General features: G+C 42.1%; 1 protein-coding gene across 1 annotated transcript; it reads left to right on the plus strand.

Annotated features, from left to right (window-relative positions):
• Positions 1-35,006: 35,006 nt before the first annotated feature.
• TRABD2A (TraB domain containing 2A) lies at positions 35,007-111,821 on the plus strand. Its single transcript, XM_079330838.1, has 7 exons — positions 35,007-35,358; positions 43,211-43,771; positions 85,618-85,764; positions 87,928-88,102; positions 101,061-101,151; positions 108,206-108,457; positions 111,587-111,821. Exons 1-7 carry the CDS (start codon positions 35,230-35,232, stop codon positions 111,765-111,767), a joined length of 1,536 nt encoding a protein of 511 aa, XP_079186964.1. The 5' UTR covers positions 35,007-35,229; the 3' UTR covers positions 111,768-111,821.
• Positions 111,822-144,179: the final 32,358 nt, after the last annotated feature.

Genomic DNA, 144,179 nt, shown 5'->3' on the forward strand with positions numbered 1-144,179 from the left:
TGAAGACAGATGCACTGATGTGTAAAAGGTAGGGAACCAGGAGTAGGGTGGGGGAATAGGAGTAGCCTGAGTGGCCTTCAGGGTTCTGGTGACAGAACTGGTTCCTCCAGCACAGAAGATCCCAAAAGCAGCCCTGAGGATATAAAATCTGGTGATGAAAGCCTCCTAGGAGACATGACTCTCCTAGCAGACAAGGCCACGGAAACAGGAAAGCTTATCAACTCTAATACTTCTATGTCATGCTTGTCACTACCCTCAATAACTCTGCTTAGTGTATTGTCCACCAATAAAGTAACTTCCAGGCATCTGGGAGGAATACACATGCTGTCATATCACCCAGTTTCTCCACTGAGAGGTGGAGCACTCCCCAGAAAGCATGTTCAACTGTGAACATTTGGAAAAGCTGACTTTTCCTGCAGCAGTTTTTTGGAAGTATCTATCAAGGAATGCTTGGCTTGCCTTACCCAACAAAATGAAGTCTCAGAGAAAGTATGTTTTGCAGTAAATATGCTGGAAAATATGCAGAGGAGAAAGTGCTGTTCAACCCAAAAAACACAACACCAGTAAAAAAGGTGTATGCTATCTTAGGATATAAAAAGGATGACAGTGGAAAGCCTTCTGGTCTCGGATGAAAGAACGTAGTGGCAGGAGGGAGAATGAGATGTTTCTGCATTGCTAAGATGGGACTTGATGCCTCAATAAGCAAGCATGCCACATGTTAGTCTGCAAAACAAGGTGCTGGAGTTCTATCCTAGATGTCCTGCTAAATTCCTTTCCTGTGTTGACCAAGTGATCCAGCACATGGAATGTCCTTGTTGTGCACAGAATAGTGCCTGGAGCACTGAAAGCAGTGAAAGCCCAAGGCTTGTTCAGTATGAGTAGCTTGAAGACTGCTGCAGTCCATACAGTCAGACAAATATTATGTCATACCAAATATTATGTCATACCTCAGAAAAATATCAAGGAGTGCTCAAACGGCTTAGCAGCACAATGTGAAATGTGGGGCATTTTTTGTGAAAATTGTTTTGCTAAGTGAAAATTGGATGGCAGTTGCAGTGCACTGGTAAACTGTCAATTCTGTGGTGTCACATACCCTAGCTGGCAAAGACTGGTAAGCATCACAGGATCATACCAGACTCATCAGACTGCTGCTCCAGCTGTGTCCTGCAGACATGCACACCACTCCTTCCCTTCACCTCTCCTCTGTGACTCAGAGCAGATGATTAGCAGATGATTAGCAGATGATTATGGCCAACCCATAGAAATTTAAGTCCTATCCTGTGCAGTCCTGGAGTTTCCGCTCTGCCTGAGGATGTTTTGGTCCATTTCTTCTTCATTTATTAAGTCAATTTATCATGACATACTGAGATGCAAGATATGCCTGAGGAAGTCTATGTACTGTTTCCATGGAAATGTCAACATTCTTCATGTTAGTTGGTGTGATTTCCTGTCTTTCTAAATGGTGATGGCTGTATGTCACACAGCATGTAGTGACAATACCCTGGGAATGAGAAAGACACCACTGAGGACAAACAAGTGCCATTTCTTCTTTTTCCCTAGTCTTGGTAGCAGGTGCATTACAAAACCACCTCTAATACACCACAGGATAAGATCTTTTGATAGGTCACCACAGGATTGCTGCAATCAGCTCATAAAAGTATTTTTCTGAATATCCGTCCATTCTAGGCAGTTAGTCCCAAGTTGAGAAAGGCTGGCCTGCAAGTTCTTGGACTTCTGAATATCTCCTTGGATAACTGCTTCCTCACATTCTGAATTCTTGCTGGTAACACTGACAGGGGATACCTGCTTGCCCTTTCACCTTAGATTTTGCCTTACATTAGAAGTGAATGTTTTCAACGGATCTGCCTGCTCTAGCTGGAAATTCCACTTCATCAGAACTAAGCAATTCTAATGAAGTTCATTGGGGAAAAGGGAAGGCAAAAGAGATAAATTTAAAAAAAATGTTAAAAATGTGATTTAGTGAAATGTTTCAGTAGGAAATCCATATCCTCTAAAATTACTTTTCATGCATCAAGGTTCATTAGGTATGTCAGTATAAAATTGGCTCTTCCAGAAATTGGAATTAAAGAAACCATATTCCCAGAGTTTAACTGAAAAACATAACCACAGCTACACTTTGACTTTCACCTGCAAATAAATAAGCAGTGTAAACCAGTTTAATGTGACACAGGGAAAAATTAGCATTATTAGGAGCTTCAGTGTTGCCAGGGAACACTCAGACTGAAAAACAGTGGTCAGAATACCAGCTTTACATCTCTAGTCCTATGGAAGAAAAAGAGCTGCAAATATATTTTCTCTGCGCTGAGCACTGAAAAAAGGTCACTTTATTTTTTTTGTCATACCAGGACTTAGTATTTCATTCCTGATTTCATTCCTCCCTGCAGTTCAGGATCTTTGCTTAAACAAGAGCACACGCTTTTCTGGGCCTCCCTAATGACTGTGATATCTCTTCTCTATTGAAACTGCGCCACATTTCTGGTTCAAATTTATCTCAATTCAGCTTACACTGCCCAAGAGACCTCTATGTCTGCTGCTGCCAGCTCAGAGACACTGCTATGATCAAACTTCCCAAGGATGCATTTTGAGCCTGTTGATCAATCTGTCCCTCCCTTTATGCCCCAGGAGTGTCTTATATTAATGCTTCTCAATTTCTAATTGTTCTGAGACTTCTTGCTACAAGTCTCTGCAGCTAAATGTCATTCTTCTGGAAATAGTGCTTCCTGAATTTGTTCCTTTTTCACTTGTATCCTTTTGCACTTCTTAAGAGAGACTTTGGGTTCTTTTTGCTCAAAACTGGAAAAGCAACATGAATATTTTAAATCTTTCCTTGAGGAAGACTGCCTCTGGAAATCAAGATCTCTTTTTTCTTTTTGCTATACTGTAAATATTTTCTTTTGGGGGGTATGGGGAGAGACACCTTTAGCAAATCTTATTTTATCTCTTCCTTTGCCAGATGGGAAATAATCTTCCCCTCACAGGAGAGATTATACTCCATGCACAAGTATTTCTTTTGCACTTAATCCCCCCTATAAATGCAGACAAAGTAATATTCCCTAAGCTGCAACTTCACTAAAATGCATCTGTCATTGAGGATGGTGAAAACATCTGACAAGTAGTCATGTCTCCCAACCAAAAATCATGTCTGTAGCTGTAACTTTAATGGCAGTGCTTTCTCTTGGGACAGAAGTAATAAATTCCAGAGTCCACAACTCCTGCTTGTTGAATAGCATTGGCTGAGTCTACGTGCCTCAAACTTGTGAGCACACTACTCAGCTCTAAGGAAATTACCATTTTCCCTATTTTTTTTTTTTCACACATTCTTTTCCATGCAAGCAAGTAACTTTTCTAGAGCATCCATGAATTTTCATCTTTGTTGACATGACTGATGTTATACAGAGTCACTGAGAAGATGTGGATATCTTATACTTGTCAGAATTCCCTGTCAGAGGCCAGATTGGATGGGGCTTTGAGCAACCTGGTCTAGTGGAGGGTGTACCATAGTGGGGGAGGTTGAAACCAGATGATTTTTAAGGTCCCGACCAAGCCAAGCCATTCTATAGTTCTGTGAAAATTCACTTTCTGTGCCACAAAGGTGGTGACTCGTCCCAGTTATTTGGAGCTCTATTCTTTCCTGCCCCGAGGCCATGTCTCCCATACCTGGCCCTTGTGACAAGCTGCCTTCACAAATAAACTCTTTTTCTGTCACTAGTTTCATGCACAAAATGGTTGTTTTGCAGATGAATTCCCAACTTCAGAGTCCTTGCATATCTTGTACTTCTCCTCTGTGTGTCAGGCCCTCTCATTGCATTGCTGACACCAACAGGAACATACACACAGAAACTGTATTCAGCTACTTGCTGTGGTGCCCAGAGACAGGACAAGAGATAGCACTGAAACATGGGAGGGTCCTTCTGAACATCAGGAAACCTTTTCCACTCTGATGGTGACCAGCACTGCGCAGGTTGCTCAGATAGATGGTGGAATTTCCTTCCTTGTAGCTTTTCAAAAGCTGCCAAGACATTGTCCTGGGCAAGTGGCTGTTGATGGTCATGCTAGAGCAGTGGTGTTGAACCAGATATTCTCCAGAGGTCCCTCCAATTTCAGCTGGACTGTGATTCTGGATGACTTAGTGTCACTGAAATCAGTGTTTCTCTTTTGGAAACATTTACCTTTTGATAACTATATTACAATTATGTTATGGAAAAGTTGTGCCTGAAAGGTTTAGACCACTGTATTATGAGCACACCGCACTTGTAACATACATATATTGTTTTGAAGTGCATGCTAAATGTCATACCAAGTAGGAGACAGCACAAAAATCACTCTTGATATCTCATGCTATAAATATATTAATGAAGAAATACTAGTGTCCTGAAAATAGATAGGAAAGAACACCTAGCCATTGCCAATGTCTCCAAAAGTTATCTTTAGCAAAAGGTTACAATTTTCTAGTGTTAAATATTTATAGGCATATAGGAATACCAGTACTGCCCATCATCAAGATGGCTTTGAAATAAGTTATTTGAGATGGCAAATCAATATTACAGGACTCAGGAAAATGAAATAACTAAATGAGGTGAAACACATTTAAAAGCATAGAAAGAACTTACTGCAGTGTGTAACAGAGCTGTCAGGTAGACTAGATCCCTCTCTTGTTGCTTCACAGCACTTTCACATGACAAGGCTCTGCTTCCTCTAAGGAGACTATTCTGACTATATTGGATTCTGTAACAAACATCCTTCCCCCCAACACAAGAAGCAGCTGGGTAGTGGCAGGAATAGTCTGTGTCTCTGTTAACTTGAAAGACCTGTCAGAAATGGATGCAACAGTTTAAATGATCCTGTCAATGCAAGAAGGCTCATCTACTGCAACAAGATGATGGAATAGCCTCCTGGTCAAATAGGATGTTGGGCTTTTATTTCCTGAATGTGTGTCTTCAGGGTTTGGTGAGGTGTTGAGCCGTTTTTGCTGTCTAGGGCTGCTGGAATGGCCTGACCATGATGCACAGAACATGAGTTGTCAGTCACCAAATACCATCCAAATCACCATCCAAATCATTTCTCCTTGTAGACATTTGGGAATAACCTACAAAGACTCCAGAACCACAGGGCATGGAAGAAACAGATTGAGGCCTGACAGCAGCTCTTATAACACAGTCAGTAAAGTGTGGGGCTAGTAACCAAATGAAAGAGCCACAGCGGGCAGATGTTCACAGTGCATAGACTGTGCTGCTTCTGCAGGACATGATGAGGTGCTGCTATTCCATCTGGAGATTCATCTATCAGGATCAAATAAATGGAAGCAAAGTGCATTCTCTTAACAACGGGATTTTTCACTGTTGACAGATCTTGTCACAGAATGGACTTTCTCGTACTGTAAAGCAGTTGGATACAATGGGGACAAGCATAGTGCAAATGACAAGACAGAGTACAGCAACAGAGAAAATTTAGAAAGGGCTGGACCTTGGCCAGACACTGTAAAGCTGTGATGGGAAGCAGTGGGGACACCCATAGCTCCTGAATCTTTTCATACCCATCAGTGCATCAGGATAGGGTGCAGTCAGCTGAGTGCACCCCTGCCCTGGAACTGCTGTGCTCTGCCTCTGCAGTGGTCTTCCACACAAGTGTCCTGACCCCACTCCCCAGGGGCAATGTTGCATGTAGCTTGGTTCAGCTTTCCCCACATAATTCAGCATGGAGCCAAGCATTCAGCCCTGTCTCTGCAGAAACTGCCTGACAGTTGATGCAGGGAAAAGGCAGCAGTGGAATTTTTCATTCCATTAAGAATTCACACTTTCTTCCCCTGTCTTGCTGTTGTTGAATCTAAACATGACAGACAATAATCAGAAAACAAAAGCATTTACATTCTCTGCACTGGCAAAGCAGCACATTCACAACCAACATCAAAGGTGGGTTTAGCGATCATTAGTGCAATACTGCTCTTCAACATGATCAAAGCAATCAGTGCCCAAACACAATAAAGAAAATGGAGCTCTGATTCAGCTCTTCCATAAAAGGCAACGTTAAAGTGATCTGGGGAGAAGGTGAAAGCACATAAGTATACAAGGGCATGCTGCTGAGATATTCTTTCACATCAAACAATTTCTCATTTCATATCCAATTATACCTATGAGCTGTTCAAACCAACATTTCTGTCATCTCTGGCTTTCAATTGACATTGCAAATTGAGGACTAGAAAAAACTACAATAAAGCGTGTCTCAGATGAAATTCCTCCTGAAGTGTGTCACTGCAGATGGATAACTGTTTGAGAACTGGGATACTTGTGCCAGCCTTACTGATGCTGCCAGCCAGCTTCAACCATGTTTGGATGAGGGACTCTTCACTTACCACCTAGTCATTGGAAAAAAGCATTTTTGCTTTACTGTCTGTATCACAGAGTCATGGAACAGTCTAGGTTGGAAGAGACCTTAAAGATTGCCCCCTTGCCATGGTCAGTGACACCTTTCAATACACCACATTGCTCAGAGCCTCATCAACCTGGCCTTACACTCTTCCAGGGATGGCACATCCATAACTTCTGTAGGCAACCTGTGCCACTGCCTCACTTCTCTCACATGAAATAACCTCTTCCTACTATCTAATCTAAACCTACTATCTCTCTCAGTTTGAAGACATTCCCTTTTGTCCCTCTCTATTTTTCTTGTCAGCTCCTTTCACATAGTAGAAGGCTGCAATTAGGTCACCCCAAAGCCTTATCTTCTTCAGGGTGAACAAACTCAATCCTCTCAGCCTTTCCTCAGAGAAGACTCACTCCATCCCTCTAATCAACCTGGTGGTTTCCCAATGTCCTTCCTGTGCTGGGACCCCAGAGCTGGGTGCAGGGTTCCAGGCAGGGTCTCACCAGAGCAGAGCAGAGCAGAGCAGAGGGGCAGAATCCCCTCCCTCCCCTGCTGCCCACGCTGCTCTGGATGCAGCCCAGGACACGTTTGGTTTCTGGGCTGGGAGTGCCCATGGCTGGGTCATGTCCAGCCTCTCACCCAGCAGCACCCCCAAGTCCTTCTCCCAGGGCTGCTCTGATCTGTTCATCCCTCAGCCTGGGTTGATACCAGACCTGCCCTGAACCATGGTTGAAGGTTCAAAGTAGAAAGCTCTAAGTGCAAGGACAATGCACTTTGTGATGTTGGGTATGCAGAGCCAGAGTAACAAATGTGATTCAAGGCAAAATGTAGACATGACATTAATCAAGCCACTGTAATGCACTCATCCTTTTGTCTCTTGGACTTGTGCTGCTCAGGCCACAAAATTGCATCTTGAAAATCCTGTAGGAAGCCCTTATCTTCTGCCTGACTGGGTGCAACTCCAAAGTTCTGAACTCAGCTTTGGCTTAAAATCATTCAAACAGTCTCTTCCATATGAGAGAGGCATCATTTCAATGTCTTGCCCCAGCAGTTATGTATTTTCCCTGAATCCATGCTCAAAATTACTGAGGGAGACTGGGGGAAGGCTGTGAGAACTTTGGAGTTCAGGGTCCGAGGGGATTTGTAGGGGACAGGTTGGATCAATAAGATCCAGAAGTCCAAAGTATGTTGCCTGTGACTGCAACTGAGCCACTCTGTCTTCTCTTGTGTAAGCTAAACTGCAAGAGCTTCTCAAGCTTTTCTCTGGAAGATTTTCCACACTCGGAATGGCTTGTAAAGAAGATGCTTTTAAGACTTATCTCAAGGGAAGAATACAAACAAAAGACCAGGAAAAATAAAGGCATTCAGCTATATTTAGCAAGGCAGGGCAATGGTTTGGAAGTGACAAAGCATCAAGGAATATTGGCATGTTGTGTCGACAGCAAATTAAGCCAATGAGAAAGGGAAGCAACTAAGTCATGTGTGCTTAAAGAAGAAGCCAAGGCAGGTCACAGAGGATACAGGATACAACTCAGCAACAGAGCAGGATGTTCTGCAGGGGGAGGAGACTATTTTGCTTTGAAGGACGAGAAGGGTAATAAAGTTTGAGGCAAGGAAGTACTCAGCTGTGCTGGCATCAAGTGTAAAACAGTTGCACTCACTCTCACAAAACTTCATCAATATACTCAAGTGAGCTCTTTTGTATTATGCAATGGCTTAAACTGGATAGTGTTCCCATTTTTGCTTTATAAATACTCACTGTCTTCTGGTTAACAGCAGCATAAACATAACTTCTACCTAGTGAAACATTTTAAAATTACCCTACCTCCTCTTTCAGAAGTAAAATAAGTTTTCTTTACCAAAAGATTCAAGGTCATACAATGAGGGGGCATAGTAACCTCTGGCTCTTCAGCACTGAGTCAAACATGCATGTAATTCTTGAAAAGAGCACAGTATGCATGTATGGAAGCTTTGGGGGCTGCCCTGCAGAACAGTGTATGTAAACCAACAAGCAGAGAGCACAAACAGCAAGCCAAGAGCACTGTGGAGAATTGCAGTCTGACATGAAACATACCAGGGCACTTTTTGCTGCTCCAGATTTCCACTGTGAGTGGGATCCTGGCCAAGCACTGTCTTTGTCCATTACTTATTGCTCAGCCCTATTCCTGCTCCTCCCATAAGGAGCTCATGTATTTGGTGCACACTTGGGAGAGAAATTAAGAATTTTGACCTGTAAGCGTAAATAAAGGCATAGAATTGCTGCTTTAAGTTGTTCTAGTTTTTCATTAAAGACTTCTTTCCAGACTTTCCTGAAGAAAAGTGACTCTCCCCTGGGAATCCTGCCTGCCAGTGTTAGGGAAGCAGGCTGCAGCTCAGGTAGTGTGTCATTCCAGAAAATACTCTACTCACATAATTAATTAGGAATTGTCTGCTTAATTCTGTTACCCTCTGCAGTTAGTTACCCTGTTACAAAAACAGTTAATGATTTTTAAATTATTACCTGTGATAGCCCCTCCACATTTGTAGCATGGTGGGATTGTGCCTAAGACTTGATTTCTGTGAAAAACAGTAACATGTCCCCACCTTGATCAGCCTCACCACCTTCTATGCTCAGGCCCCACAACCAGGCAAAGCTGTATAGGGAAGGTTCCTGTCTCCTTGCTGCAAGTGGGGAGGAAGGGATGAAGCATTGGCACAGAGAGAAACTGGGCTCCTCTTTCTCTTCCTGAACTGTCAGACTAGCAGAGGCCAAGAGCATTGGATTTTTGCTGCATAACAGTGAAGAAATACAACAGACAAGAAAGGACCAGCAATCACCCATTTTTCAAGAAGTGGCTGTTTACCAGCTGCTGACTGTTTATGAATATACCTAAAGCTACCTCCAAATTCAGACTTTCTGTGTGTAGTCTGTTCTGTGCCTGAAAGAAATACAGAAAGCTTTTCTTTCTTCCACCCATTTTTGTGAATATGAAAAGAGCTGCAATAGTTATGGGACAGATCACCTCTGAAAAGTCTGTATGTAAAGAAGACATATTTGGTATGGTCCTATAAATACAACAAAAGAGCATGTATCTCAAGGCTTAGCTCACACATGATTCCGTGTTTCTTATGTTGCTGTGATTACAAATTGGTTCTGCACATCAACAGAAAGGGAATTTGAATAGTACATGCAGTTTTACAGTGCAAGGATGTGCAGAGTTTCAGGCTTATGTTTGTGTAATACCTGAAGTAGTGTGACTGCTGCTTTCAGAGGTCTAAAACAGAGGATGAAGCCCTGAGGGAACCCATTCCAGCCTACACATTTTTCCAAGCAGATTTTCGCATTCTCTTGGGCACCAGGCTATCTAAATACATTGTTGCTTATTTATATTGATGGACAGAGGTATAATGCACCCAAAACCATCTCAACACAGGCTGAGTCCCTGTCCTGAGAGAGGAGAGCTCATGAGCAGAGCTGTAACTCAGCTCTAAATACATGGCTGTATATACTGTGGAAGAAAAGGCAGGTCCTGTGCCATCTCTGGCTTTCCCATTTGCCTTTCTGGTCTCCCTTGGCTAGGGAGATTCCAATCTGACAGTGGAAGGACAGCTGGAGGAGGCAGCCTGGCCTTTGCTCACAGGACCAGAGTGCAGATGTGCTCACGTGTCACCTGTCTGCGATGCTGGGGAGAAGACCAAGTGGAAGTGTGGGTGGGTGGGGTGCCCAGCACACCCATGTGCCAAGCAACCCCAACACAGGGGGAAGAAGTGCACAAGCAGCACTGGTTCTGCTAGAGAAGGAGAGTGCTTTCCCCACAGAAGAAATGGGCACCAGTGGGAGTTGCTGGGAGGCAGATGCACCGTGATGGAAGGGTGACACCACCAACACCAATTGTGCATTATCTTTCAGAGCAGTGGTTTATTTGAAACGTGTTTCCAACTGACCTGACAAATTCATTTCCAAAGCAGCAACAGATGGGAGTAGACAGATGGCTCAATAATTTGAAAGCTTCTACAGAGAAAGGAAGTGTCACTATAAGCCTGCACTATCTTAACATTAAGAAAGAAAGGGTTCTTAACAACTGCATCAGCTGAAAATAGCATGAGGACACAGGTTGTAGGCTGGATTTTTGCAGCCTTATTCTCATAGTTTCCATTGGCATAGCTACACAGGTCTCAAACCTTCTCCTTGATCTCAAAGAGGCATTTTGAACCAATATTTAAGTTATTTAATCCATGACTATAGATGTTTCTCTGCATCATCTTGGTCCAACCACATAGTTCCTTGATGCTTAGTCTCTTGTCTGCAAAACACAGATAAAAATCCTGTACTGATCCCGAGCTTTTAGACAGCAGACTCCTTGACAGAGTATTTTTCCATATTTCCCTATGTTCCTTCTTTTTCTTCTTTGTTGGTGCAGGACTTTCCTTTGCTAGAACCTCACTCCTGCAAGAAACAATGGTAAGAGGGTTGTATTCCTTTGCTATCAACTGATAAGTAAGGGAGCCTCCATTTTGACTGATTCAATTTTTAATTTATTTTTAATTTATGCTAAGGGTTTGCTTTTCTTTGTTGCAGTTTTACTGCTGCCTGTCCCACACCAAAACTTAACTCTTTTTAATAGTTTTTATTTTTTCAATTTCCCCTTCCCTTGGATATTGTATGGCTGCAATTTTTGGAAAGAATTAGGTTTGCCCTCCCTTCTGCATCCCCATCATATGACAGAAGGCCCATTAAATGCTAGAACCAATAATTAAAACATTAGAAGTGACTTCTTCTGTCTGAAGCCAAGTTTCCTATACTCTTAGCTCTGACCTGTCCTCCAGAGCACATGTAACTTCTTCATCTTCTGAGAAGGTAATCAAACATAATCAAAAGGAATCAAGGGGATGACTCTGTCTTACCATCTGGTGCATACCCATTAAGCAGAATCAGGAGAAAGAAGGATTGTGGCACAGCATAATTGATCTTTGGAGAGATGAAATCAGGTATAAGACTCTTATTTCTCTCACTTTAGACAATTCACAGCTCAACTCAGGGGGTTAAATCCTTATGAAGTTTGTATAACTGAAAGGTGCACCAGACCTGAGGAAGTCCAGTCCCTCTGTACCATTGTGGCTGTTCTTCAGGCCATTGGCTATCCTGAATTTTCCTTTCTCCTTTGCTAGTGAGAGCAGGTTTCCTCACTTGGACCTGTTGGAGTCACAAAGAAGGTAAGGCTTTTCCTGGTGGTGATGAGGATATATCAAGCTCAAGCCCATGAGGGTTTAAAAATTAGAAAGGGTACAAGTGATAGTGTGTGGGTACTGTGCAGTCAGGAGGAAAGGTATAAGTATATAGACTTAATGGATATGAAAGGTTGCTCACTGTCATCAAGCAGAAGATGACAGTGGAGACAGAAGGAGAAAAGTCTTGTAGGAAGATATAAATGAGAAGGGAAAGAGCCAGTCCTTAATACAAAGTCCATAAATAGTGACATAATCTCAACAAAGCAAGGGATAAGCTGAGGACCAAAAAAGACAATGTCTGTTGAAACTAGCATGCAACAAATGGACTTAATTCAGCAGCTGCCACGGGGCTGTTTGCTGTTCACTCTTCAGAGCCCTTGGTTAGGTGTTGCAATACAGGTGTCCTGGGCACAAAAGGACAGATCACCTTGAGATGGAGCACAGCTGATGAAGGTTGGTCTGGCACAGCTGTGACACAAAGAGGCAGAGGTGTATTAGGATGGAAATTACAGGCCACTTCATGCCTCCCATAATGTGGAAGGGGTTATATCTTGAGACACACAGGTCTGGGAAAACTATGGTTCAGCTAGCTGCTGCAGAGGGGACATACAAGCTTAGAAGACAGAAGATGCTGGGAACAATGTCATTTCGTTCCCAGCTATTACCAAAATGTTCTTATCATCCTCTTGCCTCTCTTTTTTTTTTCATCAGAGCTGAGTCGGTAAGGGTTATCCTGTTTACAGAACGTACCCTAAGATCAAACAGGATCTGGAGACTGACTATGTTCCTCTAGCAGAGATCTGGGCTCAGGCCTATCATTGCTCATCCAAGTTAGAATTTTGATGGTTGGTTGGTAGCTAGATGAGATGTGTGGGTTTCCACTAGAGAGCAGTGGTGTCCCCTATACAAAGGAGTCTGCCTTGCCAGCTGAAGGAAGGACATTCAAAAAAGCGTATAGTAACCATGGGAATTGGCATCAGCTGCTGTAAATGGAAATGACACCCAGTGCCTGAGTGGACACAAATCCAAACCTGAAATTCAAGGACTAGTTCACTGTTTCTGGACCAGGAGAAGGCTGGGGGAAAAGCACAGAAGTCTTACTTTCTGTTAAGTCAGCACTACATGAATTGCAGTCTCAGCTCCAGCAAATGTTCATCTGTTTCCACACAAGCTGTGAAAATAGAGAATTAACTGCTGGGTCCATCAGAACGATTCTGAGTAAAACAGAGACATCTGAAAATATTCAATAAACCCAAGTGTGGATGGCTGATCCAAATATAGCTTTCACCATTAGAAACAAGAGGCTGGGGGGAGCCCAGTCACTGCTCCAAGGACTTCAGTAACAATGATGCAAATGAAGCCAGGTTATTTTTCAAAAAGTGTGTTATTGACTTGTTTACTGAAAACTGCATTTCTGCCAGAAGTCTTCCTCCAGTCAGGATACTTTTCTCAGCAGACAGGAAGCAGGCACTGGTCTCAGCAGGCATCTGATTGTGAGGGTAATTGAATAGTACAGCGGTGCAGGTTTGGGACTCATCAACTCTCATGGGCTTTAAAATGAGATTACACAGCTCTTTAAATAAATCAGCTATATTCGAGCCTCTAAGAAAAATGCTATTGCTGAATGAAACTCTTCTGGGTTTTTTACAGGAATAAATTACTGCTGCCCAGTGTGATATTCGCCAGTCTTGACCATGTGCTTGGAGGTCTTGTAATCACCACAGGTGAGAGAGGGAATTAATTCATGTCATGTGACAGTCATATTATCCCATTAAGCTTCCTGAGAGAGGCTTTAAAGTTTCCAGGTTTGAGGGAAAGTCAGACAAAGCTGGACTTGACAAGACATTCTTCAGTACTTGCAGAAGTTACCGTTGTTCTGCCCATGTGAGACGTGAATTCTTTCCAGTCAATAAAGGTGACTTGTTGGTCATAAAACGTGGGTTTTACATGTTTGTCTGGAGCTTGCCATCAGTCTTGCTGCCTTTTATTTCTGCTAAGACAGGACCGCATAACTCATTGGAAAAGGAATTATCATGGTAGATGATGGGGAATTTTCAAGATACATTTTGAAGTAAATTAATTATGCATTTTTATTTAAATATGAAAGAAAAGCTTAATGAACAGTACCTTGAGCAGAGTCCTACAGCAACATGAAGTACTACACAGACTCTGCAAAGTTGCATCACAAGAACACTTCTTGTATACACTCACAGCAGCACTGATCCCAAGGGTGGATGCATGGGATATCTCAGCCCAGCTGACTCTATTCCCCAGCCCTGCTCTGCTGTCCAAAGGTGTCCCCCAAGCTTGGATCCCATTCTAGGATGGCTACAAAACAGTGCTGTGGCTGATGACAATCTCATCACTGAGGTAAACTACACACCCTTCATGAAATCCTTCTGTTCTCATTGGCTCATGTCATTCCTGCTTCCAGTCAGATTAACACCTCCTTCCAGATGGACCTTCTTGCCTGCCATGCCACATCTTACTTTGGTCACAAATTTCCACTATGGAGCAGTCACAATTAGATTTCCCCCTTCATAGATCAAACTGGTTGATGAAGGGACGTTGTTAGTATCTTAAAAAATAATCCTGAGAGGCATTTAGAATAGGGGGACAGAGACTCTGACCTGGATTTTGTGTCAAGAGAAGAGCCAATGTATACTTACTTTACCCAGTACTGTTAAGGAGATGGTCTCCAGCCATTCACAATTTTAGGCCCACTTAAAGAAAAGGAAAGCTGAGGCCAGGCTTTTGGAATTGCTTGGGAGGCACTAGACACAGCATATGGGAATCAGCTCATGCACAGACAGCTGTGACATGCCATGTAGCCCCACCTCTGACCCCTGTGCTGTAAAATGGCACTGACAGAAGTGTCAGAGAAGCCTCAGAGAGTGTGCACTGCCCAAGGTAACAAGTGTGTCTGAGCTGAAAATGGTGCCCTAGTCCCCTGGGACACCACATACCAGCCTTCCTGCCATCCTTAGCCTGGCTTTTCTCTGATTTAGCAGTAATGCATGCTCCCATTCCCCTACAATTAATTAGCAAGAAACAATTTATTCTCTGAGAGAAAAAACATCTTTCTCAGCCTGCTGTGTGTTTAGACAACTATAAATCTCTTGAATAAATTGATACAATAACTATGCTGAACTTCTAAATCCTTATGGAAAATTATAATTGCATTGCAGTTTGTATGTGTGTATCTATTAACTCAACCCCTCTTCAGGGAAGAGGAGAGATGTCAGCTCTGAACAGGCACTGTAGTTCCAGGAGGTGAGAAACAGGGCTTAGTAGTGTCTTGCTGGCATCACTGATTTCTCTACTACCTTGCTGGAGAGATGATGTCCTGTGCTGTGATCTCATCCCTGGACAGGCAGGGCTGATACAGCCCAGGGATGATGCCTGGGCAAGGAGCAGATCTGAGCAGCAGCAGTTTAAGGGCACAGGGCAGAGCCCTGCACATGGTACAGGGACATCACAGGCTGTCACCTTACTCATAGCCCTGCTGATCCCAGAGCTGCTGCACAGTCATCCTGCAGCTCTGTGGTGTCCCTGTGGTACCTGGGTGGACTCCGGGGCCATTGACATTGGGTTAGCTCAAATGTAAGTGCAGATGGCTTAAGGCCATGGGAAAATCCTGCAGTAGGAGTGAGTAAAAAATCACCCCCAGAATCCTCCAGGTCCAGTATGTTGATCGTTGCCACAAAGTTCTCTGCTTCCCTTGTTGGTTCCTTGTTGCTGCAATAATTTTAATATTCCTATTTGCTCTTCCTTATTGTACCCCCTCCCTAAACTCCGCCCTAATTCCGCCTCTCCTCCAAGTTTATAAATACCCCTGCCACGCCTTAACCCTTGCTTTTGGCCATTTGCCCTGGTGCATGGAATTAGCCTCCCTGTACCATCTTTCCTGGTTCATTCACTACAAACTATTCAGCTTGCTGTTTGTTGTTTTCTATTACAGAAGTTTTTTAGTTCCCTAACAATTGGGTCAGGTTGTGTTTCTGCAGAAAATCGCTGAGTTCAGTGAAGCCTCCAGCCCAACTAGCCAGGCTAGGAAGGGTTGGAGACCACACATTGAACGCTCTGAGTGTGCAGCATGAACCAGGAGAAAAGCATCAGTGAAACGTGTGATGCCATCTGCTGGGAAACCAGATTTTTACAGACAAGAGCACAGACTGATCTGATGCTATCAGTCAGACTCTCTGCAGGCCTTTGCAGACACGTTTGCAGCAAGATGCTTATGGAGGGCCCCGTGGCACTGCTGAAACTCAGAATCCAAATCTGTTCTGTTTAGAAATTTCTGTGGGGCACCTCCTCCCACAAAATATTAGTGTAAGAGCATAAGAAGAACTGCTCCTGGCTTTTGGACCTAGAAGAAGAACACATTTATGCTGCTGTGGTAATGTGGAATTAAATGCCCTGCAGCTGTGGCAGACAGATGTGGGTTGTTTTGGGGGTCTCATAGGAGAGGAAGGTGTTGAGCATTCAAAAGAGTATTGGAGAGATTATCTCTTCTGCTTTTACCAAAGTTGTTTCCCAAATATTTTGATAGAACACCATTATAAAACAGGATATAATTTTGTCACTAACCTTTGTTTCAGTCCCTAAAGTACCCTAGAACCAGAGAGCTCTGGGACCTGGGGAGAGACCTTTTGCCTAGAAAAGACCTTTTCTAGACACCTGTATTACTGGATTTGGCCATAGTTTTGGTAATGAAATATAATGGGGTTCAGATTGCTTAGCAGCTCCTGTGTCATTTGAAGTAGCAATTTCTCTTTGCTGTTCAATAAAACTTCTTTTTGTTCAGAGTACTCATAGCCAAACACCAAGTCAGGTTTTGCTGCAGTGTGCTGTCATTTTGTCAGATCTCAAAGTAGAGAGAAGCCATCAATAAGCCATTTGCTGCCAGCCTAAGAGTGTGCACATTTGATTCAGTGGGTGTTTCATCTCTAATTTCTGCGGGAAAATTATCATGAATGTCTTAGAAAAATCCCTTTTGAACTGCAAATTTCTCTTTTAATGTTTGAAGCCTCCCTCCCTGCCTCCATTTATTGCCAACACATATTGTCTAACAAGCAAAAGCTAATTAATTGCTAATATTCTAAATGCTGTCTCCAGCAGTTATTTTAGATGAGCTATTTGCTGTATTAGAGCTTCAGGTCCCTGTTTTGTTTTCTAATAAAAGTCACAAATTCATCATGTTGGCCTAGTAACAGGAATTCGCCAATGCTTTATTGTCATTTGAAATAGACCTGAGACATTTTCAGAGCAACAGGTTAACACATGGTTTGGGTCCTGACTTGAACTACATGGCAGGCACAGCATGGATGCATGAAGGTTCGCTCCAAATCCTAATCTAGAATATTTCTCTTTAAGTGAAACACATTTAATGCAGGGTCTTCAGAGCAGCCCCTCCTGATGTGCTCTGCTGTGAGCTAAGATGGGCAGGCTTTGCCAGAACAGGACTTTGAAGCTGATTTTCCCCACTGATGGGCTGCTGTTTAGAGATGGATCATTCACCCTCCTACTCTCTGTTTTGAAGGGTTTGCTAGGATTTTTCTTTTTATTTATTTAAATCCAACTGCTCTATATTTGATGCTCTAATATGTGCCCAGAATAGGGGCTCTGTTGTATTTGAGTAGAAAAAAATAAAAACCCAAGACTGACTCCACGAGATCTTAATTCTATCTGAAACAAACCAAGATAAAAATTGGGCAGCCCCCTAACCTGTAAATTTTTCAGTGCTGTGACTTTTTAATGTGTAGGTGAGAGAAAAAACCCTTTCAAAAGCTCTAGCCTCAAAATCCCAGCCTGCAGTACTAATGTTCCTCAGAGAAGCCAAAAGCATCTGTAGGGAAATTGCCTTTGATCTCTTGTGCTAATGTTTGATGTAAATGGCAATATTCTCCCAGTTCCTGCATTGCAAGGCTGTTCTGAGAGCTGCAAGGGTTTTTACACTTGAGACTGGTTTTCCTCAAATCCTGATATGGAGACTTGTAGCCTCCCTCTTAGAAGCACCTAAATGCATAGTTTCATGTGGAGAAACACCCTCAATGGTCTCCATTTCTTAATCCTTGACTTTGAGAGGGTTTCAGTGTATCCTTAAAAGAAAGAGCTGGGGGGAAAAAGATTTATATTTGGGAAAGAAATAGAATTCTACCAGCTCTAGAAAGTGGAAATATAATGCTCTTCTAAAAATCATCTGTAAGAGGGAGAGGGAACATGGGTGAGTGAAAGTTAACATGTTGAAAAGGCTGGGAAGGGCAAATGGGGACAAGACACTTGAGGTGATTTCCTGCTTAACCATGATGTTAATCTGCATGTCACAAATCCTCTTTAGATAGAATTTTAAGTGAAAACATATCTGAATAATACGTGTGCTTTCTTTTGAGAGGAGAAGCAGTCTCAGAAAAAAAAAAATAAAGAAGTTAGTTTTATTTGTCTGCCAGAGGTGGTTTATTTTCAAACTCTGAGGCCTGGTGCCATTCTTGTTTACACAGCTTTTACATTAATGAAGATGGTTTCACTGGCTCTAACAACTTTGCTCCTGATTTGCACTCATGTCCAGCATTCTAGCCAAAAAACAGTAAATGGATTTTGAAGGGAGGAGCAGGAGTAAACCCAGCAGTGACAAGAATGTCCCCACAAGCTTCAGAGCTTAAGGCAATGCAAAGCATATGTCACATCCCTTGCCCTGTAAGCCAGTGACCTCAGAAACTCCAGTTTATACACCTTCACCCTTCATTTGCTAAAAGGAAAGGGAAAAGATTGTCATGGTACATAAACATAAAGGTTTGCATGTGAGAGGCTCAAGGGAGATTTATAACCTCTGAGCTTTCTTTACAAATAGTCCTTGAAATAGAGGTACGGGAGGGGGAGAAGTCAAACTTTTCTCTAGTACCAGATGGAATAAGCAGCTTAGATTTTTTTTCTCCCCTTTTCATGATCCAAGGAGAGTAGAGCTGGTCTTGTCTGAGCTGCCTTACAGAGGCAGTGGTAATACTGACACTGGTTTGTTCCTACACATCCCTGGAGTATTTGCTGGCAGGCAGGGGGGGATGCTGTCTCCTCCTAGCCCTCTGTGAGAAGCAGTTTTACTAGAAGTTGCTAGGGGGGAGTGGTTCTGCTCTGAAAAACATGGTATGGGGTATTAGGAGCAGAGAAGAGACTCCTACCGCTTACAAGTGCACACGCACAGAACAGCCCAGGACAGGCTGCATTGTGCATGTATGCTGAAGCCCTGCCTGTGTGGCTGGCAGCACTGCTTTTCAGCAGCAGCCTGGTTATCAGTATGTGCTAACAAAGACCTTGTGCCCTGACTCCAGTGAATGATTAACTCTGTCTCTGGTGGCCATGTGGGCCATATGCCTTTGCAGGCTAGTGCTGCCTGCTCTGGGAGCACAGTATTCATTTCCCTTTCCTCTCCTGACTCTGCCTGAGATGTGACTTTTGTGCTGCTTTCAAGACGGCTTTTACTTGTTGAAGAGTGAGGTTTGCTCCAACTCATGGGAGTCACCAAGAGCCATAGAAGCCTTCACATTTGGTGACACAAGTGTTATCAAGTGGAGAGCTGAGGGAGTGCATAGCCCTCTATTTCAACAACGTGCTTTGCCATGACAAATGTCACAGGTTGCACACAATCGCTCCTGCTCATGGCTTTGAGTGGCACCTGTACTCCCTTTGACAGACAAGGCTTCTCTGGAATAGGCTTACTGCTGGCTAAACTTTGGGGAACACATGATGAAGAGAGAGTACAACAACAACAACAACAGCATGGATGCTATATTTGAGTCACACAGAAAAGGACATGCAGGACTTGAGTGATCACAAGAGCAGTAACATAATACACACCTCGGAAGTGTTCTGCTTTTAGTGGGTGAGTAACTCTACTGGATATGACACAACAGAGGGGAAGGGAGGCTGCTGACACATATCTGATTTCCTTCCCCAAGTATGCTTTCCAACACCATTCAGAAAGCCTATGTGAAGCTGTGTCAGACTACTAACATTTCCATGCTGTACCTGAAAATTATTCTGTGACTTCTAGTCCCTTTCTAGTCCCCCAAATAGAGTAAATATTTGCGTAATGTAAAGGAAAGTGGGGAGATCCCAGCTTAAAGCCTTCCTGCCCCTTCTTCAGCATGTGATATGTTTTAGTGTAGCCACACTCAGTCCTGTCCATTTCCCAGATGGCCATGCTCACAGTACTCTAGAGAAATAGGATGTGATTTCTGGTAGGACTCAGTGAGTTAGCCTGGAAACTGGAATTCGGGTTAGCAACATTGTAGGAGGCATTTGTGAATATTGTGCTTAAGTGACAAACAAACCATGTTTCAAATGCAGAGGCTTACAGTCTCCTTCAGCTGTGAAGATGCCCAGTTATGAAACTCCCCCTTCATGTGAAGCCTCTCATCCTCCACCGGATGTTTGTTCCTGGTAGCTCTCCCCACACACCAATGTCTCTGCCCCTTCCCCCACCCTCAGGCCAGCTGGTGCTCCTCCATGCCCTCCAGTGACACTAGAGAGAAAGAGACACAGCTGTAAGGATGAAGTAACTCCCTTTCATTACTGCAAAATGGCTTCCAAGGATCTTTCCAATCCTCTGTCTTTGGAAGTGGGAGCATCCTGCCTGTCTCTGCATACTCAGCTCTTGCCAATGTGTTGATTGCACTGTGAAGGGCGCAGGTCCCTGACACATCCCATGCTTCCTTCCGGCAGCTACTATCACCTGCCAGCACCTCCACTTTCTGGGAGAGAGTTTCTCTGTGTGCAATGTGTCTTAAACATGGCAAAACAGGTACTTGTCCTTGTTCCCTTGCTCTCTCTTTGGGGTTTAGCAGCCTAGGTTGGTTGTAGGAGTCCTGAGCAGCCCAGTAATGTGAGAATGCAGTATCATAGGGCCAGGTTCCCAGCTCTGTCTCAACAAAGCACTGGCACCCATGTCTAGATTTTCAGCATGTGAAACCCCTTCTTGGCTACTCTGCATATTTAAGGATTGCAGGGAATGAGGGCCAAGGCCAGGTAAAGCCAAATGGCTTATCTGTACTTTTCAGTATGATGGATAAAGAGTGTCCATTTCCCTTTCTGGGATGACAGTGCCATACTTGCAGATTCATGCATGCCATCAACTTTTTGCTACCAGGCACAATAACTTGGAGATGGGTCTATTTGGACTCTTACTGCTAAGGTAACACTCCTCAGACACTAAAATCTACCACGTGACTTCTGTAGAAGTGGCATATGATGGAAGGATCTGGAGGGAATAATACTGCAGGGATGCATTGTCATGAGGTTTGCCAAGCTGAGAGCACCACAGGGTACACACATGGCTTTGGTGTTTCCATCTCCTTTCTGACATCCTAGGTGTGCATAGAAACCACTGGAACTAAGAAATCTCTTATTTAAGTCCCTATTTCACTCTGCTCCCAGTGCCTTCACTTCCTGATGTACTTTCCATGATCTTTGTCCCTGTGGGTACATTGTCACAGCCAGGACTTGGGGAACATGTCCAAGGGCTTTATAGTGAAGGACCATCAGCCTGGCAGGAAGGACCATCAGCCTGGCAGCTGGGGCACTCTAAATAGAAATCACTGACCAGGAATTGCATGTAAGGGACCAAGTGTTGGAGGCCTGGCTGCACATTACTGTGCATTGATTGTGTTTTCTAAGGAAGGAATTTGAGTACTTTAGCTTGTTGTCTGGAACATCTCTGTGATGACCTGGTGATTTCTGATGATCAGAAATGTTCAAATACTATTAGGAATTTCAGGCAAAAGACATCAGATGACACCAGAGAGATGTGTTCTGTCAGTGGTGACCTTTGGCTATGCCTGTGTTAGGAAGGGCAGGTTTGTCTTAGATACCTGTCTAAAATTGATATACTGCATGTTTGAAGGAGAAGGGGCAAGACATGCTCCTGGCTTCAGGCTGGCTGAACTTCCCCACTGAAAGAACAAGCCAGTTAAGCAGCTGTGACTTTAATTTCAAACACAGCTCTCTGTATTTGCTGATAGTCGAAAGTGCCTTTTGAACAGCTAAAACAGTTTCTCATGCTTAAGTAATGACTTTAGGAATCTTCCCTTTATAGGAGCAACACCTAAAAAGCAGCCAACTGCAAAATCTCACCATCCTAGCTGAGAGTCCAGCTTTAGTTTTCATAAGAGACTGCTGCTCTGGCTGACCAAAAGCAAAATGTATAAATTTCTAAATTTATTTACTGCAGATGGAGGAATTTCTTTTCTTTTTGCAACATCTGTGAATGATAAGCATCAGGATTCTGTCTGATTGCTGGATAGCTAGCAAATCCAAGTTGAAACATCTGTGCATCAGATATGCATCATTGCTGATCCATCTGCAAAACACATCAGATGTCAGTTGATTGATTTGAATTTGATAGGGCTAGATAACCAAGCAATAGGAAAACAGAAACTACATGGCACAGTGAGAGTTGTTTCCCCTGCCCCTCCTTCTTTCCAGCTCTATATAGTTCCACTGTTCATGTTTTTGCATTTGTTTTTCTAATATGGTGCAGTTATTGGGTTGGATATGGATAGGAGAATGAAAGCACACATCTCAAAAACGTGGGAACACATCTGTTCTTGGCAAAAAATAACTTTATTTGTGACTGACCACTAAAACCACAAATGAAATATATAATGGTATATTCCAGAAAGGGCTTGGGATCTCACTGGGAATACAGAAGGTGGCATTCAGGTTCTGTTACAGGGATTTAAAATTTTTGGGTCCTCTCTTTTAGTTTTTAAATCACATTTATTAAAATGCAGCTATGACACTAGAGATTGCTATTTGAAGTTGAAGTCTTATCTCCTGTCCTCCTGATCCCTGATTGCATTTACGCTGGTCACCACCATTCATCGTCGTTTCATACTGCCCACTTCCTATAGCACATGCAGTTATTGCCTTCTGTTTGCTTCTTTATTGACTTCTGGAAGTGCAGACATGCATGATGATGATTAAGAAGACCTCTCATTTTTAGTTTTTTTAATGTGGTGTGCAAGGGAATGTGGCCTGTCTTATGACTGTGTAATCTGTTGCAGCAACTACAGTATCCTTCAGTGCCACAAAATCAGCCTAGATCTGGGGCTTGTATTGCCCTTCCAGCAATCAGTGAAGGATTCAGCAATTATCACTCGAGTAGCAGGTGTCCAAACAGTACCTGAGAGGAGAAAATTAAAATCTGTCTCACTTAGCCCTACATTGCATCATCATGGGTAGTAAAGGCAGCACATTGTTGTGAGATTTTCATGCAGATGTGACCACCCAGATATGACAGAGACAGCAGGTACAAAGCTAGAATATATTTATACAGACATCTTTCTGATTCTAACTGCTGTTGATGTGCCACATCTGGATAGGCAGCAACCAAATCCTCTGCTGAGATCATGTCATGCTCTATTTTTTTATGCTGCTCTGAGAGCAGTGAGTGTAGAGTATTTCTGTGCAGGCAGTACTGGTAAAACCCTGTTTCTGAGGCAGGGAGAGATGAAGGCTTGCTTTAGCAGCCTTGTGGGACTCTGTGACTATTATAGCTGACAGAGGGGATCTGCTACACAGTTTAAAATCACAGCCATCAGCCAGCTTGTTAAATGATCTTCCCTCTGCAATTCAAGGGTAGCTTGTTAGCACAGTAGTTCAAGCTTCCCAGTATGATTGTGATGTCTGGGTAAGTGCTTTGCAGATGGTATTTGTTTCCTGGTAGGAGTTGAGCCATCATTGAGCAGCTGGCTGGCCCAGCAGATGAATTCTCTCTTCTGTAGGCATCCCCTGTGTGAATTACAGATGTCTACATGAGAAAGGAAATCTTCTCCTTGAAGGCTGTGTCTCAGGTATTATGCATGAGCTGCTTTATTTGTATGTATACTTATTTGTATATATGCCATCTGGAGGAAAGATCTTTCTGCATCAAAAGAAACCAGCGGAAAATCACAAATGGGAGAGAAGTGTGGATCTTATAACTGTGTATAAATCCTGAAAAAAGTGTGCAAATGTGTTTGAGTTAATCTCTTATCAGTGATGTTGAGTAATGGGACCAGAGGCAATGGGCACATACTGAGACACAAGAGGTTATCTCTGAACACCAGGAAACATTTTTTTACTTTGAGGGTGACCAAGCAATGGTGCAGATGGGCCAGAGAAGGGATAGATCTCTGTCTCTGGAGATATTCAAAAGTCATATGGACTCAGAACTGGGCAACTGGCTCTAAGTGACTTTGCTGGCCCTTGGGAGTGATTCCATGACAGTGTGTGAAGATCTCTCTTCAGACCAGTCTAATGTGAGCATGGTCTTCACCCAGGTAATGGGAGTCCACCAGCTCAGTGGCACATGGCAGTGAAATGGCTGAGCCATGATCAGTCCTTAGTAGCAGTGCTTCCTCCTGTGCAGCTTCTCTCTGTTGCAGACACAGAAGCACAGTAGTAAGGACCCACATTTCACAGCATGGGAAAATGAGGCCCTGGAAAGTGGATATAGGGTCTTTTAGGTGTGAGACAGTTCCAGAGGCCAACACACTAAGCAATATCACTTAGTGTGTGAGGTGGTTACACAATGTTGTCTTAGGGAAGAAAAGAAGCAACACATTCCAGGTTTTTCTCCTACAAAAACTCTGTGACATTCACTTTTCCTTCTGTCCTTTATGCCTGGGGGCAATTTAACTGGTAACTGACAAAAGTGAGATTGCTGCAAGCATGCTCTGCTCAGATCTAATAAATCACATAAAAATAGAAAAGGAACAGAACAGGAAATTCTCTGAATAATCAACAGATGAAAAGCCTTTTACAATCTACTAAACTTGAAACACAGGCAAAGATTTGGTCCATTTTGTTTCAGAGCTAAGTAATTTTGTGGTATAAATTAAATAAAAAAACAGCAAGAACATTTCTCTTCCACTGTGTGGGGGAAATATGCTCCAGATGCTTGCAGTCTGTTGGTAACAAGCAGCAGTGTGATGAACTGGATGGATTTTGAAATTATGCCTCTAACTGCTCTTAAGAAAAAGTAAAGATAAAATGTTCAGCAACTGGCTAGGTGGAAACAACAAATGGAGTGCTAGGTGGAAACAACAAATGGACCTCAGAGATGCCTCTTACTGTGCTTCATTGGGGGCAATTTACAGAGACAGGACCCAAAACCAGCCCTAATGTTGAGTGATGGATTCTCTCAAGGTACTGGTAGATATAGGGGAAATTTTCCAGTGACTGCCTGATCTAAGACCTAAACCATGATTCTGAGCATGCTGCACTGGAAATGCAGAAGAGCAACATTACTGCTGAGATAGTTTGCTGTCTTCAGAAACCAGCCCTGACACTGAGAGCTTTGGGGATCTTTGCCACAGCAATAAACTTCTCTTGAGGTTTGTGTTCTCTTGAGAACACAGCCACTGGGAAAAACATTGTTAAGTGTTTAAGACATGATGTTTCTGAAGCTGATACAAAAAGGGAGAGTACCAGAGCACCAGCTATGTGAGATATCAAAGCCCTTTTGCAGGGGGTTTCACCCTTCTGATATTACAACAGAGCTAGTTTGGAATTCTGGTGCCAGGATCAACCTAGTCTGTGCACAATCAGTGGCACAGTAAGACTCTGGGATCCTGTATTCTCACTGGGTTTTACTCACAGAGTACCTTGAAGATAACTGTGTCCAGAGTTAGCAGAGGTTTTATGGCTAGAAGGCTAGCAAATGTGCACATGGATCAGTGGTGACTTTAAAGAAAAGCCCTCTTACTGGTCAGCAGACTACTGCAGCATGGATATCTTGCTTCTCCAGGGGCCTCTGTGGCAACTGACTTCTGCTAAACTCATCTGTGCCATTCACACTTGCAAAGGTATAGCCACGTTTTTTTGTGAGATTGAAAACTTTTTCATAATACAGTTATCACATATAACTATGTGTTAGAGTCATATAGTTACATAATCAGTCATTTTTTCTATTAAAAATATCATTTTTAAACCCTTTTAGAGTTTAGATTTGGCTTACAACAGCACTAGACAATGATTGTGACAATGGCAGCTGCCACAGGTGTATCAAGATGCTTTTACAGCAATGCTTCATTTTGGGACACTTTTCATCCTCCCTAAGGATGGCTCCAGGACCCTGTCCACCACAACAGGTGGTGGACACCCACACAACCTGGCCCCTGCACATGCTGCTGCATGGAGCTGTGCAGCCCTACCAGCCTTTGAACTAGCTTTATTATCTCAGCACAACACTACATATTTATTTGACATTCATCCCACTGTCTATCAAAGGTCTTCAATCCCTGTGTACTTCCAAGCAAACTTGAACACCTGGATGTTGAACAGTATTTCTCAACTTTTTTGAAAACACACACTGTAAAAATATGATCCATTCTTTCACAGAGTGTCTTCTACTGGCTAGAGTGAGGTGACCAGTCCCAAAAGCTGATTCGACTCTTCTGACACAACAGGCAGTTTGCAAATATGAATTCTCCCAGCTTTTCACTATATGCAACAAGATCTTCCTGAGGAGGTGGGTTAGAACAGACAGGCAGAAAAAATTATTGTGAAAATGTTTCTGGAGGCCAAACCCTGTTCTGGGATGACAAGTACTGCCTTAAAATTAGACAACAAGGGGCAAACCCACCAATCCCTCCAATGCAATTTTCCTTGAAGGGAATCAGAGAGAGCAATCCCGTGGAAATGTGCTGGAGCCTGCCAATAAACTGACCCCTTTATAGGTGCTGGTGATCAAAAAGGGTGATTAGAGCCAGAAGGATTTGAACCCCGGGCAAGGAGTGACAAGGTTTCATTGTGTCCCCAAGTGTGATGGGGAGAATCCCAGGAAGCAGAGTGTAAATTATCTGGTTTCTTCCACTGGGGTCTAGCCAAGAACTTAACATTCTTGTTTGCTTAGGAGAAGTCCTGCACTCCTTTTAGTCTCTGTAAGGGCCCCCATACTGCTGCTGTCTCATGCAAATGTCCTGAAAGAGCACTTCTGGAGAAGTGTCATGAATCAGCACTGGCCCAGGCTCCCCAGGAAAAAAATAGTCCTCCAGTCTTTACTGGGTGTCCCTCTGTAATTGATGGATGCCTGGAAGTATACTTCTTGAGGAGGTGCAATCTCCTCCTCTGGTTTAGGGTTACAGCCTGAAGGTCATTTTTAGAACTGACAGGGATGTGTCCTGTGCCAGCACAGGAAGAATATATCCTGGCGCACTGCATCTCATCACGGTCTCCACTGGCATATTAGCTGGCCCTGATGAGAAACTGGAGGAAGTTTTCTTGCAGGTTGACATTTTGCACAGCCAGAGAATTGTTACCACAGAGATCTATTCTTTAAGTGATGATGACGTTTTAAAGTGATTATCTTAGGTGGAAAGGCTGACTGTACATATATAACTGATGCTCTGGTATCCACTTTCATTTAGTCAGCCTGCAGCAAAGCCCTATCAGCCCATAGTCACTTCAGGGGGCCCCATGCCTGGGACTAGTGAATTTGTGGTGTGTGCAAGGCACTGAGCCCAAAATCACAAGCCTTGACAAGTTTGAGGTATCATTCTGGCAGCAGTGCCAAGCAGAAAGGAGGAGCAAGAGGTTGGGAAAAAGAAATCCCTACTAGCAGAACACCTTGAGGATGAACTAAGTGCAAACAGGCAGAAAACTTCTCCTTTTCTACACAGGGTCAGGGAAGTAATCTTGTGGGTGATGAAGAAGATAAAAAGGCAATGCAAAGACTGGAGGAGCAGCAGAAGCAGCAAGGCTGCTGAGCTGGTTTGCAGAGTGTTTAGGGGGTAAAACAGGTGGTGAACAAAGCCAAGCTTTGGCACCAGAGGTTTTGTGACATGTAGAAAAAATCTTGTGTCCTAGTCCCAAAATACGGAATGAGTATGTTGGGCTCTTTCCTCTTTCCTCACCAGAGGAAACAGATTCTGCCAGAATGCATTTGTCTGAATTCTCATCCAGGCAAAAGCCATATAAGGCCGGAGTATGGAGACATCAAAGCTTGTTCCCTACTCTAGCCTGGTATATAACTTTTAGAGGCCCAGCCTAGCTGTAATGAAAATTTTGTTCGGTTTTAACAATAAATTCATTGTCAAACATTTGGAGAAACAACACAACCTATTGTGGCCTTAACTTCTTCACCTGTCCATTCTGACTTGACAATGACCAGGATATATCCTACAAGACATGATATTCATCCAACACAGCTTTAATAAACTTTTAGACAAGAAATGCTGTTGATACCACTTCTCCCCCAGATTTTTGTATCTTTAGGACACAGTCTCTGTATTGTTGATGTCAAAACATGTTCTGTCCACTTCAGTTGTATGACTGCCACTCCATCTCATTGTTGCATCTGTGCAGAGAGAGACTGACACATCTAGATACTGATTATTCTTGTTTTATTGTCCTATTGCTTGATAATAGAAGGAGGCACAACCAAGAATACAGCAGAGGTAAGAAACATTCTTTAAATGCATTTTAAATTGTTAAATAGGACCAGGAAGTTAGAGTCCAGGAAAAAAAATAGTGCCTCCCTTCTTGTAGTAGAACCATTCAAGATTGTTTTCTGTGCTGAACCTAACTGATTTTATTTGAGCATATGGTCCTCTTGACTTCTGTGCAGAACTATGAGAGCTGGTTTGTAATGACACTGAATGCTTGGTACCAGTCTGCACTCTTTGTGTGGAGTCAAGAAGTTGCCCTACTTCTGGGCTGTGATGTTGGCAGCTATTGAGCAGAAGGACTCAGATCAGAGGCAGATGGTTCATAATGTCTAAGAGATATTGAGGCCTGAAGCCTTCCACAGTGGGGAGAATCTCATGAAGATGGATAAGGGGGAAAAATACACGGCTATGCTTTAGGATGAATCTATAGAAATCATAATGCCATCTTCTAGTCAGAATGTCTTTACGGATCAGAAAAGGAGAAGAAACAACAGTACATCCCAAATCCCTTTATCTGCAGAGAAGAAGAGTGGAGTCAATGTTGAGTGCTGTTCAGAAACTCGTCTGCATAGTATCTGCACTTGGACTGCAGTCTGGGCTGTGAAAGTAGCCCTGGTCCTTTGAGTGCAGATTCAAGAAAGCAGATGAGATAAACCTATCTGTTACTGATAAAAGCTGACCCCATGGCCTGCAGAGAACGAAGGGGTAGAGCTAGCTTGGCTGCTTCTCAGGTGTGGAGATGAAATGACTTGAGTGATTCATGAAAGTCCTACTTTGGATCTTGCATTTTTTAGCAACAGTTGAAGTGTCCCTGTCTGTCTGAAGGCAGGCTACAGGTCTCATGGAATGCCAAAGTTAATTCTAGCAAATTCTTCTGAAGCTTAAAAATGAGGCTTTGGTTTAAAATAGTTGCAGGGTGTCACAGTAATTAAGTAGGAGTGCTGTCCACCACCAAGGCAAATAAACAGGATGAAGCACCTTCAGTGGCTGTGCCTCGGATTGAGGAACGAATGACTTGTCTTGCTAATGGCTTGGCACATACAGCTCCGTACCAGCTCTTTAATCTTCACATGGTGAGGAGATATCCTTAGGAAAGAACTGTCTCCCCAGGAACCTTCCTCCTAAATGTTTTTACATGTATTCACTATTAAACACACAGACCAATGGAAGGTTCCATTTCCTTCGTTTGTTCTGGTTTGGAGCTGTTTTCTGCACAACAGAGCATTAGACCAGATTTCAGCCTCAAGTGGAGAGCTGTGGTACCATCCATCTGCTTCAAGTTAAGTCAAGCATGCTTCCAAGAGCCCTCCTGGTTTGGAGGAACATGGTCCTGCTGCTTTCATGTCCCTGGCAACTCACTCACTTGAAAGACACCACAATGATGAAAAAAATTTGTTTTATGTCATCTCAGTGGGTGCAGAGGAGGTAATTTGGCCTGTTTTTGTAGCACATCCTTAACACAGGATTTAGGGAATAATCCTGTGGTCACTGAAATCCTGGACAGCGCTGTCAGTGGAGAGAGTGCAAATCAGATCCAGACTGGCTAAGAAAGTTGCACACCATTTCTAGCAGAAATGTTCATGGTGCCTGATAAAGGTTTGGACAGTATTTCCTTTTCTTCTTACCTGCTTGGCAATGTGAGGTGCAGCAGCTGTGACTAGAGGCAGTTATTAGTCCCTTCCCCACCAAAAAATGCTGTTTCAGCAAATAAATTCAGCCTTTAGACTTGTCAAGCTAGAGTGGCGCCATTTCTTGGAATAAGTAGAAAACACATTTATTGGCTCTTTTAAATTTATCTTCTTTAATCCTGATGAAGAAGTGTAGGCATATTCTTCAGTCTTTAGCAGGGAGAAAAAAAATTACCAGTTGACAGAAAGAAAAGTGAGTGCTTTATTACAGGTGAAAATAGAGCTAGAATAAAAACTTAATTTCAGCTCTGCTACACTTGATGGGCTGACAAGAAACAAGAATCTTTACAGTCTAGTAAGGAATAATCACTGACAGGCTCATATCCAGCTATGTGGTCTCTTGAGAGAGCTCAAGGATAATCCAGAACTGCATGAAACTTTCTCAGCCTGCTGTTTCTTTAATTTTCCTGGGACATACTGCAGTTAGCGAAGCAAACTGTCTATGTAACTCCCCACAAGGTCTGAGCTTTAAATGCCTCGAGGCAAGGATAGCCATTAGCTGTGCAAGTCCATATAGCAAATATCCCAGCAGGATAAACAGTGGCTCGCTGCCGAGCCAGGACACATTCAAGTGCTTCTCAGAAAGCAGGTCTGAAAGGGTTGGAAAATCATGGCAATTCTGTGGTGCCACAAATGACTGATCTGACCTTCACCACCCCAAAGGAAAATTCCACCCCACTGAAGTCAGTATCCTGAAAAACACCAAAAATGCTTTTCCTTGTGCTGGAGCTTCACTCCCATCATGCATTCTGTGTTACTGCTTCAGCTAATGCCAGCAGGGTTCATAATGTGCTTATCTGGTTAAAAAAAAAAAAAAAAAAAAAAAAAAGGTACCTTACATACCGTTAAGATAACATTTTGTAACAAGTTACTTTTGCTTACATATTGTCTTCAACTCTGACAGGCTTGCTCATATTTTTTAGACCAAGTTACAAAAACAGGAGAAAATAAGTGTTATTTCTTGGAAAAATAAAAAAATCCTCTCCGTTTTGTGGAAAATCCTTAATTACAGTTGGTAAAAAATGAGGATAGATTTTTTTCCCCAAAGACATCCTGAAAAATAAAAGTTAATTTAATGGATAAATTAAATTCAATACATATCTAAGTGGTCTAAATTTCCTTCAGTTGTTCCAAAGCAAAGCTGTCCTGATATTTCCTAGAAGACATCAGAAATATACCTATGTAAACTAAAGATTTTACAAATTTTGGAGTTTTCCTGAGGGGGCCAGTCTTTCCAGCTGCTTCCCAGATGGATGCTTATGTGCACAGGACTAGGGCTCACCCAAGTTTTCAGGACTGGTTTCTCCTGCATCTTTCCTCCAGCCCAGTGAAGGGCTTGAGAAGGGAGTGCAAAGAGAAGAGGGACTCTTGCATCCCTGCTTTCCAAGGCTTAGGTAGCTATTTTCCTGCCAGTACGGCTGAGGGCCATGTATAGGCTAGCTGTGGAGCTCCAGAGAAGGAGAGACTAAATCCCTATTTACTAAATTTAATAAAATTACAAATTAATCACATTCATTTTTCCCAATCTTTTGCTTTTTTTCATTCCAACATTGTGAACTACTAACTGACTAACTTTTTTACTATTTCGTTACCACTTTATTTCTCACATTTAAAATAGTTTGGGTTTTGAATGCAGTCTTATAAAAAATATTTTCACATTGGGGAAAGGGATTTATAAACTGTAATTTAACTCTTTCCAGCCTGGCTTCAAATGATCCTCTCCTTCATTTCAAAAGCCCTGGGGCCTAGCACAATTCAGAGCTCCTTGTTATGGTCATGTACTTTCTCTTCACCTCCTTTCAATGTTGAAGAGATTTATTTTTGTTTAGCTTTCCCTCTCCATTCAAATTGAGATTGCTATTATTAAGATGCATTTGGAGAACAGAATTCCACTCTTTTCTGTTTATTTTTAGCTTTTGGTGAACTATGCTTGATAATTACATGTAACCACTTCACTTTGTAATATATTCCCCATATTTCCCTTCCAGCTGACCTAACACTTTCATACAGTAACATACTACAAAGTTCACTAACCTTTTTTTATGCAGAGGCATAATTGGGGCTCTGTGTTCACGAATCTCTGAAGTCCACATCAATCCTTCTAAGCAAACTTCCTTTCAAATGCAGATAGAGTACTTTTTCTCAACTTGATGAAAAAAGCTCCTTTGCTCCTTTATTATGTGCACTATGATATGTGTTTCATAATTTTAAATGGTGAGACATACTCATGCTTAAATTTCATGGTCTTTAAAATCAGTTCTGAATTCATGTTCAACAGTGGGTGAATCAGAGCTGACCTGCCTGTTAAAGGACTGTGAATATATTTCTCTCCTGAACTCTGTGCAAACCTCTTTTGTGGCAGTTTCTTTCACTCAAGATTTACTGTGTTTGGCTGTATGAGGTGGCTTTCTTTCCCACTACAGGTTAATGTCAGCCACATGCATAATCTGGAGGTCTCTCAGGCATGAGGGTGCTGTGTCACATGTAGACATGGATGCCATCCCAATTAGCAGGTGCAGGAGTTTTGGACTGTGATGCTCTGCAGATCTGTCACCAGTAACACCCACTTGAGGAGACTTGTGCCTCTGACAGCCTCTCAGTCATTTCCACATAAATGCTCTTATGGCCTGGGAAAATAACTGAAGTCAAGCATCAGCTAACGCACAAAAAAAAAAAAAAAAAAAAAAAAAGCAGTCTGTTTTTGTCCAGGTCACCTCTCATCTCTTGGCCCCACCTGTAGGCATACCTAAAGCTTGGGATGTGAGTGTAACTGCTTGTGCATGACAGCTGCTTCAGCTTGCTGCTCAAACTGTGCTGCTGTGAGAGACACAGCTCCTTTAACCACCTTGAATAAAGTGCCAACCAGTGACAACTCAGGCCACAGACTCTGTGGTCCAAGGCCCTGATCCAGAAAAGCATTTAAGTGTGTGCTCGTTTACCCTTTCTGTACAATGTTCATAAGCACATGCTTGGATGTAAGGACATTTTGAAGTCCTATTGACTGGAATAAACAGGCCATGCTACAGACAGAAATTATTAAATAAAAGTGTTGGGTTTATCTCCTAGGTTTCTGCTAAGAGAGCTAGGGTGTGGCTTTCTACTGAAATGTCACAGTGCAAGTAAAAAATACTTTGGAAATCTCTTTAAGACACTGCCTTTGTCTTTTCTTGTTCCCTATTTTTCATTAGCAATTCATCACAAAGAATGCTTTTCCCACCAGTTTAAAAATAAGGCCAAACAGCATGTTAATCTGCATTGCCTGTAGGCCTGTGAGCTGTATTTCAGAAAGCACTGTTATGTATTTTGCTACTTTAATCAAAAAGCAAACCAAATGGTCACACAGAGGAATCAGTCTGCCAGCACATCTCTCTGCCATGAAACATTTATTCTTAGTCTCTTTACATTGATCAGGGTATTGTATGAATACTATCTGTCTTTCATGCCCAGACATACAAATGACCAATATGTGACCACTTCATGGATTACTCCAGAATAATTATCCTCATCAAAATTCACAAGATTCGGATATATAGTGAAGAAGGCAAAACAATGAAGGGTTTGGGCTCTGCCTACTTTCTTCTGGAGGCAGTTAATTTGCACCAAAAAACCAGACAAAATTAAAGAATGGCGCCTTCTCTTTCTTTGAGCTGATGGGAAGTTTGCCATGGACTCTGAACCAGAATTCAACCTTGGGACAGATATCTGTATCTCTGGAGTGGAAAAAGATGTGTTTAGAAGTAATATGGGAAAGCTAAAGAGACAGTGACTATCTGAGTCTGCTAACAGCCAGAAATGCTTGTCTTCTGTTGCTTTGTGCATTGTATTTTCACATACATAGCTTTGGAAGGAATGGTCCAAATTAATAAAGAAATTACAACAGTCTTTTAAGACCATCTTTGTTCATTCTGTATACTTAGCCCATGGGTTGGTCAGGACCACCAGCATTTTTTTAAAAAAACAATAAACAAACCCAAATCAGAAGAAACATCATTCAGCCCCTCAGGATAGTGAGCATAATGGTCACTACTAAGGTAGAAATTATAAAAATACTACTACTGGATCGTATATATGGCTAATATATTGATATAATACATCTTAATATAATAGTATATATTAGTAATATATACTATATTGATAGATAACATGAATTATTATATATAATCATAGTAAGAAAAGATGGAAAAATTAATCATAGAGAATGAGCTGCATAAAAGAAATGCCTTATTCTTCTACTTAAACAAAAAGATGCTGCTTCATAGAGTGGCATGCCTTTCATCTTTCATTTGACTTCTACTGTCTTTTTATTTAAGGCTTCAATAGATTTTGGCTTTGTTGTTAGGAAGTACTTAATTAAAACAAGTAGGAATGATGCAGAAAAGATTGCTCTATACAATAACGTCATACACCTTAGTGAGCCACAGATAGTTAGCATTTAAATTTTAAGTGTTTACTCAGCTTAAGCCTTAAAAGTACTAACAGTTTTGCTATATATGAATTATTTGCCATAATAAAATTATCAGGAGGAGACTACTGAATATTTTGAGAGCTATGAAAGCTAGTTCTTTTAATTTGCACTGGATTAAAACCTGGTGCATTTCTGGCTTTTCTGAACATTCTTAAGACCGTGCTTTACAGCAAGGTACTTTTGTGTCGATTTAAACACTAGCCTCCACGGCAGGAACGGCTGAATTTCGCTATTTGAGACTGATACCCTTTTCAGCGTTATTTTTGACCATGTAAGGCTCACACTTAGAGCATGGTACTAACGGTACCAAGCTCACGGTACCAGGTTCACAGGTTCGATGCCTTCACAGGCCATCCCCCGAAGGGCTGGGCTCAGCAGTCCTTGCGGGTCCGTCCAGCTCAGAGTACTCGGTGATGCTGTGAGCACCGCTTGTGCAGAGCACACCGGACTCACAGCTTCGGAACGGCCGCCCACGAGACAACAAGGAGACAAAATAATTCAAGCCGACGGCCAATAAAAAAATTGAGAAGAATGACAATATTCCATTTTATATTCGCGTACGGAGAGCGGTACGAAGGGCAGGGACCCACCGGGCAGCCCAGGGCAGACGGAGCCCGGCTCGCCGGGGGCTGCGGGACGGGGCGCGACCGCTCCAGCCCTCGGGGCCAGCAGAGGTCCCGGCGTGGCCTGACCCGGCCCGGTCCGGTCCGGCCGGCGGCTGCGGGACCCTCCGAGGCCGCCCCAGCGCCCGCCCCCGCTGCGACGAGCCCCGCGCCCTCCCCTTCCTCCCCCCGCCCCGCAGGGACCTTTAAAGAGGAGGGGGCAGCCACTGCAGGGCTTGGCCGGGGGACGGGGCCGCTTTGCGAGAGCGCTGGGACTGGGTAGGACGGCCGAAACCAAAAAGTAGCAGGGAGGAGGAAGGGGGAAAAAAAAGAGGCAAAAGGAGTAAAAACCCCAAAAAACAAACAGTAAAACGCGAAGTGCGGAAGCAGGGAAGGAAAGGTGGAGGCACAGAACACAAGGCGCAGGGGGACGCGGAGCGCAGGCTGCGCGCAGCGCGGGCATGGTGCGCCCCGGCGGGCTGTGCCGCCTGCTGCTGCTGCCGCTGCCGCTGCTGCTGCTGCAGGGCTCCCTCCTCCTGCTGGCCACTGCCCCGCACGGCCGCGCCGCCGCCTGCCCGCTCCGCAGAAAGGTAAGCGTCGCCCTTGGTGCCCCCCTGCCTTGGGGTGCCCCCCTGCCCGGGGTGCTCTGCCGTCCGTCCCGCTCGGGTCTGGCCCCCTCGGGGTGCGGTGATGGGGGGGATGCGTGCGGGGCCGCCCCGGCCGCGGCTCAGTCCGCTCTGTCCGGCTGGGGCGGTGGGCGCTCGGCAGCGGCTTCCCGGCGGTGTGCGGCGGGATGCCGGGACCGCTGACATCCCCGGTGCTGACGAAGACCGTGACGAAGGAGGAGGACCCCCGGGCGAACCCCTGCAGGATCTCGCCTGCGCGGAGTAGGACGAGCTGAGCTGCTCGCCCGAAGACACACTGGCTGGGAGTGACTTGGTGACACTATCCCACGCCTAGTCCCACTTCTGAACGCCGGGGGTGCTGGAACGGGTTCGGACCAGCAAATGGCCATTTGGCGTGAAAACGCGGCTACGCTCTATATTAGATTTCGCTTGTCTCCCAAACTTAGCAGCTTGACTGCAGTAGCGCGGAGCAGCCTGTGCTGACTTAGGTGGGTTGTTAGCACAGCAGAGGATCCGTGCTGCACGTTAGGGGTGATGCTGTGGCCGGTGTGAAGCATGTATAGACGGTGTCTGTTATTTCTGTGAAAAATCAGAAAAAGTCGTTCTCGTTGAAGCTTTTGAGGTAAAAGTACCAAAAATCGTGTAGGAAAAGCCTCCTTGAACTTACTTTGTGTTAACAGACCATCTGTGCTGTCTGTAGGCATCTGCTTGGACCTGACATGCCTCTGGGATATGTGTACCACCACTTCACCTTCCCTCCCAGGCAGGGTTTAGTCCACCAGCGCAGCTCTTAAGGAAACTGGCAGCCCTTAGAAGTAAGTGTAGACGTTCTGCGCTGGGGAGGTGCCAGAGCCACAGCAGGCTCACTGCAGGGTAGGTGTGAGAAAGTTTTGCGACTGAAGAATGTCTGCTCTGTGACTTTACTCCGCTCTCTCACCTGCTGATGCACCTATATGTAGCCCTTGTTCCTGGGGCCTTCCTGCCTCTGTGAGCATGCTGGTTCCCCAGAATGTCTTCTAGGATTTAGGGCATTATGGAATCAGCCATATGCCAAGCTACATATGTTTCACTGGAGGTGTCTGCCTGAGCTTGAGTTAAGCGGAGCCTAGCCCTGCCTTGTGGGATGGTATCTTTACAATTTGCTTGCAACCAGTTTGTCAGCTGGACTTGTAGGTGGCCAGCTGTGACACTGCCATAAAGTGAGGCAAAGCCTTTGGAGTGGGTGCCCTCTTCTCCTTGAGGGCATGATGTGCAAGAGCCTGTGGGCTGGTACGAAGCTAATGCATGGAGCTAGTGAGAGAAAGGATAAAGGGGACAGCTCCTGAGCAGAAGTCACACTTGTAGAAATGGGTAACTTCACGGATTGGGTGGGACATGCAGGAAGCTTTTTTCAGGAACAATTGACTGGACTTCTGACGGTTGCTAGCAAGACTGGAGGTGAAATGTGTTAATGGTGGGTAATTATCTGCTGATTACGCTGTCATTAAAATGTGAGACCACCTGTAGTTCTGGAATAGGCAGGCCGTTTCCGAGGGTCATTAGGATAGTGGTAATAACCACACTGTCTAGGAATGGCAGCATCTGCCTTATTTACAAAACTGTTGAGTTTATCCTTATGAATATTTACATGAACAGGAAAAGTATACTGTCTTGTTCCTGCATCACCGTGAATGGCTTTTTAATTTACTTCAGTTCTTTATAGGATTCCTTTTCTTTCCTCTTAGACAGGTCTAACTTTCTTCTTTTTGTCAAGTTGCCTCAGTCTCTGCCATGAAAAAAGTATGTGTGTTGTTGCCTGAAAAACTGCTGTTTTAAGGAATGAACCTACAGTACTTCAGAAGGCTTTCTCATCATGACTCCAAATTATAATTAAAGCTACAATCAATAATGTGACTTACCATTTTCCAGGAAAAAAGGAAAGACATTAAAAACATTTAATTTAAAATAACGTATGCTGGAATCTTTTTGGGTTGTATTCCAGATACTAAGTAATGTGGTCTGGTACTGCTTTCTTTTTGCTTAACGTTGGAGTGTATTGGAAAAATCAAAGCCAGAAATCAGGGATTAATTGAGGAATGCTTGTAGTTGTAGTTGGTTAGTATTTTATGATGTGTTGTTCCTGATAGAGGGCCAGTTAATCTATATGGCTGCTTCTCCCCATATATGCTCTTCAGCACAGCAAGTAATTTGTCTGCTCTTAACCTGTGACTTTTTAACTAAAAACTTTATTTTTTATTTCTGGCACTTTGGATTTTTTTTTTTTTTTTTTTTTTAAGTAGCTGTAGCCAGTGCAGTGTTTATCCCCAAGTGAGCTCTGCTTTAAATCTTAAACAGAGTTTGAGAGTGTCCATAGTGCAGGTGGATAAAAGCTCAAGATAAGTGCTATTAAAAATGTGGCTAGAATTTTTGTGTGTGTTGCCATAGTTGCATGGCAATGTAACATGGTGAGTAAAATCTTTGCCTCAGTTAGGTATAAAGGAACATGACAAGGTAGGACGCCAGGATAGATAAGAGAGAGAGAGAGGAAGCCATATAGGGAGGGTTATAGGGCTGTCTGTTTAGGTGAAATACTTCATGCCATGTTCTTTGGCTTCTGTAGCCAAGGCAAGAAAGATAAAGCACGAGAATGTCATGGATTGAGAAACAGTGCAGTTCTGAGCTGAGGTTTGGAGGGTGTGGCTGTGAGATGGAGTGGTGAATATTAGAGATCCTGAGAGACAGTGAAGCCACAGAAGGCACCTGCCTGCACAGTGAGGTATATACACTTTGTGCTTGAAATGCATAGCCTGCAGAGATGTGATAGAAGACAGAAGGAAGCAGAACTCATGTAGGAGGAAGCAGACCAAATGATGATTGACCATGTGTGGAATTCCCCTCCAGTTCTTCAGTCTCTAGACAGCAGTTTTCCATTCCCTCTGAGCCTTCATTCCCCACATCACGACAGCCTTCTGTCTTTACTTTTCTGTTTAGTTTTTTATACTCCCATGCTCTTCTAGATGTTTGGAGTGCTGTCAATAGATGAATTTTTTGTTCCTCCTGGTGTTTTTCTGAGTTGTTTTCTGGATGTTTGCCATTTTTATTCTTGTTAGTACATAGCCCAATTTGAGCTAGTTTCCGTGAAAAAAACTGACACTTTCTCTGATTTTCTTTGGCACTTCTCTTTCAGAAGAATCAATTGCTGCTTCACTTGAAGTGATGTATGATATCTGATAAACGCAGTAGTATTTGTGTGTTTGAAGACTACAGGTTGCATCCTATAATGGATCTATAAACAGTGCAGAAAAAGCAAGCTGTTGGTGCTAGTCAAAATGAACAAAATCTGAGGCTTGGGGTTTTTAAATCAAAAAGAAGGAACTTCAGCTCCCAAGGAAATACTGTTGATGTGCGTCATGCTTTTCCAGAAATTTTGCAGTGGCTGACACCCTTGTCCTGTCACATTGGGGAAGTGTTGTCTGTCCCTGTGAGTCCCCATTGCACATCAGTGGGCAGTGAAGTTTATCCCCTGTGCAGCCTTGGTTGAGAAGGTGACTTTCCAAGTCTTGTAGGTAGGGAGGGTATCACACAAATCCCAGTGCATTCTCTGTGCCAGTGTCAACTTTTTCACCTGGGGAGGTAAGGTAGAGGAGAAGGCACCACGCCGTAATGCTGAGCATTCAGAAATACCTTGATCTGATGATTCCTTGAACCTTTGTTTGGCAGCAAGTTGGGAGACCTGTGTGGGACTGCTGTTCTTTCACCTTTTCAGTGAAAAGAGTTTTTCTTGTGGTGGGTAATGCATTGAGTGCCACCTGTAAATTGTAGAGTGGAGGCAGGAATATGAATCCATGATCATCTTGATCCATTCACAAATCTTTTTGTTGTTACGCTACTGGAACTGAAATTCCTCAACCTGTACAGCCCAGCTGCCATAAACCTCCAGCACAACACTTTGACTGTAATGTGTTTATTTTAAAGCACCTTCTTCTTTTGTTGCAACAGCTGTTTTAAAGGATCTTACTGCAAAGAAAAACTGGGCTGTAGCACTTCTATCTACTGCATGCTCTCAGGGAAGTGAGGTGCCGGAGTGATGGTGTCTGGTGTGATGCTGAACAAGCCTCAGTGCTGCTGCTGTGCTATTTCGTGGCTGCCTAGAGCACTCTTCAGCAGGTTCCCTTTTATGGTGTTGGGGTGAGATTATATCCTTGCTTTTCCCTCTCTGAAGCAGCACTGAGACATGCGAGAGCTCCAGGAGGTGGGCAGGGAGATTGGAGTGCCTGAAGATACATCAGGGGGAGACAGACCTGCTGAGGCACACCAGGGGCTTTGTCCCTTCCCCACCTTCACAGAGCAGTGACAGGAGGCTGTTGGCAGGGGTCTGGCACAGAGGCAGAGCAGTGCTGGAGTTCCAGACTCCACTTTAGAAGGAAAAGGAGATGCCAAAGGAGTGTGAGGCAGTAACATGTCTGGAGAAGCTGTAGTGCCACCTTTTAGAGGTTTGTGAGCTTCCCCATATACCATCACTTGGTGATAACAAATGCTGGTGCCTGAGATCCCACAAAGGGATTCTGCAGGGTCCAGGAAGTTTCCCATCAGTGGTGGGAAACTGAAGTTGCTCTATAGGCTTGTGCTGGCTCCAGGCTTTCTGTGAAGGAAATTCTGAGTGGTTCTTAAGGTGATTTCTCAAGTTTGTGACTACTCCTTTTGACATGCAAGTGCCATCAAGAGTGCTCAGCTGCTTTGCTTTGTAATGTCAGGGTCTTGAGAACTGTGTGAAAATTTTTGCTATGTCTCAGCCTGCTTTCCTTCTGCCTGTGCTACAGGCTCTCTAAAGGAAGACTTCATGTACTCTGTGCCTAATGGCCTGTTTTATTTCTTCAGAGGTGCTGCTGGTAGCTGGCAGTATTACTCTGCTTTCAGTATCCGATTATGAAAGTTGTGGGGATAAGCAGAGGAGAAAAAGTATAATGCCAAAAGCCTTTCTGATGGGCTGTGTGCAGTAGTCCAGAGCAGTGCTAATGATCATGTTAAAGTCTGTTACCAGTCTCCTGGGCTTGAGCCTTCTTGCTGGGTTTATTGAGGAGCTGAAAGGCTGGCTGGTGACCACTTGTTCTGTGCAATTCCTTGCAGTCATAGCTGGTTTTGTGCACTCCCGCATACATGATCAGACTTGCTGGAGGAGAAGAAGTATTTACCTCCTAACCTCATGCCTGTCCCAGGTACCTCCCCTGTCTTTATACTTGCAGTAGATAGAAAGCAGCACTTGTGGTCATTCCTCATTGCTGCCTGACCACTACTTCCAGTTAATTTCTCACCACAGTGGCATGCCCTTTTATTTTCCCCTTCTGACTAATGTCTGGGGAGAACCCTGTCTCATTTTCCCGCTTGTTTTATTTTGCATATTCATTCTCCTGTGTTCTTGCCAGGTCAATGTTAGACTTGTATTCAGCTGTTGCCCTGTATCTTTTGTATCCCCTGGTGTTCTTCATGTTTGTTCTCCCTTTTTCCTATGGTCTCAAGGACAGTTTCTGAGCTCTGTAATTCAGGTCTGCATTCCAGGTCTGTCCTATGAGATTTGGAGTTGTAGAATGGTGTTGCCAGCATTTGAAGTATCCTTCAAACTCTTGATAGGCTGCAGAACAGTCCTTTGGAAGATATTTAATTTGTACGAGGCTCTTGGGCACATGGTGCAGGTCTCAAGGTTCTCCTGTGCAGCTCTAGGAACTGGACCTCAGTAGTTCCTGTGTATCCTTTTCAGCTCAGGATGCTCTGTATTTTATAGTCCATGCAGCTGATGTGGACTGGTGGTAGCACTTTGCTGAAGTGCTGCCTGATCTGTGGCTTGGTTTTGATGTACAGAGCTGCTGGAGAAGGTTGTCTGAGATGAGCCATTGCAGGGCAGTCTTCAAGATTAACCTTTCTGACCCTGAGTCTTTAGTGTCAGAAATTTATAGGCAATGTGCTTCCAGTAAATTCCTCCAAGCAGCCTGTTCCACTTTTGGCAGTCAGGCAGGCTTCTTAGATCAGCACACATGCACAGTTAACTCCAGTGCTGAGGTTAGAGTTATCTGCTGGCTCAGAATTAACCAGATGTTTGAGTGCATCTGGAAGCCTGTTCTCTTACTTAGGCATGCAAAGGATGCCTCTTCCTGTCTGTGCAGACAGACACCCCTTGTGTCCATTGTTCCAGTAAGTACTGCTGCACCAGTCAGGTGCTGTGGGTGATGAAGGTTGTGCCTGCTGCTGGTGTGAAGTGAGTTGGAAGGATTCAAGCAGGATTTATGTTGTCTCATCTGCTCTTCTGTCCTGTGGACAGAAGAATACCACAACTCTGTATTGAAGTATCTCAGGTGGTGCTGTAAGGTGTGTTTTCCAGCAGAAAAAAAATTAAATCTTATTCTAACTTCCTGATGGCTGTGGGTTTTGAGAGATTTGAAAAACTGACTTTTAAAAATATGCTTTTCTTGTTTGTTTGTTTATTCCTCTGTGTTTACAAGTGTATACCCTGAAAACACAGGCCAAGTTTGGCCTGCAGAAATGTTTTTTTGCTTTTTTTCCAAGGTATTACATGCTCTTCCCTGCTACTCAGGAAAGAGTACTGGGCTGTGAGGAGTCTTTACTGAGTGTCTGTCTGCCATGTGCAAAACTTTATTTCTGCCTGCTCCAGCAAGTCTGCCTGCCAGCTGTGTTTTGTGTTACTCATTTTCTTAGTGTCATGCTGTTGTGGTATAACCCCAGCTGTCAACCAAGCACTGCACTCATTAAATTCCCATTCCATGCAAGAGAGGTTGCAGGAGAGCATTGGAAGGGTAAAAGTGATGGGTTCAGATAATGACAACTTAATAGCTAAAGCAAAAGTCATGCACATGAGCAAAGCAAAACAAGGAGTTCATTCACCAGTTCCTGGGGCAGGCAGGTGTTCAGCCATCCCCAGGAAAGCAGGCTCCATCATGCGTAGCAGTGACTTGGGAAGACAAACCCCATAATTCTGAATGTCCCTTCTTCTCTCCCCCTGCCCTCCCTGTTTTTTTGTGCAGAGCATAATGCCATAAGGAATATTGCTTTGGTTAGTTAGGGTCAGCTCTCCTGACTGTATCCCCTCCCAGTGTCTTGTGCACCCTCAGCATGCATGCTCCCAGTCAGAGAGAAAAGGCCCTGGCTCTGTGTAAGCACTGCTCAGCAACAACAAAAACATCTCTATGTTATCAGCACCATTTTCAGCACAAATCCAAAACTTAGCCCCATACCAGCCACTGAGAAGAAAATGAACTCCACCCCAACCAAACTCAGCATACCCAAAGCGGGAAGTTCACCCATGATGCTGCACCACCTTCTGACTTACAGAAGGTAAGAGTTACAGCAGTTTCTTTGATGAAAGGTCCATTGCTGTCCTGAAGTGAGAGGTGAAAGTGATAGAAATCCTGTTGTCCTGGTTTGCTTCAGCAAAGTGATGCAAATTTTTGACTTGATGAAAGGCAGAAGTTGGGTAAGTGTTGTGCTTGAATCATGGCTGTGCTCTGCTGCTGCTTTTGGTAGATGCCCAGATGGTGTATCAGGTGATATTACTGTTAAGAAGACACAGTGTTACCTTTTAGGAGGAGAAAACCCAAGCCAGTATTCTTATGTTTTTATTTAATGAAATTGGATTTTTTACCTCAGGACCTGAGAAATGCAGTGGTCAAAGAGGACTTTATGTGAGCAACTTTAGGAAAAGTCCATGCTGGCAAGCTGCTGAGCCAGGTGACCTCCTGGCTTGGCACAGTGTTTTCCTTAAGCTCTCTGCTGCGGTGGCCTGCCTTAAACGCGTGTACTTACTCAGCTGTGTCTCCCTCTCTCCCAGCAAAATGAGCTCAACTCCTTCCTGTGGACAATCAAGAGAGATCCCCCATCCTATTTCTTTGGCACCATCCATGTCCCGTACACGCGTGTCTGGGATTTCATCCCAGAGAACTCCAAGAAAGCCTTCCAGCAGAGCCACATTGTATACTTTGAGCTGGATCTCACTGATCCCTACACCATCTCAGCTCTCACCAGCTGCCAGCTCCTGCCACAGGGGAAGAACCTCCAGGATGTGCTGCCCCGTGACATCTACCGCCGGCTGAAGCGGCACCTGGAGTACGTCAAGCTCATGATGCCCTCCTGGATGACCCCAGACCAGCGAGGCAAAGGGCTGTATGCAGACTACCTCTTCAATGCCATTGCTGGCAACTGGGAGCAGAAGAGGCCGGTCTGGGTGATGTTGATGGTGAACTCCCTGACAGAGGTGGACATCAAGTCGCGAGGCGTGCCTGTCCTGGATCTGTTCCTGGCCCAGGAAGCGGAGCGGCTAAGGAAGCAAACGGGCGCGGTGGAGAAAGTGGAGGAGCAGTGCCACCCGCTCAATGGGCTGAACTTCTCCCAGGTGAGACACAGTGGTGTGCAGGTGCCAGGCTGGCTGCTGAGCTGGGTGTCACAGCAGCAGCCTGGGCTGGGGCGCGGGGTCAGTGCTTTATTCCCGGAGACTTGAGTCTGCTCCCTGCAGCCTGCGCCTTTGCCTGCATCCTCAGGAGAACTTGCTAGCACAGGACATCAGGCCAGAGATTAATTGACCCAGGCCTGGCCTGGGAAACCCCTGTTCTCTTCATTGGGCAGCCTTGGGTGTGTCCCACCCTCAGAGACACCAGACCTTTTGGATGTGTGCTCTCTGACTTTGACTGGGTTGCCCTGCAGGAGCTCAGGACAGGCTGGGGCTCAGTGTCCAAACTTGTTTTTGTAATAGCAAGTTAAAGAAGTGATTGCTTGGGGAAAGCAGGGGTGCTGTGAGTAATACTGAGAAGTAATTGCTGATTGGAAGGCATCACAGTGAGTATTTTTGTGTCCTCAGACACAAAAGGGGCCCATCATCCACACTATTTTTTGTTTGTTGGGGGTTTTTCCCCTTCATTTGTTACCATGTGAGAGTCAGTACAGCTCAGCTTTCTTCAGGAAGCTTCACAGACTAGTACAAATGCCTTGTGCAAATGCCTTTGTGTTTGCAAACCTGTTGGAGTACATCACTGTTGTTCATGCAGCAGGATGACCTCTGTGTTATCCATGTGTTGGATGAGGTGCTCCTCTCTGAACAAAATACACCAGGCAGCAGTATCTGTTGTTGTCTCTGCCCAGTGGGATCACAGGCGTAACATTGCTCTCTGATTTGGGGTACCTTCTCTGCAGGGCAGTGCTTGGGGAGTGGAAATGGCATTTGCTTAGGAATAATCAAAACATGCATATTGCAGTATGCCCTAGTAGCACAAGATGGGAGGATCTTTAGTCATAGGGCAGGGGAATTTTGACTGATGCCTGACCCTCTCCCCTGCACCCTGAAGCCTGTTGTTCATGCACAGTTGGGAAGGGAAAGAGCAGAAGGCAAGTGCAGAGCAGCAAGGGCAGGGACAGCAGCTCAGAAAAAATATCTGAAGTGCTGCTACCCCAGACAGTGTTGATGGGGAGACCATGGTGCAGGGAATAGCACAACAGCCCAGGCTGCATCACTTGAGCAGTCCCTAACTGCAGGCAGGGCTTCTACACTTCTCTCTTCCATTGTTTGGAACCAGGCAACCTCATTTGCATCTCCAGTCTTTTGCTTAACATGGTGCTCTGAATCCTTATGCTGATGCTGTTTGGTTGCAGCTAACATGGAAAGTCCCTCCTTTTCCACATCTTACCTGGTTGAGGATTTATGTACATTAATGCCCACGTTTTTCTTTTGCTGGTGTTACCCCTATAGTTTATCATGGTAGGAGTGGAGGCACGGGCGTTTTTCTCCACTGCCTTATAACAAAGTGGTAGGGAGACTGAGAAATGTTGATTGCAAATCATGTCCTTGCAAAGCTCATGTAAATGTTGACTCTTAGGCCTTCACAGCTTTCTTTAAAGACCAGCTGGTTTTGTGCTCTTCTGCAGATGGGTTAAATACCAAGTGATCCAAGAAGCTGCATGGGCAAGGGACATAGAGCTGCAATATCCAGGATTGCCCAGCTTTCTGAGAAGGCCAGAGAAAAAACTGCAGGAGAAACATGACTCTGGTTGGGAAATCTGTACCCCGTGGTTGCCCCACGTTGAGCATGGTGTATTTGCATCAGGAAGGCTGCAGCTCCTCCCATGCCTGCTCATTTCCCAGGGAGGGAGTGTGCTGTCCCTTGAGGGAGCAGGTCTGGAGCAGCTACTGCACTGCAAATTCACACCTCCAGTGCTTCCCACTACTAGATATCCAGTCCAGGCAGCCCAAGGAAAAGGAAAACCAGAGGCAGATGATTTTTGTGCTTCTGAGCCAATTTCATGGCTGTTTCAGAAACTGACTTGTGAGCTCTCATGGTTGGCAGTTGTGTAAGTCTTTGATTTCAGAGCTTTCTTGTCAATTTGTTCAGGCAGTAGAGTTAATTACGTGTTTAATAGAAACCAAACAAAGAGCTTGAAATAAGCTCTTAGAAAATTATTTTCTTTAGTGTGCTGCTGTTTGGAAACCCACAGTATTGGGACACTTCTGTGTTTGCTTTTCAAACAAGCAAACATACAGGTATGACTTAGATACTTCTCTTGGGGAAAGTGGGAAAAAATCCATAAGGAATAGTCTTAACACTGTACAAGAAATAACACAGAATCACAGAATGGCCTGAGTTGGAAGGGACCTCAAAGATCATTAGTTCCATCCCCCTGCCATGAGCAGGGACACCTTTGACTTAGACCAGATTGCACAGAGCCACATCCAAACTGGCCTTGAACACTTCCAGGGATGGGGCACCCACAGCTTCTCTGGGCAACCTCTGCCAGTGCCTTACCACTCTCACAGTAAAGAATTTCTTCCTAATATCTTATGGTAACCCCACTCTCTCTCTGAAGCCATTCCCCCTTGTCCCTTGTGAAAAATCTTTCTTGTAGTCTCCTTTTTGTACTGGAAGGTGCATTGTAAGTCACTCCAAAGCCTTCTCTTTTCCAGGCTGAACAATCTCAGTTGTTTCAGCCTTTTCCTGTAGGAGAGGTGCTCCTTTCTTCTAATCCATCTTGGTGGCCTCCTCTAGACCTTCTTCAACACATCCATGGTGCTGGGACTCCAGAGCTGGGTGTAGGGTTTCAGGCAGGGTCTCACCAGAGCAGAGCAGAGGGGCAGAATCCCCTCCCTCCCCTGCTGCCCACGCTGCTCTGGATGCAGCCCAGGACACGTTTGGTTTCTGGGCTGGGAGTGCCCATGGCTGGGTCATGTCCAGCCTCTCATCCAGCAGCACCCCCAAGTCCTTCTCCCAGGGCTGCTCTGATCTGTTCATCCCCAGCCTGTGCCAGTGCTGGGGGCTGTCCTGACCCAGGTGCAGCATCTGGCACTTAGTCTTGTAAAACTACATAAAATTCCCATGAGGCTTGTCCAGGTCTCTCCGGATGTCATCTAGTGAGATCCTTTTTTTCTTACAGCAGAATTACAGAGAAATTATTTATGTAGCAGAGAAGCAAGTTCAATGTTTTCAGTTTGTTTTTGCATGGGGTTTGCTCTTCCACATCCAAAATTGTTCTGGCTGGTAAGGCAGGCTCCCAAGCCACTTCCAACCCATACATGGTTACTAGCTGGGTCCCTGTTTTGATCCATTCTATTGAACAAGGCCTCCTTGGTGTATGTTATTGCTTGTGAAGGTCTGGAACAGTTCATTGTTGTCTCCTTGGGCATAGTGCTTAGAAACTGCAAAATACAGACTAACTCAAATTAACTTCCTTCTCCTTGCAAAGAGAGAACATTAAAAAATAGGAGAAAAAAACAACCAAAAAACACAACAGCCAACAGTGCCTGTCAGGGGGCTCTTTTTCTTTGGCTTGTTGTACCAAACACTTTTGGTTTATGACTCTTATTTTACCTGCCAAATCTCTCTGTTCCTGCTCAGCTCAAGCTGGTTACCCACACTGCCAAATCATAGAAGTATAATTTCTGTTCAGTACACATTGATTTGTACACAATCTGTTAAATACTTTACTCCTTTTCAATCCCACTCTCTTGTTCCAAATTCTGTGCAACTTCAGGAGTATGGAAGGATTAGTTTGTCTCTGTGCCAGGGCCTTGATGTTTATTTTTCCTCTGTCATGCAGTGTCCATCCTAGTTTGTCTTACAGATTTGTTCTCCCACTCCACCTTCTTGCTGGCAGTACCTCTCTTATTGCAGTACCTTATGTAGGTCTCATTCCTGGCTGTGTGTGGTTTTGTAGCTATGTATTGTGACCTCCATGGAATCAGTCCCTCCCAACTGCTTCTTTCCAGTTATGCCTGTGCTTACATGTTTGCTGTATTGGGGGCATTAGTGCTCCAGCCCAAAACAGCTTTGCTGTTGGCCTCAGTAGTGCCATGAACATTAGTTTAGTATTGGCTCAGAAGGTGAGCAAGTGCTGGCTCTTGTACTGTGCCAGGCATTTGCTTTGGTACACTAAGGTGGTGTCCAGGCTGTATTCCTCACAAATTAGTCTGAGCATGAACAGTTTACACTTCTGTCTACCCTTTGTGTGGAGCCATGCATATGTAAATACTGTAAATTTACTGTGTAAACACTGTCCAGCCACTGCTATTTCCTAGCCATGACCCTTCTCCAGTACTGGGACACTTGGTGAAAGATTCTACTACCTATTCTTGACTTGAGAATTGTTACCCCACGTGACTTTCCTGTGGTCGTACCTTGTCACAGCATTCTTCCTACCTGAGCATCTGAATACATGGCTTTATATTCAAACATAGTCTTCAGAGCTGCTTGGGATGGGATGCAGTAGGAAGCTGGGAGCCAATAAGGGCTGACTGCTTATGAAGTGTTGGCTCCGAATCTCAGACCAAGAACTTGAAAGTCTTGTCATTTTCATCGTTCAGCCAGTCCCTCATTATAGCTCATTGAAGGTAGGAAATGAAGCAAAATTTTCTACATTGATAATTTTGTATTAATTAGGACTTTTTTTTTTTTAATGTTTCTATTCAAAAAATGACCTTTGCAATCAAGTGCTGAGAGATTCTTGCTTTTCCCAGTACTTCCAAGTTGTGGATCACTAACATGACTGTGTGAGCTGTAGGTGGCTGCTTAGCCAATACAGCCCTTCTGAGATAACAGCAACATCATTTTTGCTGCTTGATCTGTGTACCCACTTGGTGAAAGGGCCACCCTTGAAAACCCCTTATACAACGTTATTATTTAAGAAAAGCCTGTCTTTGTGGGGAAAATAGAAAGCAAAGACACCATTGCTTTGTTAACAAGTGTTGCATGATTTTTTGGTTGGTTTGGATTTTTTCCTGTTCTCAGGGAAAAAGTGATGCCATGAAATTAGGTGTAAAAGATATAATATGAACTTGGTGAGATTTGTGCTAGTCTTCGCATTTCAAGTAAAAGGGGGTTTTGCTGTAGTTGGTTGGTCAGTTATAATTGTTGTCTTTAATTTCTGGGGTGATGAGGCCACATTTGGCAGTGTTTCCATTCATAAGATCTTGGTTCAGGCTCATCTTTGACAATGACAGTAATGGAGAATCTCAAAGAAAGAAAGAGCAAGGAAGAGCACATAGTACAAAATCTGCAAAGAGTAGATTAGATTCTGTACTTTAGATCCAAATTTGGAGCAGAGAAGGGCGAAGAGCAGTTGCTTGATGAAAGAGCTGATAGAGAAGCACAGGATTTTATTGCTGAACAAGTTGGATGGAACACTGCTTGCAGTCACCTGATTGCATCTGCTGCCCCATAGGTGTGACTTCCAGATTTATTTGCTAGGACCAGCCTTCTTTCCTCAGGTGATGGGAGCATTAGGGTTTTGCAGTGCACATGAGCTGGAGCTGGAACAACTGAATTGATCCTATTTGCATCTTTGACTGCTGGAGTCTGTGACCTAGATTTGTTTTTGTTTCCAGTCTGTGTGTAAACAAATCTGCAGACTCCATGTCTAGACGTGGAGAATGGGCTAGGAATGGGGGAATGGGCTGGCTGGTGGGAACCAAAATAACTAAGGCTTTGCCTATGTATTGAAATAATTACAGTTTAATTAAGATCTTTTAAACTCTGGGGATTTCAGGGTTCTTCCCTCAGTAAAAGTGGCATTCAGTGATGATATGCTGCTTCTGCACTCAGGAGGGTGGGGAGTTTGCTTCAAACAGCCTGGGCTCTGTGGTGGGGCTTTGAAATCCCTTGCACTTGTACTCTATATCTATCAGCTGGCTGGATTTTCCCATTAGAAATGCCCTTAGCTCACTATATTGCATAGCAGAAACAGAAGATGTCAGGTGGCAAAGATGGGCTCTTCTGTCCTTGCTGCCCCAAGGAGGTTCCTTGTGAGTGTCTGGCTGCCAGGTTTACAGTTGTGAGCATGTAAGCACTTTGTTTTTCACTCAGTGAGCAAGTGCTGGGCAATGAAATGTGTGCACTGCTCTGGCAGCTCTTGTGACTGGCTTATCCTGCTGACCTCTGGCAAGTGCATTAAAGTGGGTTGTGCTGCTGTTCTCTGGCAAGTAGTGCTAAACTGGTGGGCTGGTTGGCAGGTGACCTGTGTGTCACTTACAGCCTCCAGCTTTGGCTGAGGGCACTGTTGCTGCAGAGGAGCATAACCCTGTCAGCAGGCTGAGGGGTGCCAGGCATCAGTGGCCATCCAAGGTAGCTCACAGAAGCTCTGAGATGAGTGCTTTTTGGAGCAGCTCAGCCAAAAGTAAGGAGTGTGGAGCAGGGCAGATACGGCCTTGGTTTAATTAGCTGTTCAGGAGTTGGGTGCCCCTGTGTGAAGCTTTGTTGTGCACGTTCTCAAGTTCTGACAGAATTACAATGGTGCTGTGATTCTGGTGCTGTGCCAGATGCCTGATCCCAAGAGCTCACTAGTTATTCCCAATGCAGAACCCAAAGCATGGGACTGTAGCTGCCAGCTTCTCATTTGGACAAAAAGATTGCAACCAGTCTGGACACCTGAAAGGCACATGCCTGAAGAAGTTGTAAAAGACTTAGGACTTGGGCTGCACTGCTGTCCCATACTGGTGAGATGGTACTTCTGGCCCAGGCTGGATTGCAAGATCCATGGGAATCCACGTTGGCTTCTGCATCCCAACTGACAGCGTTTTTTACTCGTGGCAGTGGTTCTGGAGACTGGTTTTTAGTTTTCATCAACAAATTCAGATGAAAAATAAAGCCTAGCTTTAGTTTTCATGTGTTTGATTCTGTGAAGGTTTGTATTCCACTGGAGAGCCTCTGCTGTACTTGTGTGAGCATTACAGCTGTAACCAGTTTGTCCTTTAATGTTCTGTTTGATGAGCCTGTCCCAGAAGTGTGCATTATCTGTGTGTTAGCTGTTGACTCAGCTCTTCCCAGGCCTAGCAGCACCTTTCTTGTGACAAGGCAGTTGTGTGTGTGCTTGCTGCAGTGGCATTGTCACTGTCCTCATATTTCCTTGTTTGTGCATCTGTGTTTGGCTGTTATTTTTCCAGGTACAGTGGTTTTCTAAGCACTTGTGCTTGGAGCTGTCAAAGTCTTTTTTATTCACACTGCTTCCCAGGGAAGAAAAAGTGTTGCTGTTGTTGGTCCAGTCCCCATCTGCTCCCTGGTCAAGGGGAGCTTGCAAGCCAACTTATATGTTCTTTCTCATCTGCATTTACCTTTTTGGGTCTCCTAAGTACTGTTTCTTTTCCCCATGTCTTCTGTATGTTAAGTATTGGTTTGTATTTCTCCAAATTCCTACTGCTATACACTCTCTTGATAAAACTATTCACTGATGCTGCTGTTTTACTGCAGAAAAGTTGCAAAACCTTACAAATATTTTTGGAAAGGGTATGATTTCCATTATGCTTGTTGACTTAAAATGTCTGTGTCCTATAATTGTTTGAAATAATCTTCATAAAGGCTTTCATTAGATAATTTGAAAGATTGATTGCAAGTAGGGTGAGGCAAAAATAGTTTTAAGGTAACTGTTTATTTTTCTGGCCTAGGGCAAAAAGGGAAGAGTAGGAACAATTCTTCGTGTTTTGTTGATAGTAGAGAAATGATTGTGTTCCTCAACAAAATTCTTATAATCCAGCAAGTTTAGCAGCTATATGCACATCCTTACCAGACATCATCTATTTCCAGCATGCCTGGATGAAAGATGCTCAGACACCAAGGTGTGTGAACAGTTTCAAAGGAATTAGATGGATGAAGGATAGTCACAGCAGGGAGTTTCCTACATGTCTCAAGTTCCATCTCTGGCTCAAGACATCTCTCAGTCCGTGACAGCTTGAATTGAGGGCAGGTGTGAGTGGAGGAGCTCTTCCACAGGCTGTGGGCTTTTGCTCCACTGTGCAGATGTGGACAGCTTCTTCCCAAAACGTAGCTGAGGTGGGCTTGGTAGTTGATATGGAATGGGTCAGCTGAAGTGAGCTTGGCAGTCTCCCTGCTGGAGTATTCAGGCACCCACATGTTCTCCCTTTTCATAAAACTTATCTTTCTTGAGTGTGCAAAGGTCACATGTGAACAGATAAATGTGGGGAGTAGCTGGCTATGCAGTCTGAAAACAGGGAGACATTTAGGAAGCTTTATCCATGGATCTTGAGAACAGTCCTGTCAATTAAGACCAAATGTGTAACAGTGTTTAGTCTGCAATTAACTGTGATGTCAATCCTGGCCTATTACTGTTTGAAGGAAGATTTAGGTTGCTGGCCTTGTGTATTTCTCAATCTCTTTGTTCTTAACAAGATTAACAGGATTGCTAGCTTCAGCCAGAACTCAGATTAATCTTTGACAAAAATAGATACACTCACTTGACTTTTGCAAAGTCAAGTCTGGTAAATGCATTACAAGACTGTGTTATAGCAATTTATTTTTTTTTAATGGCAGATTTTATGTGCTTTTGTGTGACCTGTTTTGCTTTTTGAGTGTGTTCATTAGTAGCACATAGCATTAGAGGTTGATTGGCATCTTGCTCACTCAAACCCCTCATTTCTATATAGTCTATCAGTGTATCCCACTCCCTCCATATTCCCCAGACAGCACCATGTGAGAAAAATATGTGTGTGTATTTTAGGACTGTTAGGCTGTCAAACCTCAAATTGGGTTTGCAACGACATGTCAAATCGGCTGAATTTGCTGCAAATAATTCAGGAGCTACTTCCAGGAGCTACTTGATACAACAGCAAGCATTACCCCATTCTCTCCAAGGTAAAAACTGAGATTTTGGCTGCCTATGCTGAGTATGTCTGTTGGAGAGGCATGGTCACACTGGTCACTTGTAGTAGTTGTAGGGAGAGACTCCACTGAGACATAGTTTGCCTTTCAGCTGGCTCACTGGGATGTCACATAGGATAAGCCACCCTACTGCCACCAAGGACAGCAGTTTCATGGTGTGCTTCACTTGGCTGAGTGGGGAGCCTGTGCAAGCCTTTTTTCACTTCTGCTTCAGAGAAGTCAGCACAGGGTGGCTTTGTACAGTTCCTTGGCTTTGGTCTTCCATCATCTTATGGCGTTTTGGAGAGCTTCCTCCAAGCTCAGGGAAAGTGTTTGTGTTTCTCTTGGGAACATATTGTATAAATAACACCAGATGCTCTACACTAGCAGGAGAACTCGCAGCCCTGCTCTGGTGTGCTGCTGGAGGTATCCCAGTACAAAGTGCTGTTGAGGACTCTGGTCCTGACACTACAGCTCCCCTGATTCAGTATAGGCCAAATCTTCAGTTGTGTTAGGAAAAAGCTTTACCTTTGTTTGGGATACTGGATTAACTGCTTAAGGATTTTAACCACTGAGAAAATTTCATCTAGACATTGTCCTAAATATGTCCTATTCCTGTTTCTCTAACTGCAAACCTTTGGGTCCTGGCTCCTGCACACACCTGAAGAACCAGGGTGAAAAGCAGGTTTTGGTATTGTGGACTTGTTTTGCAGAAGGGAACTGGGTAAATCACTCAGATGCTCAAAATCCAGTGGTTTCTTCCCATATTTTTACCTCTCTGCCTTCTGAATGGCAGGTAAGTTATGTCAGAATCCACTGGTAAAGAAAACTAAAGCAGTTCAGCTTTCTGTGGTTACACAGGATCAACACAAAGCTAACTCTCATGGGTGCTTCACTAGACATCTCACTCAGGGCTATGCAGCTTTGGGAATTCTATGGTTGTTGGCCTAGACTAGAGCTGCCTCAGCAGGAAAGACATGCCCTTAGCCCCTGCTAGGCAGACAGATTTGCTGCTGTTCAATTTTCTGTTGAGTTCAGTTTTCAAGCTCCTGCCTTATCCTGTGCAAAACACCCTGTTCTGCTGGGAATGTGCAGCAATTTGATCACCTGATCACAGAAACACAACTTCCATATTAGAGAATATTCAGAGTTGGAAGGAACACTCAAAGATTATCAAGTCCAGCTTTTAAGTGAATGGTCCATGCAGAGTAGAACCACAGCCTTGGTGTTATTAGCACTGTGCTCTAACCAGGTGAGCTAACCATAGGGTCACCAGGGATAGGCAATGCCTGTAATCTTACAAGAATTCCCATGTGTGGCTGTGGAAATTCCTGCCTCTGGCTTTCCAGGGTATACCTCAAAGTGGAAACACACCAAACGCATCAGTAGCTCTTTGAGGGAGGAGCTAATATCTTATACTGTTGGTTTATTTGGCAAAATGGTCTCTGGAAGCTTTTAGGACTGAATTGTCTGTACTCAGGTAGTTGCAGATATCCTGAGGTGAGGTGCATTTATGCTGTCCTTGACGCCAGAGTGGGTAATACAGACAGGCAATGTACCATACAAACTGCTATGAAATTGGAAATGCAGTGGCCAACACAGTTCATATGTATGGCTGTACAACTATAAAATGCTGGCATGTCAGGAGTGGTTGGAAACTTCTAACAGAGGCATTTCTGATGAAACACACCATACAGCCTAAGCCTGAGCTCCTGTAGAGTCTCTGACGCTCAGCCACTGTACAGTAACTTGTTATGCTAGAGTGATTTGATCACAAGTTCCACCTCTGTGTGAATTTATAAGTCTGTTTATAAAGATCTTTATCAGGTTTATAAAGATAAGTGAGCTGTAGTCACAGCTGGATCCCATGGGACAAGCTGCATTTTTGTAATGTTCAAAAACATTAGCTACAGCTGTGTTTTATAGGAAGAATGAAATGGAGAAGGAAAAGAAGGTGAACTACACATGTATTTTTATTTGCTTTGAAGCTGTTGTTAAGTCAGGAAGACGTGGAAAGCTCAAGGTTGTAGCTGATCAGCAGTAATGCAGGGGATGGAAGTATCTGTTATCAGTATTGCACAGTTCCTAGCTGAGCATCTCCTTTAAACTCTATCAGAGGAGAACAAGAGAACAATTATACTCCAATTTAGGTACTTCAAGTACTTCAGCACTCTGAGAAAGCTATTCACCTAAAACACATATGTGAATAATATTGTCTAGAAAGTATTGATGCTGTCTTGGAGTGATGCAATTTCAGTCCTCATCCAGGTTAATAAAAAGTTAATCACTGAACTGAAAAGAATGCTTGCTTAGCTACAAATAATAATGACTGAACTTTATTTTTATGTGAAAAGAGAATGTATAGAGAATGTATGATTGGTGCTTTAAGGGGAGGTCAGTTTTTTGAAATGGAAAAGAAATATAGGCCAAATAAAGTAGAAGGAAGAACTTAAGCATAAAAATGGGAATGATAATTGAGAGTAGTTCAATAATCCTAATTAGGTCCCTGAGAAATCACAATTCTGCATTTGCAAAGACTAATTTTTTAAAGGAAGCTGGTTTACTTAAAAAAAGGAGATTAAAACAGCGAGAAACTTAAAAATGCAATGAATAGAAAAAAGAGCAAGCAACATAAGTAATCTGCAAACAAAGACAGACAACAATGAGGGGAACTGAAGGGTACCAGTGAAGAGCTTTTGGGCAGCAGATTGCAACAATAAGAAGGAATTCTTTAAATGTATCTGGGATTCCTGAAATCCTACCAGTGGTGTAGGCTCCATACTGACCAGGAGTGAAAAGGCAGTGGCAGAAATAATCATTATTTTGTGATGTTTGGAGAGGAAAAGACCCTGCATTCGTAGGTTGGTCCTAAGAAAATGTTTTCTGCTCTGCTGACAAATTGCTTCCAGTAATTAGGAAAAAATGTTTAAGGTTATTGTTTTTAAATGTTCAAAACAATGGTTAACTTACAGTCCGTAATTTTTAGAGACTAAACCAAGGAGCTCTATGAATCATTAATTGCACTTGAAAAAATTCAGGGGAGTGGAAAAAAACCTACTGTAAGAGTATTATTCTGGGACAATGAGGGAGTAGCCTGCCAGACTACCCAAAGTTCAGTTTGGTCAGAGCACAGAAAGTCTGATAAGCTCTGCACGGGTGAAGAATTGAGAGAAGACAGTATGGTACTAGCCAATTTTCCCTGAATGGGAAACTGGCTTTGTCAGACAACTTCCTGATCTGAGCATGACTTTTGGTAAAAATTGGTGACATAATTACATATAGTTTTGGAAGCTTTTGATTTTGTTCCTGGTGATACTCTGTTATAGGAGTATATACCAGAAAAAATTAAAGTGGTTTATTGTGAATAGCCAGAGTATTTGTGCATTCTTAAGAAACAGCTGCACATGGGGAGTCATCCTCCAGCAGTGAGTAGGGGAATGAAAAAAATCTCATACAGAAGAGCTAAAGGTGTCTGTTCCTGGCCCTGCATTGCCCAGTGGCTTTGTCAGTGACATTAATAGTGCCGAAGTGTTGTCACAGGGATGGAGGTGCTGTGGTTGGAGGGGATGCAAACAGCAGGTGAGCTGTGGGAGCAGAGCTGAGTCACCTGGGAAGCAGGGCTCGTCTGCTGCTGTTCTGTGCAAGGCTGTACACCTAGAGCTTTGAAGCATAGATGTCAAGGTAGAGGGACTGGAGGCCTTGTCTGGAATATCCTGGTGGTGCAACAGGCTTGGAAGATGCGAGTTAACATGACTGTCTAGCTCAATAGTTCAGCTGAGACAGAGCTCGCAGTCCTCAGGTGAGTGGTAGGAATAGGGGAGAAATGTTCTGAGGACCCTAGAGCAGGAATGCTGTCTAGTCCTGGTATCAGCACTTTGGAGAGTATTGAAGAGCTGGATATAGGCCAGGAACGAGCTACACTTTATTCTGGGACCTGAAGACCATGCTTTTATAACAAGAAAGTAAACCAACTTGATCTGAAAGTTGTGTCCAGAGAAACAGACAAATCATCCCTTGAGTTTGCTTGGGTATTTGAGGCAGCAGGACATTATAACAAATGCTGTGTGTCTAGTGGCCTAGATGTTGAGGAAACCTGCTATCAGATTCAATATAATTAGTCTCTAGTGAAGGCAATTAGCCAGTTAATATAAATGTCAATATAATAATGAAATTCCTTAGTACCTAGTGGAACTGCCATTATTTCGACTTCAAGGTGCCACCACATATCCCTGAAACAGAAACTGGTTTTAGGTAGTTGCTGATTTGTGCATGGTATCAGTGTACATTTTGATCTATCTGGACAGTGACTGTCTTTGCCTTAATGTGAAACAGACCTTTTTCTTACAATGAGGCATAGGACAGTAAGGTTTTCTAAAACAGAGGTGCTGTAACTTCAGCAGGCAAGAATGGGGTGGCAGGTGCAGGTCAGAGCTGTGTGCTGTTTGCTGCACATCCTCTGCAAATAGGCTGAGCTTCCAGGAACATTTAAATGAATGTAGAGAAGGGGGAGTGTTGACACACTGGAGGCCCTTGCTGGCTTGTTTTAAATGCCCTTGGGCATCAGCTCTGGGTTTGTGTTTGTGTGTGTGTGTGTGACAGGAACCAAAATCTTGTAGGTCTGTATGCAGTGCTGCAATGCCTGCAGAGAAATATCCCTAAGAAGCAGGCACCTCCTCTTCAGGACTCTGTTTACCTGCTTAGCAAGGAATGTAGTGGGACCTTGAAGCCATAATGCTGCCTGGAAGCCACATTCCTGCTCAGGTCAGTCAGGAATGAGCCTCTGGAGTTCAACAGTGCCTTCACCTCAATAAGGCCCTGCCTTAACTTTAATGGTTTAGTCTGTCCCAGGGCACTGCAAAGGGACTGTTTCTGTCTGGCACAGAGCAGGGGTGGCCCCCAGAGTGTGGCAGGTGCAGGGATGCATGGCAGATGGACAGAGTGCCCTGTCAGCATGTGGTGTGACACTGGCCCTCCCATATCCACAAAAGGCCTTGCCATACTCTGTGCAGTCAAGTGGAGGGTAATTTTGGTAAGTGATAGCAACCCCAGCTTGCCACTGATATCTGACACTGAGCACAGGGAGCACCAGACAGATGGAGGATGATTTAAAAGGCACCTGTGTTTCCAGGTCCCCTTAATTCAAGGCTGTCCTGGAACACTAGACACTTTCCTGTGTGCTGTTGTTAAGATGACTTGAGTTGGTCCCCAGAGCAGTGTTTTGTGAAGGTTACTGGGACAGCAGCAGTGTCAGGAACCCTGTGATACATAGAGGTGGGAACCTGGCAGCAGTGCTGGTGGTAGGTAGCTGAATTCACTCACTCCTCTTGTTTGTACTCTCAGTATTTCCTCCCCAGCTGAGGTTCACACTGTCTGAGGAACATGCAGTATGTCTACACCGTGGCACTGTAATTAATTCTTTGGGAGTAATCTAGTTGCTTTTGCCCTAAATTTGGTTGTTGTAGGCTTGTCCAGTTTGATGGTAAAAGTTAAAATTTCCAGCTGACAAAAGGAATAGTTGGAGCTCATTACCACTATTGCAAATCTGCTTCTAAAATATCATTGTGTTGTCACTGTTAGAGATAGCATTGTAGTTAAGTAAGGGTATCTCTTCTGTCCTTCCCATGCTTGGTGAGGATTGGAAACCTGGCCAAAGACATTGCCTTGCTCAGACAGTTTTCTAACAGGTAGTGTTTCAAGGCTACTGTGGTGTTCTGTTTTGAGCATATCTGCTCCCTGTTGTGGTGGATTAGAGAAGATGGGTTGCCTATGTTGCTGGAGCATATTGTTTTTGTAACTTCCAGAGATCATGGGCTTGAAGGGGAAGTTCATGGCACTGCATTCATGTTCCATTTACCATGTATGATTGTGCACATGCAGCTAAGCAGACATCTAAAATTTAGAAGAATTATGCTCTTATCTCAGGAACCTAAATGAATTAGAATCTAAATTAGAGTCTCATAAGGTGGTGGCAGGTCATAGGTTGGGCTTGATTATCTCAAAGGTCTTTTCCAACCTAGTTAATTCTGCGGTTCTGTGTGACTATGGGACAAGACAAGCAGGTGTTTCCACATACTGCTGTCTTTAGGAGATGTATATTCATCCATAGTTGTTGCTTCTCTGTCCTCCTACCAGCTGTACCTCTCTGGAAGGAGTCACCGTGCAGCTCTTTGCTGAGCTCAGAGATGGTGGTTGTGGTCTGTCAGGGAGTGCAGGGCTGGATGCTGACATAAAACAAGCTCTCAGGGAATGCAGTGGAGTGATGGTGATTACTCAGTAGTATCTGCCTAGTTTACACAATTGTGATCACATGTGCTGCATGCTTTTCTGTTCTTGCTCTTAATATGGGTGCTGGGAATCTCTTGAGAGCCTGTTGGTTCAAGCAAGTCTGTAGAACTGCTGCATGGCACTAGACCTCACCAAGTCAGGGTATTTGCCGTGTGATGAAGAGACAGAGTGGTCGAGCTTTGGACACAGTGTTAAAAAGAAACATTTATGTTCAGTACTACTTTCCCTTGAGCTGGGTTTTCTTCTCTCCCCATCTAAACAGCAGTGTGGTTTAGGGCAGATGTCACTGCTGATTGCAGAAGTTAAATGAAATGTTACTTTGTGCTCACATGGTTGTATTCACAGCAAAAACAAACCCCAAGGTATGTGTGTAGCTGGAGAAGGAGAGAGATAAAAGCATAGTGGTTTGAGTTACTCCCATTTTCTGTTTCAGATGATCATTCTTCCTTTTGTCCCACATTCAGTCCAGGTTTTATAGAAGCTCTCAAGTCAGGTCTGGTTTGCCTGGTACTAGGATGCTCCATATAATCCTGCTGCTGTCACTTTCTCCACTGCCTCTGAACTCCACAGTCATCAGAAATTCAGTCCTGTTCCTCTTCAGGGTGAGCAGAATTCTTTTTTCATCCCCTCTGCCAAATTCTGGGCTTATGCTATTTTCTGGAATAAGCACAAAGGAGCAGAGTTAGAATTGAGTTTTAACTGCATTCCTGCCTGGTTCCTTTTTACAGTTTAATGTCAACACTTGGCCAGTTGTTTTGGTTTGGTTTGGTTTTTTCCTTTCCTGCATTTTTCCTGGAATACACACTGTTATTCACAGTTGGATAGGTCTAATGCAAACCAGTGGAGTGCCTGAGCTCTGACTGTAATCGAGCAAGTACTTTTGCTTCTTGCTTAAAAAAAAAAAAGAAGCAACCATTAAGCAAATTTTCTTGACAGTGATAGGGTGATAGGCATCAGCTCTGCAAAAGCTTTGCTGCTTCATCTTCTTGCTGTAGAGGCAGCAGGCTTCCTGGGAGCTGGTGTCTGCTGAAGGTTTCTTCTCCAGCATCACATACAGTATGTTTGATGTCCTGGCAGGGTGCAGGGCTCAGGACAGCAGGTCTCCCCTCTGTGCTCCTGGCCTGTGTGCATGCACCAGGTGGTGGTCCAGCCTACCAAAAGATGACCAAGAAGGAAGCCCAGATTCCTCCCAGTCCCACTGCCACGACTTTGCTACACACCGCGTTGGAAATACCCTCCAGGCAGGACTGCATTCCTGGCTGGATTTGTACATCTGACAGCTCTGTGGCCTGCACAGCCAGAGGTGCAGGGAGGAGTGGGAGAAGACTTAGGTTTCCACTCACTGACAGCCCCTTGTGAAGTAAAAAGGAGTGCTCTTCTCTCCAGCTGGGAGACGGAGGCCAAAGTATGGGCTAGTGATGTGGGTTCACTAGGGCACATGCTGTACAAAGGTAGTGCCATTCCTCTGGAGGTTAAAGAGCTTTCTAGGGTCTGGTGGTGAGAGCTGTGCAGACATTTGTCCTCTTCTATCTGGTAGAGGAAACAAAAAATGTGACTTGTTTCAAAGCAGTTGCCCTAGTGCGGCTGCATTTCTCAGTTATTTTCTCCCTAGCTGAGGTTCCTGGTTTTGTATGCTCACTTGCCTTTCTCAGGGACTTTCAGTGAGCCAGAGGTTCTCTGTGTTGCCACAGTGTCCCAGGGCACAATACAGTACTTCTGTTCAGAGTCTTTTTTTTCCCCCTCTTTCTCCCCCTTTTTTTTTTTTTTTTTCCAGTCACCCATGACAGGCAGAGGTGCATTACTGATGAATTAGGAGGAACATCTGCTTTTATGCTGGGATTGACCATGATCATCTTCAGTCCCAGCATCTCTGATTGCAAATGCCTGCCTCTATATTGTCACAGCTCAAGTGTTTGCATTGGCACTGGTGGTTTGCTTGAACTACTGTTTTGTCTCTGTTCAACTATGTTTTAATCTAGCCTGGCTCTCCTAGAAGCTAGTCAATTTATCATCCAAGTTCTAGCTGTATGTCATAGAATGGAAACCTGGAGATTCACCAATGTATGAGTACTCACATTAGGTATTGTAAGTGTTAGATGAGTTTTCAAAGATCCTGCAGACAGCTTACTCTGGTTCTAATAATACTTGCCCTGGCCAAGATGATTTCTTCCATCCCTTTTAGTCCCTAGAGCCAAGTGATTGCAGATTAGTTAGCTGATAGCAAGGACTTCATCCTGGCCACAGACAGTTCCAGCAAAGGATTTTATTGATGGGCTTTCATTGCTGAGAGTTAAAATGTTTTGGAAAGCACTTTTCTGAAGTTTTAATGAAGGCAGAAACTGTACTTGCCTCACACCGATTTGAGTATAAGCAGTCACCCCTTATCTCTGCTAAGACCTCTAATAAGAGTGGCAGGAGAAAATTAAGGTGCTATCTTGTTGCTAAGACTCACAGGAGTGAAAATCTGGTGACTTTTCTAGGTCTCGGAGTGGTGACTGAAACCAGTCCATTTCTCAGCTTCAGCTCCTACCAGGAAGATGATCTTACCATCAATCACATGCCATCTTATTTAGTAACTGTGGCAGAGCTGTGGTAGGAAACAACTCTGCCTCAGCATGAGTCAAACAGCAAAGGGATTGCTAGTTTAGGCTTCAAAACTGCACAGCATGAGCAGCTGTGGGAACATGGGTTGTGAAATGGTTGGTGCAGGAGTGGAGAGGGCTGAAGTCAAATTTCTCAAGGACAGAGACTGTAAGTCTGGGAGATACTGCAGTCATTGAGTAAGTGACAGAGCTTAAGTGGCACAAAGGAACAGCTCCCAGTGTTGGCATCATTGCTTAGCCCTCTGCTTCTCCCAAGCTGTGTCAGTGAAGGCACTTAAAATGTCCTGTAGAGGTCTGCTTGCACTTAAGTGTTTACATTTCATGCATATCTGCTCCTACTCTTTTAATGTGATGTTCAAGCAAAATGTAGCCTTTCAGAATTTGGCTCTAAGGTTTTTCAAGGTGGTTATTCTTACACCAGGCTCTGCCACTGAGATGTAGGGGTAAGACACTTGTGCATCACTTCGTGTGGCAATATAGAGTGGCAGCTACATAAAGCAGTGCTTAACTGCAGAATTAAAGACACAAGATGCAGCTTGTGAGAGAGGTGCTTGATGTTCTCCATCACTTTTTACATATATCACTTCAGGTTTTAGATGTCTAAGTCATTTGAAGTTCCCTGTGGGAGCTTGTCCTGGTGAAACAGTGAGGACACCACATGGCTTTGCCAGCCATGAATCCCTTTGCTGATTTGTGGCTAGGTAAGGCTTTGTAGACTCAAAAAAAAGGCTTGTGTTGGGGAAAAGCAGACAGGCTGGGGTGTTGAAAAACAGGTGTGGAGCCCATTGGATGATAGCCCATTATGGTTTTTATTTGACTTAAGACACCTTGCTGTACAGCATTATTAAGACTGGAGAAATATGCTGAAGATTGCCTAGTAATTACTGCATCAGTAATTGTTAGTGGTGTAGCCTATGATAGCAGAGAGCCCTCTTCCTGTTTTGTTGAAAAAAGTATTTCTTACCTTTTCATTTTTTGATTTGTGCTAAAACAGCTAGTATATCTGTCCCTGATGTGCAGTCTGCTACATTGTAGACTGTACTGTATTTAGTTTGCAGTTCTGCACTCTGTTGATCAGATGTTATGAGGGGTGCTCCAGTTTCCTTTGTAGATCAGTTATGCTCTCCTGAGCTAGCAGTTTACAACTGAAAATTGCACAAGGCAATTTTTATTCACTTACATTCTTTCCAGTGAGTGTGGAAACATGAAATTCCTGGACAGAGATTGAACATAGCAGTTCCCACTGTAGCAGCACAGCCTGACTCATTAATGTCAATTGTGTATTCACTGCTTAACTGCAAAAACTAGGAGTTACGACTCTAGATTGTCATTCCAAAATCTAGGGATTTGATTACTCAGAAAACATAGAAAGCATATATTTCAATGGTTTACAGACCAGAGAAGGGTCCAGTTGTGACAGGCACAGCATAGTGGAAAATACATGCAGAAAATTGCATTTAGGAGCAAGAAAATTAGAAAGGATGAGAGGAGGAGCCAGATAAATTCTTAGCAGTGGTATACTGTGAAAAAGGATCATTGTATCTTCTACAGGAGAATGAGACACATTAACAGACTTATTTGTCCGTTATCTCCATTTCTTTCAAAGTGGAAGTAGATAAATTCCCTAGAAATGGGATGAGAGCACAGGAAAAGGGCTGGTTTGGGACTGGATCTACAAGATAAGTTTCTATTCAACTATCTTCCTTGTAATGTGATTTTTGTATCTGCTGATCTTCTGATAAACAGGTAGCTTGTTCCAACAGGTCAAAGTATGTTAATCAGGTCAGCTGAATTAGTAAGTGTTGGCCTCAAATGTCTTCCAGGTTTTCTGAGGTCACTGTTTCCTAGCTTTTACTTTGTCTTCTTGAGGCAGGCAGTGTAGTATTTATAGGTAGCTGGGATGCAGTGCAGCTGCCAGCAGATCCCTCCAAGCCTGGCTAGCTAGCTTCTTGTCCAGCTGTAGCCAGGAGGGAAAACTGAACAAGATGCAGTCCCATAAAGGGGTGAATCAGAATGCAGCAAATGCTGTTGATAATTAGCTCACTGTAATAGGTTCAGAGGAACAGTGTGTTGACATAACCATGTTAACTATTCACATGACATAAGCTAGGCGGGCCTGCACCCTGCATTGCAGTGTAGCATGTTTTGCAAGTGCCCTACATATGCACTATGAACCTCCCCTTGGAAGTAGATGAGCATAGAGCACTGATGTTGTAGAGCAGGGATCAGGAGCTCCAAACATAAGCTCTTTCTTGGTGTCAGGATGCCTGGATGCATAGTCTCTTCTCCCTTGCCTCTGCTCCACATTTGTCTCCAGTGATTAGTTCTGACGTGTCCCAGAGATGTCGCATCCAGTGAAAATGGAAGAAGGCTGAGCCCAAAGAATGTGTTCAAGGACACCAGGCAAAGCTTACAAGACAAGATGTGGAGTAGGAACAGGTGTTCAGGAGAAGGAGATAGAGAGTCTTACTTGCAAGTGGTGGCTGGAGACAAGCTTTTCAAACAGGTCCTGTGTGCTACAAGGAAAGAGAGTGCTGCTGCTATTGTGTTCCTGCAGAAGTCCATGCATCTTGTTCAGGGTGATAGGTGGTGTAGTGCCCTCCTTGTCTCACCCATGTCCTGGGCCAGCTCTGTAGTAGCACTGCAATTCCTGGTTGCCAGTTCTATTCTGGTCTTTGACTAGAATTGCTCTGAGGATCTGAGCTGAACTCTTTTCTACCAAAAGTTTTGTGAAAAGGCCAGAGAGGCCTTTGTTTTAAAAGAAAACCATGAACATGTTAATGTAATATTGATGCTGGTTTGAAAAAGACTATACTGTAACTGTTTTGTGTTTTTTGGTTTGGTTTGTTTTTTTTTTTTTTTGTTTGGGGTTTATATTTTTTTTTTTGGTGGTTTTTTTTTTTTTTTTTTTTTTTTTGGTTTGGTTTGGTTTTTTTTTTAAGACTATTTCTGGCAAAAGCATTCTTTTCCATTGGAGGATGCTTGGGATAATATGTAATGGGAAAAGAACCTGGTGACTCCAGTCTGAGAAATTATAACTAAGAAGACCTAGCTTTAATTCCAAGACTTGCCATTGATTTTCTGCCTGTACTGTGCCTTCTGTTCCTTGTATAATATCAGGATTTACAGTGCTGTGTGGAGCTGTCATGGAGATGTTGCAGTGAATATGCTGTGCCAGTACTTGGAAAAAGCAGTAGCAGAAGACTTCACAGGAGCAGACAATGGTAGCATGCTGCTTCTGCTGTTGGCTTTCCTAAACAAATACAGCCAGCCACATGCTGTAGTCACACTCTAGGTTCAGTTTTTTGATCCTTTCCTAGCCTGAGAATCTAGTTCCCTTATTAGTAACAATCCATTTCAGTAGCCTTTTAGGGAGGTAGAACTGGGTTGTTATTACAGAGCAAGCTGGGGTGACATGTGAGGTAGTCTGCCTGCTTTGAATGAAGGTGGATTTAGTTCCCTAGGCAGTCTAAGTTTTTCACATGCAATGAAACTGTTAATAAATTGGATTTCAAGTATTTTCTTTCAAGAGCTAAGAATGTCTCTTTGGTAAAAAAGCAGAAAGACTGCATCAAGACTACAACATGTATAATTTCCTGGATGAGTATAAAATCAGTTGTGTTAGCAATAGCTAAATGATTACTCAGGAGAAGAGCAAATACCAGAATAGGTTTATTTTGCTTACTCTCTCCACTGATGGATTAATGTGTCTTGAAATTTCAGGTGATGCTGCTTTGTTTATGATGTTTCCTGTTAAAGAGAATGTGGATTTTGTTAATTCATGTTGGTTTAATTTTAGCACAAATTTCATTTAGATTGACAGTAGCTCAGCAGTAACTGGGTGTTTTGTGTTTTGCCTCTTAATAGACCTCTGTTTCTCCAGTAGTAATTAGATTGTCATATTTGGGAAGATGATATTCTAAAACATAAGTGCTTCAGAGGGTAGTATTGCACCAGTGACCTTGCATACTTTTGTGGAGGGTGAATAGGTGTTGTTTCCGGATTTCCTTCTTTTCAGGGCTCTAGTGAGTGCAAATTGTATTATTTTTGAGACCAGACCAGTATTTCACACTTCTGTCACCAATGGGCCTGTTAAAAATGCAGCAGAAGGGTAAGTGCCTTAAGACTGGGGGAGAGGGTGTGTTGGCAGATGCTGCTTGTGGCCTAAAGATAATGTTCTTGAGAGTTTTGTCTCATGAGTACTTTGTCTCATGGTTAAATGAGTTCTGCTGGGTCATGGCAAGTTTTAATTCAAGACTGTGTCATGTTGATGGGTTTGTGTTTAGTGCAGGAGGTTATGCACAATTTCCTGTAGGCTTCTTGCAGTGTGAAGAGCATGCCTTTGCTCCTGGATATGGTGTTTGCCAGATAAGTACATATGCGTGTCTGAAACAGATTTTGAAAAGTGTCAGGTGGGTTACAAGAACAAGCTTCTTAGTCACAATATTATTTGGACTCATATTCCAGCCTGCATCTAAAAATCTTTGCTGGGATAACCCAAAATCTGCATAATTCTGGATTTTTGAAAGAGGGTCCTATAAGGGTTCCTATTTCTTTTCAGTGTGACTGTTTGTTAGAAGATGTTAGGTCTGAATCTCCTCACTGTTACTTTGCCTGTGTTGTGACAGCCCCATCACCAATGTCACTGCAGAAGGAGTGTGAACAAGTCATTTTCCAGCTGTTAGTGCAATGTAACAGCTCAGATTGCTGGAGGTGAGAAGATTGCTTCTTGCTGGTTTGGCTGTGCTCTCAGCTGTGTTGCTATGTAACAGAGATGCCAAGCAAAAGCATCAGCATGTTTTCTAGCCTAGAGCAGAGTGGAGGTTTTGGCTTACTTTCCAAGTGCTCTGCTGAGTATCTTTTCCATGGATTATGCTTACAGCGAAGATGGCGGGATAGACAAATGTGCAAACAATCATCTTTCAGTCATCTCTGGTGGTGACCTTTTTGGCTTTTTGAAAACATGTGCATGCTGTAACTCAGGTCAAAGGAGATTGGAACCTTTTGCACATACAACTCTCACTTTTTGCTATGGTATCACGTTGTTAACATAGGAAATAAAACAGGAGGAGGACTGACTTGGAGGTGGCAAGCCACGTCCTTGAGTTCTGTAGCTTAAAAGGACTTTCTTTCAGCACAGCCCTGGTTAGCTGATGCTTATTCTCTTTCCCCACTGGATTGTTTCATAGCCACAGGCCAAGGAATCATATTTTCTCAGGTTTGGCTTTCAAAGGTACAACTAAAAGTGTGTGGGAAATAGTTTGTTTTTCCATTAGTATTTCTAGGTTTCAGTAAGATCTCTCTGTTTTGAATTGCAATGTGACTTTAATTTTGTGACTACAGGAAATCTAGAAGGACTTTGGCCTTCTAGGTTAATTTGTATCTCCAAATTTTTAAATTCTAATTCTCATTATATTGGTATGCGAAAGTTAAATTTTGTTTCAGTGGTAGTGACTCCAATGGTTTTGAATTGGGCTGGAAGAGGCACAGAACTTAAGAAATGCAGTATCTTATATACAGGAACTCAATCAGAGGTTGATTCTCTTCAGACAGCCAGTTTTGAAAAAAATCACTCTGATTTCCAGAGAGCTGGGTGTATATGCGTTGTGTTTGTTCTGAAATTCTGATAGCTTTGATTTCCTTCTGTCCAGCACTTCCAAGAGTGCTTATTTACTTGCCATCTTGGCAGTCATTAACAGATCCAGCTGTTCTGAGCAGGTTTCTCAAAGGCTTTCAAGTTTTTGGCAGTGTAAGGCTCTCTACCTGTGAATTCTGTCAGGGTGGAATTAGGAGAAATTTTCTTCACAGAAAGGCTGAATAGACCATTGGAATAGGCTGCCCAGGGAGGTGGTGGAGTCACCATCCCTGGAAGTGTTTAAGAGAAGACTGGCCACGGCACTTTGTGCTGTGGTCTGATTGACAAGGTGGCATTTGGTCCTAGGTTTCTTTCATGATCACAAAGGTGTTTTGCAGCCTAGCTGATTCTGTGTTTCTGTGATACACATTCCTGTTAAAGGGTGTGTGTGCATATGAGCTTGTTAAGCTGAAGCAGCAGTGTGACGGGGGTGACGTGAAGGGGATCTGAGAGAGAGTGTTTGTCAGAGATGTGTTTTGTCAAGAAGGATTGGAGTAATGGGAAATCAGGACTCTCTCTGTGAGACTTACTATTTCAGTGTGACTTTCTGCTTTTTTTGCCCTCTGGCATAAAGACTCTAGATGGGACTCATCTGTGGCAGAGATTAGTGCAGTGCCTTGGCTGCAGTCTCACTTTCAGCAACCTTTTCTGGTAACTAGAAATACCTTGGTAGTACGTCTGTGCTGTAGGAACAAGCTGAGCAGCCTCTGAGCTCTGTGGGTATCCACGAATGATTTCTATTCAGCAACCAAATTAACAGCGTATTCAACAATGCCACTTGGTATATTAAGTAGGTTTATAAGATGAACTGACTGATTTAATTTAATAAAATTGAAATTGAAGGACCAATTAAGCGCCTGCAGTTGGCAGTTATTAAAGTTCCTGACGGAGCTATTTTGCAGGCTGCCACTGAGCTCATATGATATGGATGGTTTTATTATTACCAGGTCTCATGATTCCAAGAAAATTATAACCACCACTATGTAAATAATCTCCAAGATGAATTACTGTGTCATGTAACAAACAGAAACATTTCAGATCTTGTGAGTTTGCAGAGTTTAACAAAATTACCTGGGAGCATATGCTTTTCAATAGATTGTCTTCTCAGAAATTAATCTTCGGGAAGATTATCATATTATTTTGATCACTGACTTTCTCTCTGCATGCATTTATTTTCAATGCTCTAGATAGCTCTTAATTATTGTGCATACAATATTTTGTTTTTACCCAATTTCAGGTTTGTATTTATTGTGGTTTAATTCCAGCCAACAATGCAGCAAATAAGCCCCAGGCATTAGCTTGCTTATTCCCACATGAATGGGATTGGAGAGAGAATTGGAAGGGTAGGAGACAGAAAACTCATGGGCTGAGATAGAGAGTTTAAAAAGGAAAAGCAAAAACCACATACATTTTCACCATCTCCCATGGCAGGCAGGTGTTTCCCATTCCAGGACAGCAGGACCCCTTCTGCCTCACAGTGACTTGGTATTACAAATGCCATCACTCCAAATGTTCCCCCTTCCTCCTTCTCCCCAGCCTGAAATACTGTGCAGGATGTCAGATGGTCTGGAATACCCCTTTGGTCAGTTTGGGTCACCTGCCCTGGCTATGTTCCATCCTTCCAGCCACCCCTGACTTCCTCACTACTGTGGCAGTACAAAAAGCAGAAAAGGCCTTTTCTCTGTGTAACTCCTGCTCAGCAATAACAAAATCATCTCTGTATTATCAACCCTGTGTGCAGAACAAATCCAAATCACAGCCCTATACTTGACACTGTGAAGAAAGTTAACTCTACCCCACCCAAAACCAGCACAGTGTTACAAGCAGCAGATGAAACCTTTTTAATAGGGAGATATGAATGTGCAGAAATTCTAGAGGCTGGAGCCACCCTATCAGTCAATAGAACTCATGATTTCATTTCAGCAATCGTTTTTTCAGAACTGGTAAGATCTGGTGTTCTGGTATCACTGGAAACAGGGAAGTATCCTGACCTAGAAGATTGGGAGGTTTCAGAGATAACTGGGAAAATAAGACAAACTTTTTAGAAGGGAAAAATCTGCAAGTATTATGTTGGCTCAAAATGGAGATGGACCTGAGCAATTTATTTGATACTGATATTGTAGGAAATGACAGTTTGAGGCATCTTGCTTGGGTTTGGTCGTACATTCTCATATGGCTTATAAAAACAGAACTTGTTTCCTTTTTTGCCTTTTTAAAATATAAATTCAGGTTGTATGTAGTATTCTATTTACTTTCTGAAATGAGCCTTTTTTTGAGCATCCTTTAGTTAAGAATATAGCTTGACAAGAGTGGTAAGCACATGATGAGTTAGACATCAAAAGCTGAAAAACTATTACATCTGTGTTGCAACTCAGCCTTTCCTAGCAGCTTATCTGTCCTTATGCTGTCCTCATGCGTGAAGAAACAGATACTTTATAGAGTGAGAACATTTGGTTATGACAGATAAAATGATTTGCTGAATCTGTGGAAATTAAATTCATTTTCTTGTCCTAAGGTAGAAGTAAAGCAAAGTGATGCAGGTAGATGAAGCTAATGGTGTCTTAAATACAGTGCTGGAGACTGTACATTGACCCAGGGAAATCTATTCCTCTTCTTTTCTTCCCATCTTAGCTTCATCTCGTACCAACACACTTGCTGTTGCAAGCTGACATCTTCTTGTGGACCATAACTTGATAATTTTGTTTGTTAGCTACCTTCTATAGGCAGGATGAACTGTAGTGATGCCTGTCTCTTTCCTCAGGCTTGTCTTGCTGTGAATTGATTAAGTCAGTTCATCCTTTCCTGTAGGTTATGTTTCCAGACCTCTGAAAAGTCTTCCTTTTCTCCTCTGGACTCTGCATTTTTTTTCTGTCTCAGCAGTTTCTGAAACAGGAGGCGACTGGCAGAGGCCTTGACAGGACTGGATAGGACAGCATAATTACTTCCCAGTTGTTATGTATTACACTATTGGAAACTGCTTTGGCAAAAACATCACTTTGTTGATTCACAAATTTCCTAATACCCTGTCATCCACAGATCCTGTAATTCCTCATGTTTATTTTTGTATTGATCTGGTTTTTGCTTCCCACATTTTGATTTGATCCACCTGAGATTATCCTTCCATTTTATTATAACTGTTGTGAAATACTGTGCTGTCTCCAAAGAGGAAATTCTGGTGACCTTTTTGACCTTGGAATTAGAAACACCACTGACCAGAAAAGAAAATAAAAACAAAAACCCCACCAAAATTTGTCTTAATAAATCTTCACGTATTGAGATAGAGACACAGGAGTTCACAGTAAATTTTATTATTTTTACCTCCTTAGCCTATTATAGAAAGGCACATTCAGTTTGCAGTGAGAGTTCCTGTCCTGGGAAGACCTCATAAATTAGCTTGCCTAAAAATACTGCCTTTTTCTAAGTCTAAAAAGTTCTTTGATTTCAGTGCCCTTTTGGTTTGGAAGCTCAAGTGATATGGCAGTATGAAACCCAAATTTGTCAGAAATGCTACAAATGAATTGTAATTGTGCATTTATTCCATTAATGTAGTAAATCACATAAGCATTTTCTGGATATGAAATACTTATTAAATAATGTCAGAACACATGAAGAATAAAAAGCAATGTGGAAGGATTATGGTGTTTTAGTTCATTCAGCTGTGCCAGTTCGTGCAGTGATCCTGAATGCAGTGTGTTTTGTGGTGCTGCACAAGTCCCAAGCCATGTGTGACTGCAGATTCCTAGGCTGCTGATTCCTGGTACAGCTGTGCCCAGCAGCACAGGGCAGTATGTGAGCTGTAGCTAAAATCCATGCTTATGGTTTGCACTGCTTGGGAAGAGAAGCAGCAAATGTTTTGGGAGCTCTAGCAGTGTGTCAGAGATGATCTTTCACATCTGCAGAGGAGGATTTCTGAAGGTAGAAGCTTTAGTGCCCATGGTCTAAGGTTCTGGTAGTTCCTGGTGAGCTGTTTCAACAGCTTGGTGCATCCACCTGGTCACTCTGTGAAAGGGAGACCTGGTATTAGCCCTTGGGCTGTTTGTTAACTGCAGGGTTCTTTTCCCCTCTCCAGAATGTGTGCTTACTCCAAGGTTTCTTTTGTGTGTTAGCTGTAGTGCTTGCCAACACCTTTGAAAGACACTCCATGCTTGGTTTTTAAAGAGAGTGGGGCTGAGGATTAAGGCATGACAAAAAGCAGAGATATTTTCTTGTGTCAGCAGTTAGGAATTTAAAAGACTGTAAAAACTTTTTACAGAAGACAACCATAGGACTCCCTTTCTGCTGTCTCTCCTGCCCCCTCTAGTAACCTGTAAATGTCTAGTTGCCATTCAAAGCTAGGTAAAAGTTTCAGAGGACTTTCTGGGTTTAGCCAAAACAGTTACTGATGCAGCTGATGCTTTGTAACTTACATTCCCTTCCAAATGAGGGAAATTGGCTGCTCATTTAACTTTTTTTTTTTTTTTTTTTTTTTTTTTTTTTTTTTTTTTTTTTTTTTTTTTTTTTTGACTTGTGAAAATAGGAATTTGCTTCTAGGGTAGATAAAGCCGTGAAGTCTAATGAGTCTGATAAGAAAATGGAAGGGTCATAAGCAAGAAATGTATTAAATATTTTTTCTGGTGGCCAGGTTTTTTGAAGACTGTTTGCCAGCAGGTCTGCCCTGGTGCAGAGTCCCTTGTAGTGCATAAATATTCATTGCATCATTTTGCAGCAGGGGAGAAGAAGCTGTGGTGGTAAGAGAGGAAGATGAGGGTGGAGAAGGCTTTGAAAGAACAGCCTTGGGCTGTCTGAGCGTGGCAGAAAGGCTGAAGTAAGCAAATATTTTTGTTAAGAAACAGTGCTGTATGGACCATCAGTAAAAGAATATAACTGATACTGGTTTAGTCAGAAACTTACTGGTGAGGGGAGGGTGAGAGGATACTTAGTAAAACTAACCATTTTAAAACTAGCAAAAGCAGGCAAACTCAGTCAAAGCTTCTAAAGAAACTAGCACAGGATAATGCAAATTGCTAGGCAGCCTTTTTGAACTTTCATGGAAAAATGAGATTCAAGAAACTGGACTAGGCAAATGTAGTAAAACTCTTTAACAAGATAAAAGTAATGTCCCTGGAAATTGTTCAGCAGAAAGTTGAATTAAAATGATTTTTAAATGTTATGAAGGTCAAACGTGTCAGCACTTATATCAAAAACAGTTTTTCAGCTATTTTGAATTGAAATTGAATTAGGCCTTTCTGCTGGTAGAAAATTGCAGACCATTCTGTGCAGTGCTGTTGCAACAATTCCATCAGCACAGAAAAAATTATAATAGGCCTAAAGTATGAATTACTTTTATTTCATGATTGCTTGGGTTTGATTTTTGAGGATGGTTTTCAAAACGTGCAGTCACTTAATGTATGATCGCCTGGTGTCCCTGGATGACTCCTCTGTCTGACCAAAATTTAAATCAACACTGTGAGGCACCAAATGCATCTTTGACACAATGTACCGAGGGCTGGCCCAGTGGCTTTTGAGTTTCATGTAGCCAGTAAAGATAAAAGATGCTGACAAAATTTTGAGGGTCTCTGCAGCAATGCTGTGTGATTGTTGAGTAAACTGGAAACATAGTCCTGGATTAATTGAAGCATAAGTAAAATTGTCTTTATGTTCCATCCTGGATGAAAAATAAAATATTTTCTAAGGGCCTCTGCAGAGGGGTGATATATTCCCTGCAGAGGCTTTGTATCTCTAGCAGACAGGCTGGAAACGTATTTATGGTTTGGATTGACATTTATCTGACTGTCTTTCTTGCAAGAAGAGGACTTCAGAGAAATGCCAGATTCCATTGCTAGAACGGCTTCTTTCCCTAGCCAAGGATAGAGAATGAAGTAGTTACTTGCCAGGGTGTACAGCCTTCAAGTTTTGTTTTACTTGATTAGAGCTGTTCAGGAATGTGTATGCAGTTGGACATGCTAACTGAGAGCCTGCTGCATGACTCAGCTTTGTGCCTTTTGAGCAGCAGTGCTGCTATTTTTTTGTCTGTGAACTTGCACTGTTCTGGTGTGAGCAAGACAAGCAGGACTGTTCTCAGGTAGCAGTTCTGTCCATTGGTCTGATAGATGTCCTGGAAGGAATTGCACAGGGGATTACAGTAGAGGCTGCAGAGGATTGGGATTATGGGTTTGGTACTAAATTTTGATGCTGACCAGAAGACATACCAAGGAAGTGAGTTGTTTCCCAGTGATTTCATTCTCACCCTTTATGGATGGTTGTGCAAGCAATTCCTTCCACAGTGTTTCTCGTCATCAGGCAGAGAACCAATACTGCCATGTTAGGAGAATCTCGAATTTCATGCTGAAATATTGACACCTTTTGCTGTTGCATCCGGGAGGGGGAGCCTCATTATAAAAAGCAAATGTGACAGCACTGAGCATGTGATCATCAGGAATGGACCCTACGGTTTTTGGCACCTTTGGAGCAGTGGAAAACTGAGAACGTTGAACTGAGTGAGCTCTGACTGAACTCCAGCCAGTGTCTGGTGGTCTCCAGCCCACCAGTGGCACTGTTATCTACTCAGTGGCTTATTTGGAGACTCACACAGTCAAAGTGCATGTCAGCAGGTCACAATCAAGGAGAAGGGGAAGACTAAGCCTGAAAGAAGGGGCTTGGAATTGAAAAGGAAGAGAATTTATATAGAGCTTTGGTTTGTGCAATAAGAAGAAAGGCTTCAGCTAATCTATCACAACCAACTCAATGTGCTCATACAGTGTGAAATCTATTTTTGAGTGCAAGAAGGCGAGTAGAAGCAATTAAATGAGACACTAGCAAGTGCTACACCTAATTTTCAGCACTGTTCACATAGAAGTATGTAGCTGGTTAGGGCTGAATTTTTAGAAATTGGTGTGCATGCACATGGCCAAAGACTTTAATGTCCTCTATGCTTGAAAGTCACATGTGCACTCACTGTAGTTTGGGTTCATAAAGATCATAGTGGGGCTGATTTGCAAAGTATCCAATGGCTTCTGAAATCTCTTCAAAAATTTAGGTTTTCTTTTAACATTAATTCCAAACCTCTTAGTACATTCTGGAAGTGTGACCATGTTTCAGAGGTTTTTTGGGATTTATATAAGAGCTTGAAATCCAGTTCTGAGGGATTGGTGATTTCTTTCCATGTTTGATCTGTCACAAACAGATGTTATTCTATATAAGGTTTCCTAACAGGAGGTTTGATGTGAATTTACTTTTCAGCACCAAGTGCATTGAACAACAATAAGTACAATCTCTGTTGTTCTGTTAGGTTTCTGCTTAGTTTTATTAATTCTTGAATGGTGCAGAGCCTGAAAAACTGGCATGGTTGGGAGAAACACAAGTCTGGTTTTGGTTAAGGAGTGATTTTGGATGAGTGTTCTTAGGGCAATGGCTAGGAAGATTCCTATACTAGCAGGGCTCTTGTGGGCTTTTCTTCTCTGATGAAATACTGCTGTGCTGCATCTGAACAAGTTAGGCAAGAAGTAATACTGACATTTCTCTGTCATCAGTGAGTACCTCTCCTGCTCATGTGTAAGGAGGCAAAAAACTCCCAAGTGTGGCCTCGAGTTAAAAAGCAAGCAAATGCATCTGGGAAAGAGGTAGCTGTTGGAAAGGAAGGGCATTTTTGGAGTTAGGGCTGCTTTGGAGGACAAACAAGCACAACTTTGGAAGCAGATTCCTGGCAGAATGCAGTGTAAGAGCACCGTGGCATTAGGGTGCAGTGTGTGCTGTGGCATCTGGTGTGTGCAGTGCTGGAGAAGGGCTGGGTCGGGCTCCCTGTGAGCCCTGACACAACCTAGTCCATGGGCCCCTCACTGTTAATGACTCCAGTAAAAGATTCCCTGCCTGGGAACGACGCTGGCTGGCAGGCACCACATGCCCTATTCTTAGGAGACAACTTTGTGTCAGAAATTGTTTAGTTGCAAAGCTCACTGATAGGTCAAAAATACCAACAGGGTGGCATTTTTCCTAAATTGATTAAATGAAGAATTTGTAGGGGTTTATGTTCCTGAGACTTTCTTTCTTCTGTGGGGTGGATTTTGATACAAGTTTTTCAATTTCAGCTTTATTTTCCTTCCATATGAGTTTGGGAAGAGTGTTTTAATCCTTTCATGTGAATATTTAAAAAAACGTGTAAAAGCTATATGGTGTGAGATATGTAGAATATTACAAGGGCTGAATATCTGCTTTATGTTACTTGTTCTGTGTCACAATCCAAAGTGAGGTAATCTCTGAACTCTTTTATCCTTAATCCAGTGTCACAACATTGCACAGACACAAGGCTTGTGGACCTGCATCTCAGATTTTAACTGAAGGGACAGAAGCATAAGGAACTCCAGTAGGTGTTGCCTGACACTGAGAAGATGCACACTACTGGCAGTGTAATGATACAGGAGGGAGGCATGCTTCAGCAGATCTTTGGGGTGGATAACAGTAGTGAGATTGAGCCCAGGACTTCGTATATGTTGTGTTCTCATTCAAATGTAAGTTTTAAGAGTAGACTTTTTGTGGTGCAGGTCTCATGGCTATGTTGTACAGGCCTTCTTGAGGGTTTATTGTTTAAAAAAATGGAATTGAGTCACTTGGTAATGCCTGGGAAAGATCTCATCAGTCTCTCATTAGATCTCAACTACAGCTTGTCAGAATTTACCTTGCTTGGGCAGGGTAAATATTTTCAGCCACTTGAATTATTTTTCCCTGATTACCTTCTTGTTGTTTTGTTTTTGTCACAGTTTTAGCAGCTACTTACTAAGAAACTGCTGTTGTACAATATTGCTTAATTTCAAAATCGGATTTGGAGAAAGATGATTCACATCTCTCTATCTTTACAATCTTTTGCACCAGAGTTTTTGCTGTGGTGTTGAAAGTTACAGACCATAAGTCAGTATATTGCATTTTTCCATGTGGATACCAGTTGCACTGTGGCTTTTTCACATAATTTCTGGAAAGCACTGGCCTGCTGAGCCCCGGAAAGCTACCAGTAATTCACTTAAGAGGCCAAAGTGTAACATGCCCGTAAGATAAATCCTGACATCCTTTGTTCTTGTTTCTGTTCGTTTCATCACACCCCAGACAGAGCCTGCCTGCTTATCTTGGACCATTTTCATCTTGACAGTCAGACTTACGTAATCACAGTGACTTTGCAAAAATTCTGAGCTCTTGGCAGATAGCTTGGCTTTTCTCAGGGATCTTTGAGCAAATGTTTATCCAGAACACTTACCCTGACAGCAAGTGTGTGTGACCATGTGCTAGAACTGCTGTGGGGAAGGTACCTGCCCTGGCCTTTAAAAAAATTATTTGACTATCCAGGACTCAAAAGTGCTAAAGAAGACTGGGTTAGCTGTTGGAACAGTTGTCTGCCTTGTTCAGATGATGAAGAAATTTTTGTTCAGTTGGTCTAAAAGGTTTGAGTTCAGAGATATTCTCATGGCTATTTTGCAATGCCATTTTTTTTTGTCCATTCCGAGTGGTAGTGATGGAGGATATATTTAATAAAGCTTCGGCTGTCCAATTTGAGTTAATATCCTTCTGCCTTCGTATCTTGATGGGCTGCAGTTATATTTTGATGATATAACACTTTTATTTTTAAATGTAGGCAGCAGGGGAATTTGAATAATAAAGACTGTAGTACAGTGGACAAGTCTCAGGACTAGCAGAGGAAAGTAAGAACATTTTCTTCTGTTTTTGGATGCATTGAAACTAACTCAGAAGTCCATAGGTTAAAATCTTATGTATTTTGCCAGCAGCAGTTTACCTGATAAAAGATGTCCTGCAAATCAGTTGAATTTAGAGAGCCACTTAAAATTCCTGAGGGTTTTTTTTATGGCATGCAACAATCCTTTTCAGGAGCAAAACAAAGAGAAAAACATAACAAAATTGCCCAGATACTTTCTAGCCTTTGGCTCAGAAGTGCCAAGCACTCAGCAGTTTCTTGATTACATTGGCAACAGATGGATTTTCCTGGGTCTGAAAATCAAAATATTTCAGATTTTTTTCAAAAAGGCAGCTTGGTGTATTGGCTGAATTGGGACAACTGCACATGTCCTAATGTGAACAGACAGGGAGGTGAGTGGAGGTGCCATCTGGCAGTGGATCCAGGTGACTCATTCCAAGAGTATCATCTGCAGGTTCTTACTGCACAGCTGATGGCTTGTAAATTCCCATCCTACCTTGGGACATGCTATTTTTCTGTGTGGCTGAGCTCACAGGTACTGCAAAGACACAGATTTAGGCCTGTGTCTCACTTTTTGAAAATTTTGTCAGCTATTCCTCTTGGAAGGCTTTTGCATTGAGAACTTCTAGCCTTCTATCTTCTTGAAACCAGCTAGGGACCATTCCAGCAGTTCTTGTTTGAAATTTTCCATTGCAAAGTCTAACGATATGTAATAACATAGAAATATAATGGTAATTCTCCCTTTCACCCCTGTATCAGTGGAAAGGTCATCTGGTGTTCTGCTGTGCTCATTTGGGAAGCCAGAACCTTCTCTTAAAGATGCTTCTAGTTGCCGACAACATAAACACTGGTTCAAAATTGTTCTGTTTGAAACAGCAGCCAAAGTCCTGGCCTAATTGTTCCATTGAGTGGAAAAATGTTTTATCAGTGCTGAATGTTTTATACGGATTATTCTTTCCTAGCTGGCAGAACTTCAAGAAAATCCAAAGATCCTGCTGCATGGTACCAGACATATGGTAACTGTCTGGATCTGTTCATGGCACTGCAAGATTAGGTTGTTTACATTAGTAACCTCATAGTTTTGACTTGTTCACACTTACAGGAATCATGCAAGTAATGACATCAGTTTTGCAGAAAGAAGCATTCCAGCTAATTAAAAATATGTGTTCTGAATTATTTCATTCCACCAAAAAAAAAAAATAAAAAGTATACAAGCACTGATGAGAGAATGCGTTCGGTATTCTAAATTTCTAAGGCATGTTACTTCTGGAAGCAATCTTCAAAACTGTTGTTGAGTTTAGTCCTGAGTTATACATGGCCTGTGATAGAGAGGATAAATAAAATAAATACTGAAGGCTAGTCAGGACTTGTAAGAATCTTTCTTTCATCTAACAGCACTCCAAAGAGCATCTGTGACAACTGAGTGGAAAAAAAAAAAAAACCACAGCAGCTAAATCCCAGGTCATTAGAAGCAAGTTTGTTTAATTTCTGTAGTTGTGGGTCAGGAAGATAAAAAGAGCTTCTAAGTGTTGTCCTTCAAGATGTGAAAGACAGGTAGTCTTCAACATTTTTACTAGCTTACTCTTTACAGTCACAAACATAGTAAAGTGTCATCATTTCTGCATTTTTTAACATGCTTTCTGCAAATGATTGGTAAGCTTTTGCAGCTTTCTATAGTTGGAAAGCCAAATTGTTTCCTTGCTAACAGAATTTTCCTGTTTGGATGTTAAGAAGTGCGAAAAAAGAAGTCTGTTTTATTAACCTCAGTATTATAGTTTTACTTCAACTACATTGAAGACTGTCAAGTGGAAAGGAAGGAGGAGGTAGTGGATCAAAGCAATTATTTTACCAGAAGGTTATTTAAAACAAACAAAATGACAACTAAAACATTAGTTACAAATGTTGAATTTTAAAAGTATAGCTAGTCTCAGCCCAGGAAACCCTAGTTTCAGGGTTTTTTAGCTTTCCAACTTGGTTTCTTGCAATACAATCTTGAGATGGTTCTGTTAAGTGTCTTGTGAAGTAAGTATTGGGCAAAAGAAATAAACTGTTGCTACTAGTGTACTGATTAGATGGCTCTGTAAACTGGAAAGTGAGTATATTCTAAGAGAAATCAGGATTGTTAGTATTTCCTTTTTGTTTGGATCATTTTTCCCAATGATTTTGAAGTTGACATTGCCAACTGAAAAAATGCTGAATAGGAGACAGGTAGGAATTCTAAGTGTAGGAGGTTGAAAATAGGGGGAGATTTTTTTTGCCTTCAGCTTTGCTTCAGGAGTGTAGAAAATAAATAAAGGGCTTGTCCTTCCTTCTGTTTCTTGAAGTATAAGTGTATGCAATGAAGATTTGATGGATGAAGGTTTTAGAAACAAACTTTGCTAACATTTACAAAATCTTTAACAAAGACGGAATTAGAAAAAAGTTTAATGCTTCTTTAGTAATGTGCAAATATGGATCACCAGTTCAAGGATTTTCTGTATGAGAATGCACTTCATGAAAGCTTGGGAGATTCCTGCAGGACAGGGAGGAATCCCAATAGGCTTGGATGGAGAATTCTCAGGATGAGTGAAGGTTCCTAGCCACATAATTAACCCTATAAAAAGATGGGAGCAAATTACATCAAGTTCTTGGAGGTGTCCATATGTGCATTAAAAGCTATCCTGAGTAATGGAAACTGTCTATACCACTGCTGGTCTTATTGCACATTCAGTACATAGTGGGGCGGTTATTTCTGCCACAGTCAGTGGAAGCATAAAACTTGCATTTTACACTGTAAATCTGTAAATTACTCAAAGGCTATGTGTTAGTGCAGTCTTTTACAAGTAAATGGGTTGCACTTCTTTCAGCAGTTCTGTAAGTAGTGTTCCTTTGATGCAACCATCCTTCTACAATAAGAAGAGAATAAAAATTTCATTAACTTCTTCTAAAGCCTTGTTTTTATAGCTCCTATTTGAAAAAAGATTGGTTTGTGTATTCCTGTTTAAATTCCAGATAACAGCTGAAAACTTTCAGTGTCTTCTCTTTGGTGCTGATAAGACACACTGTAAGAATTTCGCATAAGATGTTTTAGTAGTGAGAGTTTGTCAACAGCAGAGGTAGAGATCAAATTCTTCACTGCCATTATCTGTGTCAGCACCTTTTTGTCTGACTTGAGGCAAACCGGATGTCTTCTAAGTGACTTGAGTGATCCTGCTACAGAAGAGGTGCTCCCTCTACTTGAAATGCTGTTTTTGGGAAAAAAACCCCCAAATATAAATTATACAAAGCCCATGGGTAATGTGTAACTCCTAAGTAACCTAAAGTGGTTTCCATTTCCTTTGTTTCATTAACTTGTACTGTTCTTGTCTGCTGGGCGGATTCCTCATATAACCTGCTTGTGCTAATGGCTTCAATACAATCTTTCTTACAGAAGTGGTCCAAATTTGAGAATTTACCTCATTTTTCTCTCTTCAATTTTAAAGCAACAGTTCTGAAAGTGACTTAGTCTGCTCTGAAGGCTGCAGATGGTGGGTTAAACTGCTTTTGCCATTTTCAGCCCATGCCAAAACTAGATTTCTCCTGCCTATGTGTGCAGGAGCTCCTCATGGTAGGGGTGGGTTCAGGCTTCCAGGCTCTGGTGTTGCCAGTCCCAGCTTTCTGTTGAAGGCTCACCAGACTTCTAAGGAGCTGCATCACACTGGAGCAAGAAATCCTGCTTTCTTCTCAACATGGCCTCCTGGATCATTACCATGACAAAGGAGGATTATTGACTTTGATAGTCATGATGCTTTTGATTTAAGGCCCGCTTTGATTTGGGGCAATAGTGTTCATTGGCCCAGAGAAGCAATGGTCTCCTCCAGGTGAAGAGCAAGAAGAGAAGCATGCTTTTGAGAAGGAGGAGAAAAAGGGAAAGAATTGGCTGAAGAGGTTGAATGGAAGCTGTAATGGATGCAGTTAGTCTCTGGGAAGGACCCAAAAGCAGCCCATGATTCCTTAAGACAATTAAAAGCAAATTGTCCGGCTGAGCGATCCCAGAGCAAGGAAGATGCTCCCCAGACTATAATTCAAGGGGCTGAATGGCCCTCAAAAACTGAGAGCAGAAAGAAAAAAAAAAGCCCCGAAGATGAGGCAAATGATGGAACAGATGTGAGAGCTTTTGTTGGGAAGACTTGGAGGCTAGCGGGATGGCGATAGGCTAATTTGAGGCGAATAATGCCAGGTTCCTTTCATATGCAGAACTGCACTTTGATCCAATGTGGATGAAAGTACTGAAAAGTGGAGAGGATGGCAGGGGGTCTTTTGTCTTTGACAAAAAAGGCATCTGCCAGGCTCTAACTCCCTTTTCCCCACCCCCTTAGCCTAGCAGGCCACTCCAACAATGCTAGCAAAGGGGGCAAGTGTCTCCTGACAGCTGAAGAAATCTCTAGGAGGAGAATGAGGTTTGCAGCAATATGTATACTAGAGAGCTTAATCGATTTTTTCCACAATACAAAAAGAGAGAGGGTTGGGGGAAACAGAGATCACAGTGAAAATGGGAGGTGGGAGATAAAAAATCCCTTTCTAATAAACTTGTTACTTTTGTTCTCCGAATACATCTTTTCAGAAGATGCTTTGATGCTAGTATGAATACACTTAATGGAGCAGAGTAGGATAGAGTTGCTGGAGGGGGTGTGTGAAATGAGAAAGAATAGTTTTGCAAGGAGGATGAATGTAGAATGATTTTTGTAGATTCCAACACAAGAAAGATCTTGGAAATAGTATAAGAGTGTAATGCAAGAGATACCTGTAAAACAGATGAATGCTTTCTGTACCACCTGCTGGAAGAACTCAGATCCATCCAAATTCTTGGGTTTGATTTCTAAACAAAATTGAAAATTTCTTTTTAAATTTTCTGTATTTGCTGTTTTCCTAACTGATTGGAGTTACCAGCAGTGAAAGGACTGCAGGATTGAATGGGCATTTTGGAGGGCAGGAAATATTTGTGCCAGCAAATATAGCAATTTCAGACCAGCTGCTGATCTGGTCCCTGCTTTTCATGCTTTGTTGACTTTCTTCAGCTTTTCACATCTGGTAAACCAGACTGAGATCCAATTTGCAGAGTTTGATGGCTGTGGTCTTCTTTAAGCATCACTTTGCACCTAGTCTGATGTTTTCTTTGCGAAGTAATGACAGATAATGAGTTATCAGCTTCTGAGCAAAACCCATCTCAGTAAGTTAAATTCTTTAAGAACAGTAGGTTCAGGAATCTTCCCTTTTCTTGAGACCCTGACAATGTTTATTCATTACTATTTACTGAAGATAACCTTCTCACCAGGGCAGAGCTTTAACCAACATCTGATATCGCAAAGAGTTCTTGCCCCTTTACCCCCACATCCCCTTCTCTTTCTGCTGAGGAGTTTAATTTCCCCCAAGAAGGCATAAGTGGTAGAGGAATTGAGAACTATCATGTTGCTTTGAAAGGCTGCACATTCATGCTGATGGCAAGTTGCAGTCCTGTGTAGTTGTTCAGTAGTTGTGCCATCCCTCCAGCAGATGCAACAATCTGTTCACACCAGCTGATGTGGAGAGTATTTTTCACAGTAGAATTTCCTGACCTCCAACTGTGCAAAACTTGATGCATGAATTACTGTAACTCATTAGGGAAGGCTAATTGTCAAGGACATTGATGCTGTTATGGTTTCTACCTCGTTGTTGCATCATGACTTTTCTTCCTTCTGGTGCAGAAGGAGTTGAGCTGCTGCCGCTGTCCTCAAAGGAGCAGAGACCACCTTTGTCCCTTACAGCACCTAGGTGGAGGCCCACTCTCTTCAGGTGTGACTTCTCCCTCATATACTGTGTACATGAGTGATAGGATGCAGGTCTAGGTCTGAGTGGGAAAAGATGTTGCTTGTGGGGAAGTCTGAGCTGCCAGGGAGCAGTCTGCAGTCCTCCATGACAAGGGAAAACAGCTGATGCACTGCTACACAAACCACCAACATGGTCATGGAGTCCAGGGTAGGCTGCTGGATGCTGTGTCCCCAGGCAGCTGCAGTTAGGATAGGATGTAGGAGTCTTGAGCAATGAGCTGGGACACTTTGTTCTTTGAGACGAAACATGAACAACCTCATTGTAAAGGGTCTTTTGTGCTTTCCCGTTTGGACAGGCAAGCCTTTCAGCTGCTGTTATCCTGAAATTTCTCCAAGTTCAGTATTAACTCTTAGACCTCCAACCAGAAAGCTGTAGCAAAGGACATAGTGCTGCCAAAGCTGCCTCACTGGGGCAGATACGGAGGAAGAGTGGGTGAATTGCCTCTATTCCTGTGCAATGTGTGCAGTGGCCCTGCATAACTGTAGGTCATTGTGGAAATTTATGCTCTGCTTTTGGGGCAGATTTTTGTAGCTCTTTGCAGCTTACTGTCTCCTTGTAGAAAGGAAGATGCTTGTATGGCTTGGCCTGGCTGCTGCAATCCCATTCCTGGTCTGTTTGGAGGCAAGACTGAATCTATTTCACCAGAAGCACATTGCAAAGGAGGAGGGAAGAGGTCTGTGTGGACCTGAAGGTAACATGCAGAGCAAGTGACAGCAGGAGTACAGGCTGCAGGGATACAACAGAGAGGGGAAGATTGGCTTTTTTCTCACGTCTCATCTAGCAGGCTGGTGCTTTCTCCCCAGAAGCCAGTTACTCTCTCTTGGTTTGTGTTTGGATGAAAATCAAACAGTAAAGATTGCAAAGCCTCTTTGATGTGCTTAGTCTGCATTGAGGCAGAGCTACCTGACCAGCTCAGGAGGCTGTTACATTTCCTGACTGCTGTCTGGACATTGTTTCAAAGTCTGGAAGAGGACATACTGCTGTAATGGTAAATAATCAAGCAGATGGTGCTAAATAGCTTAAAAATAGGTCATTCCCATGGAAGGGCTTTTGACTGGACTGATTGTACATATTGACATTTTCTTGGTATGACCTTGCAGTCATGGCTGTAGAAATAATGTATTTTCAGCATGGATTGGCTTGTCTCTAAGTGAATGTTGTCTGGTCATTAGCATCCATTAGGAGTTCTCTGAAGCCAAACAAATGGAAAATGATGACTTTGGACTATGATAAACCCCAGCCTACATGCAAACCTTTGTTCAGACATAAAGAGGTTTCAATTTGGTTTTGTTCAATTTACTTTAGCATCTAACAGAGGTCCTTTACAAGACATCCACAGCTTGGTTTGATGTAACTTGCCTGCATGTTTGTACCAACAAAGTGAATTCTCTCCCTTTTTACAAACATGAGATGTGAGTGAATGTTGCTATTCACCCTCCCAGAATTAATGCTACCTTATGTGTTTTCATACTGGGTTACATACACAGTGATTTGGATCCAAAAAAGTAAGTCTAGCTGTAGTTGACACAGCATGATTTCAAGTCTGGTGGAATTCGCACGTTTCTGCAGAAGGTTGTGCTTTGGGAGGGAAGTTGCACCTGTTTGTTTCCACATCTGCTCTGTAGTCCTAAAATTTGGTTTATGTAGTCTCAGGACATTGAGTATGCTTACCCATGTGTGAGTTTCATAGTGTTGGCAAATACTTTCAGTTCTAGTGTGCCTTTGATGGTGTTTGAGGCAAATGTCCAGGAGGAATTAATTACATAGAGAGCAACCAGAGAAAATAACACTCTCATGAGTAATTTCTGAAAAAATTCAAAGCAGTATCTGAGCTTGCTTGCTTTAAAAATAATAAACCAGTAGGTCGTTGGAAGGCTTGTTACAGTTGTCCACTTTTGGTGTGAAAACCAGTGGCAGCATAAGCATAGAGAGATGTGCTTAGAAGAGATGGTTATGTTTTACTTGCCAGGTCCTGACAGAAGACTGCTCCCTGCACAGGAGAGCTCCTTGCACTGTACAACTCCATGTCTCACCAAAGGTGCCCACAGGCATCCTGTGTTCAGCCTGTGGAGTTTCTGTCCCAAGTCTTTCCTTGGCTTCCTGCCTTTCTGGGGCTTGGGGCCGCTGTCTAACTAGAGGTACAGAGATTCTGCATCTGCTTGGCTTCAGAGACACCTGTTGGTCCAAAGTGCTCTCTTGTCCCTTTTAAGTGGCTGCCATCCTCACAGGCTGTGCATTGCCCAAAGTGGTGGGGGGGGGGAGGCACTTGGATCCCTAGCCAGTGTCTGGGTCAGGCCCTAAGGCCACCCCCTTGGGAGAGCCCTGCTGTGCTGGAAGTGTCTAGGCAGCCACCTCTGGAGGGTGATCTTCTCTCTTCAAGGGCAACTCCTGTGGGCAGGAGCTGTGGCAGATCATTTTGCTTGAGGCAAAGGGGATGTGAAGTTTGCATTCCCAGGGGAAGGCTGAGGAGGAAGGAATGCTGGCAGCAGTGCCTGTGGAGGCAGTCAGTGGGAGAGGCTGGGTGCTGAGCAGCTGCAGGGAGAGCAGCTTCCCGTGTCCCCCAGCAGCCAGCACTCTTCCCTGGCCGGATCCTGCCATTCCTGCCTGAAATAGATGCGGTGTTCTGAGAGGAGACACAAAGCAGGAAGCAACAGCCTGTGGCTGTTCTTGCCAATGAGGAAGGAAGGGCAAACAAGGAGAAGCTATGCTTAGCTTAGGTAGGTGGCTGAGGAGCTGTGGGGATAGGGCCCACAGGCCCTGGGGCTCTGTGGTGATCAGCAGACTGTCATCTAAGGGAGCAAGATTGCCCCTTTTTCAGCCTGCCCCTTGGTGTCATCTCTCTTAATCGAGTCACAGGCAAACCCTCATTGAGTTAAATGTGGTGAGTCCATTCCCTCTGAGCAGCCAGGATCCAAGGTGTGAGTACCTGTGGAGCCATAGGAGGCATGGGTTGGTGATGTCTAGACTGGCAGGCTCAGAGCAGGAGCAGCTTCTGGGCCTTCCACAGGTGGCTGTGTGTCTGTGACCTTCTCATGGGGTGAAAAGAGAACTTACCAGGACCTCTGTCTTTTCCTCCCTTCTCCCCCCCCTCAGGTGGTCTTTGCTTTGAATCAGACTCTCTTGCAGCAGGAGAGCCTCCGAGCAGGCAGTTTCCAGATCCCCTATACGACAGAAGACCTTATCAAGCATTACAACTGTGGGGACCTCAGCTCCATCATCTTCAACCATGACACCTCTCAAGTGAGTCTTGCTGCTGCAGCCCTTGTCCTACACACATCTCTCTCCCTGTAGCGCTAACCCCGTAACACGTGTGCTCATCTCTCCTCGGGCAGGCCCTTTGTGGGTGAGGCCAGGGCATGGTGCTGGCTTCCTGGCACATCTGCTTTCCTCAGCCTTCTGCTCCAGGAGTCTGCACCACCTCAGCCCCCCTCTTGCACACAAGCAGCGAAGGTGCACCTGGCTTTCCCTTTTGGATGAGTGCCGTGTTCACTTTAGCATCAAAGCTCTATGAGCTAATAATTTACTTTCTTAAGGATCCTGTGGCATTAGGCTAGCTTAGGCATGAGCAAAGGTAACTCCAGCAGAGAGCAACAGCAGGCTCTCTTGTGGAAATAGGAGCAGAGAAATGCACTCATGACTTGGATTCTTGTATAAGGCTGGACGAGTTACAAGCTTTTTAAGGTCTCCTATCAGTGTGATTGTGCGCTGTGGACAAGGCCCAAAGAAGAGAAATGGAGTGAAACAAAGGAAAGATAGATTTAGACTGAATGTGAAGGAAAAGAGACCTTCTGAGACCTCACAGTCTTGGGTTTATGGAGATGGTTTCCTAAGCAGCACAATGGAATGCAACACTGATCTTTAAACCATGAGAAAATGCCCAGCAGGGACCAATTTGGCCTGTTTGGGCTGTTAGATTAACTAACCTCAGGCTGAGACGTCAGGCCTCTCTGTTGTTGTCTGTGAGGTGTTGCCTGGCAATTTGTGCACATCAGTGAAAACACAGGCTCTGTCCTTAGAGAGCTGAAAAGGCAGGTGTTGATACCTGAGCTTTCTGTGCTAAATAACCCTTTTGCTATGACCTTTTGACGAAACGGTGCCGCGTGCGGAGCTGCAGAGTCAACCCTTGCTTCCCTGGAGCCGGGCTTTGTGCGTGTGCTGCTGCCTTCCTGTCCTGCACACCCACCCTCCTGCAGGCACAGGCATCCTGGTCATTCATGCTGCCTACCTTCTACACTGTGCATCCCGTGCATAGGTTTCAAAGAATTTCTCAGAGGAGACCAGCATTTTAAGAGGGTGCAGATGCTCCATTGCTATCCTGTGGATGTGTTGCACACTGCAGACATTGCCCCTAGGTCCTTGGAGAGAGCTGATCTTTCTGACACATGCATGTTGCCAAGAGAACAGCTGTCCCTGACTTAATGTGAGAGGCTGCACCTCGGGGCACTCTCCTTGGAAGCAGAGCTGAATTCTGTTAGTTTGCAACACTGTCAGTTTATGTTTTAAGCAGAACTTCTCAGTAAGTTGTATGTGATTCCATGCTTGCCCAGTAGATGATTACCTGCAGGATAACTACCCTGTGGAAAGATTCTGTCATAGTCTCTGAGTGGCTCCAAAGTCTCTTTGTTGCAGCCTTGCTGGGGAAAGCACTTGGCTTGTTAGTGCCTCTGCTCTCCAGAAATTGCCACTTTCAGGCCCTTTAGTTAACCATATAACTGAATGCCTAAAGCTACTTGTCAGGAAGCCGGGATTGCTGCAACAATTGCAGACCCACATTTTCTCTACACTGGCAAGAGGTCAGGGTAGTGTGCAGCCACAGCTGTCCTTGGGGGCCCCAGGGGAGGAAGCCAGCATTTTAAAAGGTACTGTCAGGACAGGGCAACTGGAGGTAGTAATGTGTTCTTTCCTGACAAAATCTGTCCCTTTTAAAATGTGGGATTTTTTTTTAACTTCTTCAAATTGCACAGTTATTATTTGGCAGCCTGAGGGATCTGATACCAGTCAAATTCTCTTAGAAGAGCATAATTATCATTACAATTATGTCATACCTATGGCAATTTAAGAAAGAGGTATGTAGCTAAAGGCAGTTAGGGGCAAATGCTTGCTTCAACTAAGTAATCAAGATTCAGGATCTTGAATGTGGCAGAATGATAGTATTTGTTGACTTTGAATTTAAAAAAAAAATCATCTGGCTAGTTTATGAAAGGATATATTGAGAGAAATTAAGTACTATGCAGCAGTAGAAGTTTGCTAAATATTTTTTTAGCTTGCTTTGGGTTTGTCCTACTGGCTTTGCCTTGAGGGATGAGGCAGTTGCTACACTCTGTGTGGAGCAAAAATGCCTGTGTGGTGGCTGCCTGTGAAATAAATTCCCAGTTTCATGAAGACTTTTTTTTTCTACCTTAGGTCCCAAATTTCATTAATGCTTCACTTCCAGCTCATGAACGTATCACTGCCCAAGAGATAGACAGCTACTTCCGGCAGGAGCTCATCTACAAACGAAATGAGCGAATGGGCAGGAGGGTGAAGGACCTGCTGGAACAGCACCCAGACAAGAGTTTCTTCTTTGCATTTGGAGCTGGTATGTGACTGTGGTGCCATTCAACCTGACCTCATCCTTCCTGTGTCCTTTAGAAGCATTTTGCAAGTGTTTGCCTCCGTTTAAAGAGGGGTCAGTATTTTTACTGTGGTAGACATGGAGTTCAGCTTGTCCCCGGTAGTCATACCCTAATAGGAAAACTTTTACAGTGTAGGAGATTGTTTTTCTTGAGTGTGCAAAGAACTCACAGTGCTTAGTGCAATATCTGTGAATTACAGACATATTTGCTGGATGGAGAGAGGCAAAGATACTGAGTCAACTGCAGTGCACACAGAAGGGGAACAGGTCATAGATCTACACACGTTTATTTTCTGGGCCACCAGTGCAAGAGGATAGGAGGAATAGGGAGCTGAGATGAAAGGCAGCATGTCTGAGCCTGCACCAGTGCTTGAATTAACCTTTCAAGGACATCTTCAAAAGAAGACTATACCAAATTGTGTGAATCTAAGGGACTCAATAAATGCAAGGGAAGAAGCAAGGCAAAATTTTGCCTTTCTCTACCTTCTGCAGCTCCTTACGTCTTTCACTGTGCTTCCACAAGAAAGTTGTTTCTACAACTATTTTGGAGTGCAGTGCAGTGGGCCTAGTTAGAGAAAACCTTTTCCATTTTCTGCCTCTTAGCAGTCAGCAGGACTCTACAGGCACATGCAGCAGCATATCCAACTCAATAAAGTTAGCATCTACACTTCTGGCTAGAGCTGGATGGAGAGTATGAACACAATTGTTTTGCCATGACTCCCATTCTTTGTTCTATCTCCAGGGAAAGGAAGAAGTTAGGATCAGTATTAGAAAAGACAGGTGCTAATTCTCAGAGAAGTATCATGTCCACTCTGCCATGAGCCATATGGCCTTGGGAAAGGGGGAAAACTGAGACTGGTGTCAGTATCCATGTGTGGTTTTCCAGTCTCAGTGCATACTGTTTTAGTGAGGATGAAAGATCTAGACAAGGCAGGGAAAATATTTACTTAAACACTAAAAATATTTGCATTTAGAGTCTGTGAGAATTTCTTTACTTACAGCAGGGAGTTGTGGTTACAAACTTAGCATAACAAGGGCCCAATGTGTGAGAGCTGGGATGTCAGGAAAGGTGCCTGACCATGTTTGTTCAGATGTGTGTGAAGATTGTAACCTGCAGTCTTCCTGCAGTATCTCTGCTCTGTGCAACTGGCTGTCACAAACAACAGTGAAGCAGTTGTGTAGATTCTGGACATGTCTTTCTGTAGACTAAGACCAGGGCATTGCTGCACTCCACTGCTGAAGTTCTGATCACGTTTGAACCTGCTGCACAGATCTTTCTGATGAAAGCATGTGCCAGTCCCAAGTCCAAGTTGCATTTGTTGCAAGTAACTACTCTTCTGTCAGGAGGCCAGTTGCAGATATTTGGTTACTGTATCACAGCATGAGTGATGAGCAGCCCTTGTATGCAGTCATATGTGTTGCTCTGACATGTCCCAAGAGCAAGATCCTTTGAGAGGAGAGAGCTTCTTCTCTTCCTTGCACACACTCTGAATCCCAGCAGCTGGGATAGTTTAGATGTTTTGTGTCATTTGTTTCCCCTCCCATCAATTTATTTCTGTTCCTGCCCTTCTGCCCCAGACTGTCTTAATTGTCTTCAGCTTGCACAGCAGTGCCCCAGAGTCCAGAAGCACTGCAGGACCAGGATAGATGCCTGTCCTTTTTAATTTCTCAGCTTTCTTGCTCTCAGCTTTCATGAAGTACTCAAATCCTTTTGCAGGCTTCCTGGAATCTTCCCAGGCTTCCTGGAATCCTGCTTTTCTTTTTATTTTCCCAGTTTCTCCTTTTCTGTCTGCTGATTGCCAGCATTTCTGTACTGCAGCGCTTCTGAGAGCCTTGTGCCTAGATGAATACCCTTGATCTTTGGCTTATGTGTTCATGACTTGATCTCCAAGCAACATGCTCTTCTCATGCTTTTCCACCATGCTTTTGAACCCAGACAGCTTCCCTGTCTTCTCTGGGGACTTTGGACTGATTTTTAAATTGTCTCTAATTATTCTCTGGCTTTGATATCAGTCTGTCCTCTGTTCTCATCTGCTCTTCCAAATAGTTCTGTTCAGAGGATAGTGCCAGCCTCCCACATTTAGCAGCACAATTCTTGATTATGCCCTTGTTTGACTGCATGAGGTTTTTTGGTGCGATTTTGTTTGTTTGTTTTGTTTGTTTCATTTGTTTCTTATTAAGTGTCTAAATGAGAAGTAGCATCACAGGATCTATTGCAGAAAACAGATCAATTTCTACAAATTTCTGGGGTTTCCTCAGTGCATATTGCACTGTTTCATTGTTTTCCAGCAAGCTAATTCAGCCTTTTGCTTATGCAGATTGCTCTATGTGATAGATAATTATGTGGAAGAGTTATTTTTATGCCAGCAAGCAGTGAAGAGGAATAAATATCTTGTCATCAGTTTTAAGCATTGCTTGGAATTGTACTGCTGTTAATTACTGTGAAAAGGTTCCAAGAAAGTGCTCGTACAAGGCAGGTTAGAATGAGTAGTAGGAAAAGAGAAGGGGAAAAAAAGGCTATAGGAATGGAAATAAATTATGACTGTGTGGTGGTTTGCCCTCTTCTGACCACCAGTGAAGAAAGCATTTTCTAACAGTAGCTTATAAACGCAGGACAAAGTAGGATATTTAAGGGTCTCGCAGTTAGAAGGAGATAGAAGACTTTCAATTGTTTTCTTTCCAGATTATTTTCATCCTATTTTTTTAAAGAAAAAAAAATATTTATTTTTAATTGTATTTATTTTTAAAACAGCTAGGCTTTTTGTAAGGAAACTTCAGTTTTTCCATTAAGGAAATACTATTGAAAGAACAACTTTAATCAAAAATTATATGGAAATAAGATTATGGTTTGTGAGCAACTGTGGGATTACATATATCTTTTCTTGTTATTTAAACTACTCTTGGTATTTTAATTTTAAATGGAGGAAAATCAGAAAATATTGATTTATTTTTTATTTTTTTTAATATTCTCACTGGATTGATGGGCTTTAAAGATGTGTAATACATTGTGCAAAAGAAGTCTCCTCTCTTTTCAGGTTGTGATATAGCTGCATGGCCAGAGATATTGACTTCTTACATGGAATTACATGTGGTAATTTCAGCCATAATCAATTTGATTGTTAGATTTAGCACATTTTATGCCATTTTTAAAATCAGTCAGGCAATGTTCAGTCAAAAATACTTCACAGTCAGAGCTCATTTCTGGAACTATTTTTGTTTGGAAGTAATTTGCACCAAAGTGGAGAACTAAAAAATAACAGACTTTGCTGAAAAGATCCAAAACACTTTGCTTCTGGCCAGAGTGCAAACAAGGAAATTTTCAAGCCAAAATAAGTCTCTTTGAGGGAATTTGAGGAAAGCATGGGAATGGAGAGTTGGCAATGCCAGCAGCATTCCACTACGTTCAGTAAAGATTTATCTTAATTGCGGACAGGCCATTATGTATGGCAGCACCGAGGTTACAAGCCAGGCCTGCTGCCTGTGGCCAGTGTTGGGACTTGTGAAGCAAAGCCAGCTATAGTCTCCCACCAGCAGTCTTCCTTCTGTATGCATTTTTAATTTCTGTGAATTATTGAGTGGCACATTCAGGATCTGATGCTGAGCCAATGGCACGTGTGATTCCATAGCCAGCCAGCCCGGTAATGCCATAGGTTTCTGGTTTGTCTAGGAAGGGAACACTGACATAGTGAGAACTGCATTGTCCTGTGGAGAGTTTTACACTTGTACAGGTTTTATTGGCTAAACCTTCCCAGAGTCAAGGAATAGTTGATACAGACAGACAGCTCTGATACATCCCTCTGCTTGAAGCAGGATCATATAGGGAGAGCAGTTTTCCTAGAACCTGGAGTATGGGCAAGGATGAAGACTCCATAATCTTTCTGGGTAGTCTCTGCTATTGTTTAATTATGAAAGATATTTTTTCTTATGTTTAAGTGGGGCTTCCTGCATATCAATTTTTGTCCATTGCTTCTTGTCGTTTCATGGGACATCACAACTTCTGTCTATCAGGTATTTATGCGTAAGTTTTGGCCCCCAAGCCTTCTCTTGTCCATACCAGCCTCTCCTGGTATGACACATTCTAATGATTTTATAATCTTTGTGGCCCTTTGCAGCAGTATTTCCTGTATGTCCTCATCTCTTTTGAACTGGGAAGTTCACAGCTAGACACTGGATGGACCCAGATATGTGTTACCAGGGCTCAGGAGCAGAGAAGGATCACCCCCCTCAATCTGCTGGCAGCACTTCTCCTCACACAGCCCAGGAGACCGTTGGCTGCCTTTGCCACAGGGACTCATTGCTGGCTTGATGCCTACCTGATGACCACCAAGACACCACACCTATTTCTGCCTAACTAGTCTTTGGCCAGTAGGTGCTCACTGTCGTGGTGCCTGGAGCTATTCCTGACCAGGTGCAGAACTTGATTTCCTGAACTTTATGAATCAAGTTTCCCCTTACCATAAATCCATACTGACCACTCCCAGCCATTTGCTTATCCCTGACACATTTGGAAATAGTTTGCAGGCTGATCTGCCCCAATACCTCCCCCAGGAACAGAGGTGTGGCTGAGCAGTTTATAATTCCGCAGATCTTTCTTTCTGCCTTTCTCGAAGATAAGATTTAAACTTGCTTTCTTTCAGGGACCTTCCCCACTTGGCATGACCTTTTAAAGGTAATTGAGTGGCCTCTAGTGACATTAAGGAAGCTCACACAGTTTATCTGCATGTGTCCTATAGGGATTTGAACATGGCTGGTCTGTTTGAATGTTCCTTAACCCGATTCTTTTCCACCCATAGTGAGCCTTCTTTGCCCTTCACTTTCCCCCTAGTCATAGGAACATGATATTCCTGAAGGTTGGTTTGACCACTAAATAAAGTAACAAAGACATTTAGTACTTAGTCTTCTCTGCATTCCTTGTCACCAGGTCTTCTGCCCCCTTCAGTGCTTAGATTATATTAATCTAGTCTACATTTTACTGCTGACGTGCCAGTAGAGGCATTCCATGTTCTCCTTGATGTTTCTAACTAGATTCAGCCCTAGATGGGTTTTTCTTCAGCATGGTCATTTTATTCTATTTAATTCCTTTAGCTTACTGACAGTTTCTGTTCAAGGGGCTGAAGAATAAGAGAGAAAAAATAAAGTGCTGAAATTTTTATTATGTAGGAGAAAGCATACTTAGTGGCTTGAGATCTTGACTTTATTTTGACTGACAAGACCTCTAGTGAAGCCAGGTTTCTAGAAGCCAAGTTTAAATTCCCTCCAGTCTCTCCTGCCTCTTTGAACAGTTGAGAAACTCCAAAGTGTCAGTTCATGAATAAGAAGTACAGAGGGATCTAAGATTCCTTATATCCCTGTGGAAGAAATTACAGACTTCAGTGAGAGAGGCTGGCTGATTTGACAACATTAGAAGCTGGTCATCTTAATCTTGAGAACACAGGAAAATTCCTTTTTCTCTTAAAGCTATTTTGCCTTGATGCTGCTGAAAAAAACATCATTCTGAGGCTTTAAAGTATAGTGGATGTTGGTAAGCCACCATTAACACAAAGAAAAGAAGGATGTTGGTGAGAACTTTTTCAGCTACCATTTCTTGTAATTCTAAAGGAAAAGAAAAATATGTTTATTTATCATTAGGCAGACTGTATGGAGTCAAACCTCCAGGGACTGTCTGTTTTTTTTTTTTTCCCCAGACAGAATGTGTTACTGACAATGGTTACCCCAGTCTGCTGTAGTACACCAAATGGTTTCCTTTAGCTTCTTCTCTGGGTTTTGAGGCAATCCTTGTGATGTGAGATGTAAATTTTGTGCCAGCCTTAGATGTCACAGCCACATGCATTGGATTCATAGGCATTTCTATATCCTTTTCCATCAATCCGTATGCCATAAAAAGGAAAAAAAAACCCAAAAACTTCCAGGGTAAAGTGAAATTGTGCTGAATCTGAGTGGTGTATTAGGTGGTACTATTTCCATGTAGAGCTATTTGGTTTTACTTCTTGACTTCTGTTCCCTCTGGAATCTTTAGATTTGAAATTATACAAAAGGAGCAAGAGTTACTGTCTCTGTGTAAGAAAAGATGGGAGAAAGGACCTATCAGCAGTGGGTCTAAAAAAAAAAGTAGTCTATGATACTAAACCCAGGATGTCTCTGTCCAGCATGTATCGGTGTTTATACCCATAAAACCAAACAAAAACTTGCCCTGAGAATATGAAAGTGCTTAGGGAAATGAGATATCATTTTTGTAATTTGGTGGGAGTTTAGAATCCACCAGGGAAAATTTGAAGCTTCCACAGTACCTTTGGAATTGGAGATATGGGCTTCACAGGGAATGTAGATTTACCTGTGCTTTATGTAAAACATTTGAAATATTTAATGAGTAAGTTCATGAAAAGTATGTAAGAAGGTGAATGGTTGTGGATCCTGGAAGAGGTAAAAAAAACTGGCGGGAGAGGCAGGAAGACTACATAGTGATAAACTAGATTTAAAAAGCAGATTAAGTGAGTCTTGTGGGGCCACCTCACTTCTCCCTTGACTCAAAGGACTTGCTGATTGCCTGCATGCTTCTGTCTCTGGAATGCAGCAGGATTTTAACTTCCTTGGGTGGGAGTAAAGGCTGACTGCCTGAAGGTGTGCCTGTACCTCTGTAATCTGAGAATGCCAGATACAAGCCAGCAGCTTTGAAATTGTTTTCCTTAGTAACCTCTCCAAGTCTTCGAATGCTAATGACAGGGTTTATTAGAACAACAACCCCTGAAGGGGAAAGATAATGTTGTGTGGAGGCAGGACCTACATCCAGCGCCCCAGGGTTCACATGAAGGGCACTACTCCTGACATCTCTGACACCGAAAAGAAGAAAGCTTTGCATTTCTCCATTAGAGGCAGTAATTTGTGTTCTAATATATTAGTGCAGCTGTCAAAATCAGCCAGGCCAAAAAACTGTGCTGTTTCTGCTCAGGTACTGGCAGTCTTGTTATCTGTGCTGGGTTTACCCATTACTGCCTTTAATGGGCAGCTAAAGTAGGAAAACTTTCATCATGTAATGTGTGTTTTGAACTAGGGGAATTTCAAGTCCTTAATAACTTTTTTTGCTGGAAAGGAAGGAATAATGTGTAATGGGAGCATTTCCAGTGGCAGAGGTGTCTGTGAGTACTGCAGCTCAGATATGACACTGGTAATTCCTTCCCTTACTGGTAACACAGTGCTGGATGCTAGCACAGTCCCCTCTATAAGAGTCTTCTTGTCTCACAACCTAAGGCTTTATCAGTGGAAAATTTAGTAAATGGGTACAGGCTGCCTGAATGTAAGCTGTTTCTCTTAACTAATTTTTTATCAAAACAAGCAATATGTGTATGTAAAGTTTTCTTTATGTTAATTTCGTTATAAATTTGGTCTTCTAATCAGTGAAAAAGCTTTTTCTAGCTTCAATTTTTGGAGATTGTCAGGATGTTTGACTTTGCCCAAGGGCAAAAATGAGAATCCCTGGGATAAAATATACTCACATCTTACATTTTAAAGGCCTAGTTTTTGACAGAAACAGGTAGATTAGTATCTTTCACAAGAAAAATGCCTTTGTTTTGGCTCATGCAAATTGTAACTCCACGTGTTTGTTTTCCATGGTATTAGACCCTTTTTCCCGTGTTGTACAAGGCTACTTGCACAGCATCTATTACTTTGAGAAGTTGCATATGTGAGTTGATTAGCAAACAACATCATTTTTGAAGAAATGGAAGATTGTCTTTTTTTCCTTCTGAGTGAATTCAAGTTTAAGGCATTTTCTTTAAGTCTTCTTATGTTTAGGGAAAGTACTTTCTTGGGCACAGAGAACATTACTGTTCAACCAGATTTTCCTGTTTGGTTTGAGAGTAGTGAAGTATAATCCACTAAGGTTTTGTACCAGTAAAAGATTTCTAGGAAATCATGTTTTTGTGGACAAATGGTTATCATGGTCTCAATAGGATAGAACCTTGGGTTCAAGGTTTATGGAGTAATATTTCATTAATATTTCATAGGTAATCCAGCAAGAATTTTGTTTGGAGGTTTGTGGTCTGAAAAATGCAGGAGAGCATTGGAGTGCTGTATGTATGGGATTTGACCTCTAAGCCTGCAGAAGTATTTTAATGCAACATCTTTATACTGCTACACCTAATGTGAATTCAGGGATTCTTTTAGTTGACTTACAGCATCACTGCTGCCACCTCATTCCCTTCAATCTCTGTCATTTTCTTCTCCCTGCAGTATTAAATCTGTGAGAGTACCATGCCTTTGTCCTTTGGTTTCTGTTCTGGTACCTGGACTTTTCTGGACTTGGAAATACTGTGAGAAGCAATAATTTACTGGATTTAGTATTACATGTTTTGCATTTGATACACTTAAATGGCAGATTTGTAGTTCCAGCCACTTATGACTGATCCCTGTTTTCTTTATGTTGCTTGGATTATCTAATGTAACTAAGATTTCCTGCTCCTGATTCTGGGAGAACTGAAATGCAAGCTCGCTACACCTGAGTGCATCATACTCATACTTGAAAACAGTATCTTCCTCTTGAAAAGTGTGAGCAGAAAACATATGTATGAAGGAAACTATTTGTGATTTAATTGATCACATCACCTGCTTTCCTTCTTTTGCTTTGTATCATAATAAGTATTTTGTCTAGCTTTTTTCCTCCGTAGTTGTACTCGCTGGGTTAAAATCACTCCAAGTTCTGTACCCCAGTGTGTACTTAGAAAGCATAACTGTGTTTATGTTAAAGTTTGAAGAAGAATGAAAGCAGATGATAATTGCCATAGGCATCTCCAGGAAGTTACTAAATAATTGTAAGATCTATACCTCTCAAACTTTCTTGGAAGTATTTGTGTCAGTGACCCATAGAGTCTCTGGCATCAAAAGTCCATTTGAGTGCTTGCAGTCCAAACAAACATCCAGCTTATCGTGTCCCCAGTGGCTGGACTAATTTGTGCTGTTTTGTGATTGCAGTGCTATAATTCTGTGTGTCAGTTGTTCCCACAACATCTTGGAAGTCAGCAGTCAAGATCAGGTTTCCTAACAAACAGTTTGGTGTCTTTACATGTATGTCCAGTGATTCATTGTCTTGGGATGTTTGTAAATTGAGAGGTCTTGACATACTTTTGGGGTGGATGGGATGTGCCATCTTTCTACTTTTTTCTACTAGAGAAAACACAGAACTATGTATTCTTGGGGGTTTCCTCTTACATGACTCTAAGAGGTCAAAGAACTTTATTTATTTGCTTGGAATAGTCAATTTCATTGAAGCTTAGAGAGAAGTATAGTTTTCATGAGTCTTACAGACCTGGTTTTTGTGAAAAATTAAAATTTAGTAAGAGAAACAGAACCTTTTGTATTGCAGTATTTCCTAGATTCTTTCGCTAGATGCAAAGATATTTCAGGCTCGCAATGGCTCAAATTTGGGTTCAACAATCTCTGCTGAAGCCCTTAGTCGTCTGGATAAAGCGTATCTAAACTGGCACAGTTACAGAAGGAGCCCTGCGTGTGCTGGCAGTAAAAGCTGCAAGCAGGAGACGCAGGTTTCAGGGCAGCAGTAGCATCCGTGTTCTGCAGGATTGGGTATGGCTGCTGAGGAAGGTCAGAAGCACACAATGTGTGGTCAACTCTGCAAGTGCACATTGGTCAAACTGCATTGTTCTTTGAGCACACTGCCTGTTGTGGTCCCTGCCTGCCATCTCCTTTCAGTGCAGATTAAAGGCCTGGTCTTATTTACTCTCCAGTAGAGTGCATGGCTGAGCTGGTCCACACAACAGCTTCTTAGTTTCTCTTTGAGCTTGAACACAGAAGAATAAAGATTCATGACTCCCCACCCCCTGCCAGAGTAAATTGACCTCTTGGAGGCATCTCTTCACCTAGTGGTGTGAGGATAATGCAGGGCTGTGTACAGAAAGAAAAGAGCAGGCTTTCTGATGGGACAGGGCCCAGGGCCTTTCTTTTGGGGAGCATTCAAGTGTGTTAGGCTAAAATAGAAAACAGGTGAAAGAGGTCTGCAGCCTGTCACGTGAATTATCATCCAAGTCTCCCTTGCAGCAATAGCTGCTTGATCTTAAACCTTGGAGGGGGAATCTTTCTCGTGTTTCTTACCGTTGTTTTTGGCAATCTGATCTCTCATACACCACTGAGTGCTTTTTGTGGTGGTCCCCAGGAATGAGTCAAAATTTTTGACGCTAGAGAGGCTCCTGGTAGGGTTCTGTGCCTCAAACTCTCATCCTTCTGCCTTTTCAAATTTTGAGTCTTACTCAGTTGAACCTGAAGATCCGCTTTTTGGATAGTGAATGCTGTATCACCTAACTCTTAATGCACCTAACCTGAGTGGCTCCTGACTGATCATGTCTTGTGAACAATCTAATATCATGTGCCTATTTGTATTTGTGTGCATCAGTTTTACACATATTTATTCATTTGGTCTGTTCTCTTTTGCACAATATTAGCACATCATTTTTTCTCATGCAGATATAACTCATTGCCTTGGCAACAATGAGCAAAGGCACTCTGTGAAAGTATGAACTGTGATATAAAAGATATTCTTATCACTTCATTGAATAAATTAAAAATAAAGAGCCAGCCACAGAAAATCACTCAGGCAGGTTGACAGATTGAAATGGGGTTCATCCTTGTGCTACAGTGATTTCCTACATTCCACGCTAAATCACTGCTCTGAGCAAGGATGACTTTAATAGTTTAATAGTGTGATATGAGCATCTATTCAGTATCTCACTCATGAAGTGCATGTAACTGTAAGCTCTTAAACTGGCTTGAGGAAAATTAATCTTAAGACCATACATTGACCATAGATTGCTTATCTTTATGCCTTGTCCCTTTCCTCCTGAAAGATTTGGATTAGGAAAATCTGAGTTGGCACTGCTTTTCTCTTCTGAAGATGGGATTTGGCTCATGCATCATTGCCTGCATAAAGTGAATTCCCCATCTGAATATACACTACTCCTATCCTTGCCAGTTGAGAGGTGCTTCTCTACAAGTCCAAGTTGTCCTATCTCTCTGTCCTTTTTAAGGTGTGGATCACCATTTGGAGGCACTCTTTCCTTTGCTCTGTGGAGGCAGGGGAGGAGGATTGAATCTCTCTCCCCTTCTCTTTATGCGAAACTCTCCTTTGTGTTAAAGGTGAGAGATAGAAAGTGGGTCTGGCATGTTATGTACCTAGTGTTTGTTACACAGTAGCTGATTTTACTCATTTACAGTATTTCATTACAGTCATTCCTGTTCCCTGCTGCAACCGGTCTTTTTTGCTGACATGAAGGAGTTCTTGGTTAACAGTACCTGGAGCTGAGCCATTGGGAAGCAACAGATACCAGCACTATTAGGCTAGGTCAACATAATGGTACATAAGCTTTACTCCTTCTGTAGACAGAGTTTAATCTGAGGAGGTGGGGCAAAATCCAATTACTGTGTGAAAAAATATGGTACCCAATGGGTGTGCATTGCAGTGGTCAGCTGAAAGGTTTCATTTGAGCCAGATTGGTTTATGCTCTTAGGCTCTGGGGGAAAGTTCATATTGTGCTCTAATGGTACCATCCAACTCATGCCTTAAGCTAGTGTATCATAAGCACTTCGCTGTTGTGGCATGAGGAACTGCAATTTCTGTGCTCCTGTTCATTCGATCCTGTTTGGAATGAAAAGTCATTAATCATTGATGTTTAGTCTCTTGATACTCTCAGCATTGTTGGAATTCTCTTTATAACTTCTTGCTTTCCCTGGCTAATAATTCTGTTGGTTCTATTGCCATGCATTTATGAACCCTATTATCAGTGTGTTTTTCTGGATTTACTTATCAGTTTAAGCACTGTGTACATCTGCAGAGGCAAGGGATCACTCTAATGAGTAATTTGCCAAAGGCCAATTTTAATTTATGTAGGCTGTTTACTGAAGAAATGTTTTATGGAAGCTGTATCTATGAGGGAATGTGCAAGGCCTTTGTTCCTCTCTATGTTCTCTCTTTTTTCTGCTTCTCAGCATTCTGGTCTCATGACATGTTAAAATGATGGTGGAAGACATTCTATGAGCAGAACATACAGTAAGGAAAGCTCCTGCAGCCTTTGAGTTGTTTAGTCATTATGATGCCAAAATTCAGTTTTACCAGCCACAAAACCTGTCTGAGAATGGAGCGGAGGTGTAAATCACAGAATTAGGGCACAACTATGTAAGACTTTCTAAGACTAAGTCCTTTTATCAAGATGGCTGAGGTCAGGTTTCTGGTCCCAGTGGCATAATAATGAAGAAATGAAAGAGGTTGATCTATGCCACTGGCTTCCAAAGTGATTTTTTGTTCTTTGCAGTTGGATCATTTTAAAAATTTAAAAATTGTTAGTAATATTGAGCAACAGCTCTGTGTCTTTATGATGCTGGAGAATATGTGGCTGTATTCTGACCTTCTTTACATCACCACCAGCGGTAGACTCACTGCTGCTGTTGCACAGGGGTGTCCAAACTTCATCTCTTACTCCCTCAAGTAATCCGCAATGGCCTGATAATCACAGAGTTAGTTAGTAATCTCAGAGGTCTTTTTCAACCTAACTACAACCTTTGACCAATCACCACCATGCCAACTAGACCATGGCACTAAGCATCTAGTTTTTCCTTAAATGGTTCCAGGGATAGTGACTCCATCACCTCCCTGGGCAGCCCATTATGCAACAATCTGATGGACCAGAGTAATTGCAATCACATCTGCATTTCAGAAAGGCAGTATGTAGTAATTGAAGTGACCTTGGGAAAGCTCAGCAATCACTCATTAGAGATCCTGTGTTTCTGGTGCATGTTGATGGGGAGTGATAAAGCCCTGCCTGCCTTGAGTGTGGCACACCTCCTGTGATGAGGAAGAACCTTGTTGTTCTTCTCCCTCTTTCCATGTGGTTGGTGAGTTCTGATTTCATTTTTCTTTTAACTGCAGGTCACTTCATGGGCAACAACACAGTGATTGATGTTTTGAGGAGAGAAGGGTACGAGGTAGAACACACTCCAGCTGGACAAGCCATCAACAAGTAATGCATGTTTTTAACTAGCTGAGCAGCCATTGTGGGGTGGGTTTCTAAGTAATTATGAAGTAGGAATGGTGGCTGGATAAGAGCGAGTTGGGCTTTTTCTCTCCTTCCCAGCAGCTGGCTTTTCTCTTCCATGAGATAGTTTGGAAAGGAGATTTTATTTGGTTTTGTTTTGATTTTTGTTTTTTTTTGTTTGATTGTTTGTTGTTGGGGTTTTTTTGTTTTGGTTTGGTTTTTTTTTTATTCTTTGGGTATTGTTGTTGGGGTTGGGACTGTTAGGTTTGTTGGTTTGTTGTTGCTGTTGGTTTTGCAGTGGTTTTTTTTGGGTTTTTTTTGGTTTGGTTTTTTTTTCTGTTTTGGGGGTTTTTTGTCTTGTATTTTTAAAATTGTTTTATTGTTGTTGCTAACAAATTTTCACCCTTACAAGTTTTTAACTTAAGTGAACAGACGTAGAGTGTGCATGCTTGGTTCATCAGATCTAGATGCTGTCTCGTACCACACAGGCTTCCAGGTTCCTCTTTTCTCTCTTTTATGTGCTTGACTGCCCTGCCTTGTGATAATCCCCTTCTTTTATGCTGCTGTTTTTTATTCTTTCTGTTTACTCTCTCCCAGACTAGCATCTGATTGCCCAGTCTTTACAAGCTGTCTCTATGACTGATTGCTCTCGTGTCCCCTGCTTTCTTCTGCATTTTTAAGCTAAAGTACTTGTTGTTCTGGTTCATCCGGCAGCAGTCCTTTGGGATATACCCTTTCTGCTGCTTTTTATCTCTCACTGGATGCTTTTATCCACCTCCATGTTTTCAGTAACTACAGAATGCCAGATAATCTCCTCCTTCACTCTCTGCTGAGAATTACTTGTGCTTTGACTCACCTTTTCCTGGAATTCTTGCCACCAGACTAGGGTCTGCAATCTTTGCTTTCCTATTCTCCAGACTTATCTAACATGTAACTGTCAGATATAGTCACTCTTCACTCCTAAAAAACCACCAAGGAGAAAACTGGAAATTGGTCCCAGTTATGGCACTGTTTCCCTTTTATCTTCTGTACCAGGCAATGTCCCTGTTTACTGTCCCATCTCTGTCCCTCCTCCCCCACATTTCTGATGTGGGACTCACAGACAGGACTACCAATTTTTGATAGGATTTGTGCTGAGGGTGCAGTGTTGAGTCGTGGTCTGTCCCAAAGGCTCTCCTGATGTGGTGCAAATTAGCAACAGCTGTTTTTCTCATACTCTGATTGCTTCATCTTTCTCTTTATACCACCTTTGCTGTTGTCTAAAAACATGAGATTAAAATTCTGGCAGTTTGTTTTTTTGCAATGATTCTTGGCATGGACATACATCATTAACTCTACATGTACTGAAAAAAACTGATCCAAGACTTAGCCCATGATTATATGAATGCCAGTCCCTAACTCATTTTCTACCAGTGGGCAGGTAGTCTGACAATGAAAACTACTGTGCTTAAGCAAAAGACTTAAGGATTCCACGACACTTGAGTTGTGCTAGAAAAACCAGTGTATCAGTGTTTACAGGGATGATAAACAAACAAAAAAAACCACAAAGAGCTTGCACTGATACTTTCATGTTGCTTTTTAATTCTTAGCTTAGGTATTCCTAAAAACAGCTGCAACAGCTTCTTCAAGTTTAAAGAAAGATAGCTTAATAGGTGCTTGAGAATAAATGAGATCTGGTACTGCTCTGCAGAGATGTAACTGTAAGGGCGGAGAGCTGAAGAAAGGAGAGGTAGGTTTTCACTTATCAGGAAGGTTGGTATCAAGGTTGCTTGGAGTAGTTTACTTGAGTAGCCCTCAGTTTGGCGTCAGTTGCATCTTAAACCTCTTATTAGGACTATTGGACAGAACATCTTTCCTGGAGTCTTGGTATTAAACCTGAGTAAGAAGACAGCACGTCATTCTTAACATTTCTGGATGACTTGAAAACAGATTTAAAAATATGAAATACATTTTAAGAAAAATATAGGTTCAAAGGAAAAGAGCATGTAAGGTGAGGGAAAGGACCTGTGCCGAGTGTGTCAGAGTCCTAGGGCTTGGAAGGAAGATTTCCTTGATTGCTATCCTGGGCTTGTTCTAGGAGCAAATAGCAGAGCAGTCTATGACAGTAAACCCAGTGTTGATCACATAAATGTGGAACTGTATCCAGCTGTTGTCTTATAGTGCTGCACACAGTCCAGTCAGTATTTTTGGAATATTTCACTAATGTAATTGAGACAGGATAAAAATGCAAGTAGTTAGACTGAAACAGAGAATTTAAATGCTGAAGACTGCTCTAGTGTCAGACACAGTAGAGATATTAGTTGAGAGGTTCAACAATACAAGGAGGAGGAAGTCTGCAATCATCTCCTTTCCCTGCAACATGCCATTTTGCTGTAGCAGCACAGTCTGCTGGTTCCTGTGCTCTGGCTAAACAAAACATCCCTTGTGATGTATATATGTTGTAGATACTTATAGGTAGGAACCAGTAAATAGACAGGAGAATCATGCTCATTTTCCTGTAGCAAGCAGGGCTGCCTGAGGTGTACCTTCCATCTGCAGAGCAAATGGGGTGGATGCTCCAAGTCTGGGAGACAGAAAGGTTCTTTCTCCTGGCGTCTCCCAGACACGCAAGGCAAAATAGGTGCTCCAAGCAGGCAGTATGGCAAAGGGCGGCTTATAAATAGTACCACAATTTCAGTCGAGCTCTTTCTGACTCACTTTGGTCTTTAACTGTTGTTCCTGATTTTAGAATGTAGTTGCATATCATAAAATATTCAACACAACCACAGCCCCAGTTAAGGTGCTTGTGGACTCTCCCTTAGCTGCTGTGATGGGCGAGGGAATTGGCCTCGGGGGAAGAAGGACAGGCTTTTGAATCTGTGTGCCTTTTCTAGTGTTCTCTAAAATAATGTCCCGCAGGAAGCCTTGCAAAAGAGGTTTGGTATGTGGATGTGCCTGAGGCAGCATCTGTCCGAATAAGTGTCTGGCCATGCAGGAAGCAGGTCATCTTCTACCTGTAGCAGTGCTGAGCTCCAGCATGGTGTGGCCATGGGTTCAGTAGGGAGAGCTGCAGGCACATGGCACTGTAATCCACAGGGGTGGGATGCTGCCCACTCCATGACTTAGTTAAGGAACAAAATAAGTGAAGAGAAATGGTGGAAATGGGAAACACAGGCAGAAGACCTTGGAACAGATTAAATCAGGTCGCTGGAGAGAGCTAATGAGAGATCGTTGCTCTGTAAGGCAGAGTTAGAGTGGGTGACGTGAAGCAGCTGAGGAGGAGAGCTGCAGGGTCATGACAGTTTGGAGGTGATAAAGTGTGACTGACTTTGACACCATAATGATTTTTAATGAGATTGATAACCCAACGTCTATTCTGTGGCAGACTCTCTACTATAAACTTCAATATGTGATCACTCTGATTTTCCTTGCAGCAAATTAGATAAATTATCTTTGTTTTCCATCTACTCTCTCAGTGTTCAAGTCCACAATTTCATTTCCCCTTCTCCAGGAACTACTCTCCATTTGCTATCAAATAAGTGAGCTTACAGTGATGGGCTAGCTTGAAAAATGCACCCATGCTGAAACGTCTCATTCCAGATCACCTCCTTTTCATGCCATTGGAAGCTAAGAAAAGGAGCACAGTTCTGGGAAAGTTTCATTGATTAAAGGCAGGTTCTGCTTAGTCTGTGGTTTTCTGAATTTCAGCCCAAGCCAGTCTGCACTTTTTTACAGAAGACTGTTGCATCTTTTCTCTTCATGAAGTGGCCATAAAGATCAGTCAGATATTCCTACTAGGTTCTGTGTGTACAGAGTGGTTTGAATTTGTGGTTTTATCCAAGATGCTCATAAAAAAGAGGAAAAATTGTTCCAGACAATGAGAAATGTGGGCCAGCAAAGCTGCAAGTGGATAGGACTCCAGACTGCCTGCCTTAGAGTATAGATGAGACGTTGCTTGCTCTAAGAATAAAGAGACAGAGCTTCAGCAATCAGGGTGGAGCTGATTGTTGTTTATTCCAATTTATCACTTACACAGAAAGCTGAGTAGGCATAGTCCTGAGAGCTGTTTCTGGGAGCTCATCTTTGTGTTTCTAAGATTTGTATTTTAAAACAGCTTGTACATGCACATAGTCTCAGTGACATCTCACTTGTTGGAGCTCATTTGAAATTCCCAGTAATGCTGCCAGCCTAACGCAGGATCTGGGCAGCTGGATCCTGTGGGGATCCACAGGATATCCCCCTCCCTCATTACTTGATATATAAATATGTGCAAATCTTGGCTCTGCTTATGAGAGATGCAATTTCTCGGTTTCCTCCCCTTCGTGCAGACCTCCATACTTGTCCTTAAAACCCACTAAGACAATGACTATTTCGTGCTCCTTGTGGTACTTTATCTGAGTGGCAGGACAGCATTGCACCCTTTTGCAGATCAACACTAGAAGCCAGTGCCACAGTGGTGTGTTGAGTTCTGGTCTCTTACGTGTCAGACATGTCCTCTGATGTGATGTTTTGTAAAGGCTGTGCATTCACCTCTTTGTACCATCTGCCTTCATCAAAAAGTAAATGAGAAGGGAGTGAACTTGATGGTGCCAAATCTAATCTGCTTTTAATTGATGTGCACTAGATGGCCCAAAGGATTCCTCACAGAATCATAGAATGTTAAGGGTTTGGAAAGGACTTAAAAGATCATCTTGTCCTAATCCCCCTGCCATAGGCAGGTACGCCTCCCACTATACCAGCTTGCTCAAGGTCTTCTGCAACCTGGTTTTGAAAAGTGCCAGGATTGGGGAACCACAGCCTCTCTGGGGAACTGCTTCCAGTATTTTGCCACCCTCACAGTACAGAATTTCTTCCCAATACCTGCCCTAAATTCATCCTTACTTTAGATTGTGTCTCTTACTCATGTCACTACAATTCGTGACAGAGACCCTCTCCAGCTTCCCCGTAGGACCCCCCCCCAGATACTGGAAAGTTGCTATGAGGTCTCTACACATTCTTCTCTTCTCCAGAATGAACTGTCCTAGCTTTCTCAGTCTGTTTTCAGTGAGGAGGTGCTCCAGTCCCCTTATTAATGTTGTGGCCCCCCTCTGAACTTGCTCTTTCTTCTTATTCCTTCTTATTTTTTTTCCTTCTGATTTCTTTTTTTCCTTCTTATTCCTTCTTATGCTGAGGACCCCAGAGCTGGGTGCAGGGTTCCAGGTGGGGTCTCACCAGACCAGAGGGGCAGAATCCCCCCCCTCCCCTGCTGCCCACGCTGCTTTGGGTGCGGCCCAGGATCCCATTGCCTTTCAGGGCTGTGGGTGCTCATGGCTGGGTCATGTTGCATTTTCATCAACCATCACCCCCAAGTCCTTCTCCTCAGAGCTGCTGTCACTCAGTTCTCCACTCAACTTGCAGCTGTGTCTGGGATTGCCACAGCTCAGGTACAGGACCTTGCACTTGTCCTTCAGAGGTTTGCACAGCCCCACCTCTCCAGCCTGTCCAGGTCCCTCTGGATGGCATGGCTTCCTGCCAGCAAGGTGACTGCTCCACAGAGCTTGGTGTTGGTGCCAAACCTGCTGAGGGTGCCCTTGATCCCATTGTCTGTGTCACTGACTGAGGTGTTGAACAGTGTTGGCCCCAGTACTGATCCTGGAGGGAGACCACCTCTCACTGGTTTTCATGTGGACAAGGAACTATTGACCACAATTTTTTGCATGTGGCCATCCAGCCGGTTCTTTATCCACCAGGCAATCTATCCATCAAATCTATGTCTATCTAGTTTGGAGACACGGCTGTAGTCTGGGACTGTGTCAAATGCTTTGCCTAACTCCAGACAGACAATGGCAGTTACTCTGCCACATCCATCAATGCTGCAGGCCCATCTGAGAAGATAATAAAATTTAACAAGCATTGTTTGCCCTGGGTAAAACTGTGTTGGCTGTTACCAACCACCTCTTTGTTTTCCTTGTTTGTTTTAGCATAGTTTTCAGGAAAATCTGCTCCATGATCTTGTCTGACACAGAGGTGAGACTTTTACTTTCTTATTTTTAAAAACAAGAGTTATATTTCCCTTTTTCCAGCTATTCGGGGTTTTACCTGAATGCCACAAGTTTTTGAAAATAATTGATAGTGGCTTACCGACTTCTCTGCCAGCTTCCTTAGAACCCACAGAAGAGTCTCATCAGGCCCCATGCACATTCAGGCTCCTTAGATGGTCTCAAACCCGATTCTTTCCTACACTGTGCTTAGGATCTTCATGCTCCCATTTGCCTTCCCTGAGCTGGGCAGCTTGGCTGGAGCACTTGCCATTGAACACTGAGATGTAGAGGTCATTGAGAACTTCAGCCTTGTCAGGGTCCAGCATGCAACCAGGTTACTGTCAATGGTATGCTAAGCATTTCCTTTCCAAGGTGGTGATTTTCAAGATGTGTTTCTATAGCCATGACCGTAGTCTGTAGGCTAGCTTGTTTCTTACCTTCTCCACCAGTGAGAGTTGCTGATCCAGAGCTGGTTTCATCAGCTGGTGCTTTAGTTGCTTTGTTTACCCCTTCCCCTTGTCCCCCAAGATAGTTCACTCTGGGCATGAATATTGAAAGGAATAATCTGGTCTGTGTTCTGCAGCACATCAGACTAGAGGAATGTTGTTTGACTCTGACTTAGAAATTATTCCATTTTTGTCTCTTTCTAGGGATGCCAGCATATTACCAAGAGTTACTCCACCCTTACCAGACTGCATTCTTTTCTCCGTTATGGACTGCCTCTTTTCCAATTATTTTTTTCTTTTCTTTTTTTTTCTTTTTTTTTCTTTTTTTTTCTTTTTTTTTTTTTTTTTTTTCTTTTTTTTTTTTTTTCCTCTTTTTTTTTTCTTTTTTTTTCTTTTTTTTTTTTTTTTTTTTCCTGGAGAGCACTATTTTGATCACAAAATCAATATTGACTTAAGGAAGAGGGAGCAGGCGTACAAGGCAGAGAAATGAGCATCCAGGGAGAAACATCTACTTTAAATGTATGTCTTGATTGTATCTGTTACAGGATTTTGCCTCAAAGCCATTTTAAATGTGTTCTGTGTTCTTTCTTCCAGCCGAAGGTCCCCCAAAACCTTGTCAGCCTTTTCATCATCACACAGTCCCTATGTCATGTCCCATGAGCTCCCACTGCACCCCCAGAAGGAGGAAGAAGAGGAGGAGGAAGAGATCCTGCCTCACCTGCTATTCCCTGACAGCATTGATGTGCTCGTGAAAGCAGACAGAAAGTACAAAAAGAAGAAGAAAAAGCAGCAGAAGAAGCAAAGACTGCGACAATTTAATGACCTCTGGGTTCGCCTTGAAGAAAGGTAGATAATGGCTGGGGAGGGGGAGGATGGCTTGTCATGCAAACTGGACTTCAACTTAGATGGTTTAATACAGACCCTCAGAATTCTGCAGGATATGTCTACCCTGTGGACAGGATCTGACCTTCTCAACTGCTGTGATTCTTTCTGAAGCATTTGCACAAAGCTTCTTGTGCTTTTAGTGGCAAAAAAAAAAAAAAAGCTTTCTTTTTTTATTTTCCTTTGCATAGTTAGATTTGAGGAAAACTAGACATAAAACAAGTGGAAGCCTTGTCTAGATCATTCTGCATTTGGATTTGAGGGATTGTGAGCATATGGCAGTCCTCTCTTTCATGCAAGGCTGGGTCCAGTAGTAGATGGTGTAGATCAAAGCCTTGGACTACTATCCAAAAGTTGCTGCATATGATGAAACTGTCATTCCTGGCATATGTTCTCCTTGCACCTGGGCAATGTTCATGCAGTATTTTTAGTCTCTTTCGGTATGAAAAAGCATGACAGCCTAACGGATGGCAGAGTTTATATTAAAAAAATTGTGTATTGCGGGGTAGAGGTTCACACATAACCCTTACTTTCCATGCAGAAAAGCTTAATTACCTACAAGAGCTACAGAAACCAAAAAAACAATCACCAAAAAAACCCCAAAAAGCCAATTTCTCTCTACCTATACTTAGGCTTGTGGCTGAATGTATACCTTAATGTTTCCCTCCTGTCAGATAAATATCACACATTTCCAAATCATCTTTCTTCTGTCCTTTATGTGTTTGTAATTCTGCCAACTCAGGTTGAAGGCATTAAATTTTTGTGATACCATAAACAACCAGTCAGATTGGGATGATGGAGAGAAGTCCAGCAGCTCTTGAAACAAAGCCTGTACATTATTTGGGTTTTTTCCCCTCTGAAGAATACTACTTTCTGCTCCCCATTTACTGAGTTCAGGATTCTCTTATGCCTTTCCTGTCAGTTCCCTGGGTCCTAATTGTACCAGTGGTATGAGTGATACATGGCTCAGGCTGGCCACAGGTGACTGCAGCAGCTGTTCTGCTTGAGGCATTCAGCTATTGTCATATTTTTTAGACCCCATTCCCTTGTCTTCTCCTTCCTTCAACCTTAGTATAAGTATTTGGGAGACATAGGGAGACAAATGCTCTTGTGCCATGTCCTCTGACAGACATACACACAGTCAAAGATTCACCAATACTGCAAATCCAGTGTTGATCACATTTGTTTTTGTCTTTCTTTTGAAGGCACATTAGGGCTGCATACTAGATTTCAAGTACTTCCAGGCAGTAGTGAGGCAAAAACAAAGCAAATGATGGCAGCCTAGGAAACTACTGCATAAGTATGGGAGCAGCAAATGCTGCTTTTCTTCTTTTTATGTTTTCTTTCTTCCCCTACTGTTTAAATCATCCTTTGTGCTAGAAAATTACCCCAGTGCTAAATGACAGATGCTTTGTAGAGCCGACTCCTTAGCAGCAGAGAAGAGCTTAGACGTCTGGAGATGGAGATGTTGCATGGCAAACACAAATGATGGCTGGGAGATTGCTGTGCCCGTAGGGCATCCATCCACAGGGATGGCAGCTGTCCCTCCGGCAGGAGACCCACCCGTAAAGCCCGGGCTGGGCTGGGCTGGGCTGGGCTGAGCTGACAGCCCCACCTCGCGGCACATCCCTTCCCAGGGAAATCCAGTGCCTCTGGGTGTGCAGACACAGGTAAAGCTGTTGGGTGCCTTATCGATAGGGCCATTCACAGCTCTCAGGGTTACAGATGGGCTTGATGACCTTTCAGGTCTTTTCCAACCTACATAATTCTGTGATTTCTCCTGTGAGCCTAAAAATGTGAAAGGTGCAGCTCGAGTGATTTAGTAGAGTTGCAGTGGACTTGTCTGAATGGCCTTGGTTCATGGCCCTGTATGCATCAGTTAGCAGCTCTATTTCCTTGATGTGCTGCCAGCTGGCTTCTCCCGGCTATTGTTTAGATCTTCTGGAGAGCCCTTTGGGTAAGGGAGAGTAAAGTGTTTTTAAAAAGGATAGTAATTGCCTTCCATTTCTCAAAGCACTTTTGCTTAGTGGGCTGAAATAAGATAAGGATGATGCACAGCAGCTGGGGATTGGGTGCAGAAGAAGTTACTTGGTTATTTTATTTGCCAGGTGACTTGCTTTTAGTTTTGTCCAGATTTGTCTTCAGGTTCTACAGAGCACCATGTGTCCTGGGGATATGTCAGTGGCACAGCTGTGGGGTTAAGCCTTGGTTTTCAGTCCATTGCCAAAGAGAACAACAGCCTGTGTAGAATCTGACCCTTCTGGCTCTTGGCCTGCTGTGGTGTGTGATCTCCCCAAATTCAGGTCAGTTGGCTTTAGCAGCCTGGAGCATAGAAATTTCTCTCCTCCATAATGTATTGCTATATGGGAGCTCACCTCATGTACACTCTAATTCAGTTGTTGTTCATCACAATATCAGAGTGCTCTCTACCTCTGGGAGGTACTCTGGAATGTGGTGATCCAGGATGTGTTTCTGGAAGCCATTCTTCCTCTGCTTAAAGTACATCATGTAAACATTTTTAATTCCTGACCTGTAGAAGAGATCATATAGTGTAGAAGCAAGGTGAGTCCACACCAAGGTGCAGGAAGCATGGCTGAGGTAGATGTACTCAGAAAACAGGTGCCTCACTCCAGCTGTGCTCAGCAAGTGCCCCTGCAGGGATGCTTCTCTGCAGCAACACTTGGTTTGTTCTTATCTATTTTCTTCTTAGCTGGCAGGGGCTAGGAATATGGTCATCTTAGCCACCTGCCTGACTGTATGGGAGCAATGGGCAGTCCGGGTAGACTTGAAGCAGGGCAGGTATTTTGGTGCTGTCATCACTCTCCTCAGTCTCTTCACTGTTCCCCCTCAAGTCTACTTTGCAGTTTGGCTGGGTAGCACCTTGTGCTTGGTGTGGGAAGTGTCCACATGTGTGAGGAAGGGACGAGACAGCACTCTGCAATTTAGGAGGCACAGACTTTTGATCAGTGTGTGACTTGTACAAGAGACCCAGAAAAACTGGCAGTGGATCACAGAGGCTGAGCACCTCCTGCAGTGTGGCTGTTGGGCAGTTGTGGGCTGGATCAGGACTGATGTTCTCCTCTTGCCTTGCAGTGCTACTGATCCCCCTCCCCGGATCCGCATCATTAATGGCTACATCACGGTCGAGCCCCAGCCACGGGGCCACGGGCGGTCCCATCACACTGGCACAGACACCAGCAGCGCTCACCAGCTTTCCCATTCTCTCTTCCTCCCACTACTGACTTTGACTTTGCATAAGATAATGCGTCATTGAAACACAGGAGGACCCAAGCTGCAAGACTCTTGCCTTAAAAATCAAAAAAAGAAACTTGCGCAAAAAAACAAGAAATAGAAGACTGTGAGTGGGACAGCAATTCTTTGGGATGTTCTTAAACTGCCTCCTTTTCCTGAATCTGGATCATTAACTCTATTGTTTGACCTGCCCAATACAGGAGAAGATATTTGTATTGAAGTGTTATTTATCCTTCTCTTGCAGAAGAATGATTTCATGTTATCCCATAATGCTTTGGGGAGATTATAATGCCGCTATAACATAGCTGTTGTTTAGCTGTTTGAGCCCAACTAAAGTACATATTTTTTGCCTTCGGTGCCTTGTAAACAGATTTACACACCACTGACTTGTTTATTAGAACAGAATAATTTGCTCATATAAGCACAGCTGGGAAAAAGAGTTGGTATTTTATGTCTCTACTGGTAATATTTTTAATTCTTGCTTTTAGGGCCCCAGATTACATATACAGGTTCATGACAACACCTACAATAGAATAAAACAGTGAAGGCTTGAGAACAGAATGTTTCTGCTGTTTGTTTGGTGCTATTTTAGATGGGTGTCCCTGAACCTCTAGTGGTCTGGCAAGTCTCATAAATGCAAACTAATGTACATTTAAGTAAAAAAAACCAATTCTGTTAGAACTTCACAAATCATAATGCTGGAGTCTTTCAAAGTAAGTTCTCAAGAGATGATTTGCACAATTAGGACTTGATTCTAGAAAATCCTTTCAAATCTTCTACTGAGTTCATTGTTCAGACTTTCCAAATTTGTTTTAAGTCCTTTCCTGCCTGTGTGAAGTAGATGTGTTGTTGACTGTTGAATGTAAAGAAACTTGGAAGTGGTGATGAGTTTTCTGTATTTGTACGGGACATCTCTTGTGATCACACTGAACTCAATTTGTGAGCAATATTTCACTGCTGTCTCTTAGCCGGGTTTCATTGCCTGGGAAGGTCTCTTAAGTTTCACCATGGGTGAGCTTAGAGCCAATGTGCTGAGCTTAGTAACCTGGAAACATGGTAGTCACCTGCCCCAGTGAGACAACAAACCTTCACAGGGAGACAGCAAACCTTCAGGTTTCCCTTCTGAAGCCTTTACACATACTTCACTGCTTTTTTCATTGCCTGTAAAAAGTAGTTATTTTTCATAGCCTTCATAGCACATTAGAGGAGGAGCAACAAAGGTTCCAGCTTTTCTAACAGGCTTTTTATTTCTAATTTCAGTCCACCTGCCAGAAGGGCTGAACCTGGACACAGCCTCTGTTTGCTGAGGAAAACAGAGGAAGGAGAGTGTGTGTCACAGTTAGCAGCAGCATTGTGGGGAATGAAATGTGTCTGGGCTAGGGTAGAAGACAGACCATCTCATTGTATATTCCTTCTCACATGTTATACTGGAAGACTTTGAGTACCTGCATGCATTCTGGCTTCCTTGGCTTTCACAGCAGCCAGGCTGATGGTGTGTTCTCCCGTTTTTCTCTCTGGTTGATGTTTCACTGGTCATAGACCTAGTCGGGATGGAGCTTGTTTTGCTTGACTTGAATGTGACCTGAAAGGGAGTAGGTTGCATGAAGTGTAGGTTGCTGACAAAAATGCTCTGCCGGCCTGACAAACTGGGCACATAGGGTCATAGAATGGTTTGGTTTGGTTTGGAAGGGACCTTAAAAGTTAGTTATTCTAGCCTCTTTGCTGTGAATCGGGACACCTTCCACTAGACCAGGTTGCTTAAAGCCCCTCCTTGAACTCTTCCAGGGATGAGTCATCTACAGCTTCTCTGAGCAGCCTGTTCTGGTGTCTCATCATCCTCACATATATGCCTATTTACCAGAACATCAGGTCACCACAAATGTCACAAAAATGTCACAAGAGTGTGTACAGCACTTGCTAATCTGTGCCTTGGTATTGCTTATCCTCCCTCTGTCTTTGAGGACTGCATGATGGAAGTGTGGCACAGGTCAACAGAGCACTGCAAGCACTGGGAGAAAGTGATTTTCTTTCCTCCTTTACAAGGCCACTGTGTAAAATAGCAGTAAGCTGCCTTTTCTCTTTTTTTTTCTTGGAGTTTTCCATGGAGTTTTCTCCTCCATGGTGGCTCCTGAGCTTCATTTCTATGGGGATAACTGGGTTGAGTGAAACAACCATCAGTGTTTTTCTTAGGTTGGCATGAGGGAAGGGTGAAATAACAGAGACCTGAAGTAGCACTGTGGCTAATTCAGTTCTGATGGTGTAACTCATTTTGTAACCTGTTTCCAAGTGCCTGACTGTCAGAGAAATAGAAATGTATTTAAACTGTGATGGATTGTGTGCCTACAGAGGCTGTATCCTGGGAGTCTTTTTGCAGAGTAATTGAATAAAGATATTTTTGAAGATTTTATGGACTTGAGTTAATACCTGTGAACTAAACAAGTGGTTCCAATCCCTCACTTTACTTTCCAGACCAGTCATTGCTCCCCCCACCCAGAAGCAGCTGGGTAGTGCCACAGAAGGTCAGAGGACCAGCTACACGTGAACATCCTGTGGAGGAACTGCTTCTGGAATCCCAAGAAAAAACGGAGCAGAGCTACTGCCTTTTCCTCAAAGGTAGCTCTGAGATTAAAATGTTGACTGAGACATTTCCAGCTCTCTGCTAGAGGAGATTTGGAGCCAGAGCTCCTCCTGGTGGCTTCTTAACCCTCTCTGAAAATTTGGCTAGGGAGACATCCTCTCTATGGATGTAGCCTTTTCTAAAGAAATTGTAGTGATAAGATATTTTGATTATGTTCAGATTAGCAGTAGAATAAAATAAGATGCTGTCTTTTCAAGTCGCATTGCAGTAGATATGCAGCTGCATGCAGTCACACATTACAAAATTGTGATTTTTCACTTGGCTTTTTAGGTCATCCCAGGAGCTGCATTTTGTATGTTTGATTTTAACGTAGTGGAGTTTTGTAAGTGTAAACTCACCCAGCCCATCCCAGATCTTGGTAGCCGGAAAGACTGTTCTTGATACCTTCAAATGATGGATTTGGGCCTCAGTTGCATGTGGAAGGCACATTAAGTTTTGTGCTGGACTTCTGCAACAGACTGGACAATTATTTGCCAATATAGCGTCAAGGACATAAACTCACACCTGAGTGGATAAAAGGGACAAAGGCCATTAAAAGTATTGGAGCAGAAATGCTACAAGCAACAAGAATCTTGGGTATCCTGCCCTGTATATGGAAGGCAAAAAAGGTGTGTAACACAAGGGCAACAGCTTTCTCTCTGTCTTGGGGACTTAATGTTTACAAGCACTTTGCTGATATGCAAACACCCCAGCTGTGCTGGGGCACTTCATTGCTGTGTAGACATCCCATGCCCAGGCTCCTGTGAGGCATGCACAGACACAGATTGCTTTCCCCACAACACGAGTGACAGCTTCCTAAATGCCACACTGTGCTACTAGGTATTTTTGCAGTGTTGTTAGCTTGCACTGCTACCTGTGGAACTAGATTAGTAATCAAAGTCAGCAAAGGAACTTATTCTCTAGCAGGTGACTTGGGACCCATGTCACTCTGGTAGTGACGTGAAGTTTATTCATATTAACCATGATACAAGAAAATACAGAGTCTTTGCAATAGAAAGCACCAAACAATGCCTATGATGCATTCATATTTTACCAAAGGATCATGGACTGGCAGAAGAGCCTCCTCAAGTTTGCTCAGACTTTTTCAAACTTGATGCCTAAATTTTCTGGATGTGTGGAAGGCTAAACTAAAAGTACTACTCTCAGCAGAATTCACTGCATTTCTAATTTATTTATTATTGCGAATATACTTGTCCATTATTTAATTGGGAGGTAAAGCTGTAATGTTGGAGTTGTTTTCCATGGTAAGACACAAATTTGAGAAAAATCAGTTGTGTTTCAGAATTCTGAAAATAACATTTTTTGTTCTGAGCCCAAGAACTGAATAGCTATAAAGGAAATTAGGTAAATAGAGCAGTTTGCTGAAGAGCTGACAAATACTGTCTCAACAGTTCATCACCTAACCAGCAAGAATGGAAACTCATAATTCATGAGTTGTTTAGGTGTAGCACTGTGTGAATGAATACACAATAAATTGCCCAGGAATTATGATGTCAATTATGAAGTATATTACAGAGATTGGTTTACAGCCTGAAAATTGACCAAAAAAAACGCTTTCCAAAATTTCAGTGGCAGCAGCTGAAAGGAGTTTGAATATTCTTCAAATACCCATTTCTTTACTGAATTTATCTGTTTAGTCTAGTCAGTTTTCTCTAGTAATGTGTTCAAGCTTTACATGGAATTTCTTGCACCTGAATTTCATTAAAACTCTAATTTGTTTTAAATCTTCTTCATATTTGCAATTTGGCAACTGCTTTTCTTAATGCATCGAGACTGATTTATTTTTTTTAATGCAGATTAAGAGTGCTGTACATCTGGAGGTGTTTATGTCTATTCTGCACATTGAAAAAAAACAATGCATTAAAGGTCTCCGTAGCACCTGTGCCTTGCTGCACACATCAGCTTGTACTGCCATGGGCCACCCCTCTGTCTGTCCACCCCTCCCATCTGAATCCTGAGTTCTTTTGCATGCTTCACAAGTCTCCTACTCACAATTTCATCCAGTTAACAGATCCAGAACTCACACACATCTCACAGGTCCCATACAAACCCAGGTGTTCTCAGTTACCAGCACTGCTCCTCTGCCTGCTTGGTGCCTCTGCTCAGACCCAGCACCTTCTGCTTGCTGATAGGTAAAGTTTGAGGTTTGCCAGTGAAGTAGACCCCACACCTGCTCACAAGGGGATGGCAGAAGATGCACACCCTCTTCTGCCCCATGGCACATGGTGCCATGTACTTGTGCCTGTGACTTAAGGTCTCACTCCAGCAGCTGGAGTTGAGCCCCTCACCTGCTTTGTTCTCCCTCACAGTTACTGTTTTTCAGCATGCCCACTGTTCTTGTCATGGGGGATAGGACCAGCTTCATTGATCAGGCACGGGGTGTGTTCAGACAAGTGTGATCAGCAACCCAAGTCATCTCCAAAGTTGGAACTGAGAGCTTCTTTTAATCATCCATCAGTTTGTAACTAGAAACCTTTAATCCTTGGCATCATCTCCCTTATCTGTTGTCTATCAGGTTTGTCTTTATGTGTTCTTGCTTATCATTTTCTCTTTCATTTATTTCCCTTTTGCACTGAATAGATCCTTGATTAAGCTTAATGGGACAGAGGCTCTTACTGTCACAAACCTACAGCACAAGACGTTTTCCCAGTAGAATGACAAAAAGACAAGTGATTTTTATTGTTAGAAATTTGGATTTGAGTCATAGAAGGAGTACAGGCCAGGGCAAAAAGAGTTTCAAACTCACCTTAAAGATTCCTTTGCTGAAACAGATCGCTTCTGAATTGATACCGTACCTTTAACCTGCTTTCTAAATGTCACAAAATGCTTATTACTTAGTTTAAAATAGACACCAATAGAAGTGACCACTTATGGCAGTCAGGCATTGAGAAAAGGGAAGCAAGTGCATGATGTATGTGTTTTGTGGTGATGACTGTCTGATTTTTGGAATACATCTTGACCTGACCAGGGGTTTTCAAGGAAACTCTTGCATGGTCATTGATTGTCCATAATCCAGATGTTCAGCTGCTCACTGAGATGCCAGAATATGCAGTATGCCTCAGCTAACACTAGATGATGCCCATGTACTTCAGAAGCTGATACTCATCCTGCAAAAGGAAACAGGCTTGAGGACAGCAAGGCCCAAATACAGCAAAACTGCTAATCAAAAGTAGATAAATGATGCCTGGATGAGCAGGGATCGGAACAAAGTACTCCAATTTCCCACTCAGTGTTTTAACCACATGTGTTCTTTTGTTCAAGAGAGAACAAGACAAACACAACAAGACACAGAGCACAAAGATAGGAATGTGAAGATGTACTGGAAGCTTAGTAACAGGTTTGCCACATCCACTTACAGTGTGTATAAATCCACCCTAGGTAGCACTGCTTCATACAGAGGTATCAAAAAACCCAAAAATTTTAAGAAGGCAGGTAAGGGTTTCAAATCACTGCTCAGACAGGACTATCCAGATATGAACAATGGTGAGAAGAATAAGAAGACATAACCACCACTTAAAGTGAGGCAGAAATACATTTGCACTGCTGACTGGAATAACTCTGAAATAGGAATCCCATAGCTATGCACCTAGGGTAGTTTTTTTCTTAAGAAGAGTTGTAGGAGTGCTTCTCCCAACACAAGGATGTTACATTCTTAAATATATATCTAAGTGCTTGAATTGGACTGATAAAAGTATTTGTGAGAAAAGTACACTTAAGATAAAACCATTACAGTCATTATCTGTATTAAAGATGAGAAGTCTGTCCCACAGTATTCAGCTCTCCAGAATCTGATATTTCTGGAGGAATTAATGGCCAGTGTACCTACAGCCCTAGCAGCCAGTTCCTCTGAACTCTGGCCAGACCACTGCTTTTGTTCTTTTGAGGCATACCTTGAAGTCTTAGCCATATGCAAATCCATCAATGTGCTTTAATCATGACTCACAGAAAATATAACCGCAGGACCCCTGAATTCCATCCAATGACTATAAGTAAACATCAGGCTGGCTGTATACCTGTCATCCTGGAGACAGGAGACCCTGTGCTATTTCTGCCTGTTTTCCTGTGAGAGAAAGCCACCTCCACTCCCAATCCTACTGCCTTTCTTGAATAAAATCCCTTCTTTCCTGGTGTGCTGACAAAAAGTACCATCTGCGTTTCTTTGGTTTTGCTGCTCTTCTTCTTGGGATTTGTGTCACTCTTTGTTTTTTATATCAGTTTTCTCCAAATGGAATCAATGTGCTGCATCATGATTCTTATTGTTATATAACATTTCCAACACAGGCTGTCTGGATGATGAATCCATGTACTCTGTCAGGCATGCTCAAGGCCTGAATGTCTAGCAATTAACTATGCAAACTTACCTACCTAGTGCATGTCTGCCTGCTTACTATTTTGATCCATCTTGCCCACAGAAAGAGGTCATTAGAAAGATAAATTCAATGACCCATTTTTCAAGGATCTCTGACTTTATAGAGATATCCACCAGGTCATTTTCTTTCTCTAGACTGGTCTGTGAATGGCTTCTCTGTAGTCAGACTGAATTAGAAAAACCTAGAGCACAGATGTCATCTGTTTAAAGAGAGAAAATAGAAGATTTGACATTTAATTGCCACAAAGTTAGACAGCAAGAGTGTTTGAACTATTGTCGTGGGTTTGCCCTGGCAGGCAGCTGAGCCAGCCAGCCAATTGCTCATCCCCACAGTGGCATGGGAGAGAGTTGGAAGGGTAAAAGTGACAAAACTTGTGGGTTGAGACAAAGACAGTTTGGTAGGTAAAGTGCAAACAAAGCTTCAGCAGGCAGCAGTTCAATTGTCTCTGGGAAGGCAGGGTTTCATCACATGGAATGATTGCTTGGGAAGACAAATACCCTAAGTCCAAATGTCCATTCCTTTTTTCCTTTTTCCCCCTCAGTTTTATATGCTGAGCATGATGCCATACTATCTAGAATATAGTTTTGGCCAATTGGGGTCACACTACACTGTCTAGCTATGTCCCTTTGAACTTCCTGTGCACTCCCCTTCTGCTAACTTGCCAAGCACCATGAGAAACAGAAGAGGACTTGTGTTATTCAAGCACTGTTCAGCAGTATCTAAAACACATGGATGTCAGCAACTCTATTTTCAGCACCAATCTAAAACATAAAACCATACAAGTTATTATGTAGAAAAATAGCATTACTGAGCAGAACCCAGCACAACAATGGAGGAACACACTCTATATGCATTTAGAGTTTTATATTTGAAGTTGCCAAAAATTTGCTCTTTAACAGATAATATATGTTTCATTTGTAAGTAAGGATGTCTAAGAAGCTCTCTCTGACATCCTTCTGTTAGAGTGAATAGCACATTTGGCAGATATTCAAATGAGGGGCTATTTGGTGCTGTCATTAAGACCAGCAGTCCAGGAGAAAGTCTGGTTTGTATGTTTCCCAAACACACCAACCCAAGTGCCTTGAGATTTGTGCATAACAGAGAACCAGAAGATAGAGCAAGGAAGGGACAGCAAGTTGTAAGTGTGGAACCCTTGAATGTTGAAACATGTAATAATACTTTAAACATTTGCAGTTGAATCTGCTTCATTTGTAGAGTTAAAAATTTAGGGCAGATGTTGTCTGAATGGTTCTTTCACAACTGTGGTAGTGATTTACTTGAAGAATATTCTCTGTTGTGGTCTGAGTGAGGATGACCTGGTACCACCTACTGAGAACTTTTCATGCTAACGTAACTTAGATGATTAAGGGGCTGGAGCATCTCTCTAGTGAGGAAAGACTGAGAAAGCTGGGCTTGTTCAGCCTCAAGAAGAGATGACTGAGAGGGGACCTCACCAATGTCATAAATATCCCAAGGGAGGGTGTCAGGAGCAGATATGAGACCATCTTCTCTGTGGTGCCCAGCAGTAGGACCAGGGGCAACAGAGAGAAGCTGATGTACAGGAAGTTCCACCTGAACTGAGGAAGAATTTTGTTATAATGCAGGTGACTGTGCTTGGAACAGATTGCCCAGAAGGTGCAGAGTCTACCTCATTGCAGATATTCAAGAACCACCTGATTGCAGTCCTTTGTCAGGGGCTCTGGGATGAGCAAGGAGGTTGGACCAGGTGATCCATGGTGGTCCATTCCAACCTGAACCATTCTGTGATTCTGTTTATACTTACAGCATTCAGAACTGGAAATCTCAGTTCCTGAAACAGTACTCTCTGGAGTACAGGCCTGTACAACAACTGAGCATGTTACTTCTCTTGTGAAAGTTGTTATCACTGATAAAAGTATCTCAAATCTGTAATATTATGGACCCCTTCAGAGTCTGTTTCTTTCTAGTGACAAAGAAGTATAGCAAAGAGTATATATTTATATATACTGTGGAGTCTTTCAACATTATCAGACATTAATTCTTTAAACATTAACTAGCAATCATAAGCTGAAGAGAAGATAGTCTGTATTTCTAAATAGTAAAAAATATTTACTATTTAGAACAGAAAAAGAAAAATGTTACAAGATTTTAAGCAGGAGTCTGCATCTGTTTACAGCTCTTAGGAAAATATAACTTCATAGCATAGGAAATTCAGTGTTGGCATATGCAAAGCAGTGTTCTCATGGACAGTGATTATCTCTTGTTTGTGAATTTTAGTTCACTCTGACTGTTTTCACATCCATTACTTACTTACATTTGTCTGCCTGTTTAAGATATAGGCCTAGGCATCATGTGCTCAAAAATGATTTTAGGATACATCAAAAGTTTATAAATAGTAAAGCAGAAATAGAAACCAGACTCAATTTAATTTTAAGATGAAAATATACCTGGACCAAGTTATTCTTGGATATACAAGCTGAAAATGTGCTATAGTTGTTACTAAAAGTTTCTTTTTCTTTCTGATGTCTGTAGCTACAACTAATACAAGATAAACAGGCTATGTGCCAATTTATCTGAATTTCTCTACTCAGACAGCATCAAGTACACAAGAGATTATTGAATTCAAATTGGAAAAGACAAAGAAATGTATTTGAGAAAATTATTTTCCTAACTATTTCTTTATTTGAAGATCAACATTTTGAAATACTTTCTGCTGCAGATTTTAGTGTCCTAGAGTTAGCTCCAGTGGAAAGCCACTGAGGAAGGGTGTTATAACACCAGACATACTAACAAAGGCTGAGAGAATATGCTTTGTTGATTTGCCTAGAGAGGACTCTAAGGATATAAAGTGCTCTGGGTTTGGGGTTTTCTTGGTTTGTCCTTTTGTTTTGCTGTGTGGACGAGAAAATACTGGAATAGTTTGCTCACAGAGATTTTTAAATCTCCATGCTTAGAGATACTCAACACTCTACTGGACAAATACAGACAAGTGCTCTACTGGACAAGAGACCTAACTGGATGCTTGGAGCAGGAGGCTGATACACAAGATCCCAGAGATTTCTTTTGGCCTAAAATATTTTATGGTTCTATTGTTCATTATTCTAATGATATATTAAAGAATATAATGACTTTGCTTTTAACAAATGTGGTTCTTTAAGTTTCACAGCTGAACACAAAATTGAGGTATCTCATAGTTCAATTTTTTTTACCTTGTAGCCTGGTATACAGCAAAGTTTTGAAAATTATTGTCAGTATCTTTTTCTAATGTGATGTTCATTCACACCCTTATAGTCTGCTGTTAAAATTTATTTTACATTATATTTATAGTATATTACCACTCAGTCAACTTACTAGCAGTGATAGAAGGAAAACCTATCTGCATTTAATTCACATCTGGGCTTAGACTTGGCAGTTCAGCTGAACAACTCTAGGCTCTTCTGCAGAGTTGTAAACTGGCTTTTATTATCAATATTTTCGTCTGCATCACAACTATCCTTTTTCTCACACAGTATATTTGCTCCATAATCCAAACTGCAAATACATACCCATAAAAACACATTGGTATAAAATAAACAAGAAGGGACATTTTGAGGAACTGAAAGAACACAGCTAAAAAGAAATGGCAGCACACAGCAACTGCTTTTATGGAACTAACAAAAATAATTCACAATGGAGCTTCTCAAAATTTGGCAAGTCCTATTGTCCCAGGTAATTTTTTTCTTTTGCAAATGTGGTGGCAAAATACTGAACTGTAGAAGTGAAGAAACACTGGATATTCATTTGAATGTTTTTTTGTTTCCTTTCAAAATTTAACTACTTTGGACTTTACTGAAAAGTGAATCTTTTTTTGAAGTGTGATTTGTTTGTCATTGCTAGATTATAGAAAACAGTTAAGATGTCTGGTCTGGTCAAGATATTTGGTCATCTTGAGACTATCTATGATTTAGAGTGATGGTTAAAAATTACTTGCCTGATTTAAGTACTTACCTGCTCTTTGAGATTCTATATGAAATGCCATGAAAACATATATTTATTTCTTCCTATCTGTCCATGATTTACTCTTTCTTTAATATCCATCTTGCTTTCATGCTTGGTGGGTTTTGTGGGGTGGGGGTTTTTTGTGGTTTTTTATTTTTATTTTTATTTTTATTTTTGGTTGGTTGGTTGGTTGGTTGGTTGGTTTTGTCATTGGTGGTTGTTTGTTGATTTGTTTGATTTATTGGGGGGTGGGGTTGGCTGGCTTGTTTTTTACTGACTCAGGTTTTTCTCTTAAGTTTCATGCCATAAGGATGTAAATAAAACCATTATCTAGATGTCTGCAGCATGAGTAGATCTGTAGGATGGTGTTCCTTTGATCTAACTCCATATCCTATTGCATAATGAAAACTTAGGAGGTTCCACAAAATTAAACAAGAAAACAACAATGAAGCTTGTGTTCCTTGTTTCAAGTGAACAGTTTTGAGACAAAAACTTTGAGAATTTGCCAGGTAAAGAGAAGTCCGCCAATGGAAATCTCATGAGAGTTTACTGAGTTCAGGGTGCTATACCCGTGCTGGGGCATCAGCACAGGCTGGGGATGAACAGATCAGAGCAGCCCTGGGAGAAGGACTTGGGGGTGCTGCTGGGTGAGAGGCTGGACATGACCCAGCCATGGGCACTCCCAGCCCAGAAACCAAACGTGCATCCAGAGCAGCATGGGCAGCAGGGGAGGGAGGGGATTCTGCCCCTCTGCTCTGCTCTGGTGAAGGATAGAGCATCTCTTTGGTGAGGAATGGCTAAGAATGGCTAAGAAAATTGGGATTGTTCAGTCTGGAGAAGAGAATGCAGCAGGACAACCTAGTTGCAGCATCCAGATGTCCCTGGTTGACATCTTATCCTCCAGGAGTGTCAGCTGCACCACTCAGCTTTGTGTCATCTGCAAACTCACTGAGGGTGCACTCAATCCCTTCACCTGTGCCACTAATGAAGATATTAAGTAACTCAGGTCCCAACTTGGATCCCTGAGGGGCACCTCTTATTACTGATGTCCATTGAGACTCTCAGTCTACCCTATCCAGCTACCCTCTGGATGCAATTGTCCAACCAATTTCTCAGTCTGCTCATCAAATCCATCTCTCAGTTCAGAGAGAGAAATGTTGTGGGGGACTGTGTCAAAGACTTTGCAGTTCAGATAAATGGCATCTATAACCGTAACCTTGTCCATCATAGAAGGCCCTTCTAGGGTGATCAGGAAGGACTTGTCCTTGGTGAAGCCATGCTGGCTGTCACAAATCGCATCCTGATTCTCCATATGCCTTTACATTTAGCAGGAAAATTAATTTTCAGCACATATTATGAAATTACTGTAAATGACTTATTTAAAAAACAGTGCTTTGTCCAGCTGTGGTCTCAGGCTGCAAAAAAAGCAAGTTTCCCCTTGTGAGTAGCCTGAGCTACATATAAGACTGCAATCCCTGCAGCTCGTGACTTGAGGATCTGCGAAAAATTCTAAAAATAAAAGGATAAGTGGAAGTTTGATTTGTTTGTCACAGAAGTAGCTGGTCTGTTTTTCAGCAAAGGGAGCTGCTAATGCTTTGGAGCTGTCCATAGTAATGTGCTGATAGCAGCAATGGCAAGGATTTGACAGTGCAACTTCTCCAGCAGCAATATTGTCTGAAAACATCCCAGCTTCTTGTCAGCTCTTATTTATATTAATATCTGCCATTTCTTCCTTGATACCTGTTCTTGGAGCTGCACACTAACCTCATTCAGACCTTTCTAACAAAAGCAGTAACAAACCAACATTAAATATACGTTTTTTAAAGTCTGCTTTTAAAGGCAGAGCTTACACCTTAGTTGTAATGGCTGAAATTAGTTTATTTCCCCTTCAGTGGGATTTCTTGTATAGACAAGTGAGGTCCCATGGTAGTTCAAGAGTTAGCAGCTGTACATGTACGACACCAATAACAGGGAATGATAATTATTCTCTCTGCCTCTTTGCAGGTCCCAGGGGAGGGTAAATGGCACCCAACATTTTGATCATTCAACTACAAGGGAACAAAGGGAAAAGGAATCTGTCACCGACACTATTTTTTTTACATTAAACTCCAGCCCTGAACAAATTTTTTTAAACAATGAAAAACAGCAAAACAATTATGCTGAAAAGAAATTTAAGGATTTAAAACAAATTTAAGCTAGATCATTTTCATTATAAAGATTAGAGCACTTAACTGTTATGAGAAGAGATTTCAGAGTCAACCACCTTTTGCAAAGATGGCTCTACTCTGATAAGCAAAGGCTTTATTGTGTTTTGTTTAGCTTCTGTGAGTGAAAACAGGATTTCTAGGAATTCCTTTCTACCTAGTCCCAGAAGATATCTCATTTTAGAGGTAGTTATTTAGGAAGAATTAATTTGGCATGCAAGTAAGCAAAGATATATGTGTATTCAGTAAGAGGTGACAATAACTGAAATATTCCAGCTGCATTGTGAGAGTTATTTGACAGAAAATGAGGCATGAAATACAATTAAATTGGAATTAGAATAAGTTGATTGCCTGTTGTAGCCTATATTGAAATATGTGAGGGTGGAGCTTTTAATGAGCTGAAAAGCTAAACTAAAACTGAGATCAGGGCGTAAGCACACTGGAAAAATTAAGCATGGATTTTAAGAATGAGATCTTGGTGCATAAAATGAATCTATTCATTTGCAGTCCAAATTCCCTTTTATGGACACTGAAAGCTCTCCTGCCTTTGTGTCTTTGGCTTCTACCAGGACCTTTTCATGCTGAAGGTGATCCATGAACCCCATGTAATATGAAAGGGTTGTGGGTCTTTCTGGCTCCATGACTTACAGACATAAAATGGAAACTGTGAGAAATGTGTTTGGGACTTTTGTGGATTTGAAGGAGTGGTCATGGATTTTTTTGCTTCTTTTTAATAGTTTGCAGTCCTTTTCAAATTATTTTTTAATTTATCTTCCATAAGTTTTATAATGTATTTATGCCATTAATGCCAATTTTGGCTAATTTGTTCGTTTTTCATTGCTGCAATTGGTAATTGAATGTGTGTACAATCTTACCTGTAGATTGCAATAAAGACACTCTTGAAAAATATAAATATTCTTTATTCTGAAATATATTTGAAAAAGAGGGATTAGATTGGCAACTATCAGACCTAAAGTAAGAGAAGTAGAAATACCAGGTTGGGTTATAGCAGATAGTATTTTGCATGGAAATCAATATACTTATTTTGAAAGAAGGAAAAGCAAAATTTCAGTAAGTATCTTTTATTTATCTCATTTGAAAAGAGAAGAATATTACATTTGCTCTGTAACGGAAAAGAACACTGTGTACAATTTTTGATAAATACAATGGTAAGTCAGGTCTGGACAGAATATTGATATCCTGCTTTTAGTGGGAGCTCGGTAGGTATATAAGTATTTCAGAAAGGTGACCTATGTTCATAACCAAAATTGAATTATTTTCTGGCATCATCAGAGGAACAATTACTGATCAGTTGGAAAGGCTGAAGCTTATTGTTGCAGCCAATTAAACTTCCTTAACCTTGTTAGAAATAGTGTTCTTAATTGAAAGAGAAAAAGGAACAGAGAGGTCCAAATATGCATCTTTTCACATGGCAATACAAAAAGAGAAAAATTGAAGAGGAAAAAAGGGACAAAAAGTCAAAAGAGTGTCCTTAAGATCAAGTACATTTTTATATATCTCTGAGAACATACGTATATAAATGTAGGCAAATACTTTGTAAGGAGGTGCAGACATAGCAAGCTACTCTTTAAGTGGGCAGCAACATCATGATCTTTGTCCTTAATTTTGTACTATAATCAATGTTCTGCTTTTCTTTTATTCTTTTCCAGAGCCTTGTCTTTCAAGAGTACCATGCGGGTCTCATATTTAGAACAGTCAAAAATCTTCAAAAATATTGGCTACTGCCAACAACAGCTTAATCAAATGAAAAGTTCAGGGACTTTTGAGCTCTTCTCAATGGCCCTCTGGGAGCAAACTACAGTAATCACTCATTGTGTAACAAACAAGACCAGAGAGGCTGTTTAAAAGAGTTGGAGGGAAGCCCCCCAAAAGATTGCTTTTCATAGAGAAGAGTTCTCAGTTTGTGAGGTAATGTGAAACAAGGAACTCAAGATAATTATCTCTGCCTAATTAACAGAAAGGGTCAACCTGTCAGTCTAAAACTTATTTCTTTATTTTTTTGAATACAAAATGCTTTCTTTTAATAAAAAAGAATGTATATGATGGGGAATGAGAAAGCAGCAGAGCCCAAGACTGTGATTCTGGAAACTGTCTTGGTGGAGGGACATTAGTTTTAAGACAACATAGCAGTGTTGTTTGATTTCAATTACTGATGGCAACCTCCACCAAGAAGACTACAGCAAGAGAAAAAGGTGGCAAAGATTCTTGATACCTTCTGAGAAGGACAAAGAGGCAGAGGAAGAGAAACTACAGAAGTCAGACCTCTGAAAGCCAAAGAAAAAAAGCTTTGGAAGAAGCAGTGAGTTCACTGACATATCTGGAAAGAAACAGTACACAGTGGCACCGCTTTCCTTGTGTTATCTATTGGACAGGCTACAGAGAATTCACACTCTTTCCCTGCCTACCCAGCAGGTGGCATCCAGAACACACAAATCACATAAAATTTCTAGTTTCTTCCTGCAAACCGTAACTAAGAAACTTCTTTGATATTTTGTCTTCACCTACTTCCCTGGGGAGAGAGGAAAAAACAGTTTTGTGACCAGAACTTTTGACTGCTTAATGTGTGACCTCTCCCACAGCAGTCAGCAAAAAGAAAAAAAAAAATAAAAATCCCCTCTGAACTAAGACTGACATTGTAGAAACGAGCATTCTAATCTAATAACTTGGATAGGTAGTATAGCAGAAAAGTGCTTCCTCCCAGAGTGTTGTTGGGTTAAAAAATACAGAGTATTGCCCAGAGGCTTCAAAACTGTAAATTATGTAGGATACAAAAAGACTTTGTTATGGGCACTAGGATAGTTTGCCTTTAATATCCTAGTAATCTTCAGAAGAATAATCTCTGCGCTTTTGGAAACATGAAAAAGAGTTCTAAGTCAACCATGCCAAAATGTTTGATTAGGTCATTTCAATACTGGAGTCCCATAATCCCCTATTTATTTCATTAAATCTGTTATATTCAGAAAATTTAAATCTACTGGAAACAGTTTCTATCATGAGGCTTACTCTCTGAAATCAATTCTATGTGAACACTGTACAGCCTATTTATGCCAAACTCTAGTACATAAGCCACTTCTTAATTTTTAAATTTGATAAATGTTTCCGGCTATTTTTATGCCATTATTTTTATGCCATTGCTATGTTTGATTCTCAATTACATGTATTCCTAAATTTTTAAAATGGAATTGTGACTGCTTTTTGATTTTATTGCTAATGCTGTGTCACTGTTAGCACAATGGACATAAACTTTATCTGCATATGGAGGGTGTAATTAGGAGAGTTGCTGGTTGCCAGGCTGTTCTTTAGTTGAGGTGCTTTGGTAAGAGGGGCCAGCTAAGAGAGGAAGAGCCAACAAGCACAGCAGTTTGCAGAGCAGGCTGCACAGATTGGGGTTCAGCAGCTTGGCTCAGAAGGGCACACGTGTCCCCAGCAGCAGTGTCCCTGCACCACAGAGCACCCTCAACAGCTGCTGGGGTACCTGTGCCTGTGGCACTCGAGCTGCTGCCCAGGCAGAGCTGGGTGGGTGGATGCTGCCTTCCAGGAGAGCCCAAGGGCCCTTGCTGGGCATGGAGCAGTGGGGAAAGGCTTCCCATGCTGCAGGAAGTGTGCCTGTGTTGAGAAATGGTGTTGCCAAATGAAGAAGCTGTGGGACAAGGTCCAGAGACTGTGCAGCAGCAGAGATGATGCAGAAAAGGTTAGACATGTCTTTTCCAAGGTTCTGCCTTCAAGAACTTGAACTTACAGGTGTACTGAAGGAGCATAGATAAAGTCTGGTTTGGGAGATAGACACTCCCATTATGGCAGGTGTTGAAAATTTCTAAGTTCAGGCATTGTGAGAATGGCTTCTGCTCTATATTTAGAATTGCTAATAAGGAGTAGGTGCAGTGCTTTTGTAGCTGTCAAGGGTTGACAGCTCTGTCAAATGAAGCCTCTAATTGGGTTGACCTTGAGCCCTGCAACAGCACCAGGATGAAGCAGCAAGTTACTCTGTACAGTGATCCCTTAAAGACACTGAGGAGGTGAATAAACAGAAAAGGATCCTTTTGGTTTTGTTGGAGTAAAGTGAGATTTGCTGAAGCCCTGAATTGAAGAAAAGGAAAACAAGGATCAGAAGTGTCAGAGCAACCAACAGAAATATAAATCTTCCCTAGTGATGATGTTAATCTGTGGAAATCAGAGCTTGAAGATCAAAGGATTAAAAAAAAAAAAAGGGATAAAAATCAGAGCCATTGAAGACAAAATTCTCAGATTCTCAGGGAAACACTCTGGACAATGAAGAACTTATTGATCTACTGCACCTATGAAATGTAAGAGACCTGCTTGCGGTTCCTGGGCAGGAATCAGAATAAATTATTGATGTGCTCATTTTTGGTTTTGTTTTTCTTCTGGATGGGATTATTTCTCCAGAGGAAGTGTTGCTCTCTGTTACATGTCAAGGACTGTGCTGAAATGGATGAGAAGCCAGCCGAGAGCTCATGTGTCTGGGTTGAGGGCAGGGCAGGGACAGGTGACATTATAGCAGTGGCCCACTACAGGCTGCCTGACCAGGAACACTGAGCAGCTGAGTGCCTCTGCAAAAAGATAGGAGCAGCCTCACATTCACAAGCCTGGTCCATAGAGCGGACTTGAACCACTCTGACAGCTGTTCAAGGGAGAATACAGCAGGACATCAGCAATTTAGGAGGTTCCTGGAATGCAGTGATGACAACTTCCTTCTCCAAATGACAGAGTAACCAACAGGGAAAGGTGCTACCCTGGACCTTTGTTCTCACCAACAAGGAGAGGGTGGTGGGGCATTGGAAGCCCAAGGGCAGTCTTGGCGGCAGTGACCATAAAATGGTGGAATTTGAAATCTTCGGGGCAATGAGGAGGGCACACAGCAAATTCAATACCCTGAATTTCAGAGGACCACACTTTGGTCTCCTCAGAGATTTGCTTAGTTAATACCATGGGATAACTCCCTGAAGGGATGAGGAGTCGGAGAAAACTGGCTGATATTCAAGGATCACCTTCTCCAACCTCAGGAATAATGCATCCAAATAAAGAGGAAGTCACGCAATAATATCAAGAGGCCTATTTGGATGAATGAAGAGCTTCTGGACAAACTGAAACACAAAAAGAAAGCACAAAGAGGGTGTAAGGACAGCAGCCTGGGAAAAATACAAAGATACTACCTGAGCAGCCAGGGATAAGGCTAGGAATACTAAAGCCCTGATAGAATTAAACCTTGCCAAGAACATCAAGGGCAACAAGAAAATTTACTATAGGTACATTGATGGTTAAAGGAAGACTAGGGACAGTATGGGCCCTCTCTGGAAGGAAACAGTAGACCTGCTTACCAGAAATGTGGTAAAGACTGAAGTTTTTTACTCAGTCTGCCTGGTGAGGGCTTCATCCATGCTGCCCAAATTGCAGAAGTCACAGAAAGTAAAAGGACTGGAGAACTACCTGATGTAGGAGAAGATTAGTTTTGAGACCATCTAAGAAGCCTGAAGATGCACAAGTCCATGGGACTTGATTAGTTCCATCCATGGATCCTGAAGGAACTGGCTGAGCAAGTGACTAAGACACTGTCCACCATGTTTGACAAGTTGTGGCAGTATGGTGATGTCCCATTGCCTGGAAAAGGGAAAACATAACCCACATTTTAAAAAGGATATTTAAGGATAGAATGGGCAACTACAGGCCAGTAAGTCCCACGTATGTCTGGACCCATCATAGGTCGATGCTCCTGGAAAATACAGAAGTGCAAAAGAAAAACAATGAGGCAAATGTTAATGACCAGAGTGCCTTCACTAAGTAGATAATCCCTGACAAAATTGGTGGCCTTCTACAGTCAGGTTATAGCAGTCACAGAATGAGGGGAAATGGCTTTAATCTGAGAGAGAGTGGGTTTAGATTAGATATCAGGGAGAAATTCTTCCCATGTGAAGGTGGTGAGTTGCTGGCACAGGTTGCCCAAGAAGCTGTGGGTACATGGAAATTCCCTCTCAAGGCCAGGTTGGATGGACCTTTGATGGACCTGATGTAGCAGAAAGTATTCCTGGCTGTGGTAGGGAGGTTGGTCCAAGGTGATCTGAAAAGTCCCTTCCAACCCAGGCCATTATATGATTTTTTAAATAAGGGAGCCTTAAGAAATTGCATACTTTTCCCTTTCTTGGACAATAACTTATATTTGCACATATTCCTTGTAGATTTCTGAATAAAAGTCTATCCTCAGCTTCTATGGTGTGGCATAATTTAATTGACATTCTGTGTAGGCTGTCCCTCTATAGTGAAAATAACTTTGATATCTCCACCCTGCCCAGAAAGCAGAGCTGAGAAGTTACTTTGTTTAAGTAAAGGTCGTCAACCGATCACTTCCAAAACCTTCAGAACATGTTACATAATATTTTCTTCTTCAGTAAAGAATTCTTTAGAATTTTTGATCAAGAAGCCAGTTTACATGATCTGCTGGCACAGTGCCTGTAGAGTAAATATTAGCTAATATCTTTTCTTGGTATGAACTTCTGCAGCTCTAAAGACACAAAATACTGCAGTCTTTTGGGTTTTAAATTTTACTATTTTAGAAGTGCAGGGTAACCAAGATAAGAAAAATACTTTGTCCTGAGTTCCTGAGTTCCTGCCTTTGGTGAACAGAAGGGAGAGAGAAAAGTTTAAGTGGAGGCAGGTCTCCTTCAGCATGACGTAACATTTACATACCAAATGTGCTCTGATGGCCTGTCCCTGTAGCCACTTCAGCCTTGGGAGGACAAAGTTTTCTCCAGTGTTTGGTTCCTAGTAACAGCAAACATACAAAAATGTTGGCCAGACTTCTTTGTTCTATACCTCATATAAGCATCCATGCTGTTTGTATGTACATTATGAGAAACTAATGAGGTCACTGAAGTTGTAAAAATATTCATGCTTTACTTCCAGTGCATATTCTGTATTAAGTCTTAGTTAGGTGACAAATAAAATTCCTTTCTCTTTCAAGGCATATATAAACATATGCATGTATACATATGTACATATATATGAATTTCTTTTTAAGGTCAAGATGTTTAAATTAATCTTACAAAATGCTCTTGGACCCAGAGTACCCATCCCCTTCTGTTCAAAAGCTGGGTTTGAGATGCCTAGATCTCTCTCTACAAGCATTTCCTTAAGCTGTTATTAGCAAGCTTCACTGACAGAAATTCTGCAAGTTCCTCTTGCCATCTTTTGCCATGACTGATGACTATTCATCATCTTCTGAAATCAGGTCATTTTTACTGTGAGGTGGATGAATTTAAGCTAAGTATCAATCAACATTTGATTAAACCAACTTTCTTCAAAGTCACATAAGAACTCTCAAAAGAGACCAGGTTCTTCTACTGTCATTTTCCCTTATATTTCACTTTTCTGCTCTCTGGTTTATCACCATCAAAAGAAAAATAAGAATATACAGCCTTGCAGGTGTCCCCATATTAAAACAAACAAATTTTCTTGTCATCTTGCGTCCTAGTGCTCTTGTATGTGATTGGCTTCTAATTCACTGTTACTTCTAGAGGAAAAAAAGGGAGTCACTAGCGAGAACTGAGGGTCTATGACATCTTTAGTTTAAACTGTGATCTAGCACATGAAATCAAGGGTAATGGTTTGGGATAATCTAGTGAATTACTCCAGGATTTGGCTGTAATTAAGTTACTGAGCTCATCTAAGACAAATCTGTTCTTTCAACTATTTAGTAAAACTACTAAGACTTTCGAAGGGAACCATAATCTGGAGAATCTCTTCCTAATACAGTTTAGTCAGACTCTCCACACAATACGTACCAGTGTTTGCTGAGGTCTTTCTGAGCTTCTGACAAAGTCCTCTCTAGCTTTATGCTGTGTCTTGTAACTCTACAGCAAAGAGAAGGATTTAGAGATATGGAATGAAATTCTGCCTCCAGCGACATTCTGACTTGGATTTGGTGCCTTGCAACAGGCTTGGGTTAAAGACACCTGTCAAACATTAGACATCTGAGGTCTGCAGTGGTGTTTATAGACAAGAGTGGAAGATAGTTTTCTAAAGTTTAGACTTAAAAATGTTGATATGTAGGACCACAATTAATATTTTTCCAAGATAAAGTGTCGTCTAAACCATGCCTAATTTTAAGTTACTTGCCATTTACTGGCCTCAGTCCATGAAAGTATACTCAGTATTTCAATATATGAGTGGAATTTAGGAACATATTTCTAGGCATGCTTAAATGCAACTTCTCCTTCAGTTGAGAAGTTGACTTAAGGAATGTATTCAAACCGCTTTTGGAAATAAAATGTTATTCATATGCTGTTTTTCATAATTTGTTTTATAGGCTTGTATTTTGTGTACTGAAAGTCAGACACTTCCTAAATTTTTATTTGCAATTCTCTTTATTTAATTTTCACTGACTATTCTCTCTACTCAAGAGCAATGCCTTGTTAAACTGGATGAGTCATGGCTTGAAGACATTGTGTGATTTATGTGAGATGACTGAGATGAAACACACAGAAAGAAATTCAAAAGGATGGGATTGGGAATCCTATCTTATTAAATTAGGTGACACAAAAACCTGGATATATTTGAAGGATATTTCTGTATTTTCAACCCATTGTTTTAAAAGTAGATTTTTCATAGTGACAGTGTCTCATTTTGTTGAATGTATTTTTAAACAATTTCAGAAACACCACCTCAGCTCTGTCTGTCTGTAATTTCCTAAAGCCCATTTCTGTTTCCTCCATCTGCATAAAAGGATCTTGTCACACTTGATGGGATAGTTCAAAACTCCTTTTCCACACCCACAGAAGCAATGCAAAAGAGTATGTGGAGTACTTCTCCCTTCTTCCCATGCTTGCCTGTTTCTTGTCCCGCACCAAGATCATGTCACTATTTGTGCCCTTGTTTGATAAGACATGTTATAGTAACCTCTACACACACACACAAAAACCCTTTATCAGTTAGATGGGCATAGCTGTCAATCTGAAAATGATCTATTTGTTACCATAGATTCTCTGAAGTTAGAGAAGATGCAAGAGATTACATAGATCAATTCTCCCAGTCAGAGAAGGCTCAAAGACTTACTGATTTTTATGCAGTATGTGTCTTCTGATAACTGTTTTAATCCTTGTAGTGTGTTGCCAGTGAAGGTAATAAAATGTGTGTTCACTTTGAAGTTCCAAGGGCTTTTATCTTAAAAGCATAAAAAATCCATTTCTTTTATCTGTGTCATATTTATGACCTAGATGTGGGCTTATTGATATGATATGGACTAGACAATCATGACATAGAAAATGGTAGGTCCATATGTAAAGTTCTTTGGCATTCATGTTCATCCAGAATGGGTACATGATGATTAGAAACCCTTTCCTATGGAGTAACACAAGGAAAAAAGAAATTAAAATGTGAGAAAACTTCTTGAGACTTCAGACTGATCAAGCTTCAGAAATTAATTGTGGTAAAGCTCTTTATTGCAGAAAAGTTATGGTTCCTTTTGAATTCTACCTGTTCCAGAAACTTCAATACTTCTCTATGAAAGAAATCATGAAGTATGAGTCCTAAAAGAGTGAGGGCATGGCTCTCTATGAGCCAGTTCAAGTTGGGCTTAAGGTAGACCCAGACTACCTTGTAGATTCTCAGCTGTTGTGGAGGAACATTGATCTGGAAGGCAGTTTCTGTCTGTTCTTCCTGCCTTTTAGAGGCTTTTTAGAGCTCTACAGTGGCATTTATAGTCTATATTTGTGAACCCAGTAGGAACAGTGAGACTACTTGGAAAGAGTGCACTTTTGTAGTTCCCCCCTGTGATATGGAGTAGGTCCACCTTGTAGAAGCTGACCTCAATTTCTTGAAGCATTGACAGTTACAGATACTATTGTTTGAATTAGTAGATTGAAGAGAGCTCTTTCTTTTGCTTGTGGATATACTGAAGCAGTGATTTCTAAACATGATAAATTTTTAAATTAGTATCCTAGATGAATGATTTTTAAAAGTTCCTAATTATTTTTCTCTTTCTATAACAATGAAAAAGTAGGGTTCATCTGATCTCATCTTGTCTGCATTTATATACAGCTGTATCATTATTTCCTCTGACCACCTCTGCACATGCTGAGTTTGGAATAGTGAATCTTGGAAAACAATTCATAGAGAATCTCCAGGCTGCATTTGGACCTCTGCATAAAAGCAAATCTTCCTCAGCTGCATTGGTTCTCATTTTAAGCATAAGTCCTGACCCAAATGAAGCTTCTGAGCAATTTCACAAAAAGCAGGGATATTCAGAAAGATTCTGATTACATTGTTTGGTTGCACATGCATTGGGCATATTTTTACAGATGTCAGTATCAAACACCAAAATATTTTAGTCATATTTAGGAAATTAATTATTTAGGCTTATTTGGAAAAGAATTCTACTCGGTCCCTTTAAAATGCTAGTCTCTTTTAAACCTATCCTTATTGTGTCAAAATACTTGATGGGACATTGCCATGCATTAAATCTTAGCTGTGCAACAATTGACAAGATTTTACTGCTGGCTTAGCAGAAGCTAAGATTTCATGTGCATAGTGTTATAGATACATATTTCTATACATTTTATGTATATTATGTAATTCTTATCTTCATAAGAACAGTAATGTTGGGGGTTTTTTGTGTGTGTTTAAAGTAATATGCAACAACTAAATGCCTAATGATGGCTTGATTTCTGGTTTTTAAGCCACTACCATCAAAATGAAGTGCTCATGGATTTGGTGGTGATTAGTTCTTCAGAAAATTGAGTCATTTTCATTTTAGGTCTAAATATTAGACCAAACGCCCTGATTTCAACACTTAAGCCCCAGAGTTTTCAAAATGGGAAATCCCAAAGCTTCAGCTACTTCAAAAGCGACCAGATACAGAATTTTATTTACTACGGACACTCATAAAACTTTTGCTTTATTGCCAACTGGAGTTAATTTCACTGGGATAAAGCCAAGGCTCTATTGCAGAAAAAATACGATATAGGATGCAATAAAACAGGGAAATGGAATACTTCTGGTAAACTGCCAAGTCAACTTTACATGGGAGTTTGCTCTATAAGAACTTGTAAAATGCTTAACACAGCCAAGTATGCGATTTTCATGCCACATTAGAGCATGTTTTCACAAAGTTAGTGTCAGATCATAATTGTGCTGTTGTAATTCTCACAGCTTAGGATAAATTGAAAGATGCTTTAAAAGTTGCTATTTGTTGTATTGTTATACAAAATGTGACCTACACTATAGTGGTCTTCAGGCCATTCCCATTTTTATGTTTTTTTAAGGTGTACCACATTACTCACATGTGATTCTTTTGTGAAAGAATTGATGACAATCCACTGGAAAACTGCACACTTATCCAGTTTTAAAGTGTGAGAGCTGAATCATAGAAGGGTCAACATGACATATGGCAAGCCATCATTTTTGCTAAATCCACTCCACCAGTGTTTGCTTTCACTAATGCATCAGGTGCTCATTTTTACAGCTCTCACGACTTTGCTTACACAACAATAATCTCTGGTTTCTGTGTTATTGATTTCATTGACTTTGTACCTTTTTATTGGGTAACAGTGATTCTGGAAGGGATGTGAATATTCAAGCCATGGTGATAAAATTATATGCAAAAATGCAATTGTTTTTTTGCTATTATATTGTTGCACAAACAACCCATAGTTACTGCCTTTGCAATTTTCAATAATTATCTTCTGACTTTTGTGACAGTTACTTCCCATAAATTTTCTGTGGTTTTTATGCTTTGTTCATTCTTCTGGACCTTCAACCAATTCCAAACTCCCCAGTTCTAAGTAGGTTTCCTAAGTGCAATTAGAAAATTGTTTATTCTGTTGCCCAAATCACACATATAGGAATTAGCAAATATTACTAAAGTACTCATTTTAATTTGTCTTGTGACACCATGTTGGTTAAAATTGGGTTAGTGCATTAAGCCAAAGTTAACAAGAGAACAAGCTGTTCACATGTGCTGGTTGAGATACAGTTAATTTTCATCACAGTAGCTAGTATGGGGCTGTGTTTTGGGTTTGTGTTGGAAACAGACCTGATAACAAGGTGTTTTCACTGCTGCTGAGTAGTTTTTACACAAAGCCAAAGCATTTTTTGTCTCTCACACTGTCCCACTGTGGGTGGGCTGGGGGTGCCTTGTGAATTGTGAGAGGACACAGCCAGGACACCTGATCCAGTAAGCCAAAGGGATGTCCCATAACACATGGGCTCATGCTCAGTCAGTAACTTCTGGGGAAAGAGCAAGGAAGGGGAAGGACATTTGGCATGATGGTGTTTGTCTATCCAAATCACCATTTCATGTGATGGCTCCATGCTCTCCTGGCGATGGCTGGACACCTGCCTGCCTATGGGAAGTGGTGAATGAATTCCTTGTTTTTCTTGCTTGTGTTTGTAGCTTTTGTTTTCCCTGTTAAACTCTCTTTGTCTCAACCCACAAGTTTTCATGCTTTTCCCCTTCAGATTCTCTCTCCCAAACCCACCAAGGGGACAGTGACTGAGTGGCTGTGTGTGGTGCTTAGTTAACAGCTGGGGTTAAACCACAACAACTATTTGTTTTTCAGGTATTTCAGTTCTTGGGAGATTCCATCTCTGTTTAAGCTCACTGCTTTGTAAAACCGGTCCTGTCCCTGTGCTGCAAAATGCTGCCAATGAAACGTGTTCAGAAAAACAAAATAAAAAAAAAATTCCTTTTAGAGTCTCTCAGATAAAATATTTATGTTGTTTTCTAAAAAATATATTTGTGGATGTTGGTTTTACACACTAATATATTTGTTTTATTTATTTTCCTTTAAGTTTTAAGACACACCTTATTTATGACTACATGAAATGGGATAAACTGTCATCACTGGGGATACTGAAGAATATCCTGATAACAATTCATGATATTTTGCAATTCTAGTCTTAGGGTGTAGTGTGGTGCATGTAAATATTAAGCAACTACTCAGAAATGGAAAAGCAGATTCTGTGGAAACACTACATTAGAATAGTAGAATAAATTCCTATTCTTTCTCACTTTCAAAATCCTGTGATGTGTTTGATTCAAAATTCTAGATAGGCAGTTGCAAAAACACCCCCATAAATTCCAATGATAGCAGAAGCCAGAAGTAGAAATCTCCAGTTGAATAAATGATCAAAGAACAAAATGATTATGACAGAAAGCATAAATTGTGGTTTGCATTTTTAATTCTGATGGATGAACTTCAAGTAATTCCCAATCAGAACCTCTCTGTTCTGTCTTATGTTTTAGTATTGGCAGAAGTGATGTGGACACAGCACCTGATATATTTGAGAGTTGCAAGTAACAAAAGCAGAGTAGGATTGACCTCCAAAATTTATATCATTGCAAGGATGAAAGAAGTGTACTACTGTCTCAAGTGTAAATAGACCAGTTCAAATTGCCTTGGTATTTGCAGTTTGCTTTGTGGCAAATGTGAGTGCAATTTTTAGAAAGGATTCAAGAGATATTTTTGGAAGCAGTCTTTGTTGAGACTGAGAGAATTTGAAAAAAACTATGAATCATAGAATTTTCTACTCATTCTATGATTCATTCTATGAGTCAATTTATTCTTAGGAGTATAATTTTTTCTAAAAATGGATAAACAAGTACTCTTGGAAGCATGACAGAGTACGGGAATTCCATTTTGTGAAGTGAAGTCAGGCCTCATGGATCAGTTGCAGGTCTTTGAAAGAGTTAAAGAGGCAAACCAATTGTAATATTGGTAATGCTCTTGGCATTCAAAATAGTCTCCAAAGTCTCCAATGAAAGAGTAGCAAACCACAGAATAAGAAGGAGTCTCTGTACTTTTTTAAACACAAAAAAACCGAAACCAGAATAGACAGTAATCACAGTGGTGCAAGAGAAACCCATGAATCTCTGTGCTAAATTAGTTGTGTGCAGTTAATGACTGTAACTGCCCTGTGAGAGGAGGTGATCAATGAAGTGGTATTATTGAAGATGTACAGATGAGTAAAAAGAAAAGCAAACTGAAGAACTGAAGAACCTCATGCAGTAAAATGAATAATAAACTGGCAGATGTATAGATAAACTTAAAATAATGCATGTGGGGGGAAAAAACCCTAATTCTTCCTACAAGGCAATCTGAGAAATTGTGACACAGTTCTATGAAACCTAAGAACAGCAGTCAGGAAGGCAGAATGAAAGCAATGGAGAGGAGCACAATTCTACACCACACCTCTGTACAAATTGTGTTGGTCCCACTGATTCCTGTCATTCCATGTCCAAATCTGTACCATTAGAAAAGTTTAGAAAAGAGCAGGTGTATAAAACTTTTTTTTTTTCTTCTTTTTTTTTTTTTTTTTTTCTTTTAAATGATGAACAAATAGACAGACTAGAAATCTTCATCCTGGAAAGTAAGTGAATGAGAAAGAAATAACAGAGCTTTATATTGAGACAATCAAAAGAATGGAGAAGAGAAATAACAGTGTACTTTAAAAGAGGAGGATGGGCATCAAATTAAGCCATTAGTTAGCAAATTGAAAAATCCTCACTCTATTATATGAAGTCCAAAAAAGTAGGAAAACACCCCTAGATTAAGAAAGAATGCGCCACAATTCAATGCTACCTAAACAAAGTTCTGAGGAATAAACATAGTATGATCTCTCTGATTTTATACTCTTTCTTCATACTTACTGAAGGTGCTTACTTTTGCAACCCATATCTTTTTATCCAAAAGATTTAAAATGCTGGCTCTCCTGCCTGGCCATTCTTTCTGCCCATTAGGAAAGGTAACTGCTGCTTGAAAATGGGATATTTTAACAGCTAAACAAGACCATTAAATTATAATAAGACTTACTCAGTCAACTCTCTGCTGATTTATAGCATGATTATGCCCATGTCTGCAAGACCATTTATTTTAGATCTTTTCTGCTCTAAATCTCTTCTTTCACCCATTCAAATGTCAAAAAATTTAATGCCACTTGTTATATAATCAGCATGCTCATCTGACTAAAGATAAAACCTATTGTAGATAAATATATTCAATCCAGAAAATGGAAATCCAGTTTCCATGTTTCTAGAGCCCATCTGTTAACTTCACAGCACCATAAAAATGGAAAGAAAATTTAAATATATAGTTAGTATTTTTTCTTTTAACTCATGTAGCTAAGGAACCTGCAAAAGAACTTCATGCAGACGTATGATCAGCCTTCATAGAAATGACAGCTACATTTTTTTAAAAAAATGTATTTCTGGCAAAACACAAAGAAAAATATTTTTCTGCATTTGTGGGGCTTTTGGTTTCTTTTTTAGTGCTGTTAGCCAGGTAGGTCAGAAGGCACTGAAGCATAGAGGAAGATGGACTCATTAAAACAGTTATTCTACCTGTCTTACATATTTAGGATTTTTTCTTTAAGGAGAGTTTCGCAATTGTAATAGTATTTTCTGCAGATTTTATATAGTTCAAAAGAAAGAAGTACAGTATTTATTTCACTACTATTTATTTCACTGCTATGATACCTCTCATCAATCGTATTAATTATGGTCCTGTAGAAAGAACCAAACAAAACTACTACTTAAAATTAACTTTAAAAATGACAAGACAAAGGAAGAAAACACAAAAAGTAATCTCTGTGTTTCCAAGCAGTTCAATTAATAAACTACTTATCTGAGATACAAGATCATAGACTGGGAATGGACACATGGATTTATATGCCTCCATCATTAGTCTCTCTTCATCCTAAGTTTTGAGTGTTTTAAAATAAAAATACTATTAATTTTCAATTACTGATTTTGCAGAAAATCATTATTTATCCCATTTCCCACTACAGCCAGCAGTAGTTTACTTGTTACCAATATTATAAATTTTATTTAGCTTCATTCCAAAGTGGCAGGCATTTCTTTTTTAACATTTTTCATGGATACAAGTTCAAATTTCTTCAGTCATGCAATGAAAAATTATCAAGCTATGTGTTTTAAGACAACAGATGCATATTAAAGAGCCATTGATTTCAGCTTAAATCCTGCTTTCTCATGTCCCATTGTTTATCTCACTGTGCACTAAAGATTTCAAAAGCTGAGAGCAAAAATCTGTTTTACTTTTAGATTTTTAAAATATTTTCTTGAGAAAATTGCTGCTGTAACTTAAGAAATGCTCCCATAACCATTTGCATTCATTCCACTCGGGAAAAAATCTGGAAGAATCTTGTGTTAAAAAAAAAAATATATATATATATACATCTGTAAAGAAAATTTTTGACAAGGGTAATTAGAAGTTGGAAAAAATATTAAAACTGATGAAAACTTGTTTTAGAGTCTAAATCAGGAGATTAGCATTCAAGTAGAGATTAGAATTCAATGGGTAATTTAAGCAATTTTTCTAGAACTGAATTGACAGCTTTAGTTTTTCCAAGAATTGATGTAGTGGCAATTCAGAGGATTCTTTCTGAGCATTAATTAGTATTTTCAGTGATAGCACACAGAGATATCATCAGATACCTCTTTGTGCTTTGGGGACAAGGTGTGATCTATGCTTTGGCCATTACATGTTTTTAGAATTGCACGAAACCCACTCCACGCTACACGTGGCGTGCTACATTTCACTTTAAACGCAGAAGGAGGGGAGAACATTTGTGTCCTTGTTTGGAACATCTGGTGTGAATTTAATGATGGTGATACTTTCCTGAAGCCTTTGTTACCAGGGCAGGCAGGGGCCGTGGGCTGCCCTGGCTTAGACAGCAAGCACAGCTCCTGCGCTGCGGCATCGCGGCTGATGCTCCTGGCATTTCTCGGAAAAAGAAGAGCTCTGCAGACGGCAGGTTACGTAACATGGCCCAGAACTGACATGACCAGCTGGCTGCCAGATGAAGCTGTAGAGTATTTGCAGAACCCAAAGATGTTTTTCTTGTTAATGCAGCTTGTCATGGCAAACTAGAGGTAGTGTGAATGCTAGTTACTGACAGGCAGAGATATTTTGCTTAATTGTGGAATAAAGCTAATAGGTCTGTTGTCTGAGCTGCCTCTAGTACCCCTTACAAAAGCAAAGAGGAGGTGAAGAAGGAAAACACATACTCTGTAGACACAATATATTCCATCTGTTTAACATGTTTATTCTATCTGTTTTAGATATTCTTCCTGATTTATTATGACCTTAGCAAAGTGCCCTTCTCATTCCATTGACTGAAGAGGGTTTAAGACAGCAGGCTAACAGACAGACACTGTTCTTTCTGAAGGCTAAAATTAATTTGGCTGAGTTACACATACTCTCTAAAACTGAAGCACCCAGTGGAACAAAGGATATAGTTACTGAAGTCCAGGATCTGTGATCACTACTGATCTCAGACTCATAGATTATTGAGTCAAGATTGAGTGCCTTTGAAATATTCTTAATATAACTCGGAGGTTTTGATTTTTCTAAACCTCTTTTTCTTTTTTTTCTCAGAAAGATGAAGAACTTTCTAACTCAAAGTCTCCACATATAGTTCTCATGTACAGGGTAGTTAAATATTCTTACATGCTATCTATCAAAATATAGGTAATCTTCTCTCCTGTGCAAAAATAAGTATATAAAATAAGTATGTAAAATAAGTATATAAAAAACCCCAAAATTTCTCATATTAATAGAGGCCAATTATGCCATACATCTCTTTTCCAAGATGAAAAGAAAATTTCCAATTTTTATCTTCTCAAACAAAATGCTTTTTCTTACAGTAAGGAGCTTTTACAGATCACTATTTGCAGTCACAGTCACAGTCTTTGGCCTATGCAGCTGCTTTTACTGCTGTCCTCTTTGAACTCTACCAATATCTCGTCTCCTGAGTGTGTTAGCCATTACCCAACTGATAATCTCCTCCTTGCTTCCACAGAAAGAGCATCCACAGAGAATCTTCATGCCTTTGCAGAGCAGACAGCAGCTGTATGCTCTCACCCTCTGCAGCAGGAGCAGTTTACAATTGCTTGACTTCATACCTTCATGACATTTGCAAAGAACTACTGACTGCTTATTTTTATGTCTCCAAGGCTGACCAAGCATCTCATCAATGTATTGAGGGAATCAGAGATTTAGACAATTTATTTCTGGAACCACAGGTTACTGAACAGGGCATTCACAATACCACAGTGTCTTCTCAAAGGTTATTACAATTTTTCACTCTTACAAACACCTCTCTTACATTCTGCTCTAGAATTGATGATGTATTACTCATTAGTCTTCATACCTATAAACACAGGTAGCAAATTCAGGGCTGCTCAAGACTGCATCATTATGGCCCTAACTTCCACTGGAGTCATAACTTCCACTTATGATAAGGAACGTTGGTGAGGAAACCAAGGTAACTGTGTGCAGTACAACAGAGAAAAATGGCTGCAAAGAGGAGGCAGAGTTTCTATTTAAATATCTCCTTTCTGTTGAAATATGAAAGTGCTTTCTTTGCCCAATACTATATATTTTATATAATCACCTTTTCCATCCACTAGAAGATAACCACAATAGGACATGCTGCTCTGAACTCTTTTGCAAAGCTTAAGATAAAGACCCGTATATATTTGTTGAAATGAGTATTTTCAAGAATCCCTCCTAAGCAAAATCCGTTTTAATCTGCAAAATGAAGCTCATTATGAGTTTCAAAAGATGCATTCTTTGGCACAAGGTAATGAATGCTTCTTCAGATGACTGACTTTCTTTGGACTACAATCATATAATCACAGAAAGGTTTGGATTGGAATAGTCCTTAAAGACCATCTGTCTTCAATGCCCTCCCACCATCAGAGGGGACACCTTTTAAAGACCAGGTTACAGAAAGCCTCATCCAACCTGGACTTAAACACTTCCAGTAATGGGCTATCCACTGCTTCTCTGGACCTGCCCCAATGCGTCACTAACCTCACAGTAAATATTTATACCATCTTTCTACCATAAAACTGAGCCTCTTTCAGTTAAAAGCCATTCCCCCCAGTCCTGCCACTACATGCCCTTATAAAAAGTCCTTGTACAGATCTCTTGTAGCCCCCTCCAAGTACTGGAATGTGCTCTAAGGTCCCCTGGAGTCTTCTCTTTTTCAGACTAAACAACCCCAACTCTCTCAGACTGTCTCTGTAGGAAAGGTGGTCCAGCCCTCTGATCAGCTTTGTGGATCTCCAACATGTCCGTGTTCTTCCTGAGCTGGGATCTCAGGACAGCTGGAACAGCCATTAAGGTGGGATCATGCATGAACAGAGAGGCAGATTGATCTCCCTCACACTGCTGGCCGCTTCTTTAGATGCAGCCCAGGGTGCAAGTGGCTTT

The sequence above is a fragment of the Erithacus rubecula genome, assembly GCF_903797595.1.
Source record: "Erithacus rubecula genome assembly, contig: SUPER_Z_unloc_1, whole genome shotgun sequence".
In the NCBI taxonomy this organism is placed as follows: Eukaryota; Metazoa; Chordata; class Aves; order Passeriformes; family Muscicapidae; genus Erithacus; species Erithacus rubecula.

Coding starts and splice junctions, on each gene's coding strand:
- TRABD2A (XM_079330838.1), top strand. CDS start 35,230: ATGGTGCGCCCCGGCGGGCTGTGCCGCCTGCTGCTGCTGCCGCTGCCG. Junction 85,765..87,927: donor TCAACCATGACACCTCTCAA/GTGAGTCTTGCT, acceptor TTTCTACCTTAG/GTCCCAAATTTCATTAATGC. Junction 108,458..111,586: donor TGGGTTCGCCTTGAAGAAAG/GTAGATAATGGC, acceptor CTTGCCTTGCAG/TGCTACTGATCCCCCTCCCC.